The following is a 109,496-nucleotide window of genomic DNA, read 5'->3' on the forward strand; positions in this document are numbered from 1 at the left end:
ATATCTGACCCAATTAAAGTCAGCTTCTAGTTGGTTTGGGGGACCTTGTAGGTTTGCTTTAAAAATCAATCTTCTTTCAGAAGCTGGTTTCCAAAACAAGAGGCACCAAAATCGTTTTGACAACCTTTGTTACAAATCAAATTTTCTAAAGTAATACTTTTCACAGAAATAGTCCGAGTCTAGCTTTGGGGAGAAAAGTTCAAAAACAGAGCCCCACCCCCACCCCTACTTCAAACGAGCTTCATCTACTAATCTACTTCACCATGAGACACCTGTCAAATTTCGCTCCAATCTTGCTTTCAGGGTGCACGTGTTCAGCCGTGAAGTGCGCGTGTCCACTGTGTGGAAAAACATGGACCGCTATATACCCTGTATTTGTGGCTGTCAAATCCTGTATTTGTGGTTGTCATCCTGTAAAATTGCCTCTTTGCCAGCTGTAGTTGCGGTACTCTTAAAAATAAAAGAACCTCTGTGGGGAGGTTCTTTTATAAAAGATCTATAGGCTCTGTTAGCTAACTTAACTTGCCCTTACGACACAATCTGCTTGTTGACTCATCATCCCACTGAAAGTCATTGAACTGAAAGTCAATGGTCAAAATTTCTTGTTGATGGTCTTTGAATCAAGCTACACTTTAAATGCAAACATATTTGTTGAAAATGCAACCTGAGCAGCTCTTTCTTCTGAAAGTCAAATTGGACACAACAAGGACATCCTCTTGTATTTACAAAAAGAATTCTACATCCTGTCATCCATCTAGATCCTGGTTATTATTGTGGCAATTTGATATGACATTACTTGATCAAGTTGTCCATGTCTCTTCCTCCCTGCACATGTCCCAGGTGAATGAAGAAAGAAATGGTTACACTATCACCCACAATTGCTGGAACTGCCTACATCTGTTTTCAAACAGACACACTGCAGGGTAATGCAGAATCATTCTGCGGCGAGCTTTTATTTCTGGAATCAAACCAGTTTTCAGCACTGGGGAAAGAAGAGGGGGGTGGGGGAGCGCACCGCCCCCGGCACCATGATCCCGGTGGGGTGCCATCGCAGCTGCCCCCCCACTCTGGGCGCCACGCCCCCATGGGCGGCGCACCATGCCCCCAGGACATGCGCCACCCTCCTGCGGGTGGCATGCGATGCCCCCAGGACACGCGCCAGACATGCTCCTGTCTGCTCTTCGCCCCTGGTGCTGGAGCATGAACGCCACTGGTTTTCAGGAGCATTTTTTTTTAAAAAAAATGCAGTAGATCTAGATTGCATTCGGACTATGTAGAAAAAAACAACTACTTGGCCTCCCAGAAGAAAATGTTGTGTGTACACAGCCTTAAGCTTATAATTTAAACCGCATTATACTAGGAATTGAGAGCCCATGCAAGTTGGGAGCTGACCTAATTATGAGCACGAACTTGACGTTTACCAATATATCTCGACTAACCTGAAAAAGGCATACGAAACAAAGACCTTACCTCGACGTCTTGTTGTCAGCTGGAGTCCTTTGTGTATACAGTCTTATTGACAAGATTTGCTACACCATTGAACTATTGAACTCTCAATCTCGGTTATATTGTATAGCAATTTTCAAGACTATATATATTTTTTCAAGTTCCTTGCGACTGTACATATATGTTTTGTGCTGATATTATTTTGAGTCATAATACAGATTGCATTGGGACATTCAGTGTACATTATACAGTCGTACCTCGGGATAAATGTGCTTCAAGTTAAGTATTTTCGGGTTGCACTCTGCGACGACGTGGAAGTAACAGAGCATGTTACTTCTGGGTTTTGCCGCATGCGTATGCGCAGACGGTCAAAATGACATCACTCGCATGCGCGGAAATGGCGAAACGCAACCCGCGCACACGCAGATGCACAGATGCGTTTGCTTCAGGATGCGAACGGGGCTCAGGAACGGATCCTGTACCACTGTATACAGAGTTGTGTTTGATTTGATATAATTGAAACAAATCAATCAAATCAATGGTGGGACTAAATAATCCTTGAGGTCCCTTCCAGCTCTGTGATTCTGTGACAGGACATGCATACACATGGACACAAAGGGGCCATTCAATTGGCAGCTTTTCATGTCATAGATACAGAAGTGGCTGCTGTCGCTTGCATAGATAAAATGGCACACTGCACAAGAAGCAGATTTCTCCCTGCCAGACCTGAAGCTCTATTATGAATCAGCCGCTTTTTGCTGGCTGAGAGAATGGCTGCTTCTTGAAAACACGGATATTTTGGATTTAGAAGGCTTCAATAATGTTTTTGGGTGGCATGCATATTTGTGGTATGATAAGGTCAAAGCACACAAAGCGTTTAAAAACCATATTGTCAGGAAAGCATTGTTTAATGTTTGGATAAGATATAAGGACTTGCTTGAAAGCAAAATGCCAAGGTGGTTGTCACCAATGGAAGCTAAGGCTCTGAAAAAACTCAATATGGAGGCAAATTGGCCGAAATATTGGGAAATTTTGGGGCAAGAAGGAGACAGATTAAAACTGCAGAGTTTTGACAAACTAAAAAACAAAGTACGAGATTGGCTTCATTATTATCAAATAATGGAGGTCTATAATTTGGACAAGAAAATTGGCTTTCAGGTGGAAAAATCAAAACTGGAAACAGAATTGTTAGATCCTAAAACTAAGAATTTGTCAAGAATGTATAACTTGCTGCTGAAATGGAATACTCAGGATGAAACGGTGAAATCTGTGATGATTAAATGGGCACAAGATGTTGGACATAACATTATGATGGCTGACGGGGAACAGTTATGGACCACAGGTATGAAGTTTACGGCATGTAATGCCTTAAGAGAGAATATAATGAAAATGATATACAGGTGGTACATAACACCAGTCAAGCTTGCAAAAATCTATCATTTGCCCGATAATAAATGTAAAGAGACTGAAGGTACATTCTTTCACCTTTGGTGGACGTGCCCAAGGATTAAGACCTTCTGGGAGATTATCTATAATGAAATGAAAAAGGTATTTAAATATACCTTTCAGAAGAAACCAGAGGCCTTTCTCCTGGGCATGGTCGGCCAATTGGTGCCAAAGAAGGACAGAATTTTTTTAATGTATGCAACAACAGCAGCAAGAATACTCATCGCAAAGTATTGGAAGACACAAGATTTACCCACCCAGGAAGAATGGCAGATGAAGGTGATGGAGTATATGGAACTGGCTGAGATGACTGGCAGAATCCGGGACCAAGGAGAAGAGTTGGTGGAAGAAGATTGGAAAAAATTTAAAATTTATCTTCAAAAATATTGCAAAATTAAGGATTGTTAGAAAGAGGTTGGGAAAAGAAAATTATGTGGTTTTAGTGGAAATAACATAAAGGATTAAGTAAAAATGAGTTGGTGAAAGAGAGAATGTAAAATTATAGTATATTAGGATAAATTATTAAGATAAAAATAAGGTTGGAAGGATTTGCTGAAATAACAAATTGAATTAGAATACAAAAATGGGAGGTGTGAGGAGGTCAAGGAAATAGGTGAATGTAAGCAAGTGAGGTTTGATTTGTTTTTTGTTTCTCTTTTTCTGTTTTCTGGTTTTTGATGATGTTTTCCCCCCCATATGTATTGTTTTTTCCTTCCTTCCTTCCTTCCTTCCTTCCTTCCTTCCTTCCTTCCTTCCTTCCTTTCTTTCTTTCTTTCTTTCTTTCTTTCTTTCTTTCATTGTTATTATTTTTACTTATTTTCTGTAATTTTCAAAATCTTAATAAAAAATTTATAAAAAAGAAGAAGAAGCAGATTTCAGGGAACCACCAGGTTTGCAGAAATCTTTGGGAATAAAACCCTTAAGGAGGCAGGGGGGGGACATATCTAAAACAGCTCAGTGGCCACCTGATGCTGACTGATGTTGGGGGCAGGAATGGAAAACCTCTGGGAGGGGGAATGGGAGGCAGTGGCTGAGACACTGAACAGGTAAATGGTGTCTTATGCTCTGACATGGTGGTAAAGACTGTGACCAGGTGACCAGGTCACCTGTGTGCCTGCTCTGTCTGCTATCCAGGTGCTCACTATTCTTGGGCAAGTATAGTGGGCTGAAGACCAGACCCACTCTCTTTTCTCAGGGTCCCTATAGACTAGACAGACCTTCAAATACTGGAGATATCGCCACGCTATGAACAGGGGTCCCTGCACGCTGCACCTTTTTGTTACAGGTCCCACTTGCACGGTGACTGTTTTCAAATCTGTTGATCTTAAGTGCAAATTATGATTGGATATGAGACATACTGCTGTAGCTCAGCAGCTGTGGTACAAGCTTTTATAAATCAATGTCTGGAAGTGCTCAAAATGAACAAATCCTCCCACTGTGCAGTCATATAAACATTTATTTCAGGAGTAAAGCCTATTGAACTCAATGGGGCTATTGTCTGAGCTGACAGTGATAGGCTTGCTACTGTATGAGACTGTTTTTGGAAAACAATAATCACTGCCAGCTACAATGTTGTTGTTATTATTGTTAGCTGCTTCCACAATAATGTGGCTTATTTCTTTTCTAGATGCGACCTTCTCATACACTTTTGGATCCATTCATTCTAGGAGTTTCCCTTTTATTGCTCAACTATCGTCTTGTATATGTTTGCGGTTGTTGCGGCTTTTAAATTTATTGGATTGCTTTATGACCTAAGGCTAATGCATTAAATAAAAACAGAACAATGGTCATATTTATTTAAGGAGAGTTCCGAACAAAATGGATTAAATGCATTAATAAACATCAGGATGTTAAATGATTCATTGGGGTGATGCATTCAATTTGGCATGTGTGCAATTTCTTAAGTGTATTTTGCTCACTATACAACAGATTACTTTTGTTGCGAAAAGAAAACCAAAGGGAAATAATTCATTTTCAGGTTTACTGACCACTTGCCCACTACCTCTGTCTTCTTTGATTTTATGATTGTGTTTTTAAACATTGCCTAGGGATGGAGGCAGCCCTCTAACCAACATTTTAAAACATAATCCAAAAAAAGTTTATATCCTCATTTATTTATCTCCTTTGAAATATAGCCCCTGCTCTTGAATATTCTGTCCTCAGTTTTCCTGAGATATTAGATATTTCTGGAAAATGGATCCATGGTATTTTCAATAACATTTTGATATAAACACACTTCCAGACCCTCTTAGCTGACAAACAGCGCTGATGGTGACCTCCTACCCTAATAGCAGCTTGGAGGATAGGCAATTTTCATTCGGATCGCAGTGGCAGGGAGGGAAGGGGTTAATCCTCATCCTTGTGAATCACTGCTTTGTTGTTGTTGTTGTTTAGTGTGTCTGACTCTTTGTGACCCCATGGACCAGAGCACACCAGGCACTCCTGTCTTCCACTGTCTCCCGCAGTTTGGTCAAACTCATGTTCGTAGCTTCGAGAACACTGTCCAACCATTTCGTCCTCTGTCATTCCCTTCTCCTTGTTCCCTCAATCTTTCCCAACATCAGGGTCTTTTCCAGGGAGTCTTCTCTTCTCATGAGGTGGCCAAAGTATTGGAGCCTCAGCTTCAGGACCTTTCCTTCCAGTGAGCACACAGGGCTGATTTCCTTCAGAATGGATAGGTTTGATCTTCTTGCAGTCCATGGGACTCTCAAGAGTCTCCTCCAGCACCATAATTCAAAAGCATAAATTCTTCGCCAATCAGCCTTCTTTATGGTCTAGCTCTCACTTCCACTGCTAGTTAAACCATAAAAACAAGACTTGCTGAGCACACTCCCACTATTAATGTCATACCTAGAGTTCAACGCATATGTGTAGGAGAGAGGAATGTGATTGAGATGACCAGGCACCGTGCAGCCTGTTCCTTTTCAGCCAATTGTGGGAATAAAGTCTATGCATGTACAAACTGTGCAAGGCCAGGCTCTGTTTGCATAACCAGCCTGCAAAAAGCAGAACTCCAGATTGTGCAAACAAGCCAGTGCATTTCTACATTGGGATGCTCTACATGCGCAGGTCCACTGAACATATCTAGGTTGGCCTAACGGAACAGTCTTCTCTCTCTGCCCACCAGTGCATTCTGTATCTGTAGTTTGAAAAGGGAAGTCTGTTTTCCTCAAGCAGGGAAGGCTGCATATATTTAGAGTCTTCGTTGCTAGGAGCCGTTCATTTTTACTAAGCCTCTTCTGCCCCCATGTGACTGTACACAGTTTATAAAGGCATTTCCTCCGTTCCAGAGATAGAGCTATTTCTTAGTGGAAGATGGTGCTGTGAACTGTATTTATTCCTGCCACATCCTTCTAGTGCCCGTGTACAATGCAAGGGTGGCTTACAATTTGAAATCACAAGAAGGTACAACTATTTTACAAGCACAAAGACAGCTAGAGAAGGGGGCATCCATGGGGCAAACTAATATACTATTGGTGCAGCCACTGAAAAGGCTTTATCTATTGTCTTTTTTTTAAAAAAAATAATATTTATTAAGATTTTCAGAAATACAGAAAGAAAAGATTAAAGTACATTCAAAGCCTTATTTTCATACACCCACTTTCCGGGACTCCCTCTTTCCCCCACCCCTACCATATTCCCCTATCGTATTGTTGGCTCCACAAGCTCTCAGTTCTAATTAAAACTTAGTTTGTTTAAACCATTAGTCGAATTTAAGTTTAAATTTGTACAATCCCCATCAATACCCTTACTAACAAAACAAAAGTTCTTTCCCCAGGGCCCACCCCCTTTCCATTCCACAATTTCCCTTTTTTTAATGATAAAGACACCCCACACAATAGAAATATAAGAAAATAAAAAATAGAGAGTATAGTAAGTAAAAGAAAACCAATTCAGAAAATAGTTGACACGCCTTTGGATTCTATTTCTCCCCCCCCCCCCCGTCCCCGGTTTAGTTTCCCCCTGACCACCAATCCATGTTGTCTGCCTGGAATTTTTAAAGTCCATAAATCACATTTTCCCCCCAACTCCTTGCTGGCTTTTTCTTTTTATAATTATTTTTAGAGTTATTTTTAAACCATTTAGCATCAAATCTTTAATAACGCTCCCCCTATTGTTCTTTCCAAGTTGTAGTCCAGTTTCCTCTTGTTCCGCTGCTAAAACGTTCTAGTTCAAAAATTTAGTAAGTCTGCAGGGGTTATTGTTATTCAGGAACAAAAACTTGCGTTCAGTCCCTTCCTTTCTTCAATAGAAAATTCTATTGTCTCCTTTAGCTGGACACCCTGTAGACACAATATTGTTTCCGTTTTGCAGCTTTCCCAGAAGATAACCAGTCCTGTAAAATTCCGATGGTATTTTTCCACTTACGACCTTCTTTGTAATGTCCCGAAGCTCCTCTAGGGGATTATTGTAACTTTGTTTTCTCTAGTCCAAAAGTCCGAATGTTATCCATGTTTTCGCCATTTTGTATCCAAGTTTTAACGGGTTGTAACTAATTGTAACAAAATTTAACCAGCAAAGTCCTCGTATTAAGGTCCTCTTTGAATTTCCGACTTTGACAGCTACTTTGACAGCTGTCAAAATCTCCTTCGCTTTTCGCCAGGCTCTCTCCTCAATCACCCCGGTTCCCAGGGGGGGGGGGTTACGTTTTCCTTCTCCCTCAATTCTTCCTCCAGCACAGTTCTTGTAATTTCCCATCGTGGAATTCTTAGTTTTTATCAGCAATAGAATTCTTTTTGGACCTTGGTTTCCCAGTCCTTGTTTTGGAAGGTTTACAGTAGGGAGGGGGACTGACTTCCTTTTTGGATCCCCCCCGCTCGTATCAAATCCGAAAAAAATTTCTTTTTTTCTCCTTTTAAACCCAGTTTCCAAATTACTCACGGGTTGTTGTTGAAAGTCCGAATTCTCAATGGAAGAAGTCAGCACTCTCCGCCGGATGGCATGCGGCTTCGCTCGGCAGGGATAGCAGAGGACTCAAAGCACCACGCTTCTCCCCGGCACCCGATCCGTAGCCTTTAAAAAGGCTCCTTCACGAGTCGGGAGGGCGCTAGCGGTGCCAGCCGAGTCTCCATGTCCACGGCCTCCGTGGCCGTGGTTTTTAAGGGTCCCCGCATCGCCGGTGCAGTAGGACCCAGCCCCTGCCGAGCAGGCTCCCTCCGGGGCTCGGAGGGAGTCCGCCATTCGGCGATGGCGCCAACCCGGAAGTGTCATTGTCATTGTCGTTCATATCTTCACCTTACTTGGGTCACAGAGAAGGATCTCTTTTATCTTAGGAAGAAGGCAGGATGATATGGGAGGAGCCGATTTCTCAGTTATCTCAGCTCATTTAGGGCTTTAAAGGTAATAACCAACATTGAATTGTATCAAGTAGCAAACTGGGAGCTAAAGCAGACATGGCCAGATAGGTATAACATAGTCTCATGGGTATGGACAGCCTTGTTTCTGCATTCTGGACCAAGTGTAAGCTTCTAAAGACTCTTCAAATATAGCCCCATATAGAACAATAGCTGGGTGGAACCCATTTTGGACAATGCTCTTGGAGAGTGTTCAATCTGACACTTCAAAGTGAGGGATGAAGGATTCTTCCCGCTCCAAATCCATCCTAGCCTTATGAGGAACAGTTGAGGGAGTTGGGCATCTTTAGCCTGGAGAAGACAAATAGGTGATATGATAGCCATCTTCAAATATCTGAAGGGATGTCACATGGAAGACGGAGCAAGCCCCCCCCCCACCCCGCATACTGCTCCAGAGGGCAAGACCCAAACCAATGGATTCAAGTTGCAAGAAAGGAGATTCTGACTAAACATTAGGAAGAACTTTCTTACAGTGAGGGCTGTTCGAGACCGGAACAGACTGTCTCAGAAGATGGTAGACTCTCTTTCATTGGGATATACTAAATAAATATATAACAACAACATCTATTATTATTTTTATTAGTTTTTATTAAATATTACAAGAAAAGAAAAAGAAAAAAGAAATAGAAACAAAAACCAATACATAACCCTGTAAACACATTTGTCTACGTATTTTCCAAAATGCAGACTAGAAAAGAAAAGAGACAAAAGATAAAAGATAAAAGAAAAGAAAGAAAAGGAAAGGAAAGGAAAAAGGAAAAAAATGCTTTTCATAATCAATAATACCAAATTCATACTTCAAACATTATAATATATAAATCCTAGTTGTATCTTTCACACACACACACAAAATGTGCATCTGTTGAAAGCAAGAGGGAAGAAAATGCCCTGATATTTATTTATTGCATCTATTTAAGAAGATTTGTAGACTGCATAACTGCAAAAAATCTCTAAGTTCTGTAAATAATAAAATCATAAAGAAAACATTACCTAAATGCACACAAAAATGCCCCCAAATAAATATTAAATAGTTATCAATGAACTACAGATAGAGTCTGTCAAACTTTTAAAAACAAACAGAAATGTATATGGGTAGAATTGCTTGAATATTTCACCCCCTCCAGCAGTTGTCCAAAACAATGCAGCAACAGTACCACCCTATGTCAACAAACAGGGTAAAGTTGCATAAATATGCATATACTATTAAAAACTGCATACATAAATGTGTTCCATTAGCAAAAACTGCTTTGCAAAAATGGGTACAGTAGGCAACTTGGCATATAAACACATGTACATTAAGGGAAATTCTCACCAAAATGCTGACAATTTTTCAGGAGGACTTTAGCAATTGCAAAATTATGTGGAAATACAGTATGGAGAACCGAACCCGGGACTGGAAAAATGAGAAACTGAAGTGCTTCCCTACCAGGTACTGCAAATATCATGAGAAGCAACCCTTAATAAAATGACTCTGATCCTACCTCAGAGACCTGCCAGGTCATGAGTTTAGGAAGCGTGCAAAGGAGAAGAGTTGCACTAGCAGCAACAGCAGTAGCAGCTGTCACTAGGATGCTGGTCCCTCTTAAGGCAGTGCATTTCTCTCCTTGTACCAAGAGGTGGCCCTCAGGTATAAGAAATGCTTGCATCTTTAGAACTTAAGAAGCTAAAACTCAATTCCTTTTCACCTACATGGATAGCCAAGATACTCCATATTGATATATTACCGGAGGCAACAAAATCTCCTTTCTCATTATAAAAAAGTGGCAAAAGGAACTTTGCTATAAGTGAAGCAGTTCTAAACAACTGTGGCAGGTGCTTGAAACAGATGAAGGCTTAGGATGGAATTCAAAGTAGCCTTCAGGAGATTGTTCTGGCAGCCCAAGCCCTCCTGTTTACCCAACGGAATCACCTCCGCTCTGTTCTGTTCTCTTCTCCTCCTCTTCTCTTCTGGAGATTTCCTGACCCTCCAGAGCGGTTTTGGGGGAGATGTGGGAATGCCTGGGGACAGGAGTGGGGGAGCCCTTTTGTGCTAGTAGGACTCATTGTGGACCCAGTCCCGAAACCCTATACTCCAGGGTGGGAACTCTGTGTCCCTCCAGATGTTCTTGGATGTTCAATTTTCACTATTATATGCATTGTTGTGCTCGTTTTATCCCCAGTATGTGCATGTTGCACTTCACTGGATAAATGCACTGCAAAATTCAGAGAGGTGCAAATTTTGAAGGATGGCAGTGTTTCAGTTCTCATATTGTCTGGGAAAGTGCACATCTTTAAAGGCAACCTGAATCAAATTTCTCCCCTGCCCCTACTCAAGACTCATGCTTCCCTTAGGCTTCTGAAGGCTCATCCATGTAAAGGTAACCCGCCCCCAGTCTTTTGTGTTTCCCCAAAATTATCAGACTCCTCATCAGGTGTTTACATTTTTTAAAAAACAAAAAACCTGCATGTTAGATGCAGTGGCACATTTAATATCACATCTAAACTGGTCATTACACTGTGCTGCTGCCCGGCTGTTCCCCTTCTGTGGTGTGAAAAATGCTAAATTGGGGAACAGGGTGCTACAGGGTTCAGAAATGCACTCATGCACTTCCCAACCCATTCAGACTCACTATGCAAATGCATACCCTTCAATACTTTTGTCCCCAAAACTGGGACATCAGGAGGGGCATGCCTTCTGGTCTGACGCTCTAGTGCTTGTCAGCAGGGTTATGCCAGAGTTATGGAGTGACCCGGCTGACTCAAAGCAGAGTGAGCATCTTTGGGTCCAGTGCTCTTGACTCATGCTACGGTCCTGGACCAAAAAAAATGGGAGATTCCAAGATGCAAACAGAAGCCATTAAAACAGGACACTTGGAGGCATATGCAGACGTGTCTTGAAACAGCTGACATCTCCCTTTCAGAATACCAGTAGATACAAGTGCCTGGATTGTGTTCCTAAGCCTCAGCATTCATGGAAAGATAAAAAATGTGCTTCTAGTGGTTATGTGCTTCTAGTGGTTATGTACAGTGCTTTTTTCTAGGGGGACGCAGGGGGACACATACCCCTAAACATTTTGTGAATCTTTGTACTTTTGTCCATTTACTCTATTTTTCCCAATTTGAACTATAAAATGGTGATTTTCTTGAGTCAAAATGAGAGTACACCTAAACATATTTTTTAGAAAAAAGCACTGGTTATGTGGTTATATATCAGAGCAAGGTGTGCTAAAACGCACAATCCTACCCTGTCATGTCTGTGTGCCATGAGGCTTGGATATTCAAACCTTTAACAGCTGCTGAACATTTGTCCTTGCTGTTTGTAGAAGAAGCCTGGTGCAGTCAGTGACCACTGCCTTCTCCTAGATGCAACTATTTGCTCTACAGATCAGCCAAACCAGCAGATCGCAATATACAAACAACCAAATGCCAGCAGAATATCTATCTTTATTCAGGTTGCTGACTGCAAGGAGTCTTTGGGCCGACCAGGAAAATTGAATTAGATTTGAGCACCCCATGCTGAGACCGAAAAAGGGGGTATGCATTCAGGCCATTACTTGCAGATACCAAGCTTTCAGAAAAGGACGAACAGGCAGACCACAACTTCTGCAAGGGACTTAAAAAGAATTGAGGGAGTTCCCAGATGGCAGATTTTCCAGCAATACTGGGATCCTCCAAATGACCTATTTATTGAGCATTCATTCTGATTTGTTTGCGCAAAGCTCGACTCACACAGGTTAGATTCTGCCCAGTCTTTACTGGGCATTCATCCTGATTTGCTTGTGGGGTGTTGTTTACACATCTTCCTCTAATGGCTTTGTCACTTTCCTAACTGGAGGAAATCTGTTTCTTTCTTTTCTTTTTTAAAAAAGTGGATTGGGTTCACCAGGCAGAAAGTGCACATACATCCACTTTATACTGTATAAACCTAAATGTCCCACTGTCTGCTCGGATCACTCCCACAAAATTCCGACAGCCTGGAAGTGCCCATAGTTGCAAAAGAGGCACCATCAGATATAGGAGGAAACATTGGATAACAGGGACTTACAGCTACAATTTCTGGGTTGCTGTGACAGTTCCTGCCCCACTAGGCTACCACCCCAATTTCTAAGTATGGCAGCCAGCTTAATTGATATCTGGAATCTAGCATGGTGGGAATTTAAGTGCACACATTACTGGGCAAATCCAAGCTGATGTGAAGAAACACCCATTATTACTTTCATTATTATTATTATTATTATTATTATTATTATTATTATCATCATCATCATCATCATCATCATCATCATCATCATCATTATTATTATTATTTTAGTGCAGGCACTTGTACCCAATTGCTTTTGTCAAGCTGTCATGAATCCCACAGAGATGCCATGGAGTGGATGGGCAGATCCTGTGGAGGAGGAGATCAGAGAGTTGGAGCTCTACAACCAGGGGGAGGGGGGATCCAAGAGGGAGATGGGCTTTGAGAAATGGCTAAGGTAGAGGGGGCCAGTGGGTTGTGTGCCTCTGTGTTGCTGGACACTTCTAGTCAGGCACTGAAGCACGTGACTTCTAGTCAGGCACTGAAGGTACTCGCTTGGTGTTAAATAAGGATCAGGCAGACTCAGCAATGGAGAATAAGAAGGTGAAGTTTATTGCCAGGCAATAAGGACCCAGTTTGGAATCTCTTCCAAAAGGAACTGGGACCCCGATTGACAGAAATCCAGAGGTCTTTATACCTGAGCAGATCACAGCAAATCATAGATTATGAGACAACCATGAGACAGTCATGATATTGTCAGCGAAAATTAGCCAATTAGCAAGCTTCTTGCCATGCTACCAGCTCCTGGTCAAGCACAGAGTTCTAGTTCTGCTTTCCAATGCTTGCAGTGACGCTTTGTCTAACCTCTCCCCTAGTTATGACAGGACAGGGAGTTTGGAGATTTTGTGGTTTTGCTCTTCCTGTTCTGTGGATTAATTTAGCCTGTATCTGAGGGGATTTTGTACCAGAATCTCTGATTCACGTCTTCCCCATGTCCAGGGTACACGGATGTTTGTAGGGGAAAGGTCGGCTCCTAATTTTGCTGTTTCAAGAAGTATGCAGATAGCTAAGGCACAGCTTCCCTTTGATTCAAAATGGATTATAAAATACTGTAAACCCTGATTATGTGTGAGCATATATGACTATATTGATTACTGATAACTGATTATACGGATAGCATAGGGGTAGCCCTTCTTCCTTGCCTCAGCACCTCCTGCTAGCTCCTTCTGTCAGTGAGGAACCTCTTGCTAGAGAGGTTCCTGAGAGTCAGCCAGATACTGAGCTGGCAGCTCCAGGACTAAGGGCACAAATATGCCAGCGTGAACAGACCTTAAAAGCCCATCCCACTTGCAGGAGTGCTTGTTTGCTTGTCCAGATCAGAGATGCCTGGCGCTTGCCATGCTGAGATTTGTACCCACCCCACTCTTCAAAAGGAAGAGATTGGCTGTGTGTCCCTTTGTTGGGTCAATGTTTCAGCTCACACTTAAGCATGCAATTCAGCCGCTTTGCCTTCCCTATGTATTGATCAGATTTACGCATTAAAAGTTTTTGGCAGAAACAGAAATCTGAGTTTGCTTTCTTCATCTGACAGGAAACAAGCAAATCATGGTGCTTTTGCAGGAAACCAGTGCTCAATGATTGCAGCATGCTAGACACCCACAAGCTAGAAGCTAAATGAACTGATTCTGTTGGTGACTGACGCCCGTCCCATCTCTCTGTGTGTATGTGTGTGAAAGTAGGGCAGCGGTAATCTTGCAGACCCAGCAATGGCACTTCCAAACGCCTGTGATCAAAAACTACCTCCCAGGTTACAACAACACTGCTGGGGCTCCTGCCATCTGGAAACTCCCTACAATTCTTTTAATTCCTTCCCAGATGTTGCAATCTGCCAGATCATCTTTTTCCCTGAAAGCTTGATATCTCTGAGTAATGGCCTGAATACATTCCGTTTTTTCCCCATCCTCAGCAGGGGGTGCTCAAATCTCATTCAGTTTTTCCTAGTCAGCCCCAATACCTCTTGCAGTCAGCAGTCTGACTTCTGCACATTCCAGGAATCATAACCTATTGAGATTTCTTTTCTAGGGGTACTCAAGGGTACACAATACAACACCTTTTTCCCCTAGAAGAAAAACACTGGACACCCCATAGAGGCTAGTGGCGCAGGGTGCCAGGGCGCCAGGTTCTGGAGGGCACCAGGGAAGAGGCGGAGGCTGGAGGCAGCACCTCCCGGCATCAGCTTGCTGCTCTCGCCCTCCTCTGCCATGCCGCGCTGAAGCAGCACCGCGCCCAGTACCTCTGTCCTGCCATGGCTACCATGGCACGAAGCGGCTAGCTGAGCCAGGAGACGCCACATCCAGCCTCCGCCTCTTCCCCGCCAGAGGAGCCGTTGCCCACCTCCTCCAGCCCCGCTGGCAGCGCCATCCTCCCTAAAAAAAGGTGGACGACTCTGGGAAATTGGGGGGGGGGGCGGGCAGGGGCGCCAGAGGGAGCTTTACACCATGGCGCCAGATATGCTTAAGACGGCCCTGACCCCTGTTGTGTGTGCGCTACTAAATCATCAATCAATCAATCAATCAATCAATCAGTGTTTCTCTGTGGCTTTGCACTGCAGGGGAGCTTAGTAGTTGTAATCAAGCTTTTTTTAAGGGATGTTTGTCCGCAATTGCTACCACTGGTGGTTTTGTGTGTGCGCATATTGCACAACACATCACTGATGCAACAATATTGCAGTAGTGGTGGATTTATCCTGGATTGTCCACACATCATTCCAGTTTATCTGTTCTCCTGTGATGCTGACCTAGTGTTACCACCCTAAACTCAGCTACACTGGTAAAGAAAAAGTGCTTTATATGTGTTATAACACTGTGAAACCAGAGGGCGCTGTGGAGTGCCATCTTTCACCAACGTGATTTCCCCTCATTTAGTTTAGAACATGTTTCCCTGAAACACTTTTTTGATGTATCTAGATGCAGCCACTGTTGCTATCCCAGTGTTACCATTGTCATCTGGAGGGCCACTCTTGCACTGCAACATTTGTAGTATGAAAAGTTGCAGGGTTTCAGTAGGAAGCTACAGAATATCCACCGTCTGCAAACAAACCAGTAATCTACCCCAAAACCTTTGCAGGTGCTAACAGTACTGAACTTGGCATCTCATATAACTGCCCTGATACCATCACAAGCAAAACTAATCTAGAGTGGCCCTAATGTATTATTATTTATATACACTTGACACCCACAGTAGGTTTAAATAATTTTAAACCTTAATGAATCATGCAGTCAGAAGGGGGGAAAGAAGGAGGTGCTGCACCCAATCCTGCTGGGTGCTGGTGAAGCAGACCCCTGCAGAGAATAGGATTGAAGCCTCTGCTCATCAGGTGATGAGCAGAGGCTTCAATCCTGCTATGTGCTGCTTCAACAGGATGTTCTCTGTAGGGAAGCACTAGCAAAGCAGACTCTGCATGTGGAATGTTCAGGGAGGCAGGAGAGGATATATTGCTTATTAATATCCTTCCTAACCTGTGCTAGCAAGTCCCTTTACTTAGCAGGGTGCATTCCCCTTTTAAACACACAGCAGGTAGCTGGTTGCAGGCTTGTTTAAGCCTCTCACTATCATATAATTCAGTACTGAATTGTATGTTCCTGGTAAGTCCCCTTTTTATCCCTCTTAAAAGAATGAACACACAACAGTCTTATTTAAAGTCAATAAAATAAGTTTACTCACAACATCATCAGTTCACAGTTGGATCCCTAAAGGCAGACTTAGTTACAAAGTATATACAGTACATGTGGAACTATCCCATATGGGAATAACCCCAGTGTCCTCTATTGGCTGAAAGCTAAAAAGATGTTGCTCCTATGACGGAGGAAGTCAAAGAGAGGGAGAGTGCTGCATGCCTTGTGCTTTTGTTACCTGCACAGGTAAGGTCACACCCACCTCTAGTCACATGCAAAGGAAGTATGTCCCAGACCAGGAGGAAACAGGAAGTTCTGACTGGCTGGACCAAACATTCCCTTGCATGTCCACTCTAGGAAAACAAGGAATGTTGTATTTGACTGCTACCTATGTATCACATCCCACACTTCAGAGGCCGCCTGCCTCCACTTATTCCATTCTGCTGCCTCAGAGGTCTGCTTTTTGACAGCCTTGGAATGCTCCAGGTGGGATAATCTAACCTGAAGCAATCCAGGGCAATCTCAGCTCAATCCAACCCAAGGCCACATTGTCCTCAATCTGGCTGATTTGGTTCAGGATGCAGGCTTTAGCCAGATCCAGAGCCCTAGTACAGGGGTTAGTTGTCCAGTTCAATACTAGATTGCCTAAGGCAAAATAGGCACGAAAGTGAACTATCTGAAGGCAGGAAAGTTTGAGCAGGAGTGTGAAACAAACCTATGTTACATTACCTTTCTTGTTTGGAACTGTAGATTCGATAATGAGGAAATTCTTCAAAATGTGAGCATTGAAAGAGCCCGGATAGATGCCAAATACACCGGAGATGTTTATTTTTGCCAGACACATTGCACAGCTGAGACAATTAAGCTTGCAGAAATTGCTTGTCCATTAAGACTTGAAATCAATAGGAATAAGACCGGCATGCTTGAAATGCAGGCATCTTATTAGAAGGTGAGAAATTGAAGGAGGAAAACAATTTCACTTACTTGGGAAAGCTCCATGCTAGCTGCCAGAGGTATAACAAAAAGAGGCATTATTAGAATGCAGAAGAGGGAGCTGAAGTGTTTTACAAACTTAACAATATCTGGGAATTAAAGTTATTCAATCTAGATCAAAGCTGAGAATTCTCAACTCAAGTATAATTCCCACTCTCATAGATGAGAAAGTAGTGGACTGTCAAAGGAAACAGATGAGAGGTTTGAAAACAAATCACATATATATACACATATATGCAGTGCTTTTTTGGGGGGGGTGCAGGGGTATGCATACCCCTAAATATATGAGTAGGAAAATGAGAGTACCCCTAAACATTTTTTAAAAGGAAAAAAGCACTGCATATATGGATAGTAAGTAGGACGACCTCCAAAAATGTTAGCAATTGTTTAAAGGTTTTGTCCTTGACTGAGAACTCTGAGGAAGAATGGCAGATGAAGTTGATGGACTATATGGAACTGGCGGAAATGACTGGCAGAATCCGAGACCAGGGAGAAGAGTCGGTGGAAGAAGACTGGAAAAAGTTTAAAGACTATTTACAGAAATACTGTAAAATTAATGAATGTTAGAAAAATGTTGGAATGAAGTTATATGGCTTTAGTAGAAATGTTATAAGGAACTAAGTACAAATAGATTATTAGTATAAATAGATACAGAAAACAGAGGAAGATGGAAAGGAATTGCTGAAACAATTAACTGAAGTGGAATACAAAAAGGGAGGTGTGAGGAGGTCATTGAAACAAGTGAATGAAAGATAAGATATTGAAATTGTTTGATGTGTCTTAAATTGTTTCTGTTTTGTTTTGTTAGTTTAATGCCTTAGTGTTAGTGTTATGTAGTGTTTTTGTTTTTGTATAGTACTGTATTGTTTTGTTTAACTTTTTTTCCTTTTGTAGTGTTTAAATTGTTGGGAAAGTAATAAATATTTTTTAAAAAAAGAGAAATCTGAGGGAGAAGGCTGACATGTACTGAACTCTGCCATTGGCTAAAACACAAGTGTGTGTAGTGGTTAGAGCAGCCACTCTCAACTTTGGGTGCCCAGATGTTGTTGGACTACAACTCCCATCACCCCTGACTGCTGGCACTTTTCATTAGGCATGATGGGAGTCCAACAACATCTGGGGACCCAAGGTGGAGAAAGGCTGCGCTAGAGTGTTGGTCTGTGACCAGGGAAACCACAGTTCAAATCCCCACTCTTGCCATGAAACCCACTGTGTGGCTTTGGACCAGTCACACACCTCACAGGATTGTTGTGAGGATAAAAATGGATGTGTTTGTGTTTGTGGCGGGACAAGAGAACCATGTACTCTACCTTGAGCTCCTTGTAAACATAAAATGTCAAAACCAGCAAACAAATAAATAAATAACCATGAGGAGCCAAAAGACACTCCGAACTACAGACGCCATCTAGGCCTCTGACAACAAAGATGTATCCAGATGTGTCCCCAAGCCAGAAACTTGCTACTAATTTCCAGACATGGAAACTAGCTACCCACAGAGACTCTGTTTTCCCAGGGAAATGACTTGGGTCTGCTCTGAATGAGGGAGGGAGAGGGGAGGAGCTGATCAGAGTTAGGCGTAGACAAAGAAGTCAAGGCTTCCCTGTTTCCCTTTTGTTTCTCCATGTTGATTGTGAGACTCAGCCTGGAGATCATGCGTGACCATCAATCTAGACTCAGGAAGGTGTTCAGAGTCACTAAGGTGAGTTCTTCTGTGAAATGCTCTCCCCAGGAAGGTTTTCGCCTGGCGCCTAAAGGTGTATAATGAAGGCGCCAGGTGAAAGCGTTCTTCTTCAACCAATCTTTCGGCTGACAAACATTCAATAATATATCCTTTTAAATGTGTTTGTGGGAAGAAGGGGCAGGAGGGGGGTTATTGTCTTGTTCTTGTTCTTGTTTGTATTATGTATTTTGCATTTTTATCTTGTATTTTTATGCTGTAGCATACAAATTTTAATAATAATAATAAAGGTTGTGTACTTACCATAGATTTAAAGCATGTGACTCTCCTCCAAAGAATCCTGGGAACTGGAGGGAGTTGGGAATTGTAGCTCTGTGAGGGGATAAACTACAGTTCCCAGCATTCTTTGGGGCAAGTCATGTGCTTTAAATCTATGGTCTGTATTTAGCCCAGGATACCACTATGGATTCTGAGGAACCAGGGGGCAGGGGCAAGTATTTCAAGTATACGTATATCAGTTTTCATCAAAGGAAAAGCACTGAGCTCCCCCCCCCCAATCAAAGCAGCATAAATAAAACAACACAGCATCTAAAACAATCGAAACAATAGATAAACCATCCTATAGCAGCATACAGTCCAGAAAACAAGAGCGATACTACACCATAAAATGTCCATCATTTTAAGAAAATGATTAGTATGGTACTACAGTTTACAAGTCCAGCATGATTGGGGCAAGGTGGATATGGGTTTAGGTCACTTGAAAATGTATTATCTGTATAAGCTCATATTGTCTGATTCTATAATAAGGGATGGAGAGACGTGGAGCAAGGTTTTGAAGCTGATACTGACAGTGAAGCGATCTAATGAGAGGGGATTTAAGCTCCTAGTGACAGGAGATGATGACTGTAGCAGAGGCATTTTTGGAATTGACAGGATGGGTGACATGACATCAGGCGGTTGCAATAGAGGGGGGAGAGGAGATGATGAGGACACAGATGAAGGCTTTAGTTGAAAGCCTAGGTGCTGGAGATGCTGGAGATGAAAGAACGGAAAGACCTGGATATGTGGCAGCTGGAAGAATCAAGAGCTCTCAAAGAGAACCCCTGAGGTTGCATACCCAAATATCGGGTGACAATCTGTCCAACAGTGACAGAAAAGCTGGAGACAGAAGTTTTGAAGTTTTGGGGAGGAAAAGGAGCACTCCTGCCTGTTCCATCTGAAACAGAAACAGGAGGTTAAGGCAGAAACAGCAGTAAAACAAATACATGTCCCCAAACTGTTTTGCAAATATGGGATTTGATAGAAGGTGAATGGTCAGGGACTGAAAAATAGAACTGCAGAAATTTTGAACTGAAGATTGATTATCATTTTTTTGCTTTGATATCTAAAGGTGTGCTAAATGGACTGTTAGGATGGTCTTTTAGTACCATATACAAAATGAACAGAGGAACATAGGAAGCTTGCCTTATACTGAGTCAGGCCCACTGGTCCAGCTAGTTGTTGGCATCTGAAATATACTTGGAGTCGAGAGTGGATTTCATGCTCTTTATTCAGCTCATAGTGGTGAGGAGGAATGAAAGTTCCCCCGAAATATCTGCTTTATATACATTATTTACACAATGGGCTGCACGTGATTGGCTAATTCCGGGATTCTCCTGTAGGCCAATCAGGTTGCGGATTCACTTCCACCTGGAGCTGAATTGGGCGGCTCCTGTGGACAAATCTGACTGCTGCATTGTTCTAGGACCAATCAGACTGCTGCATTCTGAATCCTATTGTTCTAGGACCAATCAGACTGCTGCATTTTGGATCCTATTCAACTCAGTACATAACAGCATCCGTCTGTCTCGAGAGACAATGGAGTACTCTAGGGCGCAAGCCTGGGCAATGTGGGCAATGTGCAAGACCCTCCTCTTGGCCTCGCTGATGTGGTCCAAAGGAAAGCAGAGCAATGCTTTTGGCACCAGCTTAGCTGCAGGAGTTGCCAGAAGGAGGCATACAAGGCGCCAACCTTATGGATTCCACCCTGGATTTGTGTAGGGCTTACTGCTTAGTCTTTTCTTCTCTTGAAGATATTCTGCAGGGCAGCAGAGGTTTATGGTCAGAGTTTTTCTTCTCCCAGATGGGCTACCTTCACAGGTTGACAGGCCCCATCTGCCCCTAACTTCTCTCTACAGCATGTGCAGAAACTGCCTTCTTACCGCTGGACCCACTTTTGATCTCATCCACTCAATCTGTCAGAGCCTGTTTTCATATGCAGGGTCCATCAAGGCCAGTGTTATATATGTGGGAATGGTGCCATGGTCTAAACCATTGAGCCTCTTGGGCTTGCTGATCGGAACATCGGTGGTTCGAATCCTCACAGCGGGGTGAGCTCCCAATGCTACCAACTCAGAATCCTCGAAGCGGGGTGAGTTCTCGAAGCTACCAACGTGAGTTTGACCAAACTGCAGGAGGCAGTGGAAGACAGGAGTGCCTGGTGTGCTCTGGTCCATGGGGTCACAAAGAGTCAGACACGACTAAACGACTAAACAACAACAACAAGGACATAGCTCAGGTCAAGGGGCAGCCCAACAGAGTGTCCCAATTCTTGCTAGCCAAAGCTCACACCTTGTGATAGGTGCGTTTCCTAGCTGTGGTGGCTTTCCCTTGGCAGATTACATAGAATTGTAGAGTTGGGGGGGACACCAAGGGTCATCTAATCCAACCCCTGTCAATGCAGGAATATGAGCTACAGCATCCATGACAGATGGCCATCCAACCTCTGCTTAGAAACCTCCAAGAAAGGAGAGCTCACAACCTCTTGAGGGAGACAGTTCCACTGTCGAACAGCTCTTACCATCAGAAACTTTCCCCGAATGTTTAGTCGGAATCTCCTTTCTTGTAATCTGAAGCCATTGGTTCAAGTCCCACCCTCCAGAGCAGCAGGAAACAAGCTTGTTCCCAATGGCAGTTGCATCGCCATAGGTTCCTTACAAAACAGAGAAGAGGGAAACTAGGCCAGGTCTGAAGAGAGAGAATGAGTCTACCACAGAAGTATATGTAGTGCATCATTCAGCTCAGGTCTTCTGGGCACTGCTGAGAAAGTTTGGAGGGAGCGTTCTGAGGAAAACAGAGCGTTATCTTGCCAGGCTGTCTTTTTGCATATACACATACAAAACAGCAGAGGGAAATTTCTCCATCCTGACACTTTACAAATGGTGTTTCCCTCCTGGAGACCATACAACTGACTCACCGGGGATATAGCTTCTCCGTGCTTGTTAACAGCATCAGGAATAAAACAGGGCGACCTATTTGCTTCAAACGCACCCAGCACCTTGTTGTACAGTGAATTAATCTTCATCATCCTTGGCCATTTCTTTGTGACACAGCCGCCCAGCTGGCCCAGTAGCGGTGCATCTTCTTCACTGGTTGCACTCAGTCCTTGGGGCAAATGTTTTAGTGCTGAATTTCCGAGAGTCCTTTCCAAACAACCAGTTTATCAAACAAGAAATGAGTAGCTGCTGCACAGGGTCTAGGCCAGGCATAGGCAAACGTGGCCCTCCAGACATTTTGGGACTACAATTCCCATCATCCCTGACCACTGCCCTTCAAAGAGGTAGAGACAGGCAATCACATTGCTACTCATGGCCTTACTGAATTGCCAACTCTATCAGAGATCTTTGAAAATGCTATTTGCCTGTCTCAAGTTTCTCCACAGTCAAACGTCTCACTCGCGCCAGGCATCTCCCACTGCCCACTTGCACAGAGATCAGACCAAGTGAAAATTAACTAAGATGCAATGGGGGTTGTTTGCTTGCTTATTTTTATTTTGAGGGTGCCCTGCTTTCACAAAGTGGCTTATGAGACTCTAAAGCATGTGGCAGTACAATGGCAAAGCTGCCAGGCCAAATAGATTGTTGTTGTTGTTTAGTCGTTTAGTTGTGTCCGACTCTTCGTTACCCCATGGACCAGGGCACGCCAGGCACTCCTGTCTTCCACTGCCTCCCGCAGTTTGGTCAAACTCAAGTTGGTAGCTTCGAGAACACTATCCAACCATCTCGTCCTCTGTTGTCCCCTTCTCCTTGTGCCCTCCATCTTTCCCAACATCAGGGTCTTTTCCAGGGAGTCTTCTCTTCTCATGAGGTGGCCAAAGTACTAAAGCCTCAGCTTCAGGATCTGTCCTTTCAGTGAGCACTCAGGGCTGATTTCCTTCAGAATGGATGCATTTGATCTTCTTGCAGTCCATAGGACTCTCAAGCGTCACCATAATTCAAAAGCATCAATTCTTTGGAGATCAGCCTTCTTTATGGTCCAGCTTGCCCTTAGCTCTCAGCTATGTCCTTACTTGACTGTAACCACCACGTTCTTTTCTATTTTACTTGCTTATTTCTTTATTTTTAAGAGAAGTAGGAAAAGACAGAGGCCACATTGACATGCATTTCAAGCTCTGTGGTACCACTTTAAACAATCATGGCTTCCCTCAAAGGATTATGGGAGCTGTCATTTGTTAAGGATGCTGAGAATTATGACAGGACCCCCCTATTTCCTCTAGACAGCTACAATCTCAGAATTTCCTGCGAATAAGGATTGATTGTTAAACCAGTCTGGGTATCGTAGCTCTTTATTGAGAAATAAGTGCCGCTAAATCCATCAATTGTTTACTCCCTGGGAAGAGGATGTACTGTAGGTTTGCAGCCTTAAAACCATAATCTGTAAAAGCCAGAAGAGAAGACACTATAGTTCTGCACTCATTTAAAAAAGTTTCAATAAAGTGAATTTAGTAGGTTTCAGCAGATTGGGGCAGGGAATGTGGAGGGAAGGGGACGTGATGTGTCCATTGGTTTTTCTGAAGCCTGTCATTGTTACAGCTCTGAATTTTGAGCTTTCAAATATCGCAGGAGTCAAGTGTTCCAGAGCTCAGTAAATGTCTCCGAATGGTATTGGCATAGTGGGCTGAGTTGGATAATAGCATATAGATTACAGGCTTGCTTTTTGAGGCCAAGGAGAGACTCTCGATCAATCAGTGAGTTTTGCTAAGGGGCTCGGTGCCTCTCCGTTCTGTTTCTGTGCACTTCTTGGGAATCACGTTACCGAATCCTCACTTGAAATACTCAGTAGTTAAATGCCTAATTACTGCAAAATATTTTGCAAACAACTTAAAGGATGGAAAGCAAATAAACAGCATCTTTTAAACAGTAGCTTTAATCACATCCTACAGCTGGAGATCTCTGAGCAAAGATTAAGATAATTAACGAATGTCAACATGTCAGTCACATAAAAAGCACCTTCTTCATTTTTATTTTTATTTTAATTATGCAAGCACTCCTCTTTCTTCAGGACGTGGGAGCACAGCGGAATCCTGTTTCTGTGAAGGTCACCCTTTGATTGCTGGAAGATTTCCCCACAGTGCAGGAGTTCAAACCTATTTTGATGCCTCCAGTAGGAGTTCCTCTCCCCACTTCAGCCACTGTTGTCAATGAATGAAATGCTGTATTCCCACCTCTGCGGAGCACTTTAAAAATAACCTTTGAATAACCTCCAGTAATTGGATTATAGTTGAATTTTGTGTGAATGCATATAAATACTAGTTAGAATCGTTTCCACTCGATGCCGTATTGGATTTTTGGCAAGTTTCCATTTCCCCCCAAGAAAGTTGCCTTTATGTAACATGCATTTCATTTCTTTTTAGCTACTGTTGATTTTAACCATCTGTTGAATATTTTTAATTACCTGTTTTTAACAGTTTTTTATTGACAATTTTAAGGCTTCATATTTTCCTAAAAAACTTAGTGGTTTGTTTCTTTGTTTTTACAATCAAGTGACACACACACACACACACACACACACACACACACACATATTAGAAATTGTAGAATCCACCTAAATGCTGAAACCTCAAGGCAGCTGTCAACGACATATATTTAAAACAAACTAGGCAGTTTAAGAACAATTAAAAGCAGATAACAAGTGAAAGCATCCACAATGAATTTGCACTGTTTTGTTTGTTTGCTTGAGGAGACTTTGGGAGAAATCCTAACCTCCTGATCTTTACTGATAGAAAGGGTTTAGGATATAGTGGAGGTGTCCATCTGCCGGCCTTCATCACCTGCCAGGTATGGTGGTGCCTTCATTGGCAAAGATGCCCCCTCTGCAGCCATGGAAAACTCAGTGGATGGGACGGTACCACCAGAAATGTTCCTACTAGCTGTAGCAAGTAGAGATGGGGGAGAAATTAAAATCAGTTCACATTACAAGGTGGACCTACCAAATCTGTACCGTCCAAAGCAATATGGGAACTGAAACACTATCATCTTTCTAAATCCATACTAAATTTTACAATGAAGTTCTTCAGCCCGGTAATGTGTACAAAAATGCATATACTTGGACAAAGTGGGTATAACAAGGCATATATACATGGAAATAGCATGAAATGCATTGTATTTGGGGAAATTGCTTTGAAGTCCCATTAGTATAGCAGTGCTGTTAAGAAAACTCAGTCCAGTGGATCAGGAGTTCTTGAGGCTGAGATTCCCTTAGTCAGGACTTCCAGGAATCCAGGCTCATGATTCCTGTCTAGACCAAGTCGGCCTAGTTGGTAGCCACCACTGCATCCTGTAGGAGTGAATTGCATAGTTCAACCATGTGCTGTGCACTAAAGTATTTCTTTTGCCTATCCTGACTCTTCTAACAACCAGCTCTATTGGATGGGTCTGAGTTCTGGTATATGTTAAGACCATAGCTAGAGCCCAAGTGAGCGTTCATTCTTAAGCATCATGGAGCTGGCCTTCCTTTGGACAATGATAAAAGGTGGATTGTTTTAAGCTGCTTTAAACATTTAGAATTCAGTGGGTAATAATTATTGTTTGTTTGTTTGTTTGTTTGTTTGTTTATACATTCCTCACCCATCTGGCTGGGTTTCCCCAGCCACTCTGGACAGCTCCCAACAGAATATTAAAAACACAATAAAACATCAAACATCAAAAAAAAATCCCTAAGCAGGGCTGCCTTCAGATGTCTTCTAAAAGTCAGATAGTTGTTTGTTTCATTGACATCTGATGGGAGGGCATCCCACAGGGCAGGTGCCACTACCGAGAAGGCCCTCTGCCTGGTTCCCTGTAGCTTCACATCTCACAGTGAGGGAACTGCCAGAAGGGGCTCGGAGCTGGACCTCAGCGTCCGGGCTGAACAATGGGGGTGGAGATGCTCCTTCAGGTATACTGGGCTGAGGCATCTGCAGACCAGATGTCACCCCAGTGTATTGCAGTCTCTCTGTCTGATTGGCATGTTGGGCATGAGAATAATCCCTCTGTTAGATTTCCTCCTTGTATTCTAATAAAAGTTTTAAATAAAGAGAAGGTTGCCTCCCATTGGTGCCTCTATTGCTTTGCTTTCTTCTAATGAAATATTTACTGTGCCGTAATTGCAGTCCATCCCTCAGGCAGAGGGAAACTCTCAGACACTCGGCAAATATTCTACTCTGCCTCAGCAGGGCATTTGGAAGGAGAGAGGAAAGAAATGGTTCTCAGTAGATAACAATTGTTTGATAATGGCCTCTTTTGAGATGAGCTCTAGGGCTTTCTTCACTAACTGGATTAATTATCTTTGGAAGGGAGGCCTTAAATTACAGTTCGCCACATCACAGCTTGCTAATCGCTTCTGTATTAGGAAGGATCTTCCCACACAAACCTATCAGAGGACAGGCGTTTGAAGTGAGCCGCACGGGTCAAGTCGCGAAATTGCTTCTAAACTTTGGAGCAGTTGCTCAAATCACATTCCGAAGAACGCTCAGGACACCATTTCTCCACTCAAGGCATTTTGTACCCAAATCCCAGCTGCTGTAACTGAGGCTGAGTTTTTCTGATCAAGTTTTAAAAGGAAATGCCATCACAAGCTCACAGGAATGTTCCTTTAATTATAAGAACATGTCTAAACTGCTGAATCTACTTCTTTCTATCTTTATTAGTAGCATCATTCAAACATCATAAAGTTGTAAAAGAATACATTACAGAACAAATGACCAATGCTAAATCAAATTAAGTCCCTTAAAAAAACTCTTGTTGCAACTTCTCTCATCTTCTCTCTTTTTAGGTTTTCCCTTCTCTTGTCTTTTTCTTCTGCTTTTATTCTTTTTTATATACTAAATAGCTTTTTCATATCAGTATCATAAAAAATATACTTTGTAATGGGTATGTATTTTTTATATCTCTGAATAAGTATCAATAATTTATTTTTACTTTAAACCAACCAACCAACCACATGTTTTATGTTTTTCTATCTGTTGGAAGCTGCCCGGAGTGGCTGGGGCAACCCAGTCAGATGGGTGGGGAATAATAATAATAATAATAATAATAATAATAATAATAGAATAGGATGTCCCTCTTTTCATAGGAGAAATGTTGGAGGGTATGCATATGGTGCATGGAAGTATAAAGTGCATTCCCATTCCATGAAGTGGAGGATGAAAACAGATTACTAAAGCCATGAGCACTCTGGGGATAAGCAGGAAGGTGATCAACTGCAAGTGCAGTTTCTTATGCAGAGATGAGACTGAGAGAAGCTACACTTGTTGAATTTCTTTCTCCTACACACTGCTGCCGGCTCAGGTACTGCTACCAAGCTATGATCTTGCTTCAGACCAGCCTTAAGTAGAAGCAGCAGGCCAGGCGCTGCTATAAGAGAGAAGAGCTCTGGTGTTGCTTCAGGAACAAGCAGCCTTCTAATATTTACGTTTGATTGAAACTTTTCACCAAAGGGATAAAATTTTAAAAAGGTGAGGAAAAGTGATCACAAAACAAAAAAAAGGAAAGAGAAAGAAGCATTTGAAACGGTAGTACAGTGGTACCTTGAGTTATAAACGCCTCAGGTTACAAACGCTTTAGCTTACAAACTCCTCTAACCTGGAAGATTTACCTCAAGTTGAGAACTTTGCCCCAGGGTGAGAACAGAAATTGCAGTGGCAGCAAGAGGCCCCATTAGTGAAAGCACGCCTCTAGTTAGGAACAGCTTCGGGTTAAGAACGGACCTCCGGAACGAATTAAGTTCATAACTAGAGGTACCATTGTATAATACAATATGCAGGGCTGTCACGTGGAAGATGGAGCAAGCTTGTTTTCTCCTGCTCTGGAGAAACCGATGGCTTCAAGTTACAAGAAAGGAGATTCTGACTCAACATCAGGAAGAACTTTCTGACAGTAAGAGCTGTTTGACAGTTGAACAGTCTCCCTCGGGAGGTTGTGGGCTCTCCTTCCTTGGAGGTTTCTAAGCAGAGGTTGGATGGCCACCTGTCATCAGTGGTGGAGCAAGCCGATTGGGTGTCTGGGGTGGCATGCATCCAGGGGCGGGACCAGCCACTCATGGGGCAGAGCCAGCCAGGCCAGGATGCTCTGTGGGGCCTCCGGAGTCTGCCTGCCACCTCCCTCTCAGCTGCGCTACAGCTGAGGGGGAGGTGGCAGGTGAACTGTTTGGGGCAGCGTGGAGCCTGCGCATTCCCAAGTCACCATGTCACTCCCAGGAGAGACGTGTGGTTTGAGCATGCTGCAGGCCCCGCGGTGAGTTCTGCCTGGAATTTTGTCAACCCCCTCAGTAGTGACACCCAGGGCGACATGCCCCTACCACACTCCCTTCCTCTGCCCCTGCCTGTCATGGATGCTTTAGCTGAGATTCTTACATCACAGGGACTAGGCCGAGATGGTCCTCAGGGTGATGTAGTGGTTAAGAGCGGTGGACTCATAATCTGGGGAACCGGGTTCGCGTCTCCGCTCCTCCACATGCAGTTGCTGGGTGACCTTGGGCTAGTCACACTTCTCTGAAGTGTCTCAGCCTCACTCACCTCACAGAGTGTGTGTTGTGGGGGAGGAAGGGAAAGGAGAATGTTACCCGCTTTGAGACTCCTTAAAAAGGAAAAGGGACCCCTGACCATTAGGTCCAGTCATGGCCGACTCTGGGGTTGTGGCGCTCATCTCGCTCTATAGGCCGAGGGAGCCAGCGTTTGTCCGCAGACAGCTTCTGGATCATGTGGCCAGCATGACTAAGCTGCTTCTGGTGAACCAGAGCAGTGCAGGGAAACACCGTTTACCTTCCCACCGGAACGGTACCTATTTATCTACTTGCACTTTGACGTGCTTTTGAACAACTAGGTTGGCATGAGCAGGGACCGAGCAACGGGAGCTCACCCCGTCATGGGGATTTGAACCGCCAACCTTCTGATCAGCAAGTCCTAGGCTCTGTGGTTTAACCCACAGCACCACCCACATCCCTTGAGACTCCTTAGGGTAGTGATAAAGTGGGATATCAAATCCAAACTCCTCCTCCCCATCTTCTTCCTCCTCCTCCTCCTCCTCCTCCTCCTCCTCTTCTCCTCCTCCTCCTCCTCCTCTATGATTCTATGATACCCCCTCTGACTCGGGAGCCCCCATCTCATCTTCTGGAGAAAGGGAATTCTGTTCCAGGCCATGACACCGGGTTATGGTCCAGGAGCTTCATCAATCCATTTCACAGTACACACCCAGTTACCACACACTGAAAGGGCTGTGTCGCATCCTGATCAGGGAAATATCAGCAGACAAGTTTGTTTGGACCATCCCTGGAAAAGTCAGCCAGCGACCCGACATGTGCTCTACACCTGCAGACAGGTGGATGATGAATGGATACAGCCCGAGCGGGCTAATAACCTCCCGAGCAGGTGCAGGCGGGCTAGTTTTAAATCACCTTGAGAAAAGCGGTGCTGCGCAGCCAGGCAGCGAAAGCACCTCCTTCGAGGGTAAGCCTCGCCTTCCTCGAGATGACAAGTAGCTTGGGGGAGAGCGGAGGCTATTGTTTACCTTACTCTCTGGAGGCAGTGGGGGAAAGGGAAGTTTTCAACACATTTCCACTCTGGGGAAATAGGTGCAAAAGAAGATTTATTAGTTATGAAGCATAAGGCATGCTGCAGGGAAAAGATAAAAAAGAAGAGGTGGGGAAAATACACAGGGGAAGGCAAAAGGCCTGCGTTCAAAGCGCTCTCATTGTCTGGGCTTGCAGAGCTGCGGTTTAGATTCTGGGATTAGTGGTGCAGGGAAGAGAAGTGAGAGTCTTCATACCTGCACTGAGGCCAGTTTTAATTTCATTTCAGTGTCCTGCCCCACCAAGTAATAATAATAATAATAATAATAATAATAATAATAATAATAATAATAATTTTTAATTTATACCCCGCCCTCCCCAGCCAAGGCCGGGCTCAGAGCGGCTTACAAGCAATAATAAAAACAAGATGAATGCTTACAGCTTAAAAACAAAAATAAAATACAACATTAAAATAATGGAACATTAAAATATTAAAATGTAGCCTCATCGCAGGAGAAGGAAAAGAAAGAAAGAGGAGAAAAGGAAAAAAAGAGAGAGAGAGGGAGGGAATCAAATTGGCTCCAAGCCAAAGGCCAGGCGGAACAGCTCTGTCTTACAGGCCCTGCGGAAAGAAATCAGATCCTGCAGGGCCCTGGTCTCATGAGGCAGAGCGTTCCACCAGGCCGGAGCCAGAGTTGAAAAGGCCCTGGCTCTGGTTGAAGCCAATCTAACCTCCTTAGGGCCTGGGACCACTAGGGTGTTGTTATTTATGGACCTTGAGGCTCTCCGTGGGGCATACCAGGAGAGGCGGTCCCGGAGGTACGAGGGTCCTAGGCCGTGAAGGGCTTTAAAGGTCAAAAGCAGCACCTTAAATCTGACCCTGTACTCCACCGGGAACCAGTGCAGCTTGAAAAGCGCTGGGTGAATATGCTCCCATGGCAGAGACCCCATGAGGAGCCTCGCTGCAGCATTCTGCACCCGCTGGAGTTTCTGGGACAGCTTCAAGGGCAGCCCCGCATAGAGCGAATTACAGTAGTCAAGCCTGGAGATGACCGTCGCATGGATCACTGTGGCCAAGTCGGGGCGGGAAAGGTAAGTACTTCTGGTATTTCTATATGCATCTCCTTCCCATAACGGAAAGCTAAAACGAAGCCTGTCCTTAGCTTGTACTTCTCTAGGCATGGGGTGGGGTCAGTATTCAATTCAATTTGTGTTTAAAATCATGCTAACCTTTTCAGTTTTTCTGAAATGATTCAGAAACTGAATTCAAAATTCACACTTCTTTGAATCTTGCAGTGCAACTCAGGCAATGCACGCAAAATAGTATAAAGTGCGGTTATAAGTTTCACTTATTCGTGAATATAGCATACAAAAACACAGCCTATTAGGCAAAAGTGCCTACAAAATTGTGCATAATTAGGTGAAAAAAAATTCATGAGGGTGTTTTAAAATTTAAAAAATCACAAACCAATGTGGAAATGTGGAGGATTAAACTTACGACTGGAAAAATGAGAAACCAAAGATGGCATAATCACCCATTGTTGCTCTTTGCACATTAAAGTTTTCTGATGTATGCTAAATATTTTTTAGAGGACAATGCAGGAATCTCAACTAAAGCATCCATAACAGGTGGCCATCCAACCTCTGCTTGGAAACTTTCAAGGACGGAGAGTTCACCACCTTTTGAGGGAGTCTGTTCCACAGTTCTGACCCCCCAGAAACTTCTTCCTGATGTTGAGTTGCAATCTCCTTTCTTGTAAAGTGAATCCATTGGTTCAGGTCCAGAGCAGGAGAATACAAGCTTGCTCCAAATGGTCCTTTGTACATAAAGGAGAAGAGTTTTACACCAGAATTTTGAAGCCTAGAAGATGGTGGTGGTGACAGCAGGATGTATTGAAGTAAAGACTCATCTCAGCACATTGTGAAAAGGGAAAGCTATGAACAGGATTCTAAACAACGAAGAAGACAAGCAGAAGGCAGAGTCCCTCTAACAAGGCCAACGGCTTAACAGATGCAGAGCAGCCAAAGAGTTATGGCAAGCAGCTTGCACCCACAAGCTGTCAGCGTGTTGAGCAGACATGCTTCAGCGTGTGCACCAATGAAGAATTTGTCATGGCTCAAGTCTTGCTGCACACACAGAGCTCTGCTGGACTTTGCAAAGTTAGAGAAACATTAGGGTAGCAAGAATGGTGAATTGGGAGTGCTCTGCACAAGCAGATTAGCACAGAGGGTTGAGTGGATCCGTGCAGAGTTAGGCATGGAGGCCATTGCTTCTTTGAATCACATGCTACCTCTCATTTTAGCCTGCATAAAATCTATAGACTGTCATCTCACATTTAGAAGATTTGTAGTGGTGTGATAAATATGGGTTGAGTTCCATGTGGAGCAGGAATGTGAGGCACTCCAGGTTCCAAACTAACCCTAAGGCCAGGAATCATCACTCCAACTTGAACCTGTACATTTCTCCATAGCGTCCAATTCTCAAGCTGTGGATTTAAGGTAGAGAGCAGTTTTTGGCAGATATGCCTGGATTCCCATGAAAATAAAATGTGCATGTTGCATATGCAAAATCTGTCTTGTAAAAAGTTCAGTGTGCTAACTCAAGGTCAGGCTGTCTCCCCCCCCCCCCCCGGTGAGTGTTAAAACCCCCCATACACAAAAACACACAAAAACACATATGTGTGTTTTTGGCAATTCTTCTAAGTCATGGACAGTAGATTCAGAATGGACTGCTGAAGGTGCTTCTTCACTCACAACAGATAACCAGTTTGCCGCCACAGGATGTGGTGGGAGCCACTGGATTAGAGGGGATTAGATAAAGCCATTGGCAGCCGGGGGTGGGGAGGGAGCAGGCTGCCTATCAGCAGCAAATACCCACAACCAGTACAGGAAACTCCAGAATGAATTCCACCTCCTGAAGGGCCATAGATGGGGAGGGCTATTGCCTTCATGCCTTGCAGGTGGACATCAGGAAAACCTTTGGTCTTATCCAGGAGAACTCTTCTTATATCCCTAGGTTTTTGATGATTTGCAAGACATAGCACTGATATACAAAATCTGAGTAAACAGCTGGAGAAAGGTTTCTCCTTTCAACTGCAGTCATTCCAACAATGTGGTAGATCAGGGATTTCAGGCAACCCTCGGCCTAAATTCAAAAGTCCACTGTGAGCAATTGGCTCAGATCTCTGACAAAAGTGAGAGAGGCCACCTCCATGTCATACATTTAAAGCACTCTTGTTGATGTTTAGTCGCTTCGAGAACACTGTCCAACCATTTAGTCCTTTGTTGTCCCTCCTCCTTGTGCTCCATGGACAAAAACAACTCCATGGACATAAACAACAGGCAAAGCACTGTTATACTGCTTTAAACACCCATAACTTCCCCCAAAGAATCCTGGGAACTGAATTTTTAAAGGTGGTTTGAAGAGACCCCTGGTACCCTCACACAACTACCACTACCAGAGTGGGTTAACAATCAATCCCTTTTCTCAGGGAACTCTGGGAATGGTAGCTCTGTGGAGTGAATTGGGGTGTCCTAGCAACTTCCAGAGACTTTTAACAAACTAATTCCCATAATTCTTTGGAGGAAACCATGACTATTTAAAGTGGCTTTCGGTGTTTGGTGCTGAAATGGCCAGATAAGAGTGCGAGGGGAGAGAAGAGGATGGCCTCACCCCCATTTGGCTCTTCTCCCAAATACTGGAATGTGCCCCCTCCCAATATTCCACCTGAGGGACTTTAACCCTGCCAGAAACCCTGGAGGGCTGCTGCCTGTGCTGAGCTAAATGGAGCAATGGCTTTACTTAGTAAAAGACAGCTTCCTATGAGCCTACCTATTTAATTGTCATATCCCTGAATCTGCATGGGTAGAAAGCAGGGAGCAGAATAATGGGCTGGGGGTGGGTCATGTCTACCATTTTACACTCTTCCCAGAATGGTGAGATGTGTACGGTGGAACCTTGGTTGTCGAACATGATCCGTTCTGGAAGACTGTTCGTCTTCTGAAACATTTGACAACCGAGCCACAATTGCCGGTCGGCAAAATCCATTGGAAAAAATGGAGAATCACGCTCTGGAAGCCATCTGAGGCACGTTCAGAAATGGAAGCATTCACTTCCAGGTTGTCGGCATTTGAAAGCCGAAACGTTTGACTTCCAAAGCATTCGACAACCAAGGTTCCACTGTATCTGTTTAAATTCTAGCAGTTATTCCTAAATCTGCACCTGTACATATAAATTGGCATGTGTGTGTTTTTGGCAATAAAACAGATGGTGAAGGTAATAATTAAGAAAGGAGGGCCCTTTGAAACTGGGGGCCATGGAAGACTCCCTTGGGGGCCAGATTGGGCTTCTGGGCTGTTAGTGGCCTGTGTCTCCCTGAAGGGATGTAGGGTGGAAAGGTTTGCCCTTTCCTTTTTGATATCCTGTTACTTCTGCTTTCAGTTACACATGAGTAGTATATGCAAAATGAAATGACCACAAAGCAATACTGAAAAAATAAACAACAACCAGTGTCAGTATCAGGGCTTGGAGGAAAAGGGGAAAGAACTGGTACCCCTGGCCAGGTGACAAAGGCTATAAATAATTACCTGATTTGAAAAGTGGTGGCTGGGCTCTGTTTTATAGTTACTCCCATCTCAGTAAATCTTGCAGTAAGCTCAGAGCTGAGTGATCGAAGAGCAGCCAGCTTGTTTATCGATCGCTTCTTTATTTTGATTCCCAAGCAGTGGAATCCCTGTACAAGGGGTTCTCTCTTTTCATTTCCTCCTCCAGCTCCTCCAGGTATGAATGAGAATGTCTTCTGTTGCTAGTCAGTGTAGACAACACTGGTTGGACCACTGGTCTGACTTGGGATATTATGCTCAACCCATTCCATAGCTTTGATCAACTTGGAAAGTACCTGAGAGGATCTCAATAGTGGCTTAGTGCCATCTTCTCCTTTGCCTCAGTCTGCAAAATGTCTTGGGCTAGCCAAATTAATGCAATTAGCTGATGTAAAGATGGCTTTAATAGAGGGATAACCTTAATTCCTTTCCAGTCCTTTCTGATGTTTCCTCTCAACCGCCTTCTACAGTGAGGAAAACTCCACATGTGTACACAGAGGAGCGTACAGATTTGTTGAAAGTTTCATTGCTCGTTTTGGGTGCCCAGCGAATTTTGGACAATGTGCAACTTAGCAACACTACATGGTTGGGAGATTTTTTTGGATGAATCCATTCCTAACATTGACATTTCAGCCTGTCTTTAGCTGCGCATCATGTCAGGATTGGATTTTGTGCCTTGGGGGCAGGGCCAGCCACAGGTCAAAAGAAAACAAATCCAAAACATTGGCTCTTCAGCAATTGAGAAGGCAGAGAGTATGTTTGCCTGAGGGCTCTGGTCTCCCAAGGACCCTCTTCCCCCCATCATTCCAGGTATAGAATTCAACTGGACCGGTGGCAGGAGTGGCTAGTTTGATGTGGTGGAGCCTTTCAGGTGGGCACCATTGCCACTACAGTGGTACCTCGGCTTAAGTACTTAATTTGTTCCGGAGGTCTGTACTTAACCTGAAACTGTTCTTAACCTGAAGCACCACTTTAGCTAATGGGGCCTCCTGCTGCTGCCGCGCCACCGGAGCACAATTTCTGTTCTCATCCTGAAGCAAAGTTCTTAACCTGAAGCACTATTTCTGGGTTAGCGGAGTCTGTAACCAGAAGCGTTTGTAGCCTGAAGCATATGTAACCCAAGGTACCACTGTATAAGAGAACAAGGGAGGCATTCACGGTGAATTCCAGCACCTCTTTTCCTAGAAAAATAGCACTGATTAAGGATTTGTGTGGCACTAATTCAAAAGCCTTGTGTTTTGTAGGGAGTTGGGCTGAAAAGCAGATGCAGCCTGCAATGCTGCCCCTGTAAATAGCAGTGTAATGGTCTGAGAATGTACCGTAGTTTTCATGACCATATAATCAGATTTTGTAGCAGCCGTACAACAACACCTATTATTATTATTATCATTCCTATTTCAGGGGGGAAAGGAAGGGGCTTCCTATGCCAACTGTGGGTGCAAAATCTAAAAAACAAACAATTAAAGGCTAGTGGCTGAATAGTTAAGTACGGATTTTGTGGCCTACATATAGGCTCCTACAGTATGTCTGGAAGAAGAAAAATCCACTTTAGCACACAGAGTACAGTTGGCTGTCCCACCTGTGCAAGAGTATTTTTTACAGTGCATTTGCCAATGATTTGTCCAATGTTCCACACTGTTTCATGAGAGGCCTTGATTTGATTTCTTGCCCTCGGGCTTGTGCTTACGTTGTGTGTTTGTTTTCATCTCTACTCTCCCTGCCACACAAACACACTCACACCACCACCAACAGCAACAATGGAGAACACAGGGCACCCACAGGATATCGGGATGCCAGCACTTTTATGTGACACAGGAAAGAGGTTTGTATCCTGGAACGGGGGTGGGGGGTGGGCTTTTTAAACTGATCCCTGCAACTTAAATGTACACAGAGAAACAAGCAGAAGAAATAAATGTATTGTTCCATACGCAGATCTAGAGTGAGACTCTGCTGCTCAACACATACTTAAGGAAGGGGATAATAACAGCACAGGCTATGTAAATGTGCAAAGCTAATTCCTAGTGCTACTTCCTACAACAAAACACAGTGCCAGGGGAGGGGAATCTGAAGCTAAGAAACAGCAAGGAGGTGTATGTGTGTGTGTTAATCATGTTAATCATTCTTCTGCCCACTGTTTCAGTGCTTCAGTGGCTTATTCTCCCTATCCACGCTACAAATTTCTCCTTCCCCTCCAAAAAACATGGCCAGTTATTTTCAGCTCCAAATGGCAGGTAAGGGAGAACAGTGATTCACTTAAAGTCAGGTGTGCAGCATAATCCTTTGCATTTTTACTCAGTAGGGACCCCCCCCCCCAAATTCTCTGCACATGTTTGACAGCCTTGGAGAGTTTGTAGCAGTGGTGAGATCTGAAACTGCCTTTCTGTCTCAGAATCATATCAGGGTTGTTGTTGTTTTTTAAGGCACATATTTGCATAAATTTTGCACATGCCGACTTTTAGGGACAGATGCAAATTTAGAAGTAATTGCTATAATTTAAACAGAAATGCAATACAGCTCACCACAGTGGAGAGACCGTTAAAAGGGGACCTATGTGCCTGGGCTCATTCTGCTGTCCAGACTGTTGATGGGTAACTTCAACATTCTCCTTTCTAATGAAACTGGATTTGAACTGGACAGCCCTTCAAAGAGAGGAATGAACGTATGGGAAAATGATATCTGGGATACAGCAATGTCTGAGCATCTCACCAGGTACAGGTGGGTAATTAAGGGCATGATGAAAAGAGGCACCTTCCAAGAAATGTGGACCCCTTTCTTTAACTATGTTAATGACTAAAATCAAGACTCAGGACTCAGCTACACAAGTCAATTCTAATATTAAAAATGTGCTGTAAAAATGTGACACCAGATGGTGCCATAGAGCAGCAATCAGAAGTCAATGGTAAATTGCACTGAGAGCTATAAATACACTTTATAACATTTTTCATATCTGTGTAGATCCAGCTCTTGTTATACCCATCACACAATATTCTCAATGGACAGCTTACGTCTAGTGGTATGTTTGAACATTGAATGTTTAAGCTTATGTCTATAACAGATGGCTAGAACAAACACCATTAGCTGTACTGCTGGATGAGTGTTTAATAGCTTTTGCATTTGTTTAAAAACCAACAAAATTTGTTTAAAAGGAGAGAAAGAGAGCGGACTGTGCATGTGCCCTAGCCACTCCCATGCTATATCAGTGCTCATGGCCTCTTTTCCAGAGGGTTGGAAAAGGAAGCCTGCTTTTCCTCAAGGCATTCTCAAGGTCTTCTTTTGCTCTGGTCACCAAGCTGAGCTCATGGGAGTCACTGGATGTGTAGCAAAGGAGGAAATATAACCTGTCAATGCAGCAGTAAGGGATCACACAGACATTCTTAAGTATCTAGAGAGCCTTTGCACGAGTGCCAACAGTGTGGGAATTGTAGGTCGGTGAGGAGAATAGGGGTGTCCTAATAACTCTCAGCTCCCTGAAGAAACTACAGCTCCCATAATTCTTTGGGGGAAGCTGTGAATGTGAAAGTGGTGTGATACTGCTTTAAATGTATTGTTTCCGAGCACAATTCAAAGTGTTGGTGCTGACCTTTAAAGCCCTAAATGGCCTTGGTCCAATAAAAAGGAGCATCTCCATCCCCATCATTCTACCTGGACACTGAGGTCCAGCACCGAGGGCCTTCTCGGTAGTGGCGCCCGCCCTGTGGAACGCCCTCCCATCAGATGTCAAAGAGAACAACAACTACCAGACTTTTAGAAGACATCTGAAGGCAGCCCTGTTTAGGGAAGCTTTTAATGTTTGATGCATTACTGTATTTTAATATTTTGTTGGAAACCACCCAGAGTGGCTGGGGAAGCCCAGCCAGATTGGCGGAGTATAAATAAATTGTTGTTGTTATTAATACAGATTTGGCTCTAGTACTACAAGGAATGGCTACGATTAGCTTGGAGAAGAGAAGGTCAAGGGGCTGCTTTCAAATAACTGAAAAGCTGTGATGCTGACGATGGAGCAGGCTTATTTTCTGTTGCTCTGGAGGGGCAGGACTAGGACCAGTGGGTGAAAATGGGAAGGAAACAGATTTTGGAGAAATGTCCTAATGGCAAGAACCTTTCCACTGCCTTGGTAGGTGATAGTTTCTCTGTTGCTGCTGTTGTTTAAGCAGAAGCTACACAGCCATTTGCCAAGGATGCTGCAGTTGCAAGATGCCTGTACTGAACAGTTAGACTACATGATCTGCAAGATCCCTGCCAACTCTAACATCCTATGGTCATATCTTGGTGTTGCAGCCATCTAGTGATGAATTTGCATAGCCAGGCAGTGATGTTTGCTGGGGGAAAAGAAAAGAAAAGCCCATATCCTTTTTCTTATCTAATTTTGAGCGTACAAGGAATCAGGGCTGGCTGACTTGGTTCTTTTCCTCCATCTTTGTGTTCTGCATTCTTACAGTGCAGGTTGAATTAGTAAAACCTGAAGCAAAGATACACAGTCATAAGACACCGCTTTGATAGCTCCCCCATGCTTGCTTTTCAAAGTGCTTTCTCAACATTAAGCCTCTTAGCACCCCGCCGAGAAAGATCTACATTATTATCCAAAGCAAAGAGAGGTTAACTGCCTTTCCCCGGGCACAGAGGAGGCAAGATGTAAACACAAACCAAATTATAACCCTTTCACTAGTTTCTCAGTCCTAAACTATAACCAGGAGAGTCTACCTGTCATTGGGCCAGCTTTCAAAAGAGCTAATTATCTCCAATTAGGGTTGCATTTTCCAATAGGTTCAGTCTCATGTTTGTCCTTGTGTGCAGAAGAGTTCTTCTTCACATCCTGCTTTATAGAAGGGTGAAATGGTTCCCTTTTTTTGCTACTACGGATCTTTGCTTTAAAAGGGAATGGGCAACATTCAACACCGTGCTCCTCTCATCGTTCCATCAGCCCAAGCATACCAGCTTATCAGATGGAATGATCCCTCCTCCCCTCTCTCCATGTGCTTTTTCTGGGGGTTCTCCCAACCCTTTAAAAGCCCATTTCATGGGCTGTGGGGGTACACAGGGGAAGGAGAGTGGGGGGAGCCCACTGCGCAAGAGGACGTCCATATGCTGGCAGGGTTCAGTGGGTGAATCCCGTCCAATATATTTATAGCTGTATCAGACTTGAATGTTGAATGTATTGGATCTGGATGGAAACTTCCCACACTGGTTTAATGTTTTTAGTCCCTTGGTTGGAAGACTTTTTTCTGTTGAGGGCCATATTCTGTCCAAGGTAACCTTGTATAGTCCACCATTCACTCTTTCTTCTTTAAACTCTATGAGATCTTGCAGTGGGCAAGGTTGAAGCCATTGGTAGGTATGGCTGGAGAAAAAAAGAATGTAGTCCCTTCTTTCTCTCTCTCTCACTCTCCCCCCCCCACCTCATTCTTTCCCTCTTCCTCCCATTGCCTTTTCTCTCTTTCTCTCTTTCTGCCACTTTTCTCCCACTGATCCCCTTTATCTCTCCACACCTTTCAATGGTTAGCAGCCTGCTGGGGAATGAACAGGCAGCTCTTGCCAGAAATCTGAACTGAAGTTTCCAGTGGTCTTCTTTTCCCTCTCTTCTTTTTTAAAAAAAATTTATTTATGCATTTCCCACAAATTTTATACAGACATGATACATTGTCCATCACATACAGTATCACTTCCCTTAGGACTTCCCAAGTCCATCTCTCCATGACATTCTATGCAAACCTTATTTCTGCTTCATATTCTGTTATTCCACCCAATTTGATCTCATGTGTTTCCTTTGTTTAATATTAATTGCTGCTCATGCAGGTCATACCCCCCCCCACTTGCTGGGTAAATGGAGTGTTATGTCTCCGGAGATGTTCTCCGAAAGACTTGCACCCTTCTTTTATCTGTGTTTCATCTTTATTTTTTATTTTCACGGTCATAATTGCTAATTCTGTCAATTCTATCAATTTATTCTGCTGTATGTCTTTCGTTGGTATTTCTTTTTCTTTCCATTCTTTTTGCATAAACTATTCTAGCTGCAGCGGTTGTGTGTAAGAAGAGGTTGAATGTCTTCTTTGGGATATCATCGCTTATTATCCCTAGTACGAAGGCCTCAGATCTTTTGTGAAATGCAAATTTAAAGATCTTTTAAAAATTCTATATGAATCTTTTCCCAGTACTCTCTAGCATACTTGCACAACTACCACATATGCATCAGAGTTCCATCTACCTCTTGACACTTCCAACATAACTTAGACCCCGTTTTTGTACATTTTTACCAGTTTGCTGGGTGTCAAGGACCACCTGTACATCATCTTATGTACATTTTCCTTGATAAGATAACAGGCTGAGAAATTAATGGTTTCCCCCCATAATTTTCCCCAGGCAGATATTTCTAATATCAATTGCCCATTTAGTCACTGTTGCCTTTACCATCTTGTCTTTGGTTTCCCACTCCAATAACAGTTTATATATTTTAGAGATTCGTTTATCATCATTTCCTATTACAATTTATTTGAATTCTGAGCCAATTTCCCCAAATCCATTTTCTTTATCTTTTTAAAATAGCTCACTCAATTGGAAGTAGTGGAACCAATCTGTAGTATAATCTTGTAGCTCTTCTCTACCCCACCCCCAATTCACTCTTTTTTCTTTAAACTCTATGAGATCTTTATAAGTAGCCCACCTTTTATCCACGTTTATCCTTTTCACTGATACCACCTCAGTAGGGGCTAATCCCCTTGGGGTTTTCCTTTCTAAGAGGTCCTTATGTCTCAGCCAGGCGGTGTACAGGCTCCTTCTTACTACATGATTTTGGAAACCTTTATGTACCCTTGTTTTGTCATAATACAGATATTATGCATGCCATCCATAACGTAAGTCAAAACCCTCTTTTCCCTCATTCCATTGCTCCATCTATTTTGTCCCTCTCTAAAATAAGCCACCCCATAAGAGGACTTCTCTGCACACCTCCTGTCACTGCCATTTATCCTTTCTCACAGAGCTCCGTCCCCCTGCATAAAAGTGTGAAGGTCCACAGGGGTCCTGAGGGCACCCCAGCATTAGTCCAAAGCAGGCGAAACAAAAAGCAGTAATTGCAAAGTATTAGTAAGAGAAGTGGAAGGACCTCTCAAACCAATACTATCCAGTTTTGAACTCATATCCAAGAGCAGGGGTGCCGGCTTGAATAAAATATTGTGGGGGCCCAGGTAAGCCCTGCCCCACATAATCAGTCACATGACACAGTGCACACACACCATTTGAATGGGAATGCCCATCAACTTTGTAGGGGCCTGTCCCCCTCAAATATTTTATTTTGGGGGCCGAAAGGAGTTGACTCCTACGTCCACATGTACAGTGAAGAAGCCACAGATTTTCAGATTCCCCTCATAATCTAAATCCCATTCAAATATGTGGGCCACAATCCTATATTTGTTTATCTCACAGCAAGCCCCGTTGAACTTAATGGGACTTCAGTATAGCCTTGAAGTCCCCGTCAAAAATGGGAACTGAATACATATTTGAAAGGCTTGACATTCTCTGAGAGGAAGCGTGGAGGTGGAACAACTCTTTCTGCCCCTGTTGTCGTCTGTCTATATATAGAGTTGTGCCCATGAAACGACTTGGCAAAGGTCGCCGTGCCATACCTCCATGTGAAATGCGATGTTTTCCAACTGATATTCCCGTTTCAAGTCAGGCATGTAAGCATGATGTGTCTGTGCTCTGCAGTGGAGCAGGAAACAAGGTGTCTGTCTCTGCTGCAAAGAAACAAAACTAAAGTCCAAACCCTTGGCATACGCTGATTTAGAAGGTGGCGGGGGGGGGGGGGGTAGGATGGAGGAAGGGGAGAGAGAGGGGGGAGTTCTTTTGTGGAACAAACCCAGGCTGAAAAACAAGAACACTGGCGTCACCCAAGGTTTGGCTCATGCTAAAAATATAGCACATTTATTAAAAATATATATTTATAAACATCGGTTTGAACAGACACAGATGTCAAGCAACCGAGAGAGAAAAGGGACGTCAGGTAACCTTACTTTGCTCAAGGTTTTACCCTTTGGTGGCTCAGGCAGCTCAGCGGAGTAGCTGGTTCCCCTCCCCCCTACCTTGTGATTGCACCATATGTTCATTTTAAGTTAAAAACTGGAAAAACAAAGAGCGAGAGAAAGAAAAGCTTGCTAGCTTCGATGTAAATCAAAGAAAGGAGAGTAGAGAAGATGCGGACTAATGGGCATGGAACATAACTTGGCACAGATATGCTATATATTTGTCACTGTTTATAATAGTGTCCAGTCTTTGGCTGTATTGAAAAGTTTTGTCCATAGTGGGGGGTTTTCCCTTGACCCCCCTATCCAAAGCTGATACTTACAGATTTGCACTCATTTCTCTAGAACAGAGAGAGAGAGAGAGAGAGAGAGAGAGAGAGAGAGAGAGAGATGCGAGTTTTGCTTGTAACTGTGTGAAAAAAGTCTTGTTCAATTAATTGTGCTTCAACCTCCAACGCCCTCGGGCAGAGCTTTTATGACGTCTTAATATACTACAGAGTCAATTCTCATTAAGCCGTGTGTCAATAGCCGGCCACGTTTGCCATCACCTCTTGTCAGCTGTCTCCCCCGCTTTGCGTCTGCGGCTCACAATGTCGTGTAGATGTACACAAAAATGATCACGACGAGGTTCAGGATTGTCCCGATAATGCCCAGCATTGCCAGGATGGACTCCTCTTTGCTCTCCTTTTCCTGGTTGCCTTTTTCTTCTTCATTTCCACTAGTGATTACCATCTTGGTAGCCAGTTTCTTAATCCTTCTCCTCAGGCTGACCTACAATGTAAAAAAAGAGAGAGAGAAAGAGGGAGCAAAGCAGAGAGTCAGAATACAATTGCTCTATTTATGAATTAGTGAATGGGCAAATTCTGTCAGGGTCAGTTCCTCGTTTTTCCAGACTTCAGTTCTCCACATTTTCACATCAGCTTGCAATTTTTAAAATTAAAACTAAAAAGGCCTCGTGAAAATGCTTCAGTACCTGAGGGCGATATTTACCACACTTCTGTATGCAGTTTTGCATGAAAGGCATGTTTTTGCAAAGCAACACCCTCAAATCTAATGCATTGTGCCTATTAATAAAAGCATTTTGTGCATACTTTACACCAACTTATTCATTTTTCTATGTATTTATAGACTGGGGATCTGCACTGTGAAATTTTGGAGAAAGATGAATTCTGAAAGATGGCTGTGTTTTGGTTTGCATATTGTCTTGAAAAGTGCAAATTAGGTAACTTCACTTTTACTTGTAAACGAGAACTGAATTGAATTCCCACCCTCCCATCCCTTTGTGTTGAATACGTATTCTGTAGTTGACCTCCTTTGCAATGTTTTATTTTGAAATCTTTAAGATAACATTTTAGTTTTCTGTTAATTTTCTGTTAATTATGTTGCTCTGACTGTATACTCTATATTTGACTTTCTTCAGAAATGTTTGATTCTGGATTGTTTTATTGATGTTTTAATATGCCGTAAACCACTTTGGCATTTTTCTTAAACGTATATAAATGAAATAAATAATAATAGTAATAACCCCTATAAAAATGAGCATCTCTTATACTGATAATAGTCAACCAATCATTCTGCAAGCCAGCTAGATGTTATTTTATTTTATATACATGATTTCTTTCCCACACTTTACCGTAAGGTCCACAGTGGGTTACAACAATATAATTTTAGTTTTTAGTTTTGAGAAACTGAAATTGACTGATTTGTCTATTCCTAAAAGGAACAGGAAGGCTAGTTTTCGACTGCATAGGGTTGCAAATAAACCAACCCCCCCAAACAAAAATGGCCTGGCTATGGGGTTTTTGTGTGTGATGCTACAGACGAATAGAAAGCTTTTGCTTGTTTATTTATTAAGTGTGCATCCCATCTTTCCACATTTGAGCTCAAGGTGGTGTATATGGTTCCCCCTCCCTATTTTATCTTCACAGCAGCCCCATTAGGTAAGTGGGGCTGAGAGTTAGTGACTGGAGTAGAGTCATCCAATGAGCTTCTTGGCCAGTGTTAGAAACTGAGATATGAAAGCTAGGAGCTAAATGGCACCTTAAACATGGATAATGGGCACAACAATGGAATGTCTAGGTGCACTTTTTAATATAACCAGAATACAAAGCTGAAAATGTATGAACGGCAGCTAAAATATTATGTTCATTTTTCACATGGTCTAGTCCTTCCCCTGGCCAGCCCCCTAATATCCTTAAGAGGGTCACTTCTCCAGTCTTCAGAGAGTAGCTGGAAGTGGGGAGGCAGAAAAAGGTCCTCCTTTCCTTTCACTGAAATCTTAGGCGTAATACTGTGCCCAGAGCTTAGAAACTGCTCAAGCTAATGAAATTCCCTGTCGCAAAATGCACCTAGAACAATGGGAGTCTCAAATGGTGTTCATGGCTGAATGGAGATTCAAACCCTGGTCTCTCAGGTTCTAGTCTAACACTCTAATGACTACACCTCATTGTCTCTTTTTATTTATTCTTAAACAAATAAATAAACCTTGCCAGGCTTCACTTTGATATGACGAAAACCACCCTGGCCCCCTGTTAAGCTGCACACCCAGACCATCTCTGGGCTCTGTAACCTGGATCCAAAAGGGTTCATTTATTAGCCTTTCCCAGGTTCTCAGAAGTTCTGATTTCAAGATCTGACACTCTGCAGCAGCACAGGTGAGGGCATAGCAGAACAGGCTTGGCCAAATCTCATTTCTGCTAATATAATCAGGGGGAGGAAAACAATCCCAGGAGGTAAACAAGAGTCCCCTGCCTTTTTTCTATATTTTCCCTGCACAGAAAGAAAACTACAATGACTTTCTTATAAATAATGCAGAATAAAACCAGAGATGGAACTGTTTTTCTCTTTGTTTTTGTTTTTCCTTCTCCTTAATATAAAATGAAACATTTGCAGCATGGACAGCCACTGCTGGTGGGATATGGTGGTGGACAGGCCCACTTTCTGAATCTGCAAGCTCTTTAGGACAGTGAAACACACACACACACACACACACACACACACACACACACACACACCCATGACTGATATTTGGTCTCTGAAAGGCAATCGCATTACGCCAAGTTGCATCCACAACTCAGGCGGCTGCATATCCATCACTGAAAGCAAGGCAGGATCTCGACCCACCTGATTTTGCCATGGTTTCATCCCTAAGACCCCCAATTCTAATAATAATAATAATAATAATAATAATAATAATAATAATATAAAAAAACCTTTATTGTCACTACACCACCTGTGTGCAGTGAAATTAAATGAGCACACACCCCCACTCAGTCTTGTTCGCGCTCTGTGTGCTTGTCAGAAGTCAATTACACCACTATTTTTTTTCATTCAGCAGCCCAACAGCGCACGGATAAAAACTGTTCTTTAACCTGTTGGTGCGGCTGACTATACTTCTGTATCTCCTGCATGAAGGTAGGAGATCAAAGAGGTGCTGGGCAGGATGTGAGTCATCCCTAAGAATTGTCCTTGCTCTCCTGAGGCAGCAGTCTCCTGTGATATCATCTAGCGAACTCCAAGGATAGCCCATGATGTCATATGCTGTATTCGCTACCCTCTGTAGGGTCTTCCTGTCCGTGGCTGTCAAACCAGTGTACCACACTGTTATACAGTATGAAAGGACACTTTCTATTGTGGCCCAGTAGAAGGAGATCATCAATTGTTGTTTGATATTGTTCTTTCACAAGACCCTGAGGAAATGGAGTCTCTGTTGGGCCTTCCTAATCACCTGGGTTGTATTGATTTTCCAAGTGAGGTCTTCACTAAGGCAAACTCCCAGGAATTTAAAGGAAGAGACTCTCTCCACACACACACACCTGATATACAACGGGGCTAGTTTCTCTCTCTTCCTCTGAAAGTCCAACGCCATCTTCTTTGTCTTGCTGATATTTAGGTGCAAGTTGTTCTCTAGGCACCATGTGGAGACTTTTTGAACCTCCTCCCTATATGCTGATTCATCTCCACCTGTAATTAGACCCATTAAAGTGATATCATCCACAAACTTAATAACTGCAGTGGATGGATCAGAAGAAATGCAGTCATATGTATACAACGAGTACAGGTAGGGACTCAGCACGCATCCCTGTGGGGTGCCAGCGCTGAGCTTCAGAGAGGTAGTTGTAACATTCCCAATCCTCACTATTTGTGTGTGATCCCTCTGGAAGTCTTTAATCCAATCACAGATGGAAGGGGAAAGATCCAGGTCCATCAGCTTTTTAATAAGAATGTCCGGAAGCATGGCATTAAAAGCTGAGCTATAATCAATAAACAGCATTAATTCCCCAGTCTCTCCAGATGACTCGCTGCAAGGTGAAAAGCTGTGGGTATGGCTTCGTCTGTGACCTATTTCTCCTGTAAGCGAACTGGTGTTCATCAAAATCCGGTGGAAAACATGTCCTAAGGTGTTGAAGAACCAATCTCTCAACCCCTACCCAGGCTGGTAATATTCTTACAGAAGTTGGGAGTCACCCTCACTCTCTGCCGAGTGACAGCAAGACTCCAGGGGGTTCCAGGTGCTCACCCAGAGCTTGTGCTCTTTTGGAGAATTGAAGACACAGTGGAGACTGTCGTAGCTTTAAGAAATATGATTTATTCACCCATTTACACCTTCAGTCTGTGTGGCGGGAGCCCAGATCTTACAGCGTGGTCATTTCAAGAGGGGCTTGTTCCCCACAAAGGTGAAGCATGTAGCATGTCTATCGTTATTCTGTAAGTGAGATATGTAGTGGATTCTTAATGAGTGCCTGGCTTTAGGTCCTGCACAGCTGAGACATGCTCAAGCCCTTTTGCTAAATTTTCACACTGTACACTTGCCATTTGGGCACAGGATTCCTTAGCCCCCAACCACACTTACTGCGTAGCAGTATTTGCAGCAAATAACATGTAGGGAGTACCTGATCTCAAACAAGCCCACCACAGGAAAGATACATCCTGGTCCCTATGAAAAAAGAAAGAGCAAATAATGGATATTCCAAAGGATATTAGAAAATAAGAGAGAAGCAGGAAATGTACACTAAAGAGAATGGGGAAACAGCTCTTTAGGATCCCAGGGATTCTTATTGTCTGATTTCCAAACAACTAACTTGTGTGGCAAGGCGTCCCCCCTGCCCTTTAGACCCCCCCCCCATACCAAAGGCATGACAACTATTAGAGAGCCAGTGCGGTGTAGTGGTTAAGAGTGGTAGACTCCTAATCTGGGGAACCGGGTTCACATCTCCGCTCCTCCACATGCAACTGCTGGGTGACACTGGGCCAGTCACACTTCTTTGAAGTCTCTCAGTGCCACTCACCTCACAGAGTGTTTGTTGTGGGGGAGGAAGGGAAAGGACAATGTTAGCCGCTTTGAGACTCCTGAAGGGGAGTGATAAAGTGGGATATCAAATCCAAACTCTCCTTCTTCTTCATCTTCATCTTCGTCTTCATCTTCATCTTCTTCTATTATTTTGTGTAAAACCACATCTTTATTGACTACAGATGTAGAACCCATGACTTCTGGCTAGCCTGCCAGAAGGACTTACATTGGGTTCAACCAGAAGTGGGCAAGTCCCTGACCTACATCAAGGAGTAACTCCCCCACTGGATTGCACCTGTGGAGTGTTGTGGCCCCACACTCACACCTGGACATCCAGACAGAAGCATCTCCCCTGGATCCCTTTAATGGGCTATCTCATTTTTGGACGGACCAGGCGGAGACTACAACCTCTCTTCCATCCAACACTATGCCTACCCAATGCCTAAACCACCACTTGAGCAAATGCTAACTGCCAAACCACCCATATCTGAAGCCAAAACCTTCAGCCTTCAACAGGTGGGAGCAACCTGGATGACCTCATTTTGCAGAAATCACTGAGATGGGTGATTTTGCTTCATAACTCTCTTTCTAGGATGACTAGAGACTTAAAAAAAAAAAAAACACCCTCAGAGTTTGGAGCTCCTGCTCAGGTGTGCCAATGAAGGACTTCTTCTGTGCCATCGTGCCTACAGATGCCACGTTGGTGTCCTCTGTCACATATCACAGGTCTGTTTCCTGATCTTTTCCCCCCAACGTGGCTGGTCAACTTGGCATCAGGGGCTGAGGCACATTTGTTTTGTTTCCTTGTCACTGTTGAAGGAGTCAACCACCAGCTTGCTTTTAGGAAAGTTTCCCAACTGCAAACTTCGAACAACCTCTGCGCTTCAGAAGATGGGAGCAGCAGCACATTTAAAAGAAATGATAAATAACAAAGGAATATTCCTTTCTTTTGTCTCATTCATACGGCTCAAGCCTATGCATTCCCCAGAATCTTCTCTTCCCTACTTGGCAATTTGATCACTGCTGGTGCCTCTCTTTTTCAGGAGATAAGGGGGACTCAGCACTCCAACAGCATAGGAACTCACACACCTCTTTACCCCTTCCTTCCGGGGGTTACTTCAGTTTGCCAATCAAAGCAGGTTTCGGTTGTATATCTCTCATCTGCAGAGGGATGAAACTATCCTCCCAAAATTAATGCTCCCTTATCTCTTAATGTGTCATCACAATTAATAGCCTAGGGATAGAAAACATGCTGAAATTTCTGAACAATTTGCCTGGGAGATCTGCGATTGTGTATGAAAGCACACAGAACTGGGGGCTGATAGTCAAGCTAGACTGAACAGAGGTGTGGGACAGATCCTCATTTTTCGGTCTTTTTTCATGCTCCGTTCAAATAAAGGGAAAGCTGCTCTTGATTTACACCACCGGCAGATGTGGCCTTTGGGAAATGGTTACCAAAGAAGAGGCCTGACTTGTTTTGCAAATCATCAGATAATGCATGCCAGCATAATGTTGAGCCTGGTCCAACATGGTGTCAAGCAAGTTTCTGCGATGCGATAATTAATTACTTCTGGCGCTGCGGTAGCTGTGAGAGTTGAATCCGTTCAGTTCTCCACGGGATAAGCTTTCCTCGTGCATCTCTCTGGAGCATCTTAATAAATTATTGCTTTTAATCTCAAATGACATCATTCCCACAACTTTTTCAAGTGCAAGCCAAGGTGCCGGCAACATTCAGAGCCTGTCTCAAAAAAGTTGAAGCATTTCCTCTCGGATTATTTGGGGGGAATGCATTTCCAGGGGGTGCCCAAATGGTCTTATTCATGAGCTACTCTCTGTCTGCAGGGTTGCCAAGTTTTAAACCAGCCACCGTGGCACTGTCCTTAACAGCAACAATGTTGTGTTTCCATACATGATACTGAAATTAGAAGCACAAGAGCATGCCAGACCCCTTTTCTGGTCACTTGGCAGCCTTATTCCTCTGGTGCTTGTTATCGACTAACGTAGGCTAATGATTTCTCTTGGACCAGGGGGTACAAGTTTGTAAGTTTGCTGGGTTCATTCTGTGGCATGACTCCTGTGCTGTGCAACAAGCAGAGATTCAACTCTTCTCCTGCTCTAGCTCAGTTGGTTAGAGTGTGGTGCTAACAATGCCAAGGTTACAGGTTCGATCCCTGTATGAGATGACTGCATATCCCTGCATTGCAGGGGGTTGATTTGATGATGCTCAGGATCCCTTCTGACTCTGCAATTCTATGATTTCTATGGTTTCCAGTAAGGTTAATTCATAGTATAGTCTAGCTCAGTTGGTAGAGCATGAGATTCATAATCTCAGGGTCGTGGGTTCAAGCCCCACATTGGGCAAAAGATTGGATTGGATTAATCAGGGGTCAGCAAACTTTTTCAGCAGGGGGCCGGTCCACTGTCCCTCAGACCTTGTGGGGGGCCAGACTATATTTTGAACAAACATAATGAATGAATTCCTATGCCCCACAAATAACCCAGAGCTGAATTTTAAATAAAAGAATACATTCTACTAATATAAAAACACCAGGCAGGCCCCACAAAGAACCCAGACGTGCATTTTAAATAAAAGGACACATTCCACTCATGTAAAAACATGCTGATTCCTGGACGATCCGCAGGCCGGATTTAGAAGGTGATTGGGCCGGATCCAGCCCCCAGGCCTTAGTTTGCCTACCCATGGATTAGATGGTCTTCATGGTCCCTTCCAACTCTACAATTCTATGATTCTATGATAGTAAATACTTTCCATTTTTTTATGCAGCTATTCAGGGCCTGGGAAGGTTCCTACTAGGGTTGGAAAAAACTGTTGTGCACTCATGGGTAAATCAAGGTGCTTCTAGATACAGTGGTACCTCAGGTCACAGACGCTTCAGGTTACAGACTCCGCTAACCCAGAAATAGTACCTCAGGTTAAGAACTTTGCTTCAGGATGTGTACAGAAATCATGCTCCAGCGGCACGGCAGCAGTGGGAGTCCCCATTAGCTAAAGTGGTGTCTCAGGTTAAAAACAGTTTCAGGTTAAGAACGGACCTCCAGAACAAATGAAGTTCTTAACCCGAGGTACCACTATAGTTGCTGTTTTCAGGTAGGAGTCGATCACATACCAGAAAATTCAGGTTGCACAAATGCAGTTGACTGCAATAGCAGTGGGGTGACAATGCTCCCCTGAGCTCCGGTTGGTTGCACTGCTGCTGCTTACAATAAAGTGGAGGGAGAAGCAGTGGTGCGCTGTGCCTGGTGCAAAAGCACCATCAGGATTCCACACTGGCCCTTTCGTGTCTATATATATGAAATAGAATGGGGTTGGTTATGTGAGTCTTCCCACATAATGGGCACCAGCTCTTTCCGTGCAGCACCAATTCTCCAGAAACAGATCCATCCAATAGGCTTTTGCACATTCTCCCAGCCATGCAGAAGCCTCTCAAGGAGGCCTTAACTGTGCATTGGAATGGAGGACAATATTGGAAAAATGGATTACCATTGGGCAATTGAGCAATCAGTTCAGTAATGTGCTAGTTGTTAAACTACTTGACTCCATCATGCATTAATATGTTTTTGACTTTCTTTTTTTCTGCTATTTCTTACCCACCCTTCACCCTAAAATCTCAGGACAAATTGCATAAACTAAAATACCAGGCTTATCCATAGAGTTTAATGTGGATAGGAGGCTTTCTGTACCTCTGTTAATTCACCATTGTTTGTATGCCATTCTCTTCTAAATCACTGCCTTCCCACACTTTCCCTCCCCTGTTCTGGACTTTCTTATACCCCAATCCCTTTTGGAGTATCCCTTGTATGAGAAAATCTGTATTGAGGGAAGGGAAGTGTGAGAAGGCAGTGATTTAGAGGAGAAGGTCCTATGGAAAATGGAGAAATAATGAAGGTACAGGGAACTTACTATCCTCATTAACCAACAGTATAGATGAGCCCACAATCACAAAGAAGAGCTGATTTCCTTCCGCATGTTGGATCCGTGGTTCTTCCCATCTAGCACTTACAAAATACCTCCCTCCCCTCTCTAGTAATAAGAGAATAAGAACAGCCTAGATCAGCCTTCCTCAACCTCCCATAATCCTTATGTTCATTACTTATAAGCCACTTAATATGCAAAGTCCATAATGAGTTTGTATAAAATCCAGTAAGATAATTAAAAAAGAAAAAGTATATACATTTAAAGCCAAAAATACAAAGAAATGCCTAAATAAAAAGCAAAAAGAAGTTATCAAAAAAGCATTCAGTTAAATATCAATAAAACATAAAACATAACCGTGCGATGAAATGCCTGTTTAAAGAGACAGGTCTTTAGGAGTGTTTAAAGTCTGCCACAGTTGTTGTTGTTGTTGTTGTTGTTGTTGTTGTTGTTGTTGTTGTTGTTGTTAATTCAATTTATATACTGCACTATAGGTAAAAGTAAAGGACTCCTGAATGGTTAAGTCCAGCCAAAGGTGACTATGGGGTTGCGGCGCTCATCTCTCTTTCAGGCCGAGGGAGCCGGTGCTTGTCGGTAGACAGCTTTCCGGGTCATGTGGCCAGCATGACTAAACCGCTTCTGGTGCAATGGAACATTGTGACGGAAGCCAGAGCACACGGAAACGCTGTTTACCTTCCCGCCACAGCAGGACCCATTTATCTACTTGCCCTGCCGTGCTTTTGAACTGCTAGGTTGGCAGGCGTGGGGACAGAGCAACAGGAACTCACAGGGATTAGTCACGGGGATTCGAACCGCCAACCTTCTGATCGGCAAGCCCAAGAGGCTGAGTGGCTTAGACCACAGCACCACCCACATTTCAGGGCAGCTCACAGAACTCAGGGCGGTTCACAGTTCCTGCCTCATGAACTGCATATGGAACTGTGTTCCAGAGAGTGGGTGGAACTCTGACCATTGGTCATGTTGACTGCGATGGATAAGAATACCACAAAACCTGGAATGTCATAGTTTTCCCATCTCTGGTTTAAAAGATAAACCCATCAAAAGTTTCAGGTGATGCTATGGGTAAATGTGTCTGGCCATTAACCAGAAGATTGGGGGTTTGAGCCCACCAAGGGGCAGGATTCCTGCATTACAGGGGGCTGGACTAGATGAATCTTGGGGGCCCTTCTAACTCTACGATTTTATGATTGGGGCTGTCAAATAAGAGACGAGCCAAAGGTCTGGGATGATAGGAGTTGCAGTTTAAAACATCTGGAGAGTACCAGGTTGTGGAAGGGGGGCTGCCCAAACCCACTAAACAGCAAAAGAGCCATTTGGGTGGAAAGGAAGGATGTAATTAACAACAACAACAACAACAACTGTAATAGGGTCAATTGAAATCTGGCTACAAAATGTTGCTTTAGAGGAATGTAAGGCAGTCAAATGGGCCAAGGGAGAGACATTCTATGACAGCATAAAGATTGCAAAGTCTTCGTCATATCCTTCAGCACACAGCTGGGAGGGAATTGCTGTGGCCAAGAAGTATGATGAGAATAGAAGCTACTTGAGGACATGCGGGAGAGTTGGCTGCAAATTAAAGAATTTCCCCTGAGTCAGAAAGGTTCTCGGATCTCATAATGGTGAACATCTCCATGCCAGGAAATAAACCTTTTTTCATTTCCTGAAGTTCAGCAGCACCTCTAACCCACATAGGCAAAAAAGAAAAGGACTCCTGGACAGTTAAGTCCAGTCAAAGGCGACTATGGCGTTGTGGCACTCATCTCACTTTCCAGGTCAGTGGCCAATATGACTAAACCGCTTCTGGCACAATGGAACGCTCTGACGGAAACCAGAGCACACAGAAACGCCATTTACCTTCCCACCTATTTATCTACTTGCACTGGTGTGCTTTCAAACTGCAAGGCCAATCCCTCCTCCCAGGGAACTCTGGAAAATGTTGCTCCATGAGGGGAGTAGAGTGTCACCTAACAACTCTCAGCACCCTTAACAAAGGACAGTTCCTGGGGGAAGCCATGACTGTTTAAAGCATAGCCTCCAACATTTCTCTGATGAAAATAGGCAGTGCTTTTTTTGTGGAGGGATGCAGGGGTACACATACCCCTAAACATTTTGTGAATCTTTGTCCATTTGTCTATTTACTATATTTATTTTTCCCCATTTTGAACTATAAAATGGTTATTTTCTTGAGTCAAAAATGAGAAAAAATGCACTGAAAATAGGGATATCCATAATAATAATAATAATAATAATAATACCCTACTGGGTATTATATTGGGTTGCCCCAGCCACTCTGGGGGGCTTCCAACACATATAAAAACATAATAAAACATAAACATTTTTAAAAAACCTTCCCTATACAGGCCTGCCTTCAGGTGTCTTCAAAAGGTTGTATACAGTGGAACCTCAGTTGTCAAACGCTTCAGAAGCCGAACAATTCAGAAGCCGAACGCCGACAACCCGGAAGTGAATGCTTCCATTTTCAAACGCACCTCGGAAGTCGAACAGCTTCTGAGGTGTGTTTCTCTATTTTTAAAAGGAATTTGCTGACTGGCAATTGCGCCCCGGTTGTCTAATGTTTTGGAAGTCGAATGGTCTTCTAGAACAGATTACATTTGACAACCGAGGTTCCACCATAGGTACTTATCTCTTTGACTCTGGAGCCGTGTGACTCCATACCATACCCTCAACATTTCTCCAATGAAAATAGGGACATCCTAAGGAAAAGTGAGACATTCCGGAATCAAATCAGAAACTGGGACAGCTTTTGTAAATCCGGGACTGTCCCTGAAAAAATAGGGACGCTTGGAGGGTCTGTCAAAGTGGTATGATAGTGCTTTCAGTGTATGGTGTGCTTATGGCCTGTGTGCTGCTTCCTAGTAAAAGAGTTGTGAAATAATTTACAACCGGGGGGGGGGGGGAGGGGAGAATGCAATAAGAAAATCACATCGACCCATTACAGGCCTGGGAAAACAAAAACACCTGTGCCTGGTATCAAAGCAATGAGAAGGGGCAGCATTCCATAAATGGGGGCTACCACAAAGAAGTCAATGCATGCTATAAGTTGCAGTAGACTCCCATTCGTGGAATGCTGAGAGCTTGTGACACACTGCCCATCACCACAAGGAACAAAAGCAATCAACGCCATAATGGTCAAAAGCTGCGGAGCTTGATCCAGAGTCAGATTTAGAATTTATTTCTCTTTTCTGCAGATACTGAATTTGGGTCCTGCCAGCATGGCCCAACGCTCATGGCAGCTAACGATAAAATAAAATTAACACGCAGCAATTATGCACTCTAAGGATAATGCCCTCCAAGCCAAAACTCATTTGAACTCTGTGATGCTGTTCAGTGCACATCTTGACATCCGACTACAGTATGCAAAATCCACACCACTGCGGAGTGGTGAACCTTTGAGTTTTTGATCACAATGAGCATTTAATGCATTTCCTGATTTTCAACAGGCCCCTGCAGCAGCTGCATCTGAAAGCTTCAGCAGGCGGCCTTGTTTATCTCCATGCTCTAGAAACCTCTGCCTGGTGATTTCTGCAGATCAAGCTTTCGTTAAAAGATAGGGGAACAGGCCAGGCTCCCTGCTCAATTATTTCATGCAGTTCTTTAATAAATGTGTACCCTGCCTTTCAGGGTAGAAAACCCTCCCAAGGAGGCTAAGAAAGGTTCAGGGAAACAGAGACGCAACATTAAGAGCACTGCAATCAAAATTAAAAACCAAACCACTTCTTTGTCTATTAGTAAATGTGTATCCTGCCTTTTCCCACAAAGAAGCCCCGAGAAACCTGTACAAAACTCAGGCAACCATATCACTGTTCGGCTCCATCTTGCAGAATGCTAGAACATCAGTAATCCAAGGAAATTGTCAGTGGATTCAGGATAGACAAAAGAAAGCACTTTTTCATGCAACACAGTACAGTGGGCCCACCACATAACGTGTAAATTGTGTCCTCCCTAAAAGAGGGCACATCTTGGGATAAGACCTGGAGACTGACCTCCTGGTTGTGGGTGGGTCTGTTGAATAGCCACAACACCCGATTGGTCCCTCATTGCTGGGTTTAATCTGGCTTATGGGGTGCAGTCTTAACGGATTGAGGGACCTATATAAACCCATGCACATGACCCAGAGCTTCCTCTTTCGGCTTGTGCATCAGAACACCCGCCCACCTCTCCCTACTTTTAGGGCATTTTGTGATTGACCTTGCTATGCCGTCATGTGTCGTCTGTCGTTGGGACAGGGGCACGGCAGGAATTTCCCCCACTTGGCTGATTGGCTATAGCCATTTAGGTTTCGCCTGCTGAGTAGCAATTTGTCACAACTTGTAAGGTTGCGGATAGGCACTGGTTCAGGTGATAGGGATGGGAGAACGCTCTCGCCATCCCTATGTGAAGAGTATTCAGGGACTCCAGGGACTCAACTTGGTTTGGTCAACCCCCAAAAAGGGGTTGTGCCCGTGCCTGAGTCCAGGGGAGCATCTGAGGAGTGAACAGAGTCTGCTCCCAGGCTTTTCACCTTGCTCAGGTGTTCACCCTTGGCTGACCAAGATAGAGCTCTGGGTCAATGATAGAGCTCTGGGTCAGTGCTACCTGCAAGGGTGCAGAGAGCTAGTCAAACCAGAGTCTATGCAACCACTCACTTTTCTGTAATCAGTAAAGCTGTGGCCTAAATTGTGCCAAAAACCAAAACTAAAATTAGTGTCAAATGTGTATTTAGCGGGGAGGTCTCTGGGTCTGAACACGCAACCTGCATACGTCAATGCAATCTTAGGGACATGGCCAAAAAGTAAGCAAATAAATAAATAAATAAATAAATAAATAAATAAATAAATGGAGAGTATGGGAAAGCTGTTGCACCTTCCAGGGTCCTTGTGTGCCCTTCTCAATGTGGATTTGCATGAGAGGGTGTTGGATAGCCACACCCACTTTTGGGCAGAGGGTTGACCAGGGCTGAATGCAGCTTTCAGGCTAGAGAAGTTTAGCTTACCTGTAGGGTGAGGATTAGACAGTTTATGTAAATGTATGTTCAGATATGGACTCTCCCTCCTTTCCTTTACCTGCCTTGTGCCCCACAACTAACTAAATGATAGACCTTTCCCAAGGGTTGGGGTTGGATGATCGCATATGTGTTCTGTTGTTCCTCAGGTCAGCACCCGTGGGGTGAAATGCCCTGCTGCTGTTCCACTTGCAACAAAGGTGCCTGCTAAGGTAAGGGGAGGTGATATTCTGTCACTGAGAGCCAGTGTGGTGTAGTGGTTAAGAATGGTAGACTCATAATCTGGTGAACCAGGTTCGCTTCCCCGCTCCTCCACATTCAGCTGCTGGGTGACCTTGGGCAGGTCACACTTCTCTGAAGTATCTCAGCCCCACTCACCTCACAGAGTGTTTATTGTGGAGGAGGAAGGGAAAGGAGATTGTTAGCCACTTTGAGACTCCTTAGGGTAGTGATAAAGCGGGATATCAAATCCAAACTCCTCCTCCTCCTCTTCTTCTTCATGTCCTCTTCCCATCCTATGTCCCTGCACCGATGGAGAGACCCTCCAAAACAGCACAAAGAGTGGCATGGGAGTTGCTGCATGGGGGAAGGGATGCCTCCACTGGATCAAAATCAGCTATGGGACCAAAATGGCGGCATTGGATCTCACCTACTGGAACTTCTCTTCAGAACAACCCTGTAACGTCACAAGACTCTGGTGTATCGTCAAACATGAGTGTGTTTCAGAGTCACCCTGGGTGCTTCCAGACAGGTACTTAATATTGCAGAGGTGTCAGTCATATAATGCAAATGAGTAATCAGCAACAGTTTCCCCCCCCCACCCCATATATATTTTTAAAAAATCTTATGGAATTTTCTGCATGAAGAGTGTATCTGGATTAAATGGGGTGGGAGGGATACAACCTGCCATTTTTATGCCAAGGGTGTCATGCGGACACTGCCAAAGAAAAAAAGTTGTTGGTTATCTGTAACACCCATCTGGAAGCACCCTATAACTCTCCTATGCAGGGCTGAATTCTCTGCTGCTGTGGAGAATAGTCTCCTCTCTGCAATGGTGGCCAGACTATATAAAGAACATATTTGAATGTCTCTTGAAATGCAGCATATACATTGCAATGCCTCAAGGTCATGGTAGGTTGCACCATTGTACATGATGCATCCTGACATGCTCTAATGTATCATTGGTAATTGAAAAACAGCGACTATGTAAAAAAGGAGATAAAAACAAGAATTTGCCCCCAAAGCAAATTATATCTTGCCCCTATCTTGCAATGGCGGTATCCAGGCACCATTATAGTGGAGGTGGATCTGAGCTTATTATTATCAATATTTATTAAACTTATATAGCGGCCTTCATCAGAAGATCACTGGGTGGTTTGCAGTATAACAGCACAAAAATACATAACATAATAACAAACAAGCAAACAAAAACCAACAATATTTCTCAACACCCATGAATAAAATACGTAGCAACAGTTCCCTCTCTTGCTCTCTTTTCATGTTTCCCAGCTACTGGTTTTCAGAAGCTCGCTGCCTGAAGCTAGAGACAGTAGTATACAGTGGTATCTCCGGTTACATACGCTTCAGGTTACACAAGCTTCAGGTTACAGACTCCACTAACCCAGAAATAGTACCTCGGGTTAAGAACTTTGCTTCAGGATGAGATCAGAAATCGTGTAGCGGCGCAGCAGCAGCAGCAGGAGGCCCCATTAGCTAAAGTGGTGCTTCAGGTTAAGAACAGTTTCAGGTTAAGAACAGACCTCCAGAACAAATTAAGTTCTTATCCCGAGGTACGACTGTACAACCAACTCAGCTAGTAGACACTGATAATCTCATCTTTATCTGGTATTCAGGGGCATCTGCCTCCATCAGCAAAGACAAAACCCAGCTATCCTCCTGGCCAGTAGCCACTGATAGATTTATGGGCCATGAATTTATCCAATCCTCTTTTAAAGCCACCCAAGCAGGTGGCCATCACTGCCTCTTGGGAGAGTGAATTTCACACACAGCACAAAGAAAAGTCCTTCCTCTTGTCTATTTGGAATCTTCCACCAATCAGCTTCAATGGATTACCACTGGGTTCTAGTGTTACAAGAGACGGAGAGAAATGTTTCGCTATCTACTTTCTCTTGACCATCCTGCATACATGTTTGTCACCCTTTCTTGCCTCCGTATTTCTTACCAAGTTCAAAAAAGGCCAAGCATTCCTCAAAGGGGAGCTGTTCCAGCCCCTCAATCATTTGGGTTGGCCTGTTCTTTCTGCTTCACACCTGAAAGCCATCGCCTGGTGTCTCCATCAACTAGTAGGGCTGTCTTTAGCAGATGCGGAGCCGGGGTGCAAATATCCGCCCAACGCCCCCAAAGTACCACGGATAGTGTTGGGTAGACGTAGCTGCGCACTGCCAGTCATCCGGGGTGCGGAACTCTCCCCCATGCACTGCGGGCATGGGAGTGAAGTTGCGCCCCTTCCAACCCTCTAAGGGAGGAGAGCGCAACTTCCCTCCCAAGCCTCCTCGGGAGGAGAGCGATCCCCGCAGAGGCTTGGGATGAAAGCTGTACGTGCGCTAACTTTATGGTTGGCGGGGCACAGCTGGCAGGCATGCAGGGAAAGGGGAGGCCGCCGGCAAAGCTGCACAGCTCCCCCACCTGCTGGGGCGCCCCTGAGAGGCCAGCTCCCTGGCGCGATGCACCACTAAGCCCTATGGGGAAAACGGCTCTGATTGCCAGAGCACTCCAAGTTAAAGATTCCCTAGCATATAGCAGACAGATGCCAACAACCACAGGGGGTTGGGAACCTTATTAAGTATTATGAGTAGAGCCAGGTGCAAAAAGGGGATGGAGGACAGTGCAGTAGGCTAGTTTCTATGCACACTGCTTCCTATCCTTACCCAAGCAAGGAAGAGGCATTATCAGAGTTCTAGAAAATATCCCAAAGAAATCTGGGGTGTCTGGGGAAAGTTCTGAGGGCCAGCTAGAGAAGTCTGGGGGCCATATTTGCCCCCTGGGCTTGAGGTTCCCTACTTCTGATTTATGAACTGGCTTACTAGCAGTACATGTGAAAAAGGACTAGGGGTCTTGGTGGACCACAAGCTTGAAATGAGTCAACCATGAGATGCAGCGGGGGGGGGGGGGGGGAGAAAAGCTAATGCTTTTCTAGGCTGCATCAACAGAAGTATAGTGTCCAGATCAAGGGAGGTTCTATTCACACCTGGGATACTGTGTCCAACCACAGTTTAGGAAGGATGTTGACAAGCTGGAACATGTGCAGAAGAGGGCAACCAAGATGATCAAGTGTCAGGGGTGCTGTCAACAGCTCACTGGCTATCTGCCTAGTGAAATCAGAGAGAGAGCTTTTCAGCTACTTTATTTCAAACCACAGAAACACAGGAAGACATGGAATGTACATCCTCACACTTGAACCAACATTGAGTTTGGATTTGATATCCCGCCTTTCACTCCCATTCAGGAGTCTCAAAGCGGCTAACATTCTCCTTTCCCTTCCTCCCCCACAACAAACACTCTGTGAGGTGAGTGGGGCTGAGAGACTTCAGAGAAGTGTGACTGGCCCAAGGTCACCCAGCAGCTGCAGGTGGAGGAGCGGAGACTCGAACCCGGTGCCCCAGATTACAAGACTACCGCTCTTAACCACTACACCACACTGGCTCTCGTTGCTCAGAGTGCCTCCCTGGCAGTTACTTCCTACCATTCAGACCCCTCCTGCTGCCTATGGTGGCTGCTAAGGGAATTTCTCTGTTTGGCTTTCTGCTCTGAAACATGAAGGGCACGTCTGATGCTAGGGGAAGCAGGGGGCTCTGGCAAACTCTCCAGAGACAGCATGTTACTTGGCCACAGTACTGTTTCTAACACATCTGACTCCTGTCTCTGTTCACTGTTATCTTGCTCCTTATGGGGTGTGACCCATCTTAAACCACCACAATCCTACGTCCATGCTCTCTCCCCCTTCCTCCTTTCTGGAAGGATCTTGGAGGGGGGTGGTCTCCGCTCCTCCTCCTCATCTGCCCAGTCCGTGACATCAAGGGTCTGGAAACCAGGCCATATGAGGAACAGCTGAAGTGGATGGAAAAGAGGAGACCAAGGGGAGATATGATATCTCAAGAGCTATCACATGGAAGAGGGAACAAGTTTGTTTTCTCCTGCTTTGGAGGTTAGGACTCAAACCAATGACTTCAACTTACAAGAAAGGTGATTCTGACTAAAGATCAGGAAAAGCTTTCTGGCAGCAAGAGCTGTTTGACAGTGGAACAGACTCCCACGAAAGGTTGTGGACTCTCCTTCCTTGGAGAGGAGGTTGAATGGCAGTCCATCATGAATGCTTTAGCTGATTTTCCTGCATTGCAGAGGGTTGGACTGGATTACTCTTGGGGTCCCTTCCAACGATTCTATGATTCTATATACTGCTCATCAACCAAGCAAAGCGAAAAAGCTTTACCTACTTCAGTGGCACTCTAGGCTATGAAGTAAGCATGTGACCACACCGCGGTGGCTGAGATGTTATTTTTCATTGAAGGCAGTGTCGGCCGGTGGAGAGAGAAGAAACAAATCTATAGTGATGTGGATTGAAATGATGGCCGTGAGTGTGTACAAAACAAAAGTACATTGAAGGAATTGTTCAACAAGAGCTTATCCTGCTGAAAATATTACTCACAGAAGGTTGCCAAGGTCTGTGTCATCTTAGATTATCTGCAATTCAATGCCAGCTACACAAGTTAGAACCACCCAGGGGCTCTCTACTCTTAGGCAGAAGGTCACTAAACACTAACAGTTGATCTATGGCTCCTGAGACATAAAGAAGGAGTCATAACCAAAATATAACAATGCATAGTTTTTCTTTCCTGGCCTCTTTTCATGATCCTTCAAATAGAGGGTCGTGCTGCTGTCTTCCCTATGAGCACCATGATCAGTAGTTCTAGGGCTGTCTGAGGGCAAAAATGGTATACGTCTGTTCTCCAAGTAAACTGGGTAGTGGTGGGCAAGGCTGCAAAGGCTGCATTCCTTTATGGGCACCCTTCCAGAGGCCACAAGCCGCACTGTGAGTGGCAAAAGTGGGCGGAACCAGAGCAACAGGTGTGGCAGAAGAACATAGGAAGAGCCTGCAGGATTGAGGCAATGGCCCATCTAGTCCAGCATCCTGTTCTCACAGTGGCCAACCAAATGCCTGTGGCAAGTCGGCAAGCAGGACCTGAGCACAGGAGCACATTTCCCACTTGTGGTTTCCAGCAGCTGATATTCAGATGCATTACTGCTTCTGGAACGTGGAGGTAGAGCATAGGCAACACTTTCCATTATACATCAGGCTATGTTTCAGCCAAGGCAAAAGCCGAAGGTTTACATACAGACACATAATCATAATCAACCATCTATGTGAGCAAGAGGCATTGTCACAGCCCAAGTCAGGTAAGAGCACATGAGAAAGGTGCAGAGCAGGGCCAGAAAAGGAGATAGTCTGGGGAGAGTGCAAGGGGCTGGGCACAGAGGCCTGTGAGATGGGAAGTTGCAGTCATCCTCCAGACCTGAAAATCCTCACCCCTGGCCTGCAGTAACACCTGAACAAGCTATGACTCCAAGCTAGTTGTAGACTCCAAACTAAGACTTACATGTAAGCTTGCACAAAATGGCAGCCACCCATACTGATCCCATCTGGATTTTCTTGACGTTAGTCCTACTGCATTCAATGGAGCTTTCTGCTAAGTATGAGTGTGCACAGGACTGTATGTGCAACCTTCAGGAGGAATTTAGCATCATGCTAAGGTGATCGTTCCATCAGGGCAAGGATTTGGGCTTGCCAGATGGGATGATACCCCCTCTCTCCCCCCCTGCACTGTTCTAAAAGTTCTCCTGACTCTCCTGAGCCATGTATTTTTTTTTTGGGGGGGGGGTGTAAGTGGCACACAGAAGAGAATGGGGAGAAATCCTAGTTGTTCAAGCAAAGGTCCTTGTAATGGGCTTCTGCTGAGGGAACTCATGAGTTCAATCTGGTCCTTCATTACAAGAAAAACTACCAGCAGAGGAGCTAAGAAGTTAAAGCTCCAAATTTTTTTTTGCAAAGCAGCTAGCTTTAAAAGACAAAGCAGAAAAGTAGAGAAACAAGTTTAATGCTTCTGACTTTGCTTTTAAGATAAAAACTAGAGCAAGGGCCAACAGACTCTAAATCGCAGCAGAGCTGACATTCAAGTTGAAGTAGAGCACTCTTTTTAAAAATATGTGTTTGCCCATTGGATTTAGCAACAGAAGCTTTCCTTCCACTGGTCCAAAATTTATATTCCTTTTGCTTTGTGGAAGCGTCTATTGGGACACATAAAATTGCCCTTGGGCTGTAATTACACCAGCTTCCTTCTTGTGCATACGGAGAGCGTCATCAAATGTAGGGAGACCTGGAGGCAGAGCTGTTTTCAGCCAGAACTCGCCGGAATTCAGTTCCAGCACCTCTCAGGTGGGCGCCATTGCCATCCAGATTGAAGGGGTATAAATAATAAGTTGTTGTTGTTGCTGTTGTTGTTCTAAGAGAATGAGGGAGCTGTTCATGGTGAGTTCTGGCACCTCTTTTTCTAAAAAAAAATAGCACTGCCTGTAGGAGTATCTGAGCAGAACTGTGAAGAAACTGGGCTTGTAGCTACTGTAACAGGACCAGTGGTCAGGGATGATGGGAGTTGTAGTCCCAAGACATCTGGAGGACCGAGTTTGCCTATGCCTGTTCTAAAACCTCATTTGCCCTCTTTTTCTTTTTGGCAGCCCTAAGAACAGAAGAACTACCTTCCAGTATCAGGCCAATGGCCCATCTAGTCTAGCATTCTGTTTTTATAATGGCCACCATAATGGCTGTGGGAAACCAGCAAGCAGGACCTAAGCAGAAGAGCATTCTCTCCTCCTGCGGTTCCAGCAACTGTTATTCAGAAGCATGGCTGCCTCTGACATGGAGGCAGAGTGTAGCCATCATGCCTAAGAGTCATCAGTAGCCATCAGACTGCCATTCACCCCAGTCAGAATAGGGATTCCTCCAGGGACTTTTGCTTTCCTTCCACTTTGATGTTGTGAAGCCAAAATAAACCCTCAGCAGCTTCTGGCAGATGAAGATACTTTGGACCAGGCATAGGCAAACTCTGCCCTCCAGGTGTTTTGAGACTACAGTTCCCATCATCCCTGACCACTGGTTCTGTTAGCTAGGGATGATGGGAGTTGTAGTCCCAAAACATCCTGGAGGGTCGAGTTTGCCTATGCCTGCTTTGGACGTATGTATGCCACTAACAAAGAATGCAAGGAAGCATGGCTAATCTCTAGCTTCTTCATGAACTACCATCTCCACAGGTCACTGGGGCTAATGACCATCACCTAAATCTAGACATTGCCTCTTTTATGCCTCAACTGCTTCTTTGTATGGAATTTCTTCTAGAGATGAGAGAATCTGCCAGTTCAGTTTTCTCCCAGTGACTCATTTTCACAGCCTTAAGTTCAGTTCTCCACATCTGCACATCGTGAAAGTTTGCCATCATTTTAGTGTCAATTTCTTCCAATACACACATTTTTGCATGCAATTTTGCCTAATATACACATTTCTCAAAGCTTTTCTCTAATATAATGCCTTTTTTGTTATTTTCACCAATATGTCCATCTCTATGCATTCTTTACTTTAGTATATGCATTTTGTACACATTACCTGGCTGGAAAACTGCGCTGCAAAATTTGGAGAAGAGGGAATGTCAAAATGATGGCAGTGTTTTGGTTTGCCTATGGTTGTGGATTAGGTAAACTTTAAATGCAGGCTGAGCTGAATTTATTTCCCAGCCATGGTTTCTACCTTCCCAGCATAATGACTAATATAAACATCTCATGGTGTGCTGTCATATTACAAGTTTCCTCTCTCTGCCTTCATTAGTAGTTGCCGTTGATGTGGAATGGGATGGAGGTGCTTCACTACATGACGATGGCATTTCACACTATATTTGTTTGTTGATGTGATTCCAACTTCAGAGAGAGAAAAACCTCACCAGCACAAATGAGCTGGGGTTTGGAAAGCCCAGACTACCTTTGTTAAATCATCAGAACAAGCGAGTTCTACAGATGACATGCCTTTTTATATTCTCTGCTGTGATCAGGAGAGGTATGGTGATCAGCAGCTATGGTTGGTCACTATAGGGAAGACATTTTTTCATGTAAAGAGTAGACATGGGGTAGCCAACATGGAGTCTTCCAGATGCTGTTGGACTACAACTCCCATCAGCCCCAGCTGGCATGGCCAATGGTCAGGAATGATGGAAGTTGTAGTCTGTCAGCCTCCCCTGGAGTAGACCCACCTCTTCCCTGCTTTAGGTATGAACCGGGCAGATACATGCACATCTGCTTCATCACGTTAGGTTTTTTTTAAAAGCAAAGCAATGAAGCCATTGTTACTCATTGTGAACATACTCTTCTTTTCTGTTCTGCTTTGGTCTCTGGACAAACAAAAATCAAGATAAGAGACACTAATTCTTATAGCTACGGATGAGGAAAATCCATTCTGTTTGCATTTCCAGGTGAACTTACTTAATTCACAAGTTCTGAAACAATAAGGTAAAGGTAAAGGGACCCCTGACCATTAGGTCCAGTCGTGGCCGACTCTGGGGTTGCGGCACTCATCTCGCTTTATTGGCTGAGGCAGCCAGCGTACAGTTTCCGGGTCATGTGGCCAGCACGACTAAGCCGCTTCTGGCGAACCAGAGCAGCACACGGAAACGCCGTTTACCTTCCCGCTGGAGTGGTACCTATTTATCTACTTGCACTTTGATGTGCTTTTGAACTGCTAGGTTGGCAGGAGCAGGGACCGAGCAACGGGAGCTCACCCCATCGCAGGGATTCAAACCGCTGACCTTCTGATCAGAAAGTCCTAGGCTCTGTGGTTTAACCCACAGCTCCACCTGCGTCCCACCCACCACCAGTGTCCCACCCTCCGAAACAATACAAGATTCAAAATACAGCTAGCCTTCAAAATTCGCACCTCTCTGAATTTTGCAATGCCATTCTATAAGTAAGCAGTATTTACAAAGGTGCATATATTGTGTGTGGGGGGGTGCTATTGGCTTTGTTTGTTTTTGCTTTATTGTGTATTTTATTTTTATTTTGGATTTTCATTTTGGATTTTTCTGTTGTGAACCATCCTGAGATATTCAGATGAAGGCAGTACAGTCATTAAAGAAATTGGAGTTCTTGTTGAAAATACACTGAAAAGGATATACCAAGAGCTCTGGCCAAAAGTTTCAATATAAGGAATAATTCCTACTCGAGAGTTGAAAAGAAAAACGTGTATATTCTGCTAAGAATAACAGTTTTAAACTAATAGTAAATTTATACACAACATATAAGTGTGGCAGTTTTAAGATAATAGTAAATTTAAATACAACGTTTAAGTGCAGAAATAATGTAGTTTCAAATATGCAGTGATATAGTATAAAGGTACATAAAATACCAGTACACAACAATTGTTTTATACAAGTCTCAATGGCAGTCAAAAAGAGTCCATATTATATAAAATCAGAATAAAGAATAAAGAATCAAATAGGGCCAAAAAGAAGTATCCGGAGTGTGAATCAGATGTACGACTCAGTAGTGGTGACCAGGACAGGGCCCTGTTTCGGAGTAAACGCCTTCTTCAGCTCGGTTTTTTAAGGACTATAATTCTGTTGGAAGTCTATATCATTCAATTCTTTTATGTTTCTTTTTCCAACATGCGTCTTAGATAATTGAATCCAAATTTTCTTGCATTTCTCTGTGCTTTGGGATAAGAATTTTTGGGTTGCGTGCTGTGGCGACCTGGAAGTAATGGAGCGCGGGTTTCACCGCTTGCGCATGCGCAGACGGTCAAAATGACGTCATGCGCATGCGCAGGAGCGGCAAATCGCGACCAGCGCATGCGCAGACGTGCGGACGCAGGTTGTGTTCGCTTCTGGATGCGAACGAGGCTCCGGAATGGATCCCGTTCGCATCCAGAGGTACCACTGTATACAAATTTAACAACAACAACAACAACAACATCTTGGGGGAAATGTGCATTAAAATGACTATATTACTGAATTAATACATACATACATACATACATACCCCACCCATCTGGCTGGGTTTCCCCAGCCACTCCGGGTGGCTAAAAAATTAATCCTGTAAAATATGTTCTATTGGGGGAAATTGCTTGCAAAACTGTAGATTAGTTAAAACAGTAGAGGAGAAATTTCCACCAAAATGCTAGGGCATATTTGTGAGTTTGTTTGTTTTTTTAAAAGACATGCAAATCATTGCAGAAATGTGAAGAAGTGAATATAATACAGGAAAAATTAGAAACTGACTGTGCCCAAACTAACAGATCTATCCCTACTTACAGGCCTGATGAATGGGTAGCTTATACAGCTTCCATGCACTTGGAGGTTTGGATACAAGGGCAAAAAAAGTTCCACAATGGTTATATTTGGCTGCAGCTGAGGACAGAGGCTGCTCAAAAGGTCAGAAGAAAGAGCTCAAGGCTCCTTCATCTTCTAAGAGTTACTTTATTCCTTTGAAGGTGTTCATCAAAGAGCAAGATTTAATGTTCTGCTTGAGAATGGGCACAGGCATCCTAGAGGACAGGAGTTCTGAAAGGCTAGGCAAAGTGCATTGTCAGGACATTCTTCACATCTGAAGCTGAGAACACCTTCTAGTTTGCAGCACATCACTGGCAAATGTTGCCAACGGAGGAGAGAAGCAAGAAAAGGACACTGTGGCGGCAGCGGATAGCTTGATGAAAATGCCGGCCCCAGTTTGTGGCAAAGGTAAGGCAGGCAAAATATCCATGAAACGGATTGAAAATAAAGCTGTCGAAATCATAACGCCGCCCTAGAGCATCTATAGCATAACCATATTACTGGAATAGTAAGTACAGTTCTGGCTGCCACACCTCAAAATGGTTATCGTAGAAATCGAAAAGATTCAGAAAAGTAGATGGAGCAAGTCCTCTGTGATGGAAGGTCATGGTGTTTGGGGCTGTTTGTTTGTTTGTTTATTAAATTTGTATACAGTGGTACCTCGGGTTAAGAACTTAATTTGTTCTGAAGGTCCGTTCTTAACTGAAACTGTTCTTAATCTGAGGTACCACTTTAGCTAATGGGGCCTCCCGCTGCCGCCACACGATTTCTGTTCTCATCCTGAAGCAAAGTTCTTAACCCGAGGTACTATTTCTGGGTTAGCGGAGTCTGTAACCTGAAGCGCCTGTAACCTGAGGTACCACTGTACTGCCCAATACCCGTAGATCTCAGGACGGTTCACAACAGGACAGTTTAGGGACAAATATGAGTAACGAGAGACATGGTAGAGGTGTATAATATTATGTGTGGTTTTGACAGAGTGGGTAGGAAGAAGTCTTCCTCACTCTCTCTTAACTGTAGAACCATGGTGCCACCCAATGAAACTGAATGTTGAAATGTCCTGGATAGACAAAAGAAAGTACTTCTCCACTAAGTGCATAGTTAAAGTATGGTATTCAGTCCTAACTCCCTTGTTCCAACAGCTCCCAGGCAGTTTCCAGGCATAATTAAAAGTGCCGATTATGACATAAAAAGCTCTGCAAGGTCTAGGTCCAAGCCACCTGAAAGACTGTATTCCCTTATTCAGTCCCACCACCCTCACAGGCATTCTGCAGGGATGCAGGAGAGGGCCTTCTCAGTGGTGGCTCCCAGACTTTGGACCTCCTTCCCTAGAAAAGTTACTTTAGCTCCCTCCTTGTTGTCCTTCTGCTGGCAGGGGACTTTCCTCTCGCAACAGACTTCTGGGAGCTGACTGCTTTTAATAAAAGGGCTGGTGCCGTGTCAAGAAAAGAAGGTGGGATAGAAATAATAATAATAATAATAATAATAATAATAATAATAATAATGGCCACCAACTTGGACTTCAAAAGGTACTTGGGCAAATTTATGGAGGATATCAATGGTTACAAGGCATGATGGATATGTTCTACCTCTAGTGTTGGAGGCAGTATATTCCTGAATATTAATTGATGGGAATCACAATTGGGGGTGTTGTGGTGCCCATGCCCTACTTGCAGGTTTCCTATAGGCATAGGTTCCCATAGGTTCTTATGTCCTTCCAAGCTCAGAGGGACACAGGTGGTGCTATGGTCTAAACCACTGAGCCTCTTGGGCTTGCTAATCAGAAGGTCAGCGGTTGAAATCCCCATGATGGGGTGTGGTCCTGTTGCTCTGTCCCAGCTCCTGCCAACCTAGCAGTTCAAAAGCACGCTAGTGCAAGTAGAGAAATAGGTACTGCTGTAGCGAGAAGGTAAATGGCGTTTCCGTGCGCTCTGGTTTCTGTCACGATGTTCTGTTGCGCCAGAAGTGGTTTAGTCCTGCTGGCCACATGACTTGGAAAGCTGTCTGTGGACAAATACTGGCTCCCTCAGCCTAAAAGCGAGATGAGCGCCCCAACCCCATAGTCGCCTTTGACTGGACTTAACTGTCCAGAGCAAAAATCATCACCTAAGTAGCTTATATGCACCATGGGGACCCAGCTCTGTGCAACCTGAACTTTGAAGGTCTTTCCTTCGGAATGATATGGGATTGGGGGGGGCAACTCCCATCTCTTGCGGGGGCACAATTAGTGACAGTGCTGTCCGTTAAGAGTTTGGATGTGGCGTTTGCCCATTTCTTGTGGTTATGTTTGTGCAGGGGGATGGAAATGGTTAATGTAGATAGACCAATGAGAAAGCTCAGAGGCGGAGCCTACCTGGTTTTACCATAGGGAGGTAGAGGAGTGAGGGTAAGACAGAGGCAGTAAAAGTCAAACATAGTGGTTATGACAGTTAGAATGAGAGACAGCGATAGAACTGAGAGAGAAGAGTGTGACAGTGTGATATAGTGCCACATCTAGTTAAGGGTGCGCATTTGAGAAATCTGAACATATTTAAAACTTGTTTGTTCTTCAATAAACTTTAATCTTCATTGTTGACTTTACAACCTGACTGGGACTCAGGATTTCACCAGAAGAAACCTGGTTGGTGGCAGCAGAAGGATAAGGCCGTGGTATGCAGGTCAATAGTCCGTGAAAACCAGGTAGGCTCTGCCTCTGAGCTTTCTCATTGGTCTATCTACATTAACCATTTCCACCCCCCTGCACAAACATAACCACAAGAAATGGGCAAACGCCACATCCAAACTCTTAACGGACAGCACTGTCACTAATTGTGCCCCCGCAAGAGATGGGAGTTGCCCCCCCAATCCCATATCATTCCAAAGGGAAGACCCTCAAAGAACTAGAGGGACATAAGTAGGGGGAGATCTATGTGGCTGTAATGTGTGTTGTGAATCCCATGTACCTTCTGAGAGGGGAAATCAGAAATCCCTGCACTAATTTTGCCGGAAACAAGCCAGTGATAGCTGGTAGTACTGGACCCATGACGAATTCGGAACAATTTGTCCTAAAAACCTTATTCAAGAGGAGTTCAAATCAGGAGGGATTTATTTGATTTTTTTATTTCCATAACTGATATATAAAACAATGCAGCAAACCAACCCCTTTAATTTATTTAGGTTTTCTCTCTCTCCATGATTTCTTACTTGCAGAGTTGACTATCCTACTTAGAATCACAAGACTTGAAAACCAACAAGGACTTTCCCACTGAAAAGGACTGGCTGAAAAGGACTGGCTGTTGTATTCACATATGGACATGGCTGTGTTTAATATGACAGGAGAAATTTGCTAGAGGATGCATATTTACAGCAAAACATATGTATGGGTCTGGTTTAGGGGACATTGCTATTGCATAAAAACATCTGTTTTTGCTCTGAGTAGACATGTGAGAGCTGGACCATAAAGAAGGCAGATCGCCGAAGAATTGATGCTTTTGAATTATGGTGCTGGAGGAGACTCTTGAGAGTCCCATGGACTGCAAGAAGATCAAACCTCTCCATTCTTAAGGAAATCAGCCCTGAGTGCTCACTGGAAGGACAGATCGTGAAGCTGAGGCTCCAATACTATGGCCACCTCATGAGAAGAGAAGACTCCCTCGAAAAGACCCTGATGTTGGGAAAGATGGAGGGCACAAGGAGAAGGGGACGACAGAGGACGAGATGGTTGGATAGTGTTCTCGAAGCTACAAATATGAGTCTGACAAAACTGCTGGAGGCAGTGGAAGACAGAAGTGCCTGGCGTGCTCTGGTCCATGGGGTCACAAAGAGTTGGACACGACTAAACGACTAAACAACAACAACAACAACAAGACATGCTGCTCTCTATTTATTTTGTTTTGTGTTTTTTTAAAATATATTTTATACCCTTAACGCCATGGAACTGGAAGCATGAAATGGAGAGCAACATTTTGCACAGAACCAGCAAAGAGTGTATTGATCACCCCACACGTACATGCAAGCGGACTGATCCCACGTTTCCCAATCAATCTCTTATAACAGCAGGAATGCAAGATGCACGAGATCAATTCTTCAGTAAATAAAAGAAAACAGAAAACTTTTGCAAAAAATAAAAACCCAACTCCATGGATTTATAAAACACAATTAACTGCAGGAAAGGGAAGGAAACATTGGATGGTCAACACTTGTTCTAAAAAAAGAAGACAGAAAAGAACCTTGGAGCTATATACAGAAACACAGCATCATTCAGCCCAGACACTGAGGTCCAGCTCTGAGGGCCTTCTGGTGGTTCCCTCACTGCAAGAAGTGAAGTAACAGGGAACCAGGCAGGGGGCCTTCTTGGTAGTGGCACCCGCCCTGTAGAACGCCCTCCCATCAGATATCAAGGAAATAAACAACTATCTGACTTTTAGAAGACATCTGAAGGCAACCATGTTAATGTGTGATGTTTTATCGTGTTTTTAATATTCTGTTGGGAGCCACCTAGAGTGGCTGGGAAACCCAGTCAGATGGCCGGGGTATAAATAAAATATTATTATTATTATTATTATTATTATTATTATTATTATTATTATTTCAGCTGAAGACAACTGAACTCTGATATGCTCCTACAGATGGAAACAACAGTAACAACTCCTGTATGACAACAAGCATGTGAAGGGAAAGGATGTCGCGTTAGCCTGCAGATGCAGAGACAAGGGGGACCAATCGAACATTTGAGCTCCCCAGCAGCTTAAATGGGCCAGTCCTCCAACACATACACGCCATGTGATTTCTGTACATCTCTTTCACCTCTGCTAGGGACTCCATTGAAAAACATTGGGGTTTGGGTCATAATGGAATTTTGATTGTGGAATTTGGTCTGCAACGGATCATCCATACATCCACTTGATATGAACTGGCTTTCAGATATGGCTTCCGAAAACAACAATAAGAATATCCATGTGAAGTGTGACAATGTTTGCCCCTAATATAAGTGAAGAAAAACACATTGCTACCCACAGACAAGATGTGTGTGTGTGGTGGTGGGGAATTCACAGCTGTCAGTCCAATCAGCTTTGATTCATGGAAGGGTTAGAGGGAGCCATCTTGTCCTTTGCCTCAGATAGCAAAATGTCTTGGGCCAGCTCTGAGTGCCTCCAAAACTTCAGACAGGGAAAAGGGATGTGCCCAATTTGATGCTCAACTGAAGAGACCATTGGGAAAAGTGAGTAGCTGCTAGGATATGGTAAGTAAGTGAGTAGCTGCTAGGATATGGTAAGTAATGCCGGTTCCACAATACAGGCTAAAAGTTTTCACCAACAGTGTAGAGGCAACAACAGTACCAATTTTTCTAGCTCAGCAAGGCCTTTTATGTCCCTGGAAGAACTTCTCATGTGAAAATCTGAAATATCATGAATGTGTTTGAATTACATGTTGTCAGAGTTGCCTCCAGGTCCCAGCTCACAGAGGACCAACGCTAGTCAGTAATAACGTATAAAAGTCTTTATTGAAGATTAGTTTCCATTTCCAAACCGCAGCGTGCAACTCTGCGTCTTAGAGCTTAGATCGGCGAAGCTCCATCTGAGTCTCCGCCTCTTAGACACCAGTTTAAGACTCTAGCCTTACTCCACCTCTTCCGTTGTTCTTTCCTCCTCTGGGTCCTTCTGCCCCCTGGGGTTTCCGCCTTTCTGGACTCTTCTGACGCTGACCCCCCTGAGTCTTGCCCCTCCTTCCGGCGGGCTTTAGGACCTGGCTCCCTATCCGGGCTACCTGCTGTGCCGCTCGCCTGTACATTTGAACTTGGTGCGCGCGCCCAGCCGGTAACTTTCCTCTTGACCGTTTCCCCGCTCTCCGATGGAGGCGTGGCCAATCCTGACTCATCTCCTCTCGCTGGTGGTGAAAACACTGGTCCCGATGCCTGGGACTCCTCCCCCCCACTGCGCTCTGGTGGGGAAGCTGGTCCTGATTTCCAACTGCTGCTCTGGGAGTCCCCGCTGGCCCCTTCCTTCTGGGGTTTCCCCCTTGGCACCCCCCTTGCCCTGGCCATCGGCGCTCCCTTCTGTGAATCTTCCGATTCGCTGGAGAGGCTCATGGAATCCCTCTGATCACTGTCACCGCCTACGCTCCCTTCGGATTCCTCCCCCTCACTCTCCATTTCCTCCCTCTCCTGTGCCTCTGCTCCTGAGCCCCTGACACATGTGAACTTTCCTTTAAGAGAGAGAGAGAAAGAAAGAAAGAGAGGCCAAGGTAGCCAACAAAAACGACTATGCAAACATATTTTTTTTTAAAATACAAAAGTGTACAAATGCAATTAAGAACACTAAGGGCACAATAATTAAAAAGAAGAAAAAAGCAAGCAAGCATAGAAATGCAGGCACCATTGAATAAATTCCTCCAGCGTAGCATAATTCATTCAGCCACATAGAAGGGCAGTCATCTCCTCCTGGCTGATCTGCTTCCTGCCACTGATTCCCTCTATTCCAAATGCGTGTCAGAATGACACTTAAGTGTAAAGGGCTTTGTATCATCTTCTGCATATGGGGAAATTGCCATTCTAAATTAAACAAGCAATTACAGGTGTTCTGAACATCTGTGTTTATTACCTTTCCTCTTGAAATTAAGCCATTAACTTGCAATAAGCATCTCTCTCTTCCCCTAAGAGCCTAATCTTAGGTCACCTGGTAAACCGACTGGCGATACGCACAAGTAACGAAAAGCTGTGCCTTCGGTGTAGTGGGTTCAAATCTATGGAACTCTCTCCCATTAGAGAACAGATAGGCTCTGCCCCTCCTAAATGTCAGATGCCAGGTTAAAACAATTCTACGTATTTCAGGGGCTCTTTTCACCATGACATTGTTCTGATGTTTCTATTGCTTTCATCTGTGTTTTAAATTTTGTATGCTGCATGGTGTGTGGTGGTGTGAGAGTGTGTGTGTTAGCCACTTGGAGGCATACAGTGAAACGTGGGATGCAAATTATTTAAATAAATAAATTTAAGTTGAAAGGAATTGTGTTCTGGAAAAGTGTGCAGCTGTGCAACCTAATCTCCATGTCTGTGTCCCAACTAAGTATGATCTGTTGGATGTGGACTGGAGAGGCTCACTGGCAGAGGAAGAGGGGTGCGGGGGTGCGGTCTGCTCTGGGTGCCATCCCTGAGGGGCGACATCCCCGTGCCCCCCAGACGCTCACCACGTGGGCGGCAGAAGGCTAGGGACACTCACTGTGCGGGCAGCTAGCCCAGCCCCTCTGGGTGCCAGAGCAGATAGCTCCACCTCTGGAGAGGCTTGCTCCAAAGATTGGAGCCAACCAAAATCCTCCTCCTTATTCCAGACATCCAACAAAGCCCTGCACTGCTGTCACCACTGATTTAATATGCAAGGAGGTTTTCCCTTTGCAGTTTAAAGGATTTATTGGAGCTTGCTCTCCTTTTGAGTTTCCTGAGGCACCTGGAAGCGCAAATTCAATAAACTAACTAAACTAAATTTAGTTTAGTTTTGCTCCAGATTATTGGTTATATGGAAGAGTTTAATTCTAAACAGCAGGTCATAAGCTAAAATCTAATTGGGCTAAGGAAGTCTATAATAATTGCCATTGAAGGACACAGATTCCAACCCTCAAGGGAAGAAGGTTCAGAGCCTGGAGATTCGTGGTGAGATGATGATGACTGGTCAGGGGGAGAAGAGGGAGAAGACTGGAAGGAGGAGGTGTTGGAAGCTGAAGAGGTAACCAGGTTTGGTGAGCAGGAAGAGGCTGGGGCAGAGATATGTCCAGAATCAGAGGCAGAAGCTGAAGCAAGAGAGGCCAAGAGGCAGAGATGAGTCAGGCTGGTGAAGAAGCAAAGGTGTCTCTTCCTCCTTCTGCAAAAAACCCTCCCCTCCTGTGGTTGCCCAGCACCAGGAAAGGGATGAAGTGGGAGGAGCAAAGGCAAGCACACTGGCATAGTCTCAGATTGCTTGAGAAAAATCTGGGAAAGGAGGAGACTTAGGCAGCTGTGGGAAGATGGGGACCTTCAGTCTCCACAAATGCCTCATAGGGCCAAGTCCTACCCAGAAGAGTTGCTGTGCTCATTAGGCCTGAAACTCCTGAGGAGACCTTGTTTCTTCTAAGAAAGAGTTAACTTCATGTACCGTGTGTGATTTATTGCTGCATTGCCCCTGAAAACAATAATCTAAATAGAACTTACTTCTGATTAGACATGTCCAGGCTTGCACTATTACCTGACTTTTAACTGATTAATTAAGTGATAACATTTAAGTAAATTTACATATCACAAAAAATTCAATATAGATTATTCTCATGAGATACTAAGGAAAGTGTGAAACTGATTATAATTTAATTAACAGAAGCTGCCATTCTTTGTTTGGATGAAAGATAATCTTTAGTGTTCTTTTCTTTAGTTATGGCTGTGAACACACCAGAATCAAAATAGCTGTGAAAATAAATTGTTGTGGTCTTAATTCTTAGTCTCACCAATTGCAGTTTTCCCTTACACTGACTTCCCCACTAATTAAGGCTGTGGCCCAATGGAAACTTGGGAGTAGTCCCCAATGAATTGAATGGGTCTTAATTTGAAGCAAATATGCATAGGATTGGGTTGCACAACTGTAATCTTAAGCATATTCACTGAGTAAATCCATTGAACTCAGTGGGTCTCCTCTGTGAGTAAATACTCTTACCATGAACCAGTGTAGTACAGTGGTTAGAGTGTAAGACTAGGACCTGGGGGAGTAAGGTTCAAATCCCCTACTTGCCTATGAAATTTACTGGTTGACCTAGGGCCACACCCTCCCTCACTTTCAGCGTAATCTGCCTCATGGGGTGGACTCTCCTTCCTTGGAGGTTTTTAAGCAGAGTTTGGGTGGCCATCTATCATGGATGCTTTTGTGGAGTTGGCGAAGCTGATGGGGAGGATTAGGAATCGACCTGAAGAAAAATACCAAAAGGACTGGAGCAAATTTATTTATTATTTGAAAGAAAATTGTACCCATATGAAAACGTTTGTAGCATTAACGTGAAATGTTTTGTAATGAGAAATTAAGGTGCTGATTTATTTTTAAATATTTACAAATAAGAATGTGATTTCTAAAGGCTAATATATGATAAAGAAGTGATTATGGGAATGTGATAGATATGTTCAATGTCATAGGGATGTCAGAAAGAGAGACAGAAGGAAGTCAAGGCTCATTCTGAGCAAATAACCTAAGTTGTGAATATGTGTATGAAATTAAGATGAAATATAGAAAAATCAATAAAAATTATGATTAAAAAAATATATCATGGATGCTTTAGTTGAGATTCCTGCACTGCAGGGGGTTGTTCGGGTTGACATACATCTGGAATTTCTCAGACATTGCTGGAAAATGGCACTTGGGAGCATTGTCCAGGTTGAAAGCGCAGAAGTCTGGAAAAAATCCAGACATACTGTATGGCAACCCGTGTCGGAAGTCAATATTTTGGCGATTTCCCGAAAATAGCTCAAAACTAAAAAAAGAAGTAGCTCAACAGCCTTTTGAAATATGGCAACCCTAAGACTCTCAGGATCCCTTCTAATTCTATGATTCTATATTGGTGCTCTGGTTTGAGGAGCTGGGCTTAAATCTAATACTGGATGCAAAGGATACGCCACTTCCTTTTTCATTGCTCTGTTTGCACTTTGAGTTTCAACAGAGTTCATACTGGCAAAGTGTTCTCTGGCTTGTTCTCATAATTATGTAACGGGATGCCTGACAAACTATTATTATTATTTTATTTTTAAAAATGCAATTGGCTTGTTTCCTTTTTTCAAAGAATGCATGCTCTATAGATTTTTCTCCATCTACGCCTGAAGTGAAGATCAATGCAAAGAAATAATTTAAATTCACAATCAGCTTTTGTGCTATAGCAGAATTATGTAACAGACTTGTAATTGGCCAGTTGCCTTGTTATGAGTTGGTGAGTAGAAATTGTTCTGCACTGACTGGAAGTGGCAGGACGCTAGCTTGTTGAAACTGAAGACAGGCTGGGGTTGAGTGTCCCCCATTAACAGCTGGTCCATCCCAGTTAGGGTGGGGCTAAGGCTGTTTCATCCCATTTCCATGTGGATTTTGGGGGGAAATCCTTAAGAGAGATGCATGGAAATGCAAAGTTTTTTTTTTTAAGTAACTACAAGGCAGTCTGAAGGCTTCAGCACTGCGCCTGTTCTTCTGAAATGTATTTCTTCCTTTTAAATTTTTAAAAATAGACAATCTAGCTGCCCACAGAATGTTCTTGTCGCCAAGAACTCTACGAGATGCTGCCCTTGAAGCTGTCCCAGAAACTCCAGCGGGTGCAGAATGCTGCAGCGAGGCTCCTCTCTGCCATGGGAGCATATTCACCCAGTGCTTTTCAAGCTGCACTGGCTCCCGGTGGAGTACAGGGTCAGATTTAAGGTGCTGCTTTTGACCTTTAAAGCCCTTCATGGCCTAGGACCCTCGTACCTATGGGACCGCCTCTCCCGGTATGCCCCACGGAGAGCCTCAAGGTCCATAAATAATAACACCCTAGTGGTCCCAGGCCCTAAGGAAGTTAGATTAGCTTCAACCAGAGCCAGGGCCTTTTCGGCCTGGTGGAACGCTCTGCCTCATGAGACCAGGGCCCTGCAGGATCTGCTTTCTTTCCACAGGGCCTGTAAGACAGAGTTGTTCCGCCTGGCCTTTGGCCTGGAGCCAATTTGATTCCCTCCCCCTCTTTCTTTTTTCTTTTCCTTTCTCCTTCTGCGATGAGGCTACATTTTAATATTTTAATGTTTCAATATTTTAATGTTGTTTTTAAGTTGTATTCATTCAACTTGTTTTTATTATTGCTTGTTAGCTGCCCTGAGCCCGGCCTTGGCTGGGGAGGGCGGGGTATAAATAAAAATTATTATTATTATTATTATTATTATTATTATTATTATTATTATTAAACTTGATGGGACTTGATGCCATTCCAGAAGTCTCAGGTGGAATCAGGGTCATCAATATTGGGGGCCCCAGGCAAGCCCCACCCTGCATAATTGATCACAAGACATGGGTCACGCACACAACATTTGAATGGCAATGCCCATCAACTTGGAGTTGGCACCCATGGGTTTAATTTTACGGGAGGGAGAGTTGGAGTCCAGCAATATCTGTCAGGCTACAGGTTCCTACCCCTGGCCTATACAATTGGTCCTGCCCTGTGATGGTTTAATTCACAAGCACCAGAGTGATGATGGTTTGTTCCAGGCAGCAATAGAACCTGTGCCGCTTGGCAGGTTATCCTGGGAAGTGGAGTCATTAAATGCACAGCAACATGGCATTTTATTCCTGGGAAGTGGCTCTTTGTGGAGAGAGTTCTCCCAGATTTTTGAAGAGGTACAGAACTCTGTTTAGATTTTCCTTGCAATGCAAAAAACCCTGGGATTCCCAAATGCATGCTGTATAATGTCAGAGCCCTAGTAAGCCCCAGTGATTTCAATGGGACTTATCCTAGATAAGTGTGCATAGGATTGCAACCTCCATCTCCAAAATCAGCGAGGAGGTCAGGCCAAGGTTGGTGCAAAAGCAGTTAAATTTATTCTTGCATTCTTGCATACCCAGCTTATATTTTCAGGTGTTGTATCTGGCAAGAACAATGTATTCAATTAAACTGTCTTCTAATAATTTCATATCTAGTTAAACTGGCTGAAAAACAATGCTCTCCATCATTTAAATTGTCTTCTGCTATTTCACATGGAGCAGCATTCGCCAGTCACACAGGTAGAGACTTCATAGCACAATTTATCTTCATGGACGTACTGCTATAGAATTACTTCTCCTCCAAAAGCCTGGTGCCTTAATAAAAGCTGTCCCTCTGGTGGATAAAATGTTTTATTGATAGTACAAGAGTGATCAACTGAATTTCCTTCATTTTCTGATTTGTTTTGGAGAAACTTTCCCACCCACCTTCCCAAACATTGCCCCCCTCCTTTATATAAATTTGAGGGATTACTTCCAATTGAAGAGTTACAGTGTCCTTATTAAAGGCACCAATTACCTGCTCATGCCATATCTTCCACGTTTGGGTACAAATAACACTATTAATATTCTGTCCCAATTTCACATAATAAATGGCCTTTCTTTGATATTTCTCAGCAGGATAGTTTTCCATTACCACATTGGATTTATTTATGGATATTCTCAAAAATCTGCATAAACACACAATGAATACCCAACTACAGAAGTTACAAACACACACACATGCTGGTCTAGATCTGTCTTTCAGGATTTTCAAAATCAAAAATCCCTAAAGCTGCAATCCTGACTCCACTAAACTGGGACTAAGTCCCATTGAACTTACTTTTGAGTAAACATGGTTAGGATTGCTTTAAGGCATTCCTACAGAAACCCCACTTCATTTGCATAATCACAGCAAATGTGCTTTTAAATTTTAATGTAATGTAATTTTCTTTTCTTTTCCATTTTTCAACATTTACGAGAAAATCTTCATGCTCTGTTCCATCATGTTTCCATTGCCCTCCTTCCCATTCTTCTTTGCTTCTAACTGCATTCATTTATTTGGGGGGGGGGTATATCAGTCACCTTTACATATTTAAAATGTGTGCTCAAGATGCTTCAAAGGTGTAATAAATAAATAAATAAAGATAAAATTCTAAAAAGTATCAACAATTACATCTTTAGGCATACACTTAAAATTTTAGGTGTCTACCTAAAAACAGTATACTTTTAAAATGGTAATGATACACCAGCAGATAACGACGACTGTGTTGGCAGATGGATGACTCCAGATGCTTTAAGAAGGAAGATTGCATCTTCTTCACATCAGGACGGGCCAACCTTTTGCCCTCCAGATGTTTGCTAAACTACAACTCCCTTGATCCCTGTCCTTGGCCATGCCAGTTGGGGCTGATGTGGGTTGGAAATGATTAATGGTTCCTCAACATCCTGGAAAAAGTGACAAGTGGGGTACTGCAAGGTTCTGTCCAGGGCCCTTTGTTGTTCAACGTATTTTTAAAAGACTTGTACAAAGGAATTGAGAGAACACTCATCCAATCTGCAGATGACACCAAACTGGGAAGGGTAGAAGACAGAATCGGGACCTATTGGAGAATTGGTTCTAAACTAACAACATGAATTTTAATAGGGACAAAGGTATGGTTCTGCACTTAGGCAGGAAGAACCAGCTGCACAAACAGAAGATGGGGGACAGCTGGCTTGGCAGCAGTACATGTGAAAAGGATCTAGGGGTCTTAGTAGACCATAAGCTCAGCATGAGTCAACAGTGGGATGCAGCAGCAAAAAAGCTAATGCTATTCTAGGTTGCATCAACAGAAGTATAGTGTCCAGCTCAAGGGAAGTAATAGTACCACTCTGTTCTGCCTTGGTCAGACCACCCTTGGAATACTGTGTCTAATTCTGGGCACCACAATTTAAGAAGGATGTTGACAAGCTGGAACGTGTGCAGAGGAGGGCAACCAAGGTGAACAAGGATCAGGAAAGTAAGCCTTATGAGGAGCAGTTGAAAGAGCTGGGTATGTTTAGCCTGGATAAGAGGAGGAGTTGAGTTATGATAGCCATCTTCAACTATCTAAAGGGCTGTGTCACATGGAAGATGGAGTAAGTTTGGACTAGATGACATAGCTGTCAACGGTTCCCTTTTTTAAAGGGAAATTCCCTTATTCTGAATAGGATTCCTAGCATGAAAAGAGAAAAGTTGACAGCTATGCTAGATGACCCTTGGGTCCCTTCCACCTCTACAATTCTATGATTCTATGAAGGACATCTGGAGCACCAAAGGTAAGCAAATCCTGCTCCACACCTTTGAATCATGTGTTGCATGCTGAAGTTGCATGCTGAAGTTTCAGTTAAATGCTGAAAAATTACATTTTCAAAGATGTGGCGGAGGGGGGGGGGTATCTCATGATGCCTGGGGAATCTAGATCTCCTTAATGCAAGATAAAAGAATTGCACCCCAGTAATTCCATTCCACAAGTGTTTTCTCTGTCTCCTCTTCACCCAAAAAGCAACAAATAAATTAACGTTCAGAGTGAAAATCACCAAGAGCCACTTCTAAGACTTCAGTTTTAAGCTCCTTGTATGTCACTACTGATCTGCAGAACAAACTGGAAAGCTGAGCATGTGTAATGAATCCGGAAAACTCAGCAGTGGCCAGAAGATTGGAGAAGATCAGTCTACATCCCAATCCCAAAGAAGGGCAGTGCCAAAGAATGCTCCAACTACCGCACAATTGCACTCATTTCACACGCTAGCAAGGTTATGCTTAAAATTCTACAAGGAAGGCTCAAGCAGTATGTGGACCGAGAACTCCCAGAAGTGCAAGCTGGATTTAGAAGAGGCAGAGGAACCAGAGACCAAATTGCAAACATGCGCTGGATTATGGAGAAAGCTAGAGAGTTCCAGAAAGACATCTACTTCTGCTTCATTGACTATGCAAAAGCCTTTGACTGTGTCAACCACGGCAAACTATGGCAAGTTCTTAAAGAAATGGGAGTGCCAGATCACCTCATCTGTCTCCTGAGAAATCTCTATGTGGGACAAGAAGCTACAGTTAGAACTGGATATGGAACAACTGATTGGTTCAAAATTGGGAAAGGAGTACGACAAGGCTGTATTTTGTCTCCCTGCTTATTTAACTTATATGCAGAATTCATCATGCGAAAGGCTGGGCTGGATGAATCCCTAGCCGGAATTAAGATTGCCGGAAGAAATATCAACAACCTCAGATATGCAGATGACACAACCTTGATGGCAGAAAGTGAGGAGGAATTAAAGAACCTTTTAATGAGGGTGAAAGAGGAGAGCGCAAAATATGGTCTGAAGCTCAACATTAAAAAAAACGAAGATCATGGCCACTGGTCCCATCACCTCCTGGCAAATAGAAGGGGAAGAAATGGAGGTAGTGAGAGATTTTACTTTCTTGGGCTCAATGATCACTGCAGATGGTGACAGCAGCCACGAAATTAAAAGACGCCTGCTTCTTGGGAGAAGGGCAATGACAGGTATCTTGAGAAGTAGAGACATCACCTTGCCAACAAAGGTTCGTATAATTAAAGCTATGGTTTTCCCAGTAGTGATGTATGGAAGTGAGAGCTGGACCATAAAGAAGGCTGATCGCCGAAGAATTGATGCTTTTGAATTATGGTGCTGGAGGAGACTCTTGAGAGTCCCATGGACTGCAAGAAGATCAAACCTCTCCATACTGAAGGAAATCAACCCTGAGTGCTCACTGGAAGGACAGATTGTGAAGCTGAGGCTCCAGTACTTTGGCCACCTCATGAGAAGAGAAGACTCCCTGGAGAAGACCCTGGACGACAGAAAAGGGGACGACAGAGGGCGAGATGGTTGGATAGTGTTTTCGAGGTTACCTGCATGAGTTTGACCAAACTACGGGAGGCAGTGGAGGACAGAGGTGCCTGGCGTTCTCTGGTCCATGGGGTCACAAAGAGTCGGACACGACTAAACGACTAAACAACAACAACAACAATGTGTTGGTGTAAGGGAAACTCAAGTTATTTCAGGATTCCTGTTTCTCTATAGTGCTCAAATTAGAATTTGCACATTGGCCATTGTAGCGAGGGGCTCATAAACTTTCCCCAAATTAAGAAAAGTTGGTCACTTACCCATCATTAAAAAAAGAGATGCATCTCTCAAAAAGAGTTCAAAGAAAGGGCTCGGATTTGCTTACTTATTTGCATTGGCTAAAGTTGCATTAAAATGCAATTACCATAGTGCAAATAGAAATACAATGCATCACACCACAGTATGGAGGACCAGCTGAGATGTGCGCTTGCTCAAGCCTCTTGTCTTGGGTAGTTCTCTGGCTGAAGGTTGACTCTCATGAATGTACTATTAAAATAGGAGTCATGTGTGGCAGAGCTGTTCTCCCAGAGAGTCCGGATCTTAATTTACTGATCTCCCAACTTGAGGATTGACACGCAAGGAGAGATGTAGCACTTGGGGACAGTCGTAATCTCATAGCAAAGGACAGATTTTTCTCCCTTTTGATGAAAACATCACATACCACCCCAAAATTGTTCCTCACTATGAACCTCACCCCTCAAAAAAAAAAACCACCCATCAACATTGCTATACTGCTTACACTTGGATCCTTCATACTGGTTCAGGACTTTGGAGAGGGTAAATGACCCTTCTAACTTTGAACTTTTCCTTGTTGTTGTTTAGTCGTTTAGTCGTGTCCAACTCTTCATGACCCCATGGACCAGAGCACGCCAGGCACTCCTGTCTTCCACTGCCTCCCGCAGTTTGGTCAGACTCATGTTTGTAGCTTCGAGAACACTGTCCAACCATCTCGCCCTCTGTCGTCCCCTTCTCCTTGTGCCCTCCATCTTTCCCAGCATCAGGGTCTTTTCCAGGGAGTCTTCTCTTCTCATGAGGTGCCAAAGTATTGGAGCCTCAGCTTCACGATCTATCCTTCCAGTGAGCACTCAGGGCTGTTTTCCTTAAGAATGGATAGGTTTGATCTTCTTGCAGTCCATGGGACTCTCAAGAGTCTCCTCCAGCACCATAATTCAAAAGCATCAATTCTTCGGCGATCAGCCTTCTTTATGGTCTAGCTCTCACTTCCATACATCACTACTGGGAAAACCATAGCTTTAACTACACGGACCTTTGTTGGTAAGGTGATGTCTCTGCTTTTAATGATCCTGTCTAGGTTTGCCATCGCCTTTCTCCCAAGGAGCAGGCGTCTTTTAATTTCGTGACTGCTGCCACCGAACTTTTCCTTAGTTTTTACTATATGAAAAATATACAAATTATTAAAATACGAGCTTCTGTTGAAATATATTTACTTGTGCTTCTGGACCTGTAATTAATTGTAAACTTTTGCAGTTGGAAAAGATTGCTAAATAATGCATTTACAGAGCTTTAAAAAACTGAGATATCAGTTATTGACCTAGTTTGCTTGCTGTAATTACACAGTAAGGAAAGATTTACGTGAGCAAAAATAATGTTATTAAAGTGACTCTGTTTAGAAGAGAAAAAAAGGAATTATGCCCCAAGCTTAATGACTGCTGCCATGACAATGAAGGAACCCAACTTGACAAAACCTTTACTCACATGAATTGTTTTTAGTCACATGTTAGCTTCACCTCACTTTTCACTGGATTGAGTGTCGTAAGTCAGAATTTGCCTCAACGTTCAGTTCTAACCACAGGAAATGCTTAAAACTATCCTAACCAGGGTTTGCGCCACACAATGTTGGAATCAGCCCTTTAGTGTGATGGTTCCTATCCTTTACAACTTCCTCAGACACCTTTTCTATTGGGCTTTCGGCACCTGTTGAAGACATGCCTTTTCAGCAAGTCCTTCATGGGAAGCGATTCATAAATGAAACAAACAAACAAACAAACAAATAAGAGCTGTAATAATGATTTTCTCAAATGTGGTTCATTTATGATCTTTTCCTCCTATGTCCTTTTGAAGATCAGATGTATGGCTATTGTTGAAAGAGCTTTTTCTGTGGTGGCCCCTAAACGTTAGAGCTCACACCCTAGGCATGTTTGCCTGACACCATCTTTATTCTTTCTAAAGGGCCAGGCAAAGTCTGCCCTGTTCTCTTGTGCTTTTCATGGAATTATCGGTACCTCTCTCTTCTCAAATCCTCTTCAGAGGGAATAGTATTTCGTGGTATTTAAGATCCTTCAATGAGGGTGCTTGGATGTCAGAAAACATAGTGAATGGTTTACTGTGTATGCACCATCATATGAATGGGGAAGGAATTCAATTCACTTTTTAATATGAACCTGCCTGATTTACATTTCCTGGGGGGGTGGGGAGTGAACCACAAAGCAGCTATCCTTTGAAATTTGCACTGCTCTGATGGTTCTCCAACCAAAAATTGTGTACAAAATGGGGGGAAGCATATGTATCTATGAGTGAAGTAAACATACAAAAAATTGCATTGTGCAATTAGGCAAAAGTATTTGCAAAAATATGTGATGGACTATATGGAACTGGCAGAAATGACTGGCAGAATCCGAGATCAAGGAGAAGAGTCGGTGGAAGAAGACTGGAAAAAGTTTAAAGACTATTTACAGAAATATTGTAAAATCAATGAATGTTAGAAAAATGTTGGAATGAAGTTATATGGCTTTAGTAGAAATGTTATAAGGAACTAAGTACAAATAGACTATTAATGTATTAAAGGGAAAAATAAGGTTAGAATATGTTAAGGACAGAAAACAGAGAAAGATGGAAAGGAATTGCTGAAACAGTTAACTGAAGTGGAATACGAAAAGGGAGGTGTGAGGAGGTCGTTGAAACAAGTGAATGAAAGATAAGATATTGAAATTATTTGATGTGTTTTAAATTGTTTTTGTTTTGTTTTGTTAGTTTAATGTCTTAGTGTTAGTGTTATGTAGTGTCTTTGTTTTTGTATTGTACTGTATTGTATTGTTTAATTTTTTTCTTTTGTAGTGTTTAAACTGTTAATAAATATTATTTTTTTAAAAAAGTATTTGCAAAAATATGTATAGTAAGCAGGGTTGCATAGAAGAATGTGAATAATTAGGGGGTTGCCTGTACTACAAGCAGCTATATTTCCCCCCATCTCGGTTTAGGACTAAGGGCCAAGCACATTCACTATCTGATCACTCCAGGGACTGGTAGTGACTTGTGCATGTGAATGGACCGTCTCAGATGGAACTTCAGTATCACCTCTCCCAACCATGTTTTTTCAATGTTGCACCAACACCAGAGGTGTCTGTGCAATCCAAGATTCCTTGAGAACCACAGCATGCCCTCTTTCTTGGAATACTGTGTACAGTTCTGGCCCTCTCACCAAATAGGGGAGAGTAGAGCTGGAGAAAGTTCAGAAAGGGGCGACCAACGTGACCAAAGGGTTGGAGCAAATACCTTATGAGGAAAGGTGAAAACATCTGGAGCTTCTTAGTTTCAAAGAAAAGTGAGTAGTGGTGTATAAAGTTGGGCATGGTATAGAAAAAGTAGATACGTGCCACCTACACTAGGACTTGGGGTCATCCAATGAAGCTGAATATTGGAAGATTCAGGAAAAGACAAAAGGGGATCTCTCTTCACACAGCGAATAATAATAATAATAATAATAATAATAATAATAATAATAATAATAAATAGTTAAACTGTGGAATTCACTCCTGCCTGCTATAGTAATGGCCACCGACTTTAAAAGGGCTTCAACAAATTCATAACAGATAAGACTATCAGTGGCTACTAGCCAGGATGGATATGTTCACTTTGCACTGTTGGGTTCAATATGTCTCTGAATATCAGTTGCTGTGAATCAGTGTGGAGAGAGTGCTGTTGACCTCATGTTTCACTTGCATAGATGTCCGGTTGGTGACTGTGAGAACAGGATGCTGGAAAAGAAGATCCAGCAGAGATCTTCAGATATACTGCCTCCCCGGACATTCGCTGCAGAACCTTCTGCGCTTAATCCTCGACTGCGTACACCCCATACCTTCAAAGCACATGACCTCCCCCAAGGAATCTTGGGAACTTTTATTAAGGGTGCTGGGAACTGCGGCTTTTGCTTGTGTTCTAGGAAGCTGCCTTGGAGCAGGTCCAACTGCGGCTTTTGCTTGTGTTCTAGGAAGCTGCCTTGGAGCAGGTCACCTTATTAGTGCATCTAAGACAGTGTCATTAGACTTCCGGCAGTGGCTCTCCAAGGTCTATGGGAGAGGCAGAGATCTTTCTCATTATCCACTACCCATTTCTGTAAACTGGAGATGATGGGAACTGAATTGGGGACCTTCTGCATCCACAACAAGTATAAATGGCACCTCCTCCAAGTCTAGTTGCTGTACTTTCCCATATAACCTCCTTTTAATCCATTTGTACTTCTCCTAGGGCCCTCGTATTTACGGCTTAGGGCCTTCGTATTTACGGGACCGGCTCTCCTGGTGTGCCCCGCAGAGGACCTTAAGGTCCATGAATAACCATAGTTTAGAGGTCCCGGGCCCTAAGGAAGTCAGATTATCCTTCACCAGGGCCAGGGCTTTCTCAGTGATGGCTCCGACCTGGTGGAATGCTCTGTCTGAGACCAGGGCCCTGCAGGATTTAACCTTCTTCCGCAGGGCCTGTAAGACAGAGCTATTCCTCCTGGCTTTCAATTTGAATTTAGCCTGATCTTTTATTCCCCTTCCTTCCCTCCCCCTCCCCTTTTTATGAAGTTTACCCACTCTGGGATCCCACAGCTAATTCTCCCCTGGTCTCCTCGCTGGCCCAAATAGGACTAATTTAGCCAGCTAGCCCTGGTGATCATCTAATGTTTATTGGATGGATTTCCCCCTAAATTGATTTTAGAACTTTATTGTTATTCACGCTTTTATACTGTTTTTATGCTGTTTTTTGTTGTATCACAATTAAATGTTTTAAATTTGTTGTTAGCCGCCCTGAGCCCGGTTTTCTGAGCCGGGAAGGGTGGGGTATAAATAAATAAAATATTTATTTATTATTTATTTACACCATTCTGCTCTATCCCTTATTTCTCCTGCTTTGATAACTTCTGACCTTCAGCCCCAGTCTGTAACCACACCATGTCATCATCTGGGTCACTGTTTGACTTGTACGTTTGAAGACTTCCAGATTCTGCAAGGCACAACCAGTCAGGGATGTAGCGTGGGGGGGGGGAGAGACAGGGGATATAGCCCCTGGCACACAATTTTGTGAACCAGGCACACCCATTCAGGGATCCCTGTTCCACCCTGCTTGCTGCTGGTTGCCAAGGTTGCCTTGCCACCCTGTGCCACCCTGCCTGCCAAGGTTGTCTTGCCACCATGTCCCCGGCCCCCTTGCTGAATGGCTGCCCTGTGTGGGCGGGCAGGCAAGCGGCACAGAGCAGCCCCAGAAACCCTCCATGGTGTCGTTGCTGAGTGCTGGGCTGGCACAGCCAGTTTTGTTCACCCTCCTCACCCTGCCCCCTGTCCTGCCCAGTACATGTGCATGCATGTGCACATGCCCCAGGTGCCAGCAAGGGACGCGACACCACTGCAACCATTCTCTTACAAAACACCTCTATGTTGTCTTTATTACTCATGCACTGACTGTCCAAACAAAGGAGTTTCGCTTCGTGTCTTTCTCCGTCATGCTCACACTGTGATTCCTCAGGACAATATATACATAATGTCTTATCAATATTTCAGGCATTCCAACTTTTGCCTGACTTGTCCAGCCAATTTAAAATATATTGATGTCCAGAAATTATAAGAACAAAATGCTACTACAACAGGCATCCATTGGTGTGAATGATATATTTTTACCTCAAGGGAACCTTCAGCTCGATCAAAAAGAAACCTACTTGATTTCAATGAGTCTGAGTTTGTCGTAAGTTTGCTTAAGATTCCAGTCCTAAAAATCCCACTGTTTCTACAATCTGGTGACCCGCTGCCTCCTACACACACTCCATCAGTCCTCAGAGCTGTCATTTGAATGGGCTACTGTGCATAGTTGCTAATGTTAGATTGCTTTTGTAGCTTAGGGATGTTTTGTTGTTTGAGTGTGTTGTCACTTGCTTTACACTCGCTACCTCTAAGCATATGATAATGTAGGGAGAAATATCGCATTTACTAAAAGTTCACAAACACACTTTGCAGTGATTTCCTCCACAGGAGTGACAGCACAAAGTACTGCCGCAATCGTGGAAATTGCTGCAACGGGGGACCAGTGTGCCGATGGCTCACGCAATACTTTTTCCATGCAATTATAGTTGCACATGTAGCCTGCAGTAATTGTGCTGAGAAAATGGCTGTGGAAATGGTTTCGTTGTTATAAAGTTGAGTGGTGACCACCCACAAACTTTCTTTACCTGCCTAGTGTCTGTAGAATCCAAGTCTAACACAGCAGAAAAGCCAGAGAAGTCTTCTTCTTTATTACCCCTTTGTTTTATGCAGGGATCAGAGACAGTAGAAGGCCACTTTTCAACAGCCAAATTACCTTGGTCATACATTGTAACAAGGCTATTATAGACTACAATCCCATGCATAGGTACTCATGTATATGTCCTGCTGAATCGATGGAACTCAGCCACACACAAGTGACAGCAGCACCAAATCCATAATCTTATATTGCTCCCCAAAATACAATACAAATCACAACCTGGCCAATGTTTTCATTTTTTTAAAAAAAGAGACCATGAAACATTTAAGCCACAAGCATTGAGGACCTAGATGCCTGATTACAATAATAAGCAAACGACGAGCACAGTTTTACATGCTTTCAAACTGAAACCAGCATTTGCTACGAGAAGAGAAATGGCCTTACCATGCAATGCATCAGGAGGAGAAAATCACCGAGCATGCTGCAGAGATTAAGCTCAGCATGGCATCCAGATTCCCTTTGGAATGCGTGAAGATTGTCCAACCCATCCTTCCCAGCCAAGCGGACAAGTTTTCTCTAGGCTTGAATTCTTCACCAGGAGTCAGAGCTTTCAAGTGCATTGTACTTTCTTCATTGAGAGGTATGTTTCCTCCAGTTACGTTTCAGCTCTGCAATGCCATTTCCAATCAGCCTGGAGAGGTTCTTCATTCCGAGATCTGTGCTGTCATCAGAGACTCGAAAGGAAAGGGAGGAGGACAGAGAGAGAGTAAGAGAGAGAGAGAGAGAGAGAGAGAGAGAAGTATTTTAGTGAAGCTCTGGAGTAGCTAACCAAAAAGGAGGAGGGTGCATCTCCTTTACTCCACTGCAACAAAATTTTGCCCACCCCCCCTACAAAGAGGCAATTATTTTCTAATGAACAAACTTTCGCAATTCCCACATAGTGCATATTCTGTAATTGCAGCTCAGTTTTGCACTGCCGACAAATGACTTCCCTCTGCTTTAAAAGAAGATTAAAACAAGAAACTCCCCGTTTCTCCTTTCCTAACCTGTGTTAGGTCAAGCGTTAGAAATTCTGCCTTCTCTTTAGAAAGCGGTTGGGATAAGAGAGGCGACAAATTCGCCGGAAAGGGGAAATCCTCCAGCCGAGAGAAAAGGCCGCAGGCTGATTCACTCTGGGGCTGTTTACTCTGAATTCAAAAGAGAGATGATCCAAAGAACTGTGATCCTTAAGAGAGGGAGTGATGGAGACGTGGGAGAGAATAACCAAGGTGATTGAGATTCTGGAGTCAGATACTTGTTTATTTCCTTGACATCTGATGGAAGGGCATTCCACAGGGTGGGTGCCACTACCAAGAAGGCCCTCTGCCTGGTTCCCTGTAATCTCACTTCTCACAGAGAAAGAACTGCCAGAAAGCCCTTGGAGCTGGATCTCAGTGTCCAGGCTGAACGATGCGGGTGGAGACGCATACATTTCAGGCATACATCTTCTTATCATTGCTTGTTCCTTTCACTTGAAGATGCTGGAAATTTAACATGGGGCCCTGGCCTACTAACTCACTCTTGCCTCTGCCTGCTGTTGCTGCCCACCAACTCAGAAGAGTATTCAATAATAGAGTTTTGCCCAGATCCCCTTCAAACTGACTGGAAAGCTCAGACACAGAATTAAGCCTTTGTAGTTATGCTAAAAGCAGTGCTGTCTGATCGGCGCTGACAAGCGACAGGTTCCTCTCACTGGCAGCTTCTCCATTTGTGGAATGCCCCCTCTATTATTTTGTTTGTTTGTTAAATTCATGGAGAAAAGGCTATCAGTCTCTTGATACTATGTCTCTTGATATCAGTTGCTGCGAATCACAAGTAGGGAAAGTACATTCACATGCTGCTTGCAAGTTTATGTTCACATATCTAATAATATGTATTCATTAAGTTGCAAATGAAGTAAATGTGAATGTGAGGCTCCTACTCAGGTAAAACAGTTGAATCATTTGGAAGGAAGTTCAAAGAATTCTGACTAAAAATTAGCCAAATTACATGGTTTGGCTCATCTGCCACCACTGCATTGCAGCCAATGGAAGTTTACTTTCCAAATTCGGAAAGCCGCATTCAAAGCCCAACCACTGTATTTCAAGAGGAGTTTGCAGTATTTCTCTTAGATATTAGCCGGGTTCCATGGAACTGCCTTAAATCACACCATTGGTTTAGTACTGTTAACTTTGATGGACAGTGACTCTCCAGAAGCTCTGGCAGAGAGACTCTTCAGTGCCCAGTAGCTAGGGATGGGTGCCATGAGTTCATTTCTGGAGCTAGTCACTGTCACATGCATTCATTCATAAGTGGCTTTGCTACTATTTCCACATTAAAATGCAAACAACAACAACAATACAGGGAAAAAACTGCTGGAAAAATCACATTAAACATGTACTTTCTCACAAAATAACAACTTCTAAACATAGTTTATTTATAATATTTTCATATTTCATATTCTAATATTTTCTCTTGAGAGTCCCATGGACTGCACAAAGATCAAATATATCCATTCTTAAGGAAATCAGCCCTGAGTGCTCACTGGAAGGACAGATCCTGAAGCTGAGGCTCCAATACTTTGGCCACCTCATGAGAAGAGAAGACTCCCTGGAAAAGACCCTGATGTTGGGAAAGATGGAGGGCACAAGGAGAAGGGGATGACAGAGGACAAGATGGTTGGACAGTGTTCTCGAAGCTACTAACATGAGTTTGACCAAACTGCGGGAGGCAGTGGAAGACAGGAGTGCCTGGCGTGCTCTGGTCCATGGGGTCACGAAGAGTCAGACACGACTAAACGACCAAACAACAACAACAATATTTTCATCCAACTCTACAATTCTATGATTCTATGATTATCTATAACAGGGGTGGGTCACAGGATCTGGGTGGTAGGCCAGATTCTTACCTCCACATTCAAACCCCGCAGGCTAAGTTTGACACCTAATGTCGCAATGACATCACATGACCCATTTTTGCCTTTGCAGGGTGGGGAGGAAGTGTGCCGTTCTTTCCACACTCCAACAATAAGCTGATTGTCAGCACTGGGGAAACTGTGCACACTCTTCCCAAGTGCCGACAGACAACTGATTGTCGCTGCCAGAGAGGTGTTGTGCAAGGGGCTTTGCAGGCAGTGCTGATCAGTAAAGCCCTTTTCACCCAAGACCTGCTTTTACTTGCCCAACAGCTGGCACCATATATTAATCTCCCAATACTGTTTTCCCCCAGTGTCTTCATTTTCCCAATCTTAAATTTATTTCTCCACATTTTGTGGCATTTGCAAGAAGAAGAAAATCCTCATGAAGATTCATCAGCTTTTAAGTGCAAAATTCTCCTAATAAACACATTATTGTATGTACTTTTAACTAATAATAAACTAACACATTTCTGAAAGAAATTTCCCATGATAAAGTGCATTTTTGTATATTGCTTTCCCCAACATATGTATTCTTCTGCACATACACACCCAATATATACATTTGGTACATATTGTTTGACTGGAGAACCACATTGCAAAATTCAGAGAAGTATGAATTCCAAAGGATAGTGATGTTTCACTTCGCGTGTTGTTTCAAGAAGTGTTAATTGGGAATTTCCCCATTAAAACGCAAACAAAAAGTAATTTTGTCTCCATCTCTACTCCCCCATCAGTCACCTCAAAGTAAGGTTAAGTGCAACAAAACTCTATACCACACACATGAGAACATCACCTAAATTTCACACACACACACATGCATACACAGAAACGATAATATTCATATGAAATTTATTTTTTCATTAATTGGTAGAGAATGGATAAGGAAAAGCTGTAGTCAGAGTGCTGAGAGCTGTTAGGAGACCCCTGTTTCCTGCCCAGAGCTACAATTCTCAGAGTGGTTGTCAATTCCTCTTCCTCACAGAGAACTCTAGGAACTGTAACTTTCTGAAGGGACTGGTGGTCTGCATAGCAGTGAAAATCAGCTGATTATTTGGTCTTATGAAGTGCCATGCATGGGTCAACTCACCTCAAAAACAAAGAGTCAGAAAAGATCTAGAACCAAGGTGACCAAGGGGATGGAGTTACTTTCCTACGAAGAAAAATTGCAGTTTTGGGGACTTAAGAGGTGACATGATAGAAGTTTATAAAATTATGTGTGGCATGAAAGAAAGTGGATGGAGAAAAACTTTTCTCCCTCCCTCAGAACACCAGAATTCACAGACACCCAATGAACCTGAAAATTTGAAGAGTTGGGACAGATAAGTTATTTCTTTGCATACAGGAAGCAATGGTGGCCACCAACTTAGACGGCTTTCAAGGAGGATGAGATTAATTCATGGAGGAGAGGGCTATTGATGGCTCCTTGTCATGATGGCTATTCTCTGCCTCCACGTTGGAGGAAGCAATGCTTCTAGATACTAGTTGCTGGAAACCACAGGAAAGGAGATCACTCTTGTGCTCAAATCCTGCTTGTAGGTTTCCCACAGACAACATCTGATTGGCCCTAGTGAGAACAGGATGCTGGACTTGATGGCTTGATCCAGCAGGCTCTTCTTATGGTCTGACGTCTTTACAAGCATCAATGATCAACTGATTACAAGATAACTACATGAAGACATAGGTTTTCATGGAAAGGCCTTCTCAGGAGAAACGACAGCTGCCAGTCAGCATCCCTCAAGAAGAACAAAGAAGAATTTGCCTCCATTCCTGGAATTTCCGCCCCTCTCTTGGAGAACCATCAGAACGTCCGCACCATTTCACAACTCTGTGAATGGGTCAGCAAAATGTGTGTGAGGGGTTGAGTTCATGCTCAGTATTAGTCCCAGACAGGCCTGGGCAGAGGTGGGGCAGCAGAGTACACTTGCTCCAGGCCTCAGAGGGGTGCTGCTGGACTTACACAATCATGCCACTCACCACCTGGCCCAGGGCGGAGCCTGACAGGCCTATAAGAACTGCTGCTGCAGCTACCACCCAGAAGGACTCCCCTGCTCAGCGCCCGAGGGCCCCAGTCCTGCCACTCACCACCTGGTATAGGGCGTGGCGTGATGGGCTCTATAAAGGACTGCTGCCACCGCTGCTGCTGGGCAGAGAGGGCTCTGTTTTGTTTTGTTTTGTTTCTGTTTTTTGTTTAAATTGCTGCTATTTTTTACTTATGTCATTTTAAACTGTGATATTAATGCTGTATTCTTAGTTTTAGATTTTGATTTATGTGGAAATTCTTTCCCATTTGGTTGTGTATCTTCTTGATGTGGTTTATTTATTGTTTATGACTTTTGTAACTATGTAAATCTTGTCATAGGGGGATGCGGGTGGTGCTGTGGGTTAAACCACAGAGCCTAGGACTTGCTGATCAGAAGGTTGGCGGTTCTAATCCCCACGACGGGGTGAGCTCCCATTGCTCTGTCCCTGCTCCTGCCAACCTAGCAGTTCAAAAGCAGGTCAAAGTGCAAGTAGATAAATAGGTACCGCTCCAGCGGGAAGGTAAACAGTGTTTCCGTGCACTGCTCTGGTTCGCCAGAAGTGGCTTATTCATGCTGGCCACATGACCTGGAAGCTGTACGCCAGCTCCCTCGGCCAATAAAGCGAGATGAGCGCTGTAACCCCAGAGTTGGTAACGACTGGACCTAATGGTCAGGGGTCCCTTTACCTTTAAATCTTGTCATGCTGTAAGCCACCTTGAGCATAGTTTTTTTAACTGTGGAAAGGCGGCATACAAATAAAATGATGAAATGCCAAGAATGCCCTGTGCCTCCTAGCCGGCAGGGGGCTCCTGCCCTGGTATCAGATAAGCTCTGCATGGGCCTGGGCCTGGGCCTGGAAAGTGTGAAAAGAACACTCACAACTGTGTTTTACAGTCATAGAGTCAGAGAATTGTAGAGTTGGAATGGACTGTATGGATCACTTAGTTCAACGCTCTGCAATGTAGGAATATGCAGCTGTCATACATGGAGGCTGGCAATGCTATTTTTCTAGAAGAAGAAGTGCCAGAGCCTCCCTTGTTGTTTTATAATGACAATGGTGCCCACCTGAGAGGTGCCAGAACTGAGTTCTGGTGAGTTCCAGCTGGAAAAAAGCTCTGGGAGCAAGGGGTGTAGGTTGGAAGTGATAGACAAGCTAGCTCACATGAAAACTTGACTACCATTGTTCAACTTCTCATTCAAATTCTCATGCCAGAAGGTGACACGGCACACAGTTTAGAAGCCACTGTCCTAACTAAATTGCACTTCAGTTTAGAAGCCACGTTTTTGGAATGCTTTAGTACAACTCAGTCTCGGCTTTGAAGAACAGTGGATTCAGGAAGTTGGCGAGATTAGACTCCATCGGACGATATCTGTGTACACCTGAAAATGTGAAGGGAAAAGAAGTACACCCTCAGCATTTAGAGATAGTGGCTGAAACTGCCGTACAGACTTCTGGGAAAAGATTTATAATGAATTGAAAAAAATGTTGAAATATACATTTATAAAGAAACCAGAGGTCTTTCTTCTTGGAATAACAGGTTTGGAATTTCCCAAGAAAGATGTTAAATTATTTTTGTATGCCACAACTGCTGCTCATATTTTGTTAGCTAAAAAGTGGAAAACCCAAGAATTACCAACAGTAGAAGAATGGTAGATGAAGATGATGGATTTTTCGGAGCTAGCCGACCTAACCGGAAGAGTCCGCGACCAGAAGGAGGAGGAATATCAGGAAGAATGGAATAAATTTAATGATTATCTACTTAAATTTGTTAAGTTAAATTAACCGGAAATAGCTTGCAGATATTTAATCCGGTTTAGGATTTTGTTTATGTTAAGTGATGAATTAATATGTTTAATTATATAAGGTGAAGATTTAAGGATGTTAATGTTTAAGTTAAATTTTATAAAAATTGGGATTTGGAAAACCGTTAAAAGGACATGCAATGAAATTCAACAAAGGGTAAGCGAGAAAGTCACTTAACAAAGTTAATAACTGTAAATTTCAATAAGGCTGTGATTTATGTTTGTTATGTTTGTTTGTCTTGTGTGTTTGTTTGTTTACAATATTGTGAAAACCAATAAAATTTTTGGAAGAAATAAAAAAGAAACTGCCGTACAGTCTTCAAGCCTCCAGTGCTCAACTATGTATAGAATAACACTAAAACTAGAAATAAGCAGTTCAGTGCAAAATATTTTACTGCAACTGAGTCAATATGGAAAAGAAATGAAAAATTAAAAAAAGCAGAACACTTATCATCTGAGTTAAGCAGCTGTGTTTAAATTACACTTACTGTTCAATACCTAATTATTTCATGAAGCTGCAGATCAAGCCTTGCAAGGAAGTATCACATACCTCTGCACATACCAGCCACAGCCAGAGTTTGCTGACCTAAGTTACACTCCTAATAGTCAATTTCTGCAGTGTTTCAGTGCCCTATTCATACTGCTTCCCTTGGCCGAACCTACTTCTGCTCCAGCAATGCTCCCTCAGGGGTGATCTGGAACAGCGAATGGCCATTAAAAGCTGCATGTGGATAGCAGAGGCATAATTTGATTGCAGAAATTCTGCATCCTATTTGCGCGCAGAGAAATTGTGCTGGGGATAGGGGCTTTCCGCCAAACTTCTCCAGAGAGAGGAGGAATTCTCCAACAGCTTCTCAGGGAAGGGGTTCATCATCAGCATAGTAGCAGTTACAAAGCTTCTTCCTTTTCCCCTAATTGGTGGGTTTCTTAAGGTTGGAGCTGAAGCAGCGATTGCGCTGGCAGCCTGGCCATCATTTAAAATCCTCCCCTGTGTCTTGGATCTCTCCCTGATCTAAGGCAACTGTCCCCAAAAGGGGAGAGAGACGTGAAGAATATTCGGGGGGGGGGGGAATCTGCAAAGCGGCCTCCTTTTTTCCAGGTGAGGGGTTGGGGAGAGAAAAGAGGAAATCTCAGACTTTTCCCTCAGAAAAACACCTTCTGGGAAATTTAAGGTAAGCTCTAATGGATTAGGTGCCAGAACTGGGAATGGCTTCCCAGAATTTTGTAAGCTGATGAAGGTGAAATTAGATTATGGTGCAAATAAATGAATAAATAAATAAATAAATAAGTAAAGTGCATGAGGATCTCCTTTTTAAAAAAGAAAAATAAGTTCAAAGCAGCTGTTAGGAGCCTGCATAAGAATAGGTCCAAGATGCTGGGGAAAGAACAGTCAACACTTCTCTCTGTGCTGTTTTCCTGATCTAAATCACCCCTTTCATGAGGGGGAGAACAGAAGGACCAGTATGGTATCTCTCTGTTTGTTGTGATAGGGATACTGACAGCTTTTAAGGGCATTTTTTAGTTTGAATAAATGATGCAAGTGACTCCCCCTATTCTCTAGCACGATATCCCCACATATCCTCATTTCCCTCACTTATAAAGCTGTTTTTAACTTCTTTTATTCTTATTATTTTTAAAAAGAGTGGGTGATCTTCATCATATATTTCCAGTCTCATCTAGCAGTACCCATAGAACATTTCTTCACGGGATCAGATGTGCTTGAGTAAAGTCTGCCTTGAGTCCCTCAACTTGCCTGCATGGGAAATAAGCATAAATGCAGGGCCTTAGTCCCCTGTAGATGGCAAAACAAAGGGGTCCCCCCTTTGATTACACAACTACCTTGGCAGGGAATAAAGTTAGCTATTCCTTTCACAAGCATTCCAAGAGGTTCACTGGTGTGAGCATGCTTTTTGATGCAGCCTACTCTAATAGTGGCTCCCCTCTCTCCATCATGCACCTACTTACGAGATCCCAAGGGAAGCAGATGCATTGCGCCATCTGCAACATGGGGCTGCATCAGCAGTGGGAGCCCCATGCAACCCAATGCGATCCATCAGCAAAGTGAACGTTGCAGAGGACACTGGGGCAGAGCCCTCAGACCATGTGCTGGCGCAAGTGGCTTCTGAGCTAAGAGGTGTGCACCAGCCTTCCCTGCTATGTTGCAAAGGTTCCTGCGGTGCATATTTCATCTCTCATGCTCCAGGCAAACACCACCACCACCCCTGAAGCAATGAAGAAACTAAGAGGGCGCCTAAGCAGCCTTTGCAACATTGCTGAAGTTGCCTCTCTGATTTTCTGCAGCGGTCTCTCACAGGCAACAGAACGTCTCACCCCATCAGTCAAATGCAAAAACGTAATAAATGTCGTAATCCTCAACCACTGTCTCTCTTCCCTTTCTTATGCACCCTTGTTTTGAGTACGGGGCTCCTCTCCTAATAGCACCACATATTGAGAGTTGTACATGGAGGGGGACTGTGTGTAGGAAAGGGTCTGAATCAGGCCCATAGCCTTGGACCAAATTATATTATTCGCATTCCCATTGCTTCTTTTCTAAGTAGATTTTGTTTTTAATCTTATGAAGGAGACGTGTCAGTCTGCAGAAGTAATAAGGATGAATTTGCAGAATTTCCATTCCAAACATCAAATAAGAATCAGATTATCTCTGAATACGATGCAGTGATGTATTTGCACATCCTCTGTTTGTTGTCGAAGCTCATTGGGGAAATGATCATCTTCCTGTACAACCATGTAATAAGACAGGACATGCAATGTGCGAATTCACTGAATCTCAAGAGTGATCATCTGCCTGAAATCCTTTTCACCCTAAGCAGATTTGTACTTCAAAAAAGAGAGAAAACTGTCCAGTAAGTTACCCAAATTAACAGTTGTAACTCCTGCATAAATACGCACACATTATTATTATTCTTTAACTTAGTGCAAATGCCCAAAAGGCAGAGAGAGAGAGAGAGAGAGAGAGAGAGAGAGAGAGAGAGAGAGAGAATTGCATTAGGTTACTGGAGAAGAAAACAGCTATCCTCTCAATTAGTCTTATTAAAGTTTAGTTAAGCTCCCCATTATTGGCTTAAAATCATGAACAGGAAAATAACTTCTCTTCAAGTTTCTATGCACTGAAAATTGTAGAAATTTGGGGATATCTTCTTTCATTGGATTAGCTTCTAGGAAAGTATACACGTGTGTGTGTGTGTGTGTACATTTCAAATAATGCAGTCGAAAAAAATCAAAACATGTTGCAAGGCTGAGACTTTAATATTAATGCTCTGGCTGTCAGTTTTGTGCTCTGCTCCGTTTCACTGTGCTGAATAGTATTATTCAGGCTTCCAAAGTTTATTGAAATGATTTGGTTGAGTACTAGATGTAAAGGGATGGGAAATGGAATTTGGGAAATCGCTTTTCAAAAATGCTTTTAAGGAATCTGTGCTCATGAAGAGCGTGAAAGGACTTAATCTTTCTGAAGCACTGTTCTGTGCAACTGTTTTCATCTTCGACAAACTTTCTTGACTGAATCTTTTTTTTTCTTTATGAAATGCCTTAATTTGATGCAAGACATTTGGAAATTAGCAGAATAGTGATACTAAGGTTGCAGTCCCAAGCACACTCAGCGTGATGCTGAGCACAATGGGACTTAGCATGCCTAGGATTCCGGCACACTTTTTTGAAAGTAAGTAGCAGCAATACTGCTAGGATTTACTTCTAGGTAAATGTGACTAGAATCAAACATGTGAGGTCACGGTCAGGAAACTTCCATGGGACTAAACCTGCTCCACTGACTGGTTTGTGGAATAGTTTACTCAGAATCCCAGCTGATGTCTATTAGGAAATAAACCATGCCAAAGCAATCACGTTCCTACAGTACATCCAGATTGCTGCTTTCATAATTGAGAAATATGATATGACATGATGCGACTCTTGTTTGCTTGCCTATATCCCTATATTCCACAGTTAATCAGCTACTAAGTTCATATTAAATTCTTCCTATTTTAACATCTCACTTCCTTTCCTCTGCTGATCATGAGGTGGCTTTTTAATGTGAGCCCTCCGTGAGATGGGGTGCTAAATGGCTTATGCGGTGCAGAAACGATAACAGCTTTGCCTGCTGTTAATTAAGCATACAGCTATTCATATATTTTAGTTATAATTTTTCTCTGTCAGCATGCTTGTGTGCAGATCGCATAACTAAAATGCAAACCAGTATTTGAATTAATTACTTTCCACAATCAACTATACTTTCTCCCTTGTGGTATCGCTATAAAATTAATAATTTTGCTCAGCACTGCCTCTGGGTTATTTTCCTAAAAGGCTACCCTAAAGATTCATCTTACACCTTTAAGATTCATATTGAAAATCATGAAAGTGCAACTAAAAAACTGAGGTGTTTTAATTCGAGTGTCATTGGTGTGTGTGTGTGTGTGTGTGTGTGTGTGTGTACATATATATATATATATATATATATATATGCGCACAAGAGTAATTTTCAATTTTTCTTAGCAAAAGAACCAATGATCACCTGTCACTGCAAATAGCATTCTCCATTAAGGCATTATTAGCAGATCTCTCACTCATGCAGTAGTTCTGTAACTGATCCAAGTTGAATAGCCCAGATTAACCATAAACCCATTAAGAATCTTCATGTTGATCCAGAGACTACATTCAGCTTATCAGCATTTAAAATGCCACCGAACAGAAACCTAGCTAATGGGGGGGGGGGGGAATCCTGGTGAAACAAGAACTTGATGGTTGCAAAAAGCAAAGATTGAGAAAACGAACTGGAAGGATGTGCTTGAGCAATCACACAGCCTGTTCCCATGCATGTTTATTTGGAAGTAAGTCCCACTGACTTCACTGGGGCTTACCCCCACATCACTGTGCAATAAGGATCCAGTCAAAATTTGCCAGGATACTTGTAAATACAGACCTCCTCTTAAGATAAGGTACACCTTTGTAACATGTTTGCTGGGCAGCTGTGCCCAAGTTCTCAGAATGGAAACAGCTAAAATGTATTAATGAAAAACGTACAACTCGGGCATGAATAATCTGTCTTGCAAGTATTGCCAAGATAGCACTGTGCAGCTAAAAACTAGCGTCACGCAATTTCCTCCGAAACAACAACTGCCCCCCACTCAAACCCCCATTCAGTTTGTTTGTTTTTTTAAAAAGAAGAAGAAGAAGAAGGGTCTTAAGACTCACATATTCCACTTGGAAGAGATGTTAAAAGTTTAAGCCATCGTCTTTTGCAGTGCTACTCATCCTGTCCACAGAATCAGCCCTTCACATTTATCTTACGTGGAATGGAAATAATGACATTCTCTCCAGCTCTTATCCTCCTTGGTAAGTGACAGCTCTTTACGGACGCCGGCAGCCTTGCTGAAGTATTATTGTAATCCATCCGAGCTTCCCAAGATTGCTCAGGAGATTGAGTCTGAAATATACATCATCTTTAGTTTCGCAAGCTGCTCAGTGCTTTCCCCCTGCCGTGTGCCTTCCCCTCCTGGATGCCTGGGTATCTCAAACTGGATGTAGCACAGGCTTGGCTATTTATACAGCGTTCTGCACTGCCTGCTTGGAACACAGACGGAGGAGAGCAAATGAAACTGAACTCTTCAGAGATGAAAAATGCTCTCACATGCCCGGGCATTTCCCATATCAAATGGTATTCATTTTTTTCGAAGTGGAAGGCAGCCCCTGGGTTCAAATAAAGCCAAGCAAGCACACAGATATATATACACACACACAAATGGTTTGGTTGGTTGGAGAAGCAATACGGAATGATACAGAGAAACAAGCAGCAGCTTAGTGAGCATCAGGAAGGGATGGGCATCTTGTGACTGCTTTGAATTTAATGCTCCTCAAGGGGAGTTTGTTTGTTGGTTGTTGTTGTTTAAAAAAGAGACCTCTACAAATACAGCGAAACCTGTCTCATGGAGTGAAAATCTGTTGGCTCTGCCAAGTTCTTCTGGCAAAGTTATACAGCATGTGTATATTTACTTTTGCTGATTTGCTCGGCATTACAGCCACGGTTCACCAACAACGGGATTAACTCACCAGATGTATCTTTTCTCCCTCCTCGAGAAAGATGAAGAAGAACAGGATCTGGGGGGGAAATATTGCCCTGGTTCTGATTTGCTGAAGTCAATAAGGCCAATGACCAAAGGCAGGAGCACCTTTGTTCTGTGATAATAAGGGTCAGACGAAAGGCCAAGATGCCCTGACATGATTCCTGGTAACCTTTTGATAGCCAAGTCTTCTATCCAGCAGAGATTACATGTTGCACTGTGCCTGAGGGCAGTGTGCTAGCTTATTTGTTAAGGGGCAGGGGAACACAGCCCTGTCTTCCAAAAGAAGGAAAATGCTCAGGGACCTCAGGAAGAACAACTGAGGGGCTCTCACTGCTTTCTTCTCACTTTCCCCAACATAGGAGCCAACTCCTAGGGGTCAAAGTCCCTTTGCCTCCCTCCCCCAATAAAATATTTGAAGCCCCCCCCCAAGTTGATGGACACTGCCATTCAAATGGTGTTGCGTGCACTGCATCATGTGATCGATTATGCAGGGCGGGACTTGCCTGCCCCCAATATTTTATTCAAGTTGGAGCCCCTGTCCCCCAAGATTTGCCACCTGAGGCAGCCACCTCACTCTGCCTAATGGTAGGACTGGCCCTCTGACCTCCTGCTACTGCCACTTCATCACATCAAGAAAGCAACTGGAATCCCATCCCAGCATTTTTAATTTGCCAGTGCAGAGCCACATGCCAGTGTGGTTCATTTGATCTCCACTGTTCAGGAAGAGAAGAGGAGCAGTGTGGTCTGAGGGCTGGACAGGTCGGATTCATACCATACATGCACATCCGCTTTCTAGTGGTAACATATCCACTATAAATTTAAAGCCAATGTGGAACCTTGTGAATTGCATATTCTAGTAGATAGCCCTACCCTCTTTTCAGAACTACAGTTCCCAAGAACCCTTGCCCAGATGGCTGCAGTGCATTTAAATTTATAGGGTGGGCATCAAAATAGGTAACAACAGCAGTACACATAGCTGAAGAAGCCCTTTCTTGGGGTGCATTCCTGTATTGTTCAGGGCTGTAATGGCTAACATGGGGTGCAAGGAATGACCCAGGAGTGTAGATATCTTTTCTCTAAAGGCATCTCCATAAGGTACATTGGGCAGAAGTCATGTGACTATACAGCCTCAGCTGGTCATAGACTGGAGGAGACCAGAAGAAGCTAAAGTCCCCCATATATGTGGACTAGGAGCACTGAACCACCAATTCAGAACTATCTGTTAGCTTGAACATGAACCTCAGGAATGTTCTTACCTTCTGAAGCACTTCCTGAGCTGGATCCCAGCCAACATAAAAACCATGTTGCCTTCTTGTTTCAAAAAGGAAAGCTGTTGATTCTTCTGTGCACAATCAACATCTGTTAGCAAGTGCTTGTAAATACGCTTTGGGACATTAAATGCCCAGGCACATGCATAGGTGAGATAAGTGTGATGTATTTGTAGTGTGAGATCACTGCTAATATAGCAAAGAGGAAATGCCAGTGTCTGAGTGCCAGTGCCAGTGCCAGTGCCAGTGTGAAGGAGAGATTCTGTTCATTCCTTTCTCAGTACATGTGTTCCAGTGCTGGGTTGGAAAGAAGGAGGGGGGGGGGGGAGAGAGAGAGAGAAAGAGAAAAGGGAAAAGGTATTTGCTTTTATAACTCTATACATCAAAATTGCTTCCTGGATCAGGGCAAGGTTCATTTGCTCAAGTATTCTGTTTCCAGCAGTGGACAGCCAGGTGTCTCTTGAAAGAGCATGAGTAGGGTATGAAAGTAATAGCTGAATTTTGGTGTTAAGCATCTCTGGACATGAATGCATACAATCTTTCTGCAAATGCTAAAGGGGATGAGAATTTTTATAATAATTTTTATTAATTTTCATTTATAACAATCCAATAAAAGTCACCTTAATACAATACCAAATTATAATACAATTATTAAAGCCAATTATCCAATGCCAAATCAAACAATTTGGATGACTTCCCGTGCTGTGGATTTCAGGGGGTGTCGCTCTTATTCCATCCAGCTCCAAAACTCTTAATTAGTCCAAATGCAGCAGTTCCAATCTTGATTGTTTATTTTAACACCCACTGATATGATGACTTTCATTCATATTTAGATGTTCCATATCCATTAATTTTGCAAGGGGTTTTTTATCCTGTGAGGCGGATGAGATTTGTTGCTTGTGTTTGTTCAGCATCCCCCTGCCCAACGTTTGAACCAACAGGAGAAGCTAAAAATGCTAATGTCTCAATTTATGATTTGCTTCAATTGTGAACTTTATATTTAACACTATTTTGTTGTTGTTGTTGGCCATCCAGAATTTCTTCTGAAAAACAAGTGGGAGATAAGTTTATAACTAAAGAAATAAAAGTATAGTGCTAAAGTAGCCCTTAACAAACAATATATGGCAGTACAATCCTATATGTGGCAACTCTCATAAGCTCAGGTAAATGTGAGTCTACAGCTTTAGGTTGCAATCCTAAACACATTTTGAGAAACACTTCAAGGAAGCCACCATACTTCCATTTCAGCAGAAATGAAATAGTGGGAACTGCCTGAAAGCACTTCTCAAAAGCACTGTTTGCAGCAGCTGTCCCCTCTCCTTCATTTAAAGGAGAAGCAGGCAGCTGCTGCAAACAGCACTTTTGCAAAGCCTTCGAGACATCCCTGCACTGCACACTCCCAATTTAGGCTGAAACGAGCACAGGGCCTGTTTCATAGCCTTGCAACTATCCCCATACTCTCCTATTAAACCTCCAAGACTAGGAGTTTAAAAGGGAAGGGCGAGACTTGCAAAGGTGCTCATTTGACAGGTAAATGGCCTCACTCACCTGTCATAATTTAACCTCAAGGCAAAATAAGGATTTAGCCTGTGGAGTCACGAAGCTTTCTCACTCCTGCTGCAGGGGAATAAATTCCCCAAGGAACTGTATCAGTGATATCACCCAATAGGGTCCTGAGACAGTCACACATTCACCTCACAGGCAAGATTTCAGAAGCAATATCTGTGCTAGTGAAGGGGCTGGTGGGGAATTGCATATAACTTATTTATAATATTTTTGGAGGTGCACATTCATTTTGTAAAATGGATGGAAAACAAAGCAAATGAGACCCATTTGTTTCATTTGTCTTAGTTATGGGAACAGATGGGGAAGCAAATGAATGAATGGAAATTCATTTTTCATTCATTTTGACCATTTTATCCCCTCCCTCCCAAACAACTATTGGGATGAGAACAGTCTGGAGCAGCTGGAACAAGTCACAGAAAGGTGACAGGGATCAGAAACGGACACATTTGCTTATTTAAGAAATTAATACCGCACTTTTCAAGAAAGCTTCTCTGCAAAGTGGCATACAACGATACTGAAACGCACAAGAACAATACAATATACAAGAATAACATAGTCATTCCATGATCAAATAAGGATAAATCCAGCAGCCAACAATAAAACAATAAGCTCTGGTCACTCCAGCTCAAAATTGGATATTATAGGGTGGAAGCAGGTTTGGAAAAGGGCAAGCAAAATGATCAAGCAGGTGGAGTGAGCAAAGGTTACAGCATTTGGGACATTTTAGTGAAAAGGTGACCAGGGGTAAGTACCTTAAGTAATGATAGAAGTTTATAAAATTATGCATGGCATCGAGAAAGTGGACAGAGAAAAGCTTTTCTCCATCTGTCATAATACAAGAACTCATAGATGTCCAATGAAGCTGAAGGTTGGAAGATTCAGGACAAAGAAAATAACTTCCTCCCACGGAGCATGATTAAACTGTGGGTCTTGCTCCCTCAGGATGCAGCAGTGACCACCAACCAAGATGGCTTTGAAAGGCAATTAGACAAATTGACAAATGGAGGAGAGGGCTGTCAATGGCTACAAGCCATGATGTCTACTGCATAGTTGGAGGCAGTAATACTTCTGCATACCCGTTGCAGGAAACCACTGGAGAAGACAGTGCTCTTGTGCTTGAATCCTGCTTGGGGGCTCACCACAGGCATCTGGTTGGACATTGTGACAACAGAATGCTGGACTAGATGGACCACTGGCCTGATTCAGCAGTCTGCTTATGTTCTTAAGTTCCAGCTCGTTCGACCTTTTCTACCTCTAAACAGCTGAGGAGTTCCATAGCCTCCCCAGGGAGAAATTCCAACAGCTCTCGGAAAAGGAGGAAACAAGGTCTCTGGTGAGGTCTCCCAACCATTCTACTAATGCTAGGTAACGTAAGAAGGAAGGGATGGCAGGAGTTGTGGTGCAAGTGGTTGGACTTCACTGCTTTCCTGATTATGTAATTAGAAGCATATTGAGATTAGATTTGGACTTGGAATGCTGAAGAGAAAAGAAAGTATATCTCCAGTATATCTGAAGGAGCGTCTCCACCCCCATCGTTCTACCCAGACACTGAGGTCCAGCACCAAGGACCTTCTGGTGGTTCCCTCACTGCAAGAAGCCAAGTTATAGGGAACCAGGCAGAGGGCCTTCTCAGTAGTGGCGCTTTCCCTGTGGAACGCCCTCCCACCAGATGTCAAAGAGAACAACAACTACCAGACTTTTAAAAGGCATCTGAAGGCAGCCCTGTTTAGGGAAGCTTTTAATGTTTGATGTATTACAGTATTTTAATATTTTTTTGGAAGCTGCCCAGAGTGGCTAGGGAAGCCCAGCCAGATGGGCAGGGTATAAATAAATTATTATTATTATTATTATTATTATTATTATTATTAGACACTTGCTATTCTATATTTATGTATTGGACCAGTGCCAGCTGCTTTTTTTTACTGGACCAAGCACTGCAGAAAACCCAGTTCTCTAAAACTTATTATGGAAAGCAACACATTGTATTGTTGAGACAAGGATTGTTGAGACGAGGGATGGTGGTGGAATGTGCAAACAAACTGATCCATAGTCCACTTGTCTCCTTGCAAAGCAATCTTGCTTGGAACAATTTGCTGTGGATTTTCCCTATGCTGGTTGTTTGGTGTGTTTTTTTACAGAATTTGTCAAATACGACGACATTTGTTCTGATACAATTTAGTCAGCTACCATCACCAATGTTTATCTTAACTGCCTACTAACACGGTACCTTTGAAATGTGTATTCACTTCAACTTCTGCTCATTGATTATGTGTTGAGGTGATTGTATTAGCCATTAACCACAACTAAAATGCCTTGAACAATGCAAGCTGGGTTTTGGGGGGCCTGATGGGTCACTCATGTCCTTGACAATATACACTGTTAATATGCTAGCTAGCTGAAAGTAAAAAATGACCAAAAACACAATAACTTCATGGGCGGGGGGGGGGGGGTCCATCACCTCCTCATCCTCACTTAAGCAGACAGCAACCCTCAAGCAAGAGGCATACTCCAGTGGGCAATTACTGGCTCATTGAGTTTTCAGCCAGCTCTGAAATCGTCATAAAGAAACGTAAGGAATAACATTATATTCAACAAGCTAAAGGAACAGGTAAAAACAGAGAAGGAATAATTGAAGAGAAACATTGAAAAGTGAGTCCACTTAATTGTAATCTAAACCAGTACCTAGAATCAGATTGCATCCTTAGTTGGGGCCTACAGGAAAAGGAAAAGGTAAAAGATGCCTGGACAGTTAAGTCCAATCAAATTTGACTATGAGATACAGCACTCATCTCCACTTTCAGGCCAAGGGAGCCGACGTTTGTCCACAGACAGTTTTTGCGGGTCATGTGGCCAGCATGACTAAACCACTTCTGGCGTGATGGGACATCATGACAGAAGCCAGAGCACACAGAAACGCTGTTTACCTTCTCACTGGAGCAGTACCTATTTATCTACTTGCACTTTGACGTGCTTTCAAACTGCTAGGTTGGCAGGAGCGGGGACAGAGCAATGGGAGCTCACCCCGTCGTGGGGATTCAAACCGCCGACCTTCTGATTGGCAAGCCTAAGAGGCTTTGTGGTTTAGACCACAGCACCTATAGGATGAAACTCAACAGAGTGTAATTCAATGGGGTGAAATTCAACTCTCTCTCACCTCTTCTCCTCCTCCCATGCACCATACTGGGGATTCTCCTGATCTTTCAGAGTGAACTTGGGGAGTGCACAGGAGCAGGAGGAGGAAAGCTCAGTTGCAGTAGCAGGAGTCCTTGTGCTGGCTTCTGCTTGCGGAATAAGGTAGCTGAATCTGGCTAGCCAGAATGGCCCTGCTTCTGACTTCATGTATTTTTCTTGCACAGGCAATTACATCTGAATAGAGCCTCGATGACTGTATGGAATGAAAATTATTATCCACTTTCTTGCCACACAGGAAAATAAATATATTATCCTTGTTGTTACTATTATTCATTATGAATTGCTTCCTATGAAGCAATGTAAGCAATGTAATAAAAACCATATCCAAATAATTACCTATGTAAAAACAGTTTAAACAATTGAAAATGTGTATGTACCAGCGACTGCGTTGATGGCAATATAAAAAAAAGACCTTCACTTAGAAAGCTTGTTGAAAGCAGAAAGTCTACAACAAATGATGAAGAAAAGCCAACAGAGGTGGCAGTTCTGTGGTGTGTAACAAGAGAGAGGTTCAAAGGGCACTGCCAGACTCAAGGCCCAATTTCAACATTGTGTGCAGCAGACCTCTTGATAAGATGGCATCTTGAATTTCTCTTTTCCTGCAAAACACAGTGATCAGCTTGGTATATAAGGGATGAGACCTTTTAGATATGTCCATAGGAAACAAAGGCTCCAGCTTGCAGAGGCGATTGGGGTGGGGGCAACGTCACACACACGACATCAGAACATTGGGAAGAACATGGCGGCCACACAGCTTTAATGGCCGGCAGCTCCTCCTCCAACTTCTTTTGGCGCTTGAAATATACTCGGAGTCCTATAGTTATTTCATGCTCTTTATTGCAGCTTGTAAAACAGTGATGAATTGCCCCCCAAACCTCAGACTTTTATATACATTATTTACACAGTGAGTCCCATCTGATTGGCTGATTCTGCTTCCCTCCTGGAGCCTGATTGGTCTTTTCCTGCAGGCCAATCAGTTGCTGCATTCTACGATCCTACTTGCCTATTGTTCTAGGATCCAAGCTTAGTACATAACAGCGCTGCCATCAGTGAGAGGTGTTTTTGACCCTCCTTCCCCTCTGTAGCTGGAGGAGAAGGAAGAGGAGGAGCTGGTCACTGGAGCCATGCTGAGAAAAGTCATCAGGAAACAAAGATAACCACAAATCTCCCAGTCACAGACTCCAGTTCAACATAAGGCTTCTGTTTTTTGTCCTTGAATACCCTAACAACATAGACATGTGCCCATCAAGTCTTCTTCTTTCGCGATCACTCGTAGCTGAGTAAGATTGTCTTCCATAAACACAGTTTTAACAATGAGTCCGTAAGTGACTGTGGAGGCCAATTCTGGACCCACACGTCCTTCCACAGTTGGGGACATTGGTTTTCAGGCAGGAGTTGATCACGGTGTGGATTTGCCAAGCATGCCTTCCTCTTAGCACGTTTCTCCCTTGCATTCTGAGTTTGAGTGTCTTCAAAGTCCATGACACCTTTGGTAAAGGCTGTTCTCCAACTGGAGTGCTCGCAGGCCAGTGTTTCCCAGTTGTCAGTGTTTATACTACATTTTTAAAGATTTGCCTTGAGACAGTCTTTAAACCTCTTTTGTTGACCACCAGCATTATGCTTTCCATTTTTAAGTTTGGAATAGAGTAGTTGCGTTGGAAGATGATAATCAGGCATCCGCACAACATGACCAGTCCAACAAAGCTGATGTTGAAAAATCATTGCTTCAACACTGGTGATTTGTAGAAGTGGACATATTTCACACCAAAAACTCAGGTGAAGAGTCAGGGACATCATTATCTCCTGCTTCCAAGTTTTTCTGTGACACCCTTGCCTGGGTAAATCCATATGTTTTTGTGTGGATGTCTGTAATTGCCTCCCATGTGAATCAAATTCAGATAGCACTTCCCCATCCTGCCTCATCTGCCTGTCATCTTTTCAGGTGGCACCCACAGCAGGACAGGAATCCATGTGTGGTCGTGTGGAGACCTATGCATTCCTCAATACAGTAGGCGAGTGGCTAGGTGAGCTGCATCCCCGTTACCATGGCAGTGGGAAAGACAATCTCAGCTTGAGGGTGCCCAGAAAGTCTCATAAGATGGCAAGGAACTCTCGTGAGATTATGTTTCTGGTCACAGAGGACAAATCTGTGGCCTTTGCTTCACTGCTAGGAGACAAGGCTGAAGAACTGAGTTTGTTCACCCTCTTCCCTCTA

The 109,496-nt window shown here is 43.5% G+C and overlaps 1 protein-coding gene across 4 annotated transcripts; it reads right to left on the reverse strand.

Annotated features, from left to right (window-relative positions):
• Nucleotides 1–41,885: 41,885 nt before the first annotated feature.
• TUNAR (transmembrane neural differentiation associated intracellular calcium regulator) lies at nucleotides 41,886–100,874 on the reverse strand. Of its 4 annotated transcripts, none has more exons than XM_083739013.1 (3): nucleotides 100,387–100,869; nucleotides 88,867–89,138; nucleotides 41,886–42,782 (listed from the first exon to the last, which is right to left on the reverse strand). In XM_083739013.1, exons 2-3 carry the CDS (start codon nucleotides 88,900–88,902, stop codon nucleotides 42,597–42,599), a joined length of 222 nt encoding a protein of 73 aa, XP_083595139.1. In that variant the 5' UTR covers nucleotides 88,903–89,138; nucleotides 100,387–100,869; the 3' UTR covers nucleotides 41,886–42,596. The 4 variants fall into 4 exon arrangements, with proteins under 4 accessions (XP_083595139.1, XP_083595138.1, XP_083595140.1 ...); XM_083739012.1 differs by having other exon boundaries at nucleotides 88,867–89,143; XM_083739014.1 differs by having other exon boundaries at nucleotides 88,867–89,156.
• Between the last annotated feature and the right edge of the window lie 8,622 nt (nucleotides 100,875–109,496).

Source organism: Podarcis gaigeae, assembly GCF_964106915.1.
Source record: "Podarcis gaigeae genome assembly, chromosome: 1".
NCBI lineage: Eukaryota > Metazoa > Chordata > Lepidosauria > Squamata > Lacertidae > Podarcis > Podarcis gaigeae.

Bases quoted from the DNA above. Each gene is read 5' to 3' on its own strand.
- TUNAR (XM_083739013.1), bottom strand. From the start codon at position 88,902: ATGCTCGGTGATTTTCTCCTCCTGATGCATTGCATG. The intron at 42,783-88,866 runs GTAAGGCCATTT...TTTACATTGTAG, and splicing joins TCCTCCTGATGCATTGCATG to GTCAGCCTGAGGAGAAGGAT.